Consider the following 144,179-nt stretch of genomic DNA (forward strand, 5'->3'; position numbering starts at 1 on the left):
TGCTAGCTTTGTCTATTTAATTTAACAGCCCCCTGCCCTGCGTGTGTGTGTGTGTGTGTGTGTGTGTGTGTGTGTGTGTGTGTGTGAGAGAGAGAGAGAGAGAGAGAGAGAGAGAGAGAGAGAGCATATAAATATTGCTGTTTAACAGTCTACAGGAGAGAAACCTCCCTCCTACAGGGAGCTCAGGCTATCTACAAATGACCACCTGGTCCTGCTCATCTCTCTAAGACTTGACAAATCCAACCAAACTTTAAAGATCATAAGTCTTATAGAATTAAACCAGGGTCAGCAAGAATGAATGAATAAACAAACAGATACAACTTTTTTGAAGGTTCAGTTTTAGAACTGAGTTTCCGGGAACATGTTTAGGACAGCTTTGATGTATGTAGGGGATACAGTGGATGGCTATTATACACATGGAGAGAAATACCTGCATTATTGTTGTTATTGTAGAGTGAATGGTTTTGACTTGACATATTTAGTTAAATATAACGTTTTGCTCTATAACTATGTTAGTTATAGTTGAGCTCCTGTGGTCAGATATAACTAGAAGGCAGATTTTGTTTGCCACTATTAACAAGTCAGTATTGTAACTGATAAAAATTCTGGTTCTCTTGAGAAAGTAATGAGGTTGCATGTCATTGGCTTCCCTGCATATGAAACACCTTGCCATGAATGTTTCTTCCCATATGCTTTGATCTCGACTATTCCCTATTACCCACCAATATTATACCTGCAGCGAGCCCCTCGGCCAGCGAGGAAGAACCACCACCACTCGAGGATCCTTCTTGAGTCACACTTTATTGGAGCACATTGGTTGAGGGAGAGCAGGAGCTGAAGGGCCCCAAGCAAGCCAAGTGAGCTGCTTATAAAGGGACCAGGGACACGGGTAAGGTCCTGATAGGTCCAGGTCGGTCTGCGGAGCCACCAAGCCTCGGGATTGGCCTGAGATGGAGGGCGTTCACGCGCACGCGCACTCTTGCAGGTGTGAACCCAGATGGCTCCAAACCTTAAATGGAGTTGTTTACTACTTGCCCTACAGAAGTGGGCGCCATCTTGTAATGGCGATGCCTCCTTGGCCCCTAGCATATACCCAGCCCCTTTCACTCCATGTATCCCTAGCCACTATAAGATGGTGAGTGCATGCATCCTGCTCTGATCTCATCCGTCCTGCTGGAGCTGGAGCTGAGGGATGCCACCTCCAGAGTCCTCTGTCTTCATATCTTCTTTGGTCACTCATGGACTTCTGTTCCCAAATGGGAATTTTCAGAGTCTGGTCACCTGAGAAGGTCAGGGTTCCTTCAGCTCTAACACCATGGCAACAATGGCAAGACAAGAAAGTTCTGGGATGCCAAGTGACAAACAGTCTTTGTGCAGGTCTCCTTGATTTCACTATTCCTTGTATCAATCCGGCAGTCAAGATTGAGACTCAAGAGGCATCAAATGAGGAAGGATAAGAAATGGCAACTCTGAGGGTTGTTCTCTTTGGAGATATTCAGAGAGACTTCCAAACCTTAATAGAGGATGAGAACCCATGTGAGCCCAGTAAAGCATACATGAGAATAGAGACAATGTTCATGTACACTGGGAAGTAGGGATGCTAAGCGTGTCTGGTGTCATGGAGGGATCCTACTCAAGAACATGTTTGTCCCATGGATGCTCCTAGGCCCTTTAAAAAACACTGACAATGCTCACTAAGGTCTTTTAACTTAGATTTGTCACTGTATGTCCCTTAATTTTTCATGGTGTTTAAAGGAGTCCCTTGAGCCTCAGTGTACAACACCATTCTTTCTCCAGTTCCTGAACATCCAAGTCGTGGCTGCCCATTCTTGTCAACCCTCATCCAGCTCCAACTACTACACATATGATAATATCCTATGATGCTTCCTCATAGAAGTAGTACTGTTAACTTGTATCCTGCCACTTGCATTTGTGGATGATGACATCATTTGCATGAATTGACAAGCTGCCTGATGTTGAACTCAAGATCTGAGTCTGAATCTCTACACTGGTCTGTCTGTATACTGAGTCTCTATGCTGCCCAAATCTCTTTTGGTCATGTCTATCATCAATACCAGGTGTGACACCCAAAGTTTATTAGGCATGATCAAAGAAAATATACTTAGTGCTAACTCTCCTGTTCTCAAAGCAGTTTCAAGAGCAGGAAGAAGTGTGTAGTAATTGACTGGAACACAGGACAAGAGGGCTACCTGACTTTCTGAAACCCAGAAATGCCTGTTGCAAAGGTGTCATTTTGTGCTCTGATGTGGTGCCTTGCCACACAATCCTTTTTTTGGTTCTGCAGGTTCCTTTTGGCTTTTTGATTCCATAAAGCCAGGTTCACAGAATCTCTGCCCTGGACCAAGACTAGAGAATTCTGAATTGGTGGGAGAAAGGCTGCTAATCCCAGATGGGGGCCAGCCCACTTCTGCGACATGTTTCTCTGAGTGAGACAGATTAGTACAAGAAACAAGCTTTGGAATGCTTTCCCTCACACTGACAGTATACAAGAGTGTACAACCGGTTTTCATTTCACCGGAGGAAGTCTGATCTGCCGCCATCATTGGAAAGGGCCAAGGTGTAGGGAGAAGTGGTACCCAGGATGCCACTCACCCAGGCACAAGTAGTCGCTGTTGTGCCATGCCACACTCTGGAAGCTTCGCCAACATCTACTTCCAAACCTCTGACTTTCATCCATTTCCCCACCCCAACCTTATCTGGGTTTTTAGACAGACATCTTAATCAGTTGGTTTGAGGTAAGGGATCCATCCTGGAGAGATGTTTATCAGCTTAGTATCAGTTATTCATGACCATGGGAACAACCACACATGTTTCTTGAGCCATGTCTTAGCAAGTTTTCTTACCTTTTTCCTTGCTATTCTTTTGTTAGTCATCAAGAGCCTACCTTTTGAGTGTTTTCTGGGCCACTGGCCCACTGTCTGGCTGAAGTGCTAAAGTAATGAAGAAATGCTCCTACAATAGGCCACAGATGGATGTGTCCGCTACTTTGGGCAGGATAGGTAACCCACAAATTGGAATGTGAGCCAATGAATAAACACGAATTGATTATGTTCATTTAACTACCAGTGTAACTGCCTATGGGGAGGATGGACTAGTGGAAAAAAAAATTGATGAGCTGGTTAATGTGGCTTATTGGCGAGACAGTTTTAATGTCATGCGGCTTTAAGAGTCCTGTTTAAAAAAAATTAATGTGGAGATTGCATTTTAATGGGTCTGAGTCCGTAGGCAAAGAGTTGCAAATATGTGTCCCTAGGGGCAGTTCCTGCATTAGCTTTGTGCTGAGATCTTTTGGGGTGAGAGAGGGTAACATATCATCATATTGAACACTTGTTAAGTGCCAACACTACTATCCATGCTGTGGTGCCGAATAAGGAATGCTTTCAATAGGATGTATGGCTGCAATGTATGGCTCCCAACTACTGAGCAAGTATCAGTGATAGAATGTTCTCAGGCTAGAGATCTGAGATGGGGTTGAGACAAAGATTGATAAATGAGATGGGTCCTGAACTGGGTCTTAATACTGAAGGTGATGGAAAGGGGGAAATCAGACTGTACTGGATTTAGAGGCCTTTGATGACATTACATAGAAAAAGAGAAGAGGAAGGGGAAGAGACAGGAAAGGGAAAGAAAGACAGGAAGAAGGGAAGGGAGGGAAGGCAAGGGAAGGAGAAGAAAGGAAGGCAAGGAAGGAGAAGGGAGGACACACCAGCTAACGATCATCTTCCCCCATGCACTTTTCCTCCTTTGAGCTCCATGTCCCTCCTTAGAGAAAAGGTGTCCATCAGAAAGGACTTTCCCTGCTGTCTCTGCAATATTTGTAGGCAAGCATGCTCACATATCTACCATTTGTCCACAGGTACCCCAGGAAGTCTTCCTATCTAAAAATGTCCAACAAACATCTCTCTTATATTAGCAAATCCTGTGACATCTCCTACTTTCCCTGTTTTAGCACTATGCCTAGAGCCCTCTGATTACATGACTCTTTCCAATGATCAGTTAATGGGAATCACATCTGTCTCAGCATCTGGGGATACCTCTGATGCTTTCAATATACCTCTCTGTGCTGCTGACCTGTAAGCCACCTGGTCCAGATTCTTTCACAGAATCACTAATTATCAGAGGGAGAACTGGGCAGAACCCAGCCAGGGCAAGAAAATGTGATCATCCTGCCCCCAGGAGGTGCACCAGTAATTAAGAAGCTGTGATCAGTGCTCAGGACACCTGAGACCATCATCATTTAAAAGAGCCATCTTATTTCCCCAAATATAGAAATGATAGCTTGTCTTTTCAACCCCTATCTCTCCTTGCCTAGAGGATTTTCTTAAACCCTGGGTTTCTTTACCCTTGGCTTAAAAGCAACCCTTTCTCATTTTATGGAGCTTTTAACTGTTCAAAATACTTTCATACTGTTAATCTCATCTGATCCTCACAAGGTCCCTATGAGGTAGGTGCAGCAGACATTACTAAGCTCATTTAAATAATGAGTAAAAGAGACCCAGCAAGATGAGTGCTTTGCTCTATGTCCCTTGAGAAGGATTCCTTGTCTGGATGGCTCTATGGACAGGGAATTTTTCATCACTCTAGGGACCTTAGAGACTTAGTTATCCTCTTTTCAAGCTCTCTTGTGTCCTGATTCCATCCATCAGGAGAGGGAAGAGAGGGGAGGGAATATGGTGATGGAAGTGGGTAGAAGATGCAGTAAGGAAGGATGTTCAGAAGGGGAAAGTGTTTATGTGCCTAACATATCAATGACTGCTCATTAGTCAGGGAGAGGTCAGGGCACCTGCCGATAATGATGTCTGCATTATGGTACTTAATGGAAATGGTGCAGGACCAGCCCCATCAAAAGCTAATCTGCAGGAGAGACACCCAAGCCCAGCACAGCAAGAATGTGATCCCCGCTGGGGCCAGCTCCAGGAACAAAATCCAAAGCCATTAGTATCTGAAGGCCTACTGTATATGTGGTGGGTCCTGCTGATTCAGGACTAGCTATTAGTGAGGTCAGGAGAGGACTAAAGAGCAGCTACAAGACAGAAGGCATAGCCAAGGTGCCTGCAGGGAGGCTAAGGATGAGGACACAGGTACCTTCTTTCTATAGCCACATGGGGTTCTGGGACCAAAGGGTCTGCCAGGTTGCAAAAGCACTTTTATTTCTTTTTTCTTTCTCCACAGACTATCCAAAGCATAGACAGGTGCAGGTCCTTCTTGGGGTGTCATGAAACACTGTTTGTAGATTCCATGTCTAGTTTTCTCCTGAGTTTAAGATGGGTGTGAACTGTAGGGCTTTGTAGTTCTGGTAGGTAGCAACATCTCTGGTAACTATGGCTGGAACTGGATATAAAAGTTTCTGTGGTACCACAGGGTGCAATATTTGGTGCTACTAGTAGAACAGGAATTTGGGCACTTGGGGGGATGTCTTCATTAGCCAGCTGTGTAACCATATGTACTTTTAGGCCTCAGATGTTAATAGCTGGTAATTCGATAGGATAGTACTAAGATCTTGGTTTTCCCAGGAGGAACTCTAGTTGAAATCAAAACCTATCGTGAGGTATTAGGAAGATGAGGTCATTGGAAAGAGGTTAAGATAGATGATGCCACTAAGGTTGGGCTTTTGTGGTTGAATACTGACATCTGAAAGAAAGAGTGTTGAGAGACATTGAAGCTTCATTTGCATGGTTGATTGTTCATTGTCATAACATACTTTACACTGCCTAGATACTCTGCCAACAAGGCCTTCATTAGATGTGGCCTCATGACTTTGAACCACAACTTTGAGTCACAACAAGTCTGTCTTCTTTAAAACTCAGTCTGTGGTCCTAATATGTTAGCTAGTTAGTTCATGTAACAACAACAGAAGACGATCAATTGAGCAAGTCAACAACAAGTAACACAAAGATATCTTGCCTGGTGGATTCTGTTTTTCTTGTTGTTGCAGTCAAATAGCTGAGAAGAAGCAACTTAAGAAGGGGGACTTAAATTTGCTCATGATTTGACGTTTTCAGTGAGCTACTTTTGCCTTACTTCTGAAGTTTCCACAACTTCCACAAACAGCACTATCAGCTGGAGACTGACTGCTCAGACATGGGAGCCTGTGGAGTGAACTTCACATTGAAACTGCAATAGGACCTTTCTGCATGAGGGAGACCTCAGAGTTCTCTCCATGCAGAATTACTCCTAATGGTACATACTTACAAGCCAGCTGTTAGGAATTCCATGGACTTGCTAGGGGTTAAGCATTTTGAAATATTTCTCTACTCCTTTTCCAACAAACAGAAACCATGAAATATCATAAAACCCCATAAAAGAGTAGTGAGTAGTTGATGGATGTAGAATTACTTCCCTATTCAGGGAAATACATCACTCACACAAAAAATAGTCACCTATGAGAAATATATTTGAAGGTGGATACTGTAAGAAACCTCTAGCATATGAAGTTTGGTGGCCAGTGATGCTTACAAACTGTAGGACTGGCTTCTGATTTGACAACTAAAGTACTGTGTAACATTGATTTAATATCTCTTCTCTCTCCTCTCTCTCTCTCTGTATCTCTCTCTCTCTCTTTCTCTCTCTCTCCTTCTTCTCTCTTCCTCCTCCTTTATGTTGTTGATACAGAGTCTCACTATGTAGCCCTGGCTGGCTTGGTGGGACTTATTATGTAGATCTGGCTGATCTCAGTCTCTAAGGAGATCTGTCTGACTCTGCCTCCTCAGTGATAAGGATCAAAGTTATGCACCACCACTCTGGACATATAAATAGCTCTCTTTGTTTCAGTTTCTTCACTTGTACCAAAAAGGAGTTGTCTCAGAGAAAAAATCAGAAGCCGTGCTCCAGTCTAAAGTTTTATGTGTCTAAATTTGACTTCTTTTGTTTTTATCTGTGGAGGTAGACATGACAGGATATCTTTCTTCTTGTGGAATAAGGGATGCTAACTAAAACTTTAAGATACATCTGGACACAGATGATCACTCAGTAGAGTTGTCCAGACATCCAAGACCCCCTGAGCACAAGGGGTGAGATTAGGTGGGTTTGCGTAGAAGCTGTGCCTGCTGGCTGCTCCTAAAATACTCATGGCGGACAGAAAGATTCCCTAGCTTCTACTGAACTGAGACAGTGGGGACATCTTTTTCTCCTCAGGTTTCTCCCACTTAACCCTCTCCCCATTGAACCCCAGACCTAGAGATCTTACCTGTAATGTGGAGATAGAAGCTGAGGTCCCAAAGTTTGAAAGAATCATGAACTTCTCCCAATTTCTGAATCTCCAAACAAGAAAAACCTGCCAAACCAAGCTTATGCAAACCCAGTCATAATCTCAATGTTTAAATTGAGAGGGTGTGATGCGTTTTGGTTGTCAACTTGACTACATCTCAAATGAACTAATCTTATTGGATATGTTCAGTGGGAAGACACATCTTTAATACAGATATTTTGAGGTGGGAAGATCTACCTCTAATATGGGCCATGTCTGTTGGAAACTTGTATAAATAAGGACATGGAAGAAGGAAGCAGTTTCTCTTGCCTGCTTGCCCCTGACCTTCTTAGAAAGGCCATTCCTTCACAATGTCATTAATGTTCACTTTTTTTCTTTTTTTCTTTTTCTCTTTCTTTTCTTTCTTTTTTTTTTTTTTTTTTTTTTTTTTTTTTTGAATTCCAGTATATACTAAAGACTAACTGAGTCATACAGCCACAGCCTTTTGACCTGAACAAACTACTGGATTCTTGGACCTTCTATTCATGGCCAGCCATTGATAAACTAGCTGGACTGCAGCCTTGTAAGTCATTCTAACAAATCCCCTTTCTGTATATATAGAGATTCATTCTCTAAGTTCCATTATTCTAGAGAACCCTACAAAGGGCTAATGCTTTGGATATATACAGACTCACAGGTGTAACAACATTTTGCAACACTTATAACAGTGAGGGCAGATCGAAAGGCCCTTCTCTCCATTAAAGTACTATCTCTCCATGCCCTCTCTTGCCAACTAATCTTACTTGTGGTAAAGGATTCAATGAGAAAATGTTCATAAAATGCCTGGCATGAAATGCAGAGGTAGGCACCCAATAACAGTAGCTATTATCTTGATGATGATGTATGGGTATGTTTGAAGTTCTGTGAGACCTCCAAGTCACTCTGGGGAGTGCAGTTTAGACTATTTGCAGACTCCCTCCTTCTGGTGAAGCCCCTGCCTTTGGTAGCCATCCTTCTCTCATTTGCTCTATTGACACCATTAAGCATCCTTAAGCTTTAACTCCCCAAGTGGGAGTTTCTAGCTTGCAGGCTGGCTAGCCAGCCCTCACAAGGAGGTCAATTCCAGGCTTTCAGAAAACACACAAAGTTTCCTCTGTTCCTTGGCATTTATTTACTGCAGATTATTTATTGTAGAAATATGAGATGGATGGTTATGGAGGGAGAGAACAAACAAACTTACCTTCCTCACTACCCTTAACGTGTCTGAGTTCCTATGTGCACGCACTGAAATGTCTATAATTTACTCTTCAGTTTTACAATGTTTATAGCTTTTATGTCATTTGAAGGTTATTTATAACAATTATATAAGGAAGCAAAGTGCCATAAACTGAAGTAATTTACTGTAAAATATCTGAAATGCTAAAATATCAAATGGTGCATTACTGTAGTGCCAGGACTGTTCTTGGAGAAAAGGAAAAGGGGGGTGTCTAAAAATATAGCCTATTCCCCATCAACCAGTCTGTTACATCATCGTGTAGAGATTTATAAACTCAAGAGCACCTGGCAAGTATTAATTTAATTGTGTTGAAGGAGGGGCTGGAACTGAGAAAATATAGTCCCTTGCCACAGCATGCATGCACTGATATGGATGATATTGAAGCCAAGCACAGAACATGAAATGGGCCATAACCTTCTGCCATTGCCTGTGAGTCTTGAGTCCAGGGCATCACACTTTCACAGCAAGGGGTATTTTAGACCAAGACCTGTGTAAATCTGATTTTTCTAGATCCAGAAAACCAACTGTACTAGTAACCTCTCTGTTTACTCTTCTCTTGTGATAAAACACCACAATCAAAAGCAGCGCAGGGGTGGAAGAGTTTGATTTGTTTTAACTTATAGTTGCAAAGGGAGGGAGAACATCATGATGGAGAGGCATAGCAGCAGTCAGGGAAAGCATGGTGGCAAGACTAGGGGTCTAGCTGATCAGATTTCATCCACATACAGAGCTGAGAAAAGCAACAGGAAATGGAACCAAGTTATAAAATCTCAAAGTCTGACTTCAGTGACATACATCTTCCAGCAAGTTTCTGCCTCCTAAAGATTCCATAACTTCCACAAACAGCACCACTAGCGTGGACCAAGTGTCTAAGTACATGGGCCTATGGGAGACATTTCCCACTCAAACCATCACCACATCTTGAGGACTTGAAATCAGCCTGCCTGTGACATGTGACAGGGGCCACCTTAGGATATACAAGAGCCACCCCAGTCTTCACAAAGGCCCTTCTCAAGGCCATTGATTCTTGAAGCCACCTTATTTCATCCATCCTCCCATAATTCAATGACTTTTAAATACTTAAACAGGTTTAAGAGATGGAGTATTGTCCCCAGCACATCAATGGTGGAACAGAACTTATGGGAGTGGCCAAACAATGACTGTTCTAATATGAGGCCCATGGCATGGGAGGGAGCTTATGCATGACACAGTCTGAATGACCAAGAACTAAAGACCTAGGATAGAATGACTAGAGAAAAAAAAGCAACGAAGTGATTCCTAATGATGTTCTGCTATGCTCATAGATAGGTGGCTAGTCCAGTTACCAATCGGGGAGGCTGCCTCAAGCAACTGATGAGAGTGGATCAAAGACCCACAGATGCACATTAGAGGGAGAGAGAGTCTATATTGGAGGTCTCCATTGGGTACCACACCTCGGAGCTCTGGGAACCAAGGAAGTGAGTGAGGAGGAATTGTGGGGACCAGAAAGTTCAAAGAGAGTTCATGGGAGCTCACAGAGGCTGAAGCAGCAGCTGGGGACTCTGTGTATCTGTGATAGGTCCTCTGCATGTCTGTTATGGTTGTTGGCTTGATGTTTTTGCGGGACTCCTGATGGTAGGAGTTGTGGGGGAGGGGTGTCTCTGACACTTTTGCCTGCTCTTGAGATCCTTTCCCCCCTGCTTAGTTCCCTCTCTCAGAGGCAATGTGAGGGTTTGTGTCTGGTCTTATTGTATCTTGTTATGTGGGCTAGTTTAAATGCCCTGGGAGGCTTGCTCTTTCCTGGGGTAGAGGGATGGGTCTGGAGGAGAGGGAAGGGAGGGGGTGACTGAGAGGAGTGGAGTAAGGGGAAGCTGTAGTCTGAATATATTGAATGAGAGAAGAATAAATAATCTGAAGGATTCCAGTCTACACATGGAAAAGTCTGACTTTTGTTTTGTTTTTCCATTTTATTTTTTATATATATTTATTATTTTTTTCTTATTTTACATATCAATCCCAGTTCCTTCTCCTTACTTCCCTCCCTCCTTCCCTCCCTTCCTCCCTCTGTTCCTCCCTTCCTCTCTCTTCTCTACTTCCCTCCCTCTCTCCCTCCCTTTTTCCCTCCCATACCCTTCCAACCCGAGGCTGACTTATTTTTTAATTTGTTTTTTTCTTATTTTACATATTGATCCCTGTTCCCTCTCCCTCCCTCCCTCTTTCCCTCCTTGAGAGATTTTGTTGACCCCTCCTGGAAGGCACCACCCTCCCTATGGAGTGTGTGTGTGTGGGGGGGGGGGTTGGGATGGGAGGATGGTCCAGAGGCTGACTTCTTAAAGCATCCAAAGGAATCACAACTTCGAGGTGAGAAGACAAATAGAATAGAAGCTTCTTTTAGAATATGATAGACTGACCTTCTCTTTCTGAGCTTGGGAGCAAGGCTCTGAGTGGGTGAATTGGGTAAAGACCAATTCACAACTATCTGCCAAACCTTGTTTTAGCTAGAAGAAGAAAACAGAGTGATGGCAAGGTCTAAGTATGCAAATTTTGGTCAACACCTCCATGTAAACTAGGGCACATAGACTCCAGGGATCCTGTTATAATAGCATGCCCCTGAAGTTGTACAGAGGTATAGATGCAGGGACTGTCTTTATCATTCAAACAGGAAGGCAATAAGAAGGACAGGTTTGGACAGGGTACAGGTTATTTTGACATTTGCCTACTAGTTGGGATTCAGGGATGTTTTCTGGTGCACATATACATGTCTCTGTTGTTATTATTATTATTATTATTATTATTATTATTATTATTATTGATGAGTATATACTTCCTAGTGAGCACAGCCCCAGCCAAGATACAACACATCACAGCATATCAGAAGTTTTGTTTTTTTCCTTCCCAGTTGGTGTCCCCTGGTCTGATTCCCATCAACATGGATCAGGTTTGCTAATGCAGAATTTCATAAACGTTTCATCATACTACACATATCTTAAGCCTTGGTGATATAATTAAGTGTGTTGTTTTTGAGAGTCTCCTATGTTGTTTGTGTGGGTATGTGTAGTTGACTCCTTGGCAATGTATGTATGATCTACCTATCAATACTTAATATTGCAATATTTAACATTTTAAAGTCATTATTATCTCACTACTATGAAGTCACTACCATGAAGAGCTATCTCCTTGTGTTACTCTGTGTTTTCTTCTTAAGTTTATCTTTGTAAATTTTATTCATGAGTACTATATTTATATCACTTCCACACTTCTAACTTCTCATGTGTTCCTCCACCCTCTTTCAGATTCATAAACTTTCCTTTAAGTATTACTTCTTTCTCTCTTTCTCTCTCCCTCTCCCTCCCTCTCTCTCTTTCTCACACACACACATACACACACACACACACACACACAGAGTGAGAGAGAGAGAGAGAGAGAGAGAGAGAGCATTCTGTGTCCACTTAGCATTGCTTGGCCCACTGCTAGGGACTGGAGAATCTATCAGGGAGCTGTCCCTGGGGTGGACTGATTGTCCTTCTCTTAGCAGTCATTAATTGCCTATAGCTTTTCATACAGGAGTGAAGTCTTATGAGTATTCCCTCGCCTACACTGAAATGTCAATTGGTGTTGTCATTATTCAGGTCTTGTTTAGATGACCACAGGTGCAGCTCCCCTGTCAAAATCAGAGAATTCAACCATATAAGAGACATCTTTGTCCTCTGGTTCTTACAATTTTGCAATGTTCCCTGAACTTTAGAGGTATCATAGTTGTACCAACTTGGGCTGGACACTCCACAGACTTTTTTTTTTTATTTTGAACATTTGAGTTTCTGTAATACTTTTAGTCTACTACAGAGAGGTTTTTTTGTTGTTGTGTATTCTTTTTTGTTTCTTTGTGGTTTTTTTTTTTGATAAGGGACAAAGACTATACTTATCTGTGAGTATAAGGATAAATATTTGAATGCAGTTAGGAATGATACTGGTTGAGGAAAGTAGACATAGATTCTCCTCTGAGATTCATGAGCTCACTAGCTGTAGGTAATTGGTTGAGTTTGTAGTAGAAGATATGGATTCCCTATTGAACTGGTCTTGAGTCTAAATTAGATGGCTTTTGTTTATTCTCAAGGTATAAGAGCCACTATTGCGCCCTTAAGACTATCTTGCTGTGCTGGTCAGTGTTGGGGTTCACAGGCCTTATTGATGAGTAGAATTTTTAAATGCTTTTCTTCCTTGGAAGCTTGCATGGCATCTTCTGATATTATGAGATGAGATATAGTCCTCATGGAGGATGTTTCCAGCTCAGTTCCTCCTCAAATGCCTATGTCTGAAGTGTGTGGTAACTTTAGCAATAGAGTCTTTCCTTCACAATCTGGATATCAACCCTCTCTAATTATCATTCCCCCATTTTTTCATTGCCCCCTTGCTATTCCCTGTTTTATTACCCTATCTCTAGAGCTCCTCTGGCAATTGTCCTGTTTTAGTTTCCCAATTTCTGTGGCTACTTCAGGTTATATGCTGACATCTAACATTTCAGAGCTAAGATCCTCAAATCAGAGAAAAATGCAGACTTTGTCTTCCTGGGTCTGGGTTACCTCACTGTGTATAATATTTTCTAATTACCCCCATTTGCAAGCTTCATGACTCCATTGCATGTTTCCGGATGTCAGCTGGTCAAATATCTTCTCCATATACTCATTGCCTGATTAGGTATGTTGTTATGCTAGGTGCCTGTTATGTTTCTCCCCACCACTGCTTTTTCCCCCCCTGTGGGCTGTCAATCCTTCAATAATCAGAATATTGGGGATTGTTTGTATGTTGTGAATTCTTTGTTGACTTCCATTGCAAACAGTTTCTAAAGGTCTGCTCTCTACAGACAAATCCCACTGAAAGTGAGCACATGCTGAGTCACTTCCACAGAAGTTAATGTTGGAAATCAATTCTGTTCTTTAGTGGTGGAATTGGACTGTAGGATTTATTGAGCAATGAAGAGGAGGGGGAAAGAAGAAAAAAACCAGAACTGGCCAGAGCACTATATTTCAGATTGGGGAAAAAAAACAGCTCTTGTGTTGCTCTGGAGGAAAAGGTCTGGGGGTTGTCACAGCAACATGACTCAGCACATACCCACTGGGTTGTGGCTGCTGGTGGCAGCAAGGCTGCTGTTGAATGTGAGTTGGATGAGAACTAGTGCAAAGGTTGACACAAAATAAAACCTGCTATGAGTTTTGAAGTGACAAACAGTGTGTCTGTGACAAACCCAGCAAAAATACTTAAAACTTCAGAATTCAGAGAAGCCTGGGACTTGTCTAGTCTCATCCTTCTCATTTTGAAATGGACAGCTTTTAAATCAGAGTAAAACGAGTCACACAATGACACAAAACCTTATCTATAATTGAGAGACTGTTGTGTCTTTCTCTGGATCTGAAGAGAGAGAGAGAGAGAGAGAGAGAGAGAGAGAGAGAGAGAGAGAGAGAGAGAGAGAGATGTGTGCATAGCACCTTGATGGACAATGTATGATTCAGCAGGGAGATCTGTAGTACCTAGTTTCGTCTTCAAGGAACTTTCCATTTAATGAAGAGGTAATACACTTCTTCAGAATAGTTTGAGAACAATGCAAAGATTCCCTTTTCAAGTGTAGAAACAGAAAATTTGACTTGGGACAAAGAACTCTGCCAGTGATGAACTTTCATGGGGTTGGACAAAGTGAAGGCAGATTTGCACACCAGGTTCTTTTCCCATCAGTTTCAAACCTAACCCTATTACTCCTTTTCCGAGGCTGAAATATATATTAGCTTTCTGCTTCCTATGTTCTCAAAGACCTGCCCTAGATGTGGGAGTTGTAGGCGCTTCAGCAGGAATGAATGCTCAATAAGCATTTGCCCATTGATGGATGGACTGAGTCGAGAATAGCAGTGCGGGGGAAATCTGCACTAGTCTTCAACCATTCCCCAGAGCTGGCAGTATAGGAGACTCCATCCCGGAATTTGCAGGAGACAAGGATCTGCTGAGACAGGTCATTTTTCAAGGGGCATCAATGTCACAGGTCAGCACTCAATGGATATACCTGGTAATGTTAGCAGGATTGCAAGGTGAGCAAATGCTCCTTCTAAAGAGTAAGCAATAAGAACAGACATTTGTATATGGCCTCATTTATTGTCATCCTAATAAGTGTTGCTTATAAAGCAAATTCTGATCAGGGCAGAGTTCTGAGATAATTTACAATTAGAAAAATGCATTGACAAATTTTCCTTACTCATTCTACAAATGCCATGTGTTTTACACAGGATAAATAATAACACATAACAGATAAACAAAGGAAAGAGTCATTTACATGATGTATGGGTGCGGGGGTATGGAATGTGAAGGCAGATAAGGCTATGTCTCAGTACTAAGAGTATTTTTTCACAGTTTATTCAATTTAATACTCAGTTGACCTAAGTAATGAGTGAATATGCTTTGCCATTTTCAATAGCAGAAAGGAAAACTGAAGCTCACAACTCTTGAGAACAAGTGTATGTAAGGCTTGGAGTAATCTCATGCATCTAACCTCCAAACAGCCTACCTCTCAGTTTTGTGTATTGGTATTGTGGTCATTTGGCTTTTTTCATCCATAACTTATTGGTACATATAATTTCTATATTTGTGGCCAGTGGCATAGAGTTATAGACAGGAAAGAATGATGAAGCCGAGTATCTTCTGTGTCATTAGGATCAGTCAAAGGAAAGGAAGATGTTTCAAAGTAAGAGTCATTGTGCTCACTATATGATGAATTAGCTCTACCTGTCACATGATCTCGCTGAAATTATCCAAATATCCAAAAAAGAAGTGGTTTGTTTCCAAGCTGGATGGACAAATAGTGAGGAGAAGCCAACCACACTACATATTTGCTCATAGGAGAATGCAGGAAGGAAGATGCTGCTGTACCTCTGCTCTGGAGAAGAGTCAGTCCTTCACTGGGGAGAAGTTTTCTGTTCCATCACCTGTTGATCCTCCGCTCCCATCCCCCTGTTGCTCAGAGATAACCAATGTGCTGTTTTCTTATCTCACCCTTTAGCAAACACCTATATTCTCTCCCTCTCTCTTGGGGCCTTGCATCCTTTAGTCATACTGTGCTGAGGCTCGACCTTCTAAGGTCGAAAGGTTAATGACTTAGTTCCCAAGGTGGACCTACCCAGATGCAGTGGACATTTTAGGAGGTGGTCTCTAGTGAGAGGTCATTAAGGACATAACCTCAAAGATATTACTAGATCACAGTCCGCTCTGCTTGTTTTGCTTCACAGCCATGAAGTGCCCAGTACTCCTGTACAAGGCTTAAACCAATATGTCCACTCAGGCTCAGAGCAAAACCTCCAAAAATGCAAACCTTTTATGTGTAACGAGTACAGGTTTTTCTGCCCGCCGCCTGCTCTTGTTCCGCCGCCACGCCGCCAGCCCCAAATAATACACAGAGACTCTGTATTTGATACAATACTGTTGGCCCGGTTACTTGTTTTTTATCGGCTAGCTCTGCCTTTAATTATTAACCCATTTCTGCTGATCTATGTATTTTCACATGGCCTTCTCTTACCAGGGAGGCGGCTGGCGTCCAGCTCTCTCCAGACTCTCCATCTTGACTACTGTTCAGGTGGCTTGCTGTTTCTGTCCTTGCTGCACCTTTTGGAAGTTGTCCATCCGCATTTCCTGTCTACTCTAGTATTGTTAATTTCCTTCTCAGGTCTTGATGAGGTTGAAGATTAAACTATCACAACTATTATTCTCTCTTCCCAGTTAGATATATTAGGTACTAGACTTACATTTTCCAGCTTAGGACAAATCTATTGTAAACTCCATTATGCCCTCACCCTAGGACTAGATATGTAGGTCATTTTGTTCTCGATTTTCCTTTTCTTAGAGCACACTTGTTATTCACTGTTTTGTATATAGTTTTGTATTAAGCCTAAATCTTTTCTTTAGACTAAAAGGGGAATTGTAGTGAGATAGTCCTTCTGTGGCACTGACCACGCCCATTGGGGGTGGAGCCATGGGCGGAAGTGACCTGTGGAAGGAGGTCGGAGGGGGCCAGGAAGGCGCTCTCTTTCTGGCGTGACTCGGACAGGAGAGGATCGGGTTGAATTTCCTGGTGTTCATCTGTCTAGGTTGTAAGTTATTTCTCCCTGAATAAACATCTATTCGGCCTATTTGTTTATCCTGATCCTTATTTACCGCGATATTTATGTACGCCTTCCCTTTTATTTTTCCTTTCAAATTTGTATTTCCCTTCTCTCTTTTTGATTTTCTGTGACATTCTCTCACTCTGAAGCCCAGGCTAGCCTGCAAATCACCTTGCAGTCCAGGCTGGCCTTCGACATATGACAATGCTGCTGCTCAACCTCCAAACTCCCTTGTTAGTCCTGGGATTACAAGTGTGAGTCACACCTGCTTCTTTTCTTTTCCCTTTAGGTTTGTTTCTTCAGGTATTTTGCTCCGATGATGTAACACTAATACAGGCCAAACCAACCGAGCAGCTAGCACCAAGACATTGCTGAGCAGAGGCTATCCCCAAGGTTCCTATGATGCAGGAGAGGCATTGAAGAGCCCAGCTCAACAAAATGTTAGCCTCTCAACCTCTTTACTTTCTGGGACTTTTGGCAAGGCATCCTGTTTCCACAGCCAGTATCATGAGGCAAACAGTTTCCAAGTGTATTCAGGCATTTATAATAAAGAATGAAGGGATAATGACAGGTATTGTACAAGATGACATTTGCAGAGTGATCCTAAGTAGCTGACTCAGCATCTTATGTGTCAAGGGCAACTGGGACCAGAAACATGCTGAAGGAAATGAGCTGGCTGTGGGGTAGGCTCAAGAGAGAGCAACTGCCATTCATAAAGATGGTGCCTGGTGTTCCACTCAGAACTTCAGTCACTGGTCCATCAAGACTTTGTTAGTGTCCAGGAACCAAATGCCCTCTACCCAAGAGGTGAGACATTGAGAAAGAAAAGAAGGCAGTGCCATCCAGTGATTACACCAGGTGAGAATGGAAGCTGAAAGACTCCCTTCAACCTTTTGCCTCACTGAAGGATGCCTTGGTCAGAGACTACATTTTATCTTGGTCACATGAAACATGTGATGGTGTCTTTGCAGGCACTTGATGCTGTACATATAAGCTTTGATCTCCATCTGTGTGATGGCATGAACCATTTAGTTACCAGAACTAAATGGGAAGAGATGATAGTTAGATAGATAGATAGATAGATAGATAGATAGATAGATAGATTAAATATAATGTATTTTATATATAGACTTATTTATCCTTCTGTCAAGTTTTACCAATCACATTTTAGACAAAGGGGAGGAAAAGAAAGGAAACAGGAAGCAAGATTCCTGCCTTAGGGCCCCAGTGTCTTCCTTCCAGGCCACCAGGTCCTGCCATGTGAAAATCCACATTTCTCTCCAGCAAAAGAAATACTGGAAATTCCTGCCCCTATAAACAATGACGCATGGCTCTACTCTTGAGCTTTTTCTAGCCCTATAGGATGCTGTATGCACAGTCAGGCATGACTGTTCAGAAAACAGCCCCCTTCTGTGTAATTTGAAGCAGCCATGTTCAGGAAAGCAATGCTTAGCCCCAGGAACCCCAGGCTCACAGTGTTGGTCCTACCCTGCAGGAATACTGCATAAAACCCCTATACCATCCCACCTCTGGCCCCTTCAGAGTCTCATTTTCTCAACTTGTCAAATATGGAAGGTTTGTATGATAACCTTTTAGGGCCCTTCTATCTTAAAAATGTGTGATTTCTAAAAGGATAAATAAAACAAAATGCCAGAATTTGATAAATCCATCATAAAGAAAAACTACCTAAATTTCTCTGTAAGCAATCTCTCCATTGACTTCCAGTCTGCTGCTCTGGTTTTAGTGTCACTGCTAGCTTACAGAGCTCAGGAGACAATAGGCCTGTCACACAGGGATCAGAAGAGAAGAGGACCAAAGCACTAGAGGAACCTGTTTGCTGGCTGGCTGAATGGCCAAGTCTCTTTCCTCCTGGAAATTTCAACAGATTGTAGGAAAATATAGCACATCTTTCCCACTGACAGCCTTTCTGGGTGGAGTGTAAACCACATCTATCTCTGAGATGCAGGGTATGAGAGGAAGGAACTTTATTTTGCACAGGGAAAGGGATCTTCTCTTTTGCCTTTGACTGCAAGGTCTTGAAGTCAGATCTTCCTTTACAGGACCCTTAATTCTCTATCCTGAGCGCCGGCATGTATCTCTGCCTACTTCAACAGCATGATTGTTCATGCTTGATAGTCCCTGGGGGCCAAAGCATCACCTCTAGTATCACCTCTTGCCACATCTGGTAGAACAAATATGTTTGAGGCTTAGGCCAATCTATACTCATGCTGGCCCTTTCATGATGCTGGCATGGTTTCCATGTTGTCAGAACATCACACCTGGCAGGACCTGAAGGGAAGTTGAAGATCATTGTCCCTTAGACTGCCTTGGGGTCAGTGGCTGAACTCAGAACTCCTTGGAACAAAGGCTAATCATTTACTTCCTAAAACAGCTTAGTACACTTGCCTGGGTGGCTAAACCTGGCACATGAATTTTCTCTGCTTTACAGCTCAGTAAGGGGAAACTGTCTAAGCAGGTCAGGTCAATATGTTACAGAGAAATAGAAAGAAAGCAATATCTGTCCTGGAGATCTTTTTACCTTCACCTTACACTTTAGGTGACATCTATAAGAATCTCAGTTCATCAAAAGAGGCACCCCACTCCTACTCGGACATGAGTCAGCTGTCTCCCCAAGGATGAAGTTCCATGTTAAGAGCAGGAATAACTTTGCTCTGCAAATGCATGGCTTCTGTCTATCTTATGCAACAGTACACATTTAATCTGGGGTTCATGTGAACTGGTGTAGCTGAGGGTGCTCTGAAAATGCTCAAAAGCCAGGAAGCCAGGCCACTAATTTGAACTATTGTTTAGTGATACACACACACACTGAGGGCAGCTGAACTGGTCAGTCCAGAATAAGCCTAAGTGTCATGGATTCTTGTAGCTCTGGGAAGGGGTCCAAAAGATAACCACCTGACTGTGAGGGTCTGGTAGACTGGTATTCCTTGCTGGTGTCAGGCAGCCCACACTGGTCTCTGCCTGAGATTTCATTTTAGACTTGGTGTTCATTTCATACCACCAAGATAAATGATCTGCTAATTCTTGTCACCGGGGGAGAAGCACACAGTAAGCTGAACAATTCTTCATGTTCCCCATACCTATAAATCTGAAGCCCATGGACTTCTGCCATTGAAGATGGTCAATATATGAGTGCAGGAGCTAGCAAAATGGCTTAATGAGGAAAATTCACAAGCATGAATACCCAAGTTCAGTCCCCAACACCCACTCAAAAAGCTGTAAACATCAGTGTTCAGCTGTGATCCAAATCTTAAAAGGTCAGAGACAGGCAGATTTCTGGGTTCACCGGCTAGCTAGCTCCACGTTCAGTAAGAGATCCTGCCTCAAAAAATAAAGTAGAGAGTAACTGAGAAAGACACCTAGTGCTGGCTTCTGACCTTCACACACATGCACACAGACAGACAGATACACACACACACACACACACACACACACACACACCATCATCATCATCATATAGATGTGTTACAGTGCTCATAAATGATGATGCATCATGCATTATTATGAAACTCTAAGAGGACAGCTTTTCTTTCTGAGGTTCCTAGGAGGCCTGTATTCTTCATCCCTGCTTGATTCTGTTATGGCCAACACAACTGTTCCCATGACAGTCACTGACCCTCTGTGACTGAGTCACAGACCCATACTGGTTGATGATATAGACCACTTTCCTCCTTTGTAAGTCTTTTCAGCATTGCCCAGATCATGGTCAGAAGGCTGTGTGGTGTGGTGTGGTGTGGTATGGTGCTGATGAACCCAGTATGCAGGTGCTGCAAAGGATTAGAACCTCCCATGTTGCCTTTCTCTCTTTCTCACTTCCCAGCCTCACACTCCACCAATCACCCATGCACATTCTCTCTCTAGAACAATGTGTTACCCATTCACTCTATATGATGAAATTCTCCTTGGAAATTCCTCTAGGCCTTCAAGTCTCCCAGGAATATGGGCTATATGTGTGTACCGTTAGTTGTCAGATAAAGTTATAGTAGTGTAGACATAGAAAAACCTGCTAGTGGAAAGCTGGACAGATAACCTAAATCCACTGGTTAAGGAAGATACAGTAATTACACGTGTCTAGAAGCTTCCCTTAAACCAGAAATAAAATGGAAGTAAGGTAGATTTGGATAACTTTTAACTGATAGAAGAAATAAAAATTGTGATAAGGCAAGTTGCACTAGAAAAACAGAACCAAGATGGGAGTGACTATGTGCATGTGTGCATGATTTTTTTAAAAATTTATTAATTTAAGTTTTATATCTCAATCCCAGTTTCCCCTCCATCTTCTCCTCCTGCTCCCCTCACTCCCCTCATTAGCTCCTATTTTCTCCTAAGAGAGGGTAAGCCCTTCCCTAGGAAGTCTACTAAGTCTGTTCTATCGTCTTATTGAGGCAGGACCAAGGCACCTCTCTACCCCCCCACACACACACACACACACATGCCTGAGTCTAGGCTGGGCAAAATATCTCTCCATACAGAATGGGTTCCACTAAGTCAGTTTGTGCATTAGTGTTAGATCTCAGACCCACTGCCAGTGGCCTCATATGTTGTCCCAGTCACACCATTATCACCTATATTAAGGATGTCTAGTTCAGTCTTATGTAGGTTCCCCATTTGTCAGGCCTGAGTCCATGATCTCTCACTAGCTCGGGTCAGCTGATTCTGTGGGTTTCCCCATCATGGTCTTGACTCCTTTGTTCATATTATCACTCCTTCCTCACTTTGATTGTACTCTAGGAGCTTGGCCCATTGGTTAGTTGTGGATTTCTACATCTGCTTTCATCTGTTTCTGAGTGTTCTAAATTCTCTGGGGTTGTGGATTTGTAGGCTGGGTTCTTTTGCTTTACGTCTGGTATCCACTTATGAGTGAGACATATTATATTTGTCTTTCTGGTTTTGGGTTAACTCACTCAGGATTTTTTATTTCTAGTTCTGTCCATGTGCCTGCGAATTTTAGGATGTCATTGTTTCTTCCTGCTGAGTAGTACTCCATTGTGTAAATACCATATTTTCTTGAGCTGAAGAATGGCTCAAGAAAATATGGTATTTACACAATGGAGTACTACTCAGCAGGAGCATCTAGGTTGTTTCCAAGATTTGGCTATTACAAATAATATAGCTATGAACATAGTTGAGCAAATGTCCATGTGGTGTTAATGTGCCTCCTTTGGGTATCTGCCCAACAGTGGTATTGCAGGGTCTTGATTCCTAATTTTCTGAGAAATCATCATACTGATTTCCACAGGGGCTATGCAAGTCTGCACTCCCATCAGCAGTGGAGGAACATTCCTTTTTCTCCACATCCTCTCCAGCATAACTTGTCATTGGTGTTTTTTATCTTAGCCATTCTGACTGTTGTTAGATAAAAATCTCATAATGGTTTTGATTTGCATTTCCCTGATGACTAAGGATGTTGAGAATTTCCTTAAGTATCTTTCTGCCCTTTGAAATTGTTCTGTTGAAAATTCTCTGTTTAGATTTGTACCCCATATTTTAATTGGATTATTTAGTAGTTTGATTTCTAGTTTCTTGAGTTCTTTGTATATTTTGGAGATAAGCCCTCTGTCAGATGGGTTGGTGAAGATCTTTTCCCATTTTGTAAGGAGCCTTTTTGTCTTGTTGACCATGTTCTTTTCTTTACAGAATCTTCTCAGTTTCAGGAGGTCCCATTTATTAATTGTTGCTCTCAGTGTCTGTGCTATTGGTGTTCTATTTAGGAAGTGGTCTCCTGTAACTATACATTCAAGGGTTTTTCTCTTCTATGAGGATCAATATAGATGGATTTATATTGAGGTTTTTGATCCATTTGGACTTGCGATTTTTGCATGGCAATAGATATGGATCTATTTGCATTCTTCTACATGTTGACAGCTGGTTATACCAGCACCGTTTGTTGTAATTGTTTTCTTTTTCCCTTTTTATATTTTAATTTCTTTGTCAAAAATTAGCTGTCAATAGGTGTGTATGATTTTTAAGGAGGATTTGTTGAATTCCTTTGTAGGTTAAGAGCTTAGGTTGTCTAAAAATGGCTATCTGCATGCCATCTTCTATCTAGAGAGCAGGACAATTATAGTCTGTCTTCCTTTCTCATCCCCTTTTACTGAGCAGTTTTCTCATGTTAAAGCTCTGCCCCTACTCAAAACAAAATCTCTCTCCCCTAGTTTCTCTCCCACATGCTAGACTTCTCTGAAGAAAACACACATGCATGCATGCACACGCGCGTGCATGCGCGTGCGCACACACACACACACACACACACATACCACAGGTGTGTTTTATCAGTTGTAGGCTACTGATACATCTAATTTTACCACTCTCACCAACCATCACTCATATCATATTCCAGAGAAGAAAAAGTCACCCTTCTCCACAATGGGCACCAATGACTAAGTGAAATGTACTCTCAGAAGCACCAGAGGAAAAATGCGAAGCCAGTGGACAGTGCCTGACACTGAGACTGTGGATCATGGAATCAGGGAGGAAAGCCTGGGGCACAGTATGCTCGTACCAGATACTCAGGCTGTTGAGAGAAGTGACTGATGCTTGGGGGGTGTCACCAGCGTCATCCCCCTTACTGAGAAGAGGTGAGGAGCATGACCAGTTTGGGTCTAACTGAAGGAGCTGTGGGAGTTACTGAGCTGCTCTGAGGGAAGTGAACTGGATTTCTATTTCTTGTTTGCACTGGTAAAACGTTCCTTTAATGTGAAAGCCTTTCTGTTAAATGGAGGGGAAAGTGAATTCTACGACAAGTAGAGCTGTAAAACAAAGAGAACAAAAGAATGAGGCTGCTGCAATGGGTTTGTTGCTATAGATATGCAGAGACAGATAGCAGGGCCCAATGGATGGATGGAGACAGTCCTTGTAGCTTAGAGGTGGAAAACAGGCAAAAGGAGACAGCAGAAAGAGGAGAGGCACGTCTCCAGAACCTCTGCTGGGAGTCAAATCAAATAGCTCAAAATAAAATGGCCAGGTCAGATGACTCTTACATGTGAGGAACTGAGGAAAGTTATACCCAGAATAAGGTGAAATTGGAAAGGACTTGTGGCCCATCCTGGGGTTGTGTGTATACTTCTTGGGATTGGCACCAACAACAGCAGACAGCAAGGATGATCCAGAGGAAGACAGGACCATCTCAAGACATTGGATCGGAAATCAGAGAGGAAGTTTTTAGTAAATAAATCAAAGACTTAATTTTCCATGTTCAGCCTAACTCATTAAATCAATCACAGTCACACATGTTAAAAAAAATAAGCTACAATAGCAAAGACACTCAAATGTAAACCTGTCTGCCTATAGGTAGGGAAGAGAATAAATATTGTGGGAAACTAATAAATGAAGCCACTCTCCTTCATGAATGGGACCAGTTACTGCATCAAAGGTGACCTATAGCCACAGAAGGCCTATAAATTCCAGTCTTTATAGAGTATTCATTCCTGCTGCAGTTAATTAAATTGTGGGGGCTTGTCTCGTAAACTCTAGAGGCTTTTTTATAAAGTCCTCAGGCCACTAGATTGAGGGCAGAAAGATTCAAACAGAAGCCCATGAAAGGTCTGAGGGTGCCGTCACCATCCTCAGACTGCTAAACGGCCCCATTCGACGACATCCCAGTGCCAGATATAATTTATACAAAGGCCACTCTGTGAAGTCTACATAGCCACCTGGAAGAGACCACACTGCAGCTTCTAGAAGCTAATGTTTGGGATGGAAGGGCGTTCCCCGCTTTCTTTTACTGTTCTGAAAATAAAATTCAACCACCAGAAACACCACTCTATGCTTAGATCAACCTTAATCTTGAATAAATAGAGCATGGGACTCCATGTAATAGCAAATACCTGTAATCCTGTCACTTTGGAACAGAGACAGGTAGAGCCGAGCCGCAATTAAAGAACAGCCTTAGTGACATACACAGTGAGCTTGAGTCCAGTGTGGCCTGAGAACCTGCGGAGGTGGGGAGAGAAAGAGAATGGGAGAACTTGATCATCACCTTCCACCCCTGAGCTTTCAGTGTTCCTTCTAATGGACTTATGTGTCCTAGAAGTAGTTTCCCCAGATGTTACCAACTCAATGTATCATTTGTTCCCCTCCTTCTCTGAATAGACCCAGTTTCTCTTGTGGAAATCCAACCCTAATTTTTATCATGTTACCACTGTTGCTAGCTAAGTCTTTCCTCTGGACTTTCCACTCCAGGAGCACCTGCAGTGGCCTGGTCCTCTCAGTAGCAGCCCTCCATCTGGCACCCACATGGGCTCTAGAATATAAAAGAAATGGCTAGGTGACTGTGAAATGAGGATGTCAGGATCCAGACAAACCTAGAGCTCATGTACCTTCTGGGCCAGGAATGTCTTCCTACAGCATGCCCACAGGAGAGGTAGCATAGGTCAGAAGAGAGCATAGGTTGGATACATCCTGTTCGTAAACTGGCAGGTGCAGGCCATCTATTCTGCCTGAGGCCCTTCAGGGCAGAGGCTAAATCCTCTAGTCCATTGTTTCTTCTACCAGCTCTGCCTAGGAGAAGGCCGGTTGCTCAAGTCGCCTCTCTCCAGCCTGCTGATAAGCATTTCCAAACAGGTCTTGCTTGGATCCCAGTCATTGCTACTTCTCCCTTCTACTGTGCTGGCAGCAATGCATTGCTTCTGCCACCCTGCTGTCCTGTGCTGAACCATTCTCTGAGACACTATGCATCTCACTTCTTTGTTTCCTCCTTTCTCCCATCTTCTAGAAGACTTTGTTTTCCTCCTTTTGCTTATTGCCTTATCCTATTCTGTGGGAGGAGTTATGGTAAAAGAATGAATGAGTATATTCCCACTGACTGCAGACCTGAAGGTCACTATTTCTTTCTGGATTAGATCTAAAACTCCATCATCTCCATGTATCCTAGGAGCCAGGTCAGAGGATTTGCATGTATCGGACAGACAGCTAACAGTCCACTTTTTTGTTCCCACCATTGGTCCATGCTAACTACAGTTCCCAGATTCCAATTCTTTAGGCTGTTCCAGAATAGCATTAACTCCCACTGCTCAGTGCTTTGGGCCTGGGTAGGGATCTCCCTATTCTCATCTCATATAACATTCTGGGAGGAGGCAGCCCAAAGATGGGCAAGGTCTCAGCTTGGTTTAGCCCCAAATCCTTCCTACCCAGATGCATGGACTTCTCTGAATGACTTTGTTCAACAGCTTACTTGGGGAAAGGTAGGTGGAGGGACCACTGAGCAAAGAAAAGACACATGGGAATGAGCTCTGCATTTCCACACATGTTATTTCCTAGATGCTTCTTCATCTAAACCTCAGAGAAGACTTAGTCAGATATCTTGCTGAAATCATACAGCCAGGAAGGATTAGAGTTCAAATCCAGATCCCCTGGACTGTGCTGGACAGGCTTTTTCTAAGTGAGTTGCCATGAGGGGAGAAATCCAGATTAGGAGGACGATTTATTGCAAATAAATTGCATTTACCTTGGGGCCTAATTTGCATATGACAGAGCGTGAAAAATGTAGATGTTCTATTAGGCTGGAGAGAATCTAGCTGAAGTGTATGTATGTGACTCCCAAGAATCCCAAGAACAGACAAGAAATGGAGACATACATCTAGAGCCAAAAGGACCCAGGGCAGGAGAGGGAAATGGTCCCCTCTGGAGTCTCATAAATGATTATAAGATGAATGCAGCAGGGTGCTGACCTCTTATGTCATCTTCTGATGGCCTTGACACAGCAGAGGTAGAGGAATTGTTCTTGACCAACACAACAGATATGGGATTCGTGGACACGGACAAAACCTGCCAAGGTTATGGGTGCCCAGGACCTACTAGCATTGATTATGGACTCAAAGACAGTAGGTGGTAATGGGTGACACACGACGAAAGCAGTGGAGGAATAACAAGAACATCATCCTGGATTCCACCCTGAATCTAGACCATCCTTCACTTTCCATGGGGAATTAAAGCCATTGCAACAAATGCTTCACAAAAATCACATCACACTGGCCTCTCTTAGCTCCCCCAGCAAAATCACAAGTCAGGAAGTGTCTCAGGGAGCCACCTTCAGGATGGGACATTTATGGCCCCACTTCAGAAATCCAGCTCTCAGCCAGTTTCTGCCTCATAAGCAGACCTGCCCACGTAGAACCTAGACATCCGCGTGGCTGATTTACGCCTTTAATACCGCCAGCTTCATTTAGCCAGTCTGAAAAACACATTCCGGTGCATGAAGCTGGAGTTCTCTTTTCCTCACCCATGCTCACTAGGCATTAATTTTCACTGTGGGTCTTTCTCTGTTGTTTTCAGTGCTCCTTTCTGAACAGGTCTATTCTTCAGCCTCAGACAATGTGAACAATGGCCTCAGGGGCCACAGGTTTCTCTGATGCCTTCATATACCGGTGGGTACACTATGGTGGGAGAAGGTTAGGAATGCTTTGTGAGCTCTCAGAATTCCCCACAAAAGACACCACAAGCAGAACAGCAATTATCCCCACCCCCCTACAAACACACACAGCCAGATGGAATCGACAGCACCCAAAACAGACCCACCCACTCCATTTATCTGATCAGCCTAGCATTCACATGTGTGCGGTAAAGTTCGTGTAAATGCTTAAAAGGTCTCCCTCTTGCCACCATGGCTGGCAGGCAGTGAAGGCTCAACAGGGAAGCTGCTTATGAGACAGAAGAGCAAGACAGTGAGAGATTTTGTAGATTTCTTTCTTATCCCAAGCTATCTTTAATCATTTCCCTCAGCAACAGGCTGAAGAAAGACATACTTGATGGCTTGCGAGCCCTATTATCTCTCCAGGTCCCCTGGGGCTTTGTTCATTTTCTTTTCATGGATTCTCCAGGAGTTATACATCAAGCCACACTCTTCACATTCTCCTGGGTTTCTCACTCTCAATTTGTTTTGTCTTGCTTTCCCTGTGGTTCTTCTTGTTTTGCTCTCCCTTTTTCACTTCCCTCTTTTTCCATAGTTCTTTTCAAGAGACCTGGTCATCCCCCTTCTCTGTTCAATGGACACAGGCTTGCTTGACCCCCAGGAAGCAACCCTTCCATCTACCCCTGCTGTGGGTCTCTACCATGCAATCATATGCTGTGTCATTCTGTGCTGACCGGAACTGTCAATACTTTTTGGGTAGATGAAAACCTTGCTATACATTTGAAGAGGAACCTTCAGCTTATTGTCTCGTCACAAGTAAGAGGACACTCTATTTTTTCAAGTCTGCAACTTTTTCAGGGTGGTGTATCATAGTCTGAGGTCCCCAAATCAAGGCCCAAAACCTTTTTACTTTGGCCTCTTGCTCATTTGGTCAAGTTGGGAAACCAGTAGGGTTAGATGGACCCAGGATCTCCGGGTGGAGCTACTAAGGTCATTAAAAAATATGAGAGATCTGAGGGTGGGAGAAGAGGACATTCCCAAACAAGGACAGGGGATCTATCGAGCGAAGAGACAGTTCTGGCTGGTAGCCAAGTCAGGCCATTCATTCCTGTCTTCATGAATTCTTGAAGTGAGTTAGGGGTATGAAGTTCAAAGTTCAACAGTGCCCTTCCTTCCCTGTCCCTCATCTCAGCATGTCCTTTTCATGGACTTAGGACACTATAGCAGCAAAGGCATTCAGAGAAGTGTATTTTTAGGATGGGTAATTATTGTAGCAGACAGTTTACTTTTCCATGAACCTCTGAGGACATCAAGTAACTAAGAGGAGAAAAAGAAATCAAGTGGCCCCCGCTGTCATCGTCCTTCTACCCGCAGTCCCCTCTGGGATAAGGAAACTGAAGCTGAATGGGAAAGGGTTCTTCTATCTATTATTTAAGATGGGATTTTTCTTCATCCTCAGTCAACTCTCTTGCAGACACAGTAGTCCTCTTCTCTAGTGTGTACCCCTTGCAGCTTGTCCTAGTGCTCCAATCACAATGACAAATGGTACTCAAAGGAGTCCCTGCTCAAGGCTTCCTGTTCCTAATGAGAAAAAGGAGGGCACAGTGGGCTAGGCCTGAAGTCAACAAGGGCCATCTCCCAACCGTCTTCCCCAATCATAACATCTGAAATCCACTAAGCGCTCCTGCTGCAGCCTACAACCATGATTCTCTCTGGAAGCCAAGAACACAATCAGTCTGCCTTATGAGGAAAGAATTTTGAATTACCTGTGGCCATGGCAGCAGCAAGAGAGCTGGGGTGTTCAGTGTATGAGAGAATGAGAGAGAGGAAGAAAGAGAGAGGGAGAGAGAGAGAGAGAGAATGAATAAGTTAGGAGGAAGGGAAAGAAAGAATTCAGAGAGAAAAAGAAAATTCCTATGTTCTGCATGTGTTACAAAGAATGGAACTTGTGGGGACACTGATTTATTGCAACATCACACACACACACACACACACACACACACACACACAAAATCTAGGGGCATGGTTTCTCTTGCTAATCTAGCTCTGGGGACAGGAGAAAAATGTCTTCTTCCTCCTTAACTCCCAGCTGATCACACTCCATTTCCTCTCTCCTATTCTCTAAAACCAGCGCAATTGCTGTTTTTCTCTCAAGTCAAATGAAATCCATGTAATTGAAAATGACTTTCTAAGTAAGTACCAAAAGGGAAAACCCATGTGCACCCACATGCACAGGACCTGGAGTTCAGCTTCCACATCCACCATGTGTTCCTTGTTTTGTTTTTTGTTTTTTTTTTTTTTTTGGGGGGGGGGTCTGGGAGAAGGTGGGACTGTCTATTTTGCTCCCAGGAGGAAAATGTCCCTGCTTCCTCCCACTGTTTGCTTTGGCATGAAAGAGAGAGAATTATCTGGATGTAGGCTCAGCAGGGAGCTGCCTTCTGTCTGCTTTGCATGCTGCGAGATGTGAATTGATATTGTACTGATAATTTGGGAGAGGGAGGGGCGTGTGTGGGGAGAGAGGAGCCTGCATTGTGAGCATCTGTGAAAACCACTTTGCTAAGAAATGATCTTTTTCCTGCACACAATGACAAGATGTTACCCTCCGCATCTTCTCCTGGCAGTGGCTATGGTGGCAGAGTGAGCATAATTTTCCATGTCTCCATTGAGGTAGTTATTTATACTATTCCACATTAGAGTCACTGTCTTTTTTTTTTTAACTTTGCTGGCTGTGGCTTTTGCAACACAATAATTAATTTTGTGTCAAGTACTTAGGTAACAAGATAAACAAGAGGCAATATAAATGGAATGTAAATATGGAACAAGTTTCTGTAAGGGAAAGGCAACAGAGGGCTGGGAAGATCCTGCATGAGTTTGCTACTTCTAGCGCTCACTCCCTGGTGGGGGGAGGGGCTACCCACTGAAGCTTCACTCTGTGCTACCCTGTGAGTCTCTGTAAGTCTGTGATTCATTACCGGAGGGGCTGATGGCAGCGCTGGCATCTGTCAAGAATAAGGAGTGGCAGAAACTGGGAGTGCCCAGGAAACGTTAACTCAGTCCATGTTGTTCACAACTACATGCACTAAGCCCCTCGCGCGAGAGAAAGCATGCAGTGCTGAGGATAAACCGTGGGAGTCAAGTCTGTGCAGTGGCTCCGGCACCATTCTCTAAGTGGACTTGAATACATCACTTCCTCCTTGGATTTCTGTCTACTCATTTCTAAAGGTAGGGTGGAATGGGAAGCATGGCTGGATACCTCAACTCCACATGATTTCCAGTAGTAGATAGTAGAATTCTCCAGGCCAGAGCTAGAGGATGGCGGTGGGTAATCTCATTTCTAAGTCTCCATCTTTTCCCAGCCCGGCAGTTGTCATAAAAGAATGGAGATACCCTCAGCCACTACTAGATGGTGTGTCTTTGGAACTGGACATTGATTTGGAGAGTCTTTTAGCTGTCACTGTATTGCTGGCATTGAGAAGAAAGTGTCTGCGCTTGTTTGAATGAGATGTTCCCCATCAATCTAGACAACTGGCCTCCAGTTGGAGGCACTGTTTGTGGAGGTTTAGGAGGTGCAGCCCTCCTGGAGGCAGAACATCACTGGTGATTGTTTCTGGAGGTTTGAAGCCTTGTGCCACCTCCAGTTAGTTCTATCTGCTTGGTGCCTGCTATTGAGGACATGAGTGCTCAGCTTTCTGTTCTAGCAGCCATGCTGACTTGCTGCCACACCTCCTTCTGAAATCATAAACCAAATAAACTCTTCCCGCTATGAGTTGTCTCGGTTGTGGTATTTTATCACACAGAAAAGCATTTAATACAGCATGTTTTACAAGCACCCAAATGGCATAATGTCATTCAAGCCCAGTATAATAAATCTCCATGTTTGGGCTTTAAGATTAGTTGAGTCAGGATGAAAGAAAAGATCCTGTCTCAACAAATAAGGGACAAAAACAATAACAAGACTAGCTTACCCATTTGTGACCTCCACAATCATAGGCTGTAATGTTACACTACATTTGCCTTGACCATGTCTCCTTCCTAGAGGACCCCGGAGTTACAATTGTATCAGTTGTATTTTTTTGCTATTCCCAAATAAAACCTATGGCATGGAGAATGTCCCTATATTTTTGTTCATTTTATTGACACGCAAAGCCAGAAGTAAGAAACCTGGATTAGCCTGGCCCTCTCTACTGTACCCCCCTTGTAGCTTTGACCTGGAATATAATCCTTCATTTTCCTGAACCTCAAATTCCCTACAGGTAAAGTAAAATATGCTTTACCACTTAGTCAGTGGTTTCAAAGCAAACACTTCACAATAATTTTAAAAACTAATATCACCCAGACAACAGAACCTACTTCCACTTAGAGTTTAAACTAGCAACACAAAAGAGCAATAAGGGAAAAACAATTTATAAGGAGGCTTTTAATATACAGGTGATCATATGTATATACTGGACTGACAACCCACCTGCAGTATAGACAAGTCGAAGTATTCAGAGTTTTTTTTATACTAATGGCTCAGATAGTATTGCAGTTTAATAAGGATCAGGATAAACAAATAGGCCGAATAGATGTTTATTCAGGGAGAAATAACTTACAACTTAGATGAACATCAGCAAGTTCCACCGGATGCTCTCCTCTCCAAGTCCTGCTAGCGTTCCCCCTGCTCCTCCTCAGACCTAGTTCCACAGGTCACTTCCGCCCCTGGCTCCGCCCCCAAAGGGCGTGGTCAGTGCCATAGAAGGAGACAAAGTGAATATCCCACTACAAGTATGACTATCAGTGATTTGCTGTGATACAATAGTGAGTGACTTCTGACATGCTCCGGGCAGCATAATCTTTCCTTGGTTTATAAGGAATTTTTAAAGCAATTATGCTGTCTTTGGCCATAAAATGTAGTTAAATTCTGGGAGTGGGTAATGTGATAAGCTAGCTGGTTTGTGATTACAGGAAATTGAGAAATCATAGAGAGGGAAGGACAGATCCCCATTAGGAAGCTCCCCAACACCAGGCAGTGATCACAGCATCCCTGCTTCCCTCCATCAATGCCAGCACCCTGCCCTCAGGTCACTGTGAAAGAGATGACCTCAGGAAAACACTAACCTCGTGTGGATCACAGACTAAGATATTCCCTGAAGGCTCCACTAGTCCCTGTACTGAATTCCCCCTCACACTCACCTATTCGCATAGATTATAAGTGCTAATAACAAGAATTTCAGGGCTCACAATATGCCCTTCCTGAAGCTGGAGCAGAGCAGAGATGCTGATGTGGGATGTCTGGGGATCTGGACCTAGCTCCTCTTTTCCCTTACCTGATTCCTTCTCTCTTCATTGTCTTCATTCTTTCTTTGTGCCCCTCCCCCACCCCTTCCTCCCTCTCTCCTTGTTCTTTCAAATGCCTCCTAAACTCTAGTCTACAGACCAGGTGGTTTTGAGGTTTTTGTTCTCAGAGATTCAAATTTAGAAGGACTACATGTTTTCAAAAGAACACTGTTCCTAAGTACAATCCAGCAGAAATGGGAACCAGTTCCCAGCTCATGTTTTAGATAAAGAAATCTATTTTTGAGTCTTAGATCTTAGAACCATTTCAACTAGTATTTACTCCAAGATGCCACAATGATTACTCCTGTAGAAAAAAATCTCCAACTTCTTTGAGAAGTTAGCTGAGTGGTAAGAGCATCTGCTGAACACCCAGGAGGTCCTGATTCAAAGCCTAGTGCTATCAGAAGGAAAACAAATTCCAGTAAATGTCATAGCTTAGATGCAAGGATTACTACCAAAAATGGCACTAGCTCCCAGGTAGCAAACATCTGGGGCTGGATTTGGAGACATCAGAGGCTATGTCTGTATGTGTCAAATGGACCATGGCAGCATCCTGCTCTTACACACAAGGCTGCTTCTGTCAGCCACCAAATCCTTCAGCATACTTAGTGGCATTTAGCAGGTAGTGGAGATCCATTAGTGTAGTGTTTATGCATTACAGTGTTAAATAGCATCCAAAATATCATACACTTAATCTAAGTTTGACTTTGTGGGAAAGAACGTAACATGGGCATATTTAACCAGGAACAACAACAAAACAAAAAAAAAAAAAAAAAAAGGAAGCTAGCCATAGTAGGATGATGTGACCATGTGATCTGAGAAACTGGCCTTGTGGGCGGGGTCTGAAAACTGTCCAAAGACAGGAGGCTGCAGCATTGTGTGGTTTCAGTCTGTCCCTTTACTGCATCATGGGAACACAGTTAAGCAATCTCCTCAGTTTAATAAAATGAGGGTCACAGCACTCACACTTAGGCACATGGTCTTTCTGAGCCCAGAAAGGATCCTGTGACTTCCTGTCTTAAGAACTTCCCATAAGCCAGCACACCAAACCCAGACAACCTGAGGGAAACCTCTATCCAATTCTAAAACCTGGGCCCACGCTAGAACATGGCTGCACACAGCTCCTTGCCATACCCTGGAGACCTGGGCTTTCTTGGCCTCTGTGTGTTTGCATTTGCTCTGCCGCATTTCCTGTTCCCTCTTGTTGTCTATCACCAAGCAGATCTATATCGAGTAGTAGCATCAGTGTCATGCTTATCCCAGTAGCCACCACCAGAACTGGGCTATTCTGTCGAGTTGGATCCTAATTCTTTCTTATCTGTTATGAGGCTGACTCTGCCTGTTCTACTCTCCACATCACTGCATCTTTTTTTTTTTTTTTTTTTTTTTTTTTTTTTTTTTTTTTCCATCTTGTTTCTATGCTGTATTCTGGTTGTCTGTAGATCATTGCATTGCCTCCCCTATGTTGCCTAAATGTCTTCTGCATATGAATACCCAGTAAGACAGCATTGAAATCCAACCTGACAGTGACATTCTACCTTTACAACTCACAGAAAGACCGTTTCCTACAAATAGTCATGTTCTGAAGTTTCAACATGGTAGTTTTGAGGGACACAATTCAGACTATGACACATGTTATATTTTCTATTTCTGTTTCTTTCAGCTGTAACTATTTTTCTTTGCTTGTCTGATTCTATGGTTTATTTCTGCCGGCTCTTGCTTCTTGTCATGTGAAGTGAGTGATTTTCAGTTAGGAGAGTATGTTTTTGGAACTTATATGTAGGGACTCCTGATGGGCCATATTTAACGTGAGCTCCTCTGGAGAAAACCTGCCTTTGTGCCTGGCAGGCTCCCTGGGCACTTCTAACTCATGACCACTTGAAAACTATGTCTTGAGTTTGGGTTTTATAGTTTTTTGCAAGAAGTTAGCCAGAAGGGGCTGCAGCACACAAGGGTATATGATTTTCTGCCCTTAGGTCATAGGAAGGCAGGTTTGTGGCCTCTGAACATTTTCTCTGGAAAAAAAAAAGAATTTGCCCTCGCTATCCACTGGAATACAAGAGCAAGAATTCCCCCTCCCCAACACCCTGCCATTTTCAAGTAGCAGATTTCTTCTCAGTAGGTTATTCTCCCTCCTCTATGAGTTTCCAAGGGGTGAAGCATTGATTTATGACTAGAAAGAACAGAAATGTATCTCTCACAGTTCTGGGTCCCAGAAACCTAACACCAACTTGACAAGGATATGTTCCCTTGAGGAGCTCCAACTCAGTCCCTTCTATCCTATGATGGTCCCATATCCTTCATGTATGGCAACATCATTCTTGTCTCTGCATCCATCTCCAAGTGGCCCCCATGGCCTCCTTCCCCATGCTTCTCTCTGTGTCCTCTTCTCTTTGCAGAGGAACACCAGTCTTTGGACTTTCCTTCCTCCACCCATTACAGGGTAATTATTATTAATATTGTTAAGTGCTTCTGAGTAAGATCACTTTCTGAGTTTCTATGTGGAACACGAATGTTGAGGGATGCTTATCCGTCTATTATATCTTCCCACACACACATCTGCTATGCCATGTGATCTTGTAGCGGTTTCCTCCTATGATCTCCATTCCAGCTATGTGACTGTCTTTCAATAACGGACTGCTGCATGGTATAGCACAGGCAGAACCTTGGAGGACTCCCAAGGCGAAACCTTGAAGGACTTCCAGGGCACTTGCTCCTGTTATTCTTGCCCTCTCCTATTGCCCTAAGATGAGACCCTGCCGAGACTTTGTGCACAGAAAAGTGATCTGCAAATACGTCCATAGGCCTAGCTAGATCGGGCTTCCAGGCCAGAGCTGAGAGCAAAAAAGCAGGACTCGGTGCTGTTGAGTTGTGATTGTCTCAGTACTATGGCCATAAAGTACTGTACATTAATAAGTAATAAAACTTCTTTAAGTGAATGTCACTTTTGGGGTCATAAAGTGTCTTCCATCTGACTTCTCACATGTCAACTCCCCAGGAATGGTCTCCTGTCCCACTAATGTTTCAATGACTTTTAAAACAGATGTCATAGAGGTCCTAATATACTCTCTGAAGAGAGGTGAGGTTCAGGGAAGATTTATTTGAAGGAGGTGGAAGAGAAGGGGAGGAGGATAAAGATAAGAAGAGAAAGAGGAGGAAGATCTGAAATCAAGTGATTAGGGAGGTAAAGGTAAATCTCGAGGGAGTTAGGAGAGGGGGAGAATATGACCAAAACACATTGTTTGAAATTCTCAAAGAATTAATAAAATATTGTTGTTTTAAAATCTGCATCTAATAAGTTGATTTCCAGAGCCAAAATTTCAAGTTTCAGCAAATACTAAATCACTAGACTAATATATATAGATATAGATATAGATATAGATATAGATATAGATATAGATATAGATATAGAGATAGAGATAGAGTTATAGATATAGATATAGATATAGAGATAGATATAGATATAGAGTTATAGATATAGATATAGAGATAGAGATAGAGATAGAGATAGAGATAGAGATAGAGATAGAGATAGAGATAGAGATAGATATAGATATAGATATAGATATAGAGTTATGGATATAACTGTCCTTGAAGTGGCCCCTACTAGTATACCTTTATACTATCGATATTAAAGTTCAAAAATCTGAGGGCTTAGAATCAGAACAAAGAAGTAAATCAAAGGGTGGAAACAGAAATCCAGGATCTAATGCACTTGTCTTACTTTAGATTGCTTATTTAGGAATATGAGTAGTGTATTGAGTGCCCCATATCCACATTAAGATGGGAAACTGCTGTGGTGAACCCCTGACCTGTCGTGGAACTAATGCCCCTCTTGACTTTGGCAATCTGTTCTCTTTGACTTACGACTGTCTAGCTTTCCTCTGCTCTCAGTAGAACTCCTAATGACCATGTTGACTTTGGCAATCTGTTCTGGATTTATAACCGAGCACTTTTCTTCAAACCAGTATGCTCTTTCATCAGATATGTCTGGGATTCCAGTAGTTAGAACAATTATTAAATTGTTATCAGGAGGGAAGTCTCTGTCCTTCAGCCTAACACTATCTCTATCAGTCTTTTGCAATAGTGGGTGGATTCTGCTCTGTAGAAAAATTCTACAGCAGGGGCTGGAGTGATGGTTCAGCGATTAAGAGCACTGACTACTCTTCCAGAAGACCCAGATTCAATTCCCAGCACCCTTGTGGCAGCTCACAATTGTCTGTAACTTCAGTTCTAGGGGACCATACAGCCTCATATAGACATAGATGCAGGTTAGGCCCCAATGTATTAAAATAAAAATAATTTTAAAAAGAAAGAAAAACTCTCCAGCATTCTTCACAAGGCACTTCTTAAAAGAATTTGAGGCTTGCTTTGCCTGAGGATGTGCATGCAAATGTATACATTGTGAGTTGGCTGGGGGACAGTGCAGAAGACATGAAGTGGGAAGCCTGGCTTACCCTACTCTGCTCTATGGAGACTCTGCTTCCTTACAAAACACTCCCACTGACAAGCTATGATGGCATTCCAATATCAACTTTTGAGGATCAATTTTCTCAATGCTCACAACATTCTGTGCTCTTTGTAATGCTATCCCTTTAGGGTGTTTTGCATCCACTGTTATCCAACATAAACATGGCATCCAAATTTGAATACAATTCACCAAGACCAAAAATATGTCGGTGACTAAAAGTTACATTGTGTGTGTGTGTGTGTGTGTAAATTTTTTCATCAATTAAAAAAAGAGAGAGACAAAAAAAGTAAAAAAAAATATGAGAATTTCATATTATGTAATTTAGGCATACTCACCCCTTCAACCCTTCCCCTTTCTACCTTCTCAACTCTCTCATTCCTTATCACTCAATTATGAGACTTTGGGGTTCTCTCTCCCTCTCCCTCCCTCCCTCCTTCCCTCCACCCATCCATCCTTCCCCCACCCTCTGCATTGAATCCGGGTTCACAAATAGTCTTAGGACTGGGGCTTGCTCTGGTATGTGGTCAGCCTACCAGGGCTCATATCATTAAAGACAAGTGGCTCTCCTTCTGTCACTAGCTATCAGACACCTGTAGCACCTCAGCTAGTGGTGAGGTTACCATACCCCTTCCCCACAATGACTTTTAACAACCTCAGTACCTCTTTGGTTAATGTTGAGCTTACAATCCACAAATACGTCAGGTGGCTTTTGCCTTTAAAAGTAATGGTCACTTCTAGTCTTCTAGATCTCATATGAGATGCAAGCAATCCATTAATTGCTGGTAAATTTGGCATGCAGACATCAGTCATCAGTGTCATGAGCTGAGGACTGATGAGTGGCATGATTCTATCTATCACTGGCTGCTCTGTGCCCTGCCTTTAAGTTATTCAGTAGATTGATAGCCTGCTTTCAAGATGTTTGAAGAAAACAAGGCAACAGAAAGGAAGAAGGGAAAGCACCTAAGTTTTGATGAGCTCACTATATTTTAGACATTGCACTCTTATCTGCAACAACTTGTACAGATAGGCAATATTGTTACCTTTAATGGATTAACTTTTATTTATTCTTTGAAACTTTCACATATGCAAGTAATGTATCTTAATACTATCCCCTCTCAACTCCCTTTTACTCCCTGTAGGCAGTCATAACAAATTCACGCCCCTTATGTCTTCTTTCTTTTCTTTCTTTATTTTTGTAACACACTGAGTCTAATTGATGTTGCCTGTTATCTTGTGGATCTTACATACATTACTTCTGATCCTTCTTCCAAGATGTCCTCTGAGCCACTGAGGTGGGTGACCTTGATACAGATGTCTCGGTTAGGGATAAGCACTTGATAGTCATCTATTTTCATTTATTTTCAGCCCTTTAGCCATTAATGAGCCTCTGCACTAACTGCTGGCCACTACAGAGAGAAGCTTATGTGTACAAGATTTAGAACAGCATTCATCTATATGTATAAACATAAATATGTAGAAGGAAGTTTGACAATATGTCCATTTAGCAAAACAATGGGAGTAGGTTCCCCTGCAGCTTAGGACCTCCTGAGCCATGGGCCTTTGAGCAGCTTTACAGTGTCATTCATAAATTCCTTCTGTAGAGAAGGCCTCAGATCTAGTCGGCTACCCCTGAATCCTTCATACTACTCTCTTCCCATTTGGCACACTTTACCCAACAGGTCAGTGTGGTAGCATGCAATGTTTACCAGTTGGTAATATTAAGGGTGATCTTCTCCCCCTAGCAGCCTGTGTGGTACCTTCTGCACTATGAGAGCTAGTCAATAGGGAAGACCTTTTCAGGTCAGTCCCAGCTTGATGGCTCTGTGTTCTGTAACCAAAGTGAATTGCATCTTCAGCATTAGGGTTGTACCATCCAGTTGTGGTGGGTAGCAAGAGGAATCACAATGGTGGTGTCATTGTTTGGGGGACCTCTGGCATATCTTTGACCAGCAACCTATAGGGATGAATCACACTAGTTTATCTCTAAGCTCAGGCATACATATGTCTCAGTGGTTGTACAATGAATGAGTTGTAAAACTGAGACAACGTCAGTATTAATTCATTTTAAATCATAATGATTTTTAACACAAACACAAAGTTTCAAAATTCATTCTGTAAACTTTCAGAGTCAAAAAGCAAGATCTCTGGATAACCTGGAGTCCTTGGTCAAAAAAAAATATGGTTAATATTCTAGCATGGATTTGGAAGGACTCATGTGCCCTGATCACTAACTGAGGATCTATGAACAGTTTATGGCTGCTAAGGAAGGGCATTTAGTTTTCTTTAAGGATATATCCCCTGGTAGATGATGACTCTCCAGAGGATGTACCCACACTCAAATGTATGTAGGCAGCACAAATTATACCCAATGGCTTATTAAAAATAGACACCATGGAGTTGGAGGCAATAAAGAGTGGGGTGGATCTGGAATAAGTTACAAGGAGGATTGAGAGTACATATAATTAAAATACATTGTATGAAAATCTTAACTATTTAATATTTTTTTAAAAGAAATAGTTAATATGCCTAAGAAGTAGGGGGTTAAATAAATTTCTTTTGGGGGATCCAAATAACAAGAACAGCTAATGAATTTGAGATAGGACAGTCTCCAAACTTCACATTGTATATCCTATGGCTTGCCAATGAGCTCTCTTAGGCTTACTTTGAATACAAATTTACCTGTTCATTTTTTATATGTATCTAATGTATTTTGGATATAGTGAATGTACAGCACACTTTCTTAGCCCACTCACATTAATATCTGTCCATCCTTTCCCTCTTGAATACACAAATTGGTGCTTTGCTTTTTGCCCTATTCCAATACAAGCAATTCAGAGCAAACTGGAACATTTAAGTTAGTATCCTGAAGACCACACAACATAATTCTATTATTTTGTAAATGACGATATTGTAGTTCAAGATGTCCACACTTCTCTGAAGAATGTCTCTCATACTACTACAAGGAAAACTTCCCATCACAACAGGTGATGTTTTTTTTGATCTGAAATGACAGAGCAAAGTTTTCCACTAAGATTACCAGTGAAGATACTCCTTACTTTTCTTAATGTCTCCTGATAATGGAGATGTTAGGCATATAGGGTTCTGAAGGGTCTCATTTTCATGGAAGTGGTGGGCCAGGCTTGTTCTCAGTCCTGTCCCTCTCTGTATACTTTCTCTTGTCTAGCCTGTGTGCAGTACTCCATGCAAGAGAACAATCAATAACCCCCTTATTAATTAAATGACACTTTATAAAAGCTCTCCTCCAGGGGCTCTGAGAAAGCCAGCTTTGGCTAGCTGTAAAGTTTTAGGTAATCATTTAAGAAAAAAAAATGTTATTCATCATCTTTATGGCAGATCACGGCCGCCACATTCTCCCCAGGAGTTCAATCCATCAAGATCTTCAATGCAAGGACAGCTAACAAGGTCCCTGTCACTTAGGGTGAAATATACAGGTACCACCAGAAGCTCCTAAGTCCAACCAGGAACAAAGTTGTAGCCAGCTCCTGGGCCTGCATTCTCCTGTATTTTCCATGTGAAGTCTGTAAGAGTTCTCTTTCTTATTTTCTTTCATGGCAGAATGGTGGTAGATAAACAAGAAGTCCTACTCAACATGTGAGATATTCAGGAAGGACACTTCTAAAGCAAGTAATAAGACTCTGGAACACAATACAGGCTGATTGAGGTTTATTCAGGGAAAATTCACTTACACAAGAATCAGACGACCACTGTGGGTTCCCCCTCCAAGGATGCCCTCTGATCTTCTCTCAACTCCAACCTGGAAGTAAGAAAGAACATCTGGGTTGGGACCCAGACCTAGTCTCTACTGGTCACGCCCACACCTGTCCCCATACCCCAGTGGGCATGGTCAGTACAACAGGTGTGGGCGGGTGGATATCTCAATACACAGTTCAGCTGTGCTCATGGGCACTTGGGGAATTTCTAACTCTAACATCAACATTCTCCATTATTAACACAACCTAATAAGAACTCAATGTGTGGTGTTCTGCAAAATGGTTTAAATTATGCTACCTCATTTGATCCTCATTTGTTCTTCACATTATATAAGTTAAATGGCAAGGGATGCATTATCGCTCTCAATTTGCAGACATGGAAACTGCACCACAGAATGTTTTCCTAGGTTAAGGATTTGAGCTCATATCTACCTTCAGGCAGCATGCTTCCTTTTTAAAGAATTATATAACAATGACTTCTACCTTGACCTTTCTTATTTCTTTTCAGTGCGTGGAACAAATGAAGTTTGAACTAAGCTGTTTTGTAGTCATTTCTGCTTGCCTCCATCGGGACTACATTCCCTTAAGTAAAGTGCCCTGGAACAAAACAAATTTCAGGTGGCCAGATGATTTCACATTCTATCCTAGGTGCATGTGAAGTACTCTAAGCAAGGCAGTGAACTTACTTGTCTATGAGATCCACATTCCTAAGCATAGTGCAAGCCTTTCTCTGACCTCTGGAGCCCAAGGAAGAAATCAGATCATCATCTTAGCCACTTGAAGGGAGCTAGTTCAGTCCATTAAGTGATTACCACACAAACATAAGGATCTGAGTTTGGACCTCCAGCACCCATGAGAAAAAACAGATATGTTGGTACACACTTGTAATCCCAGCACAGGGGAAATGGAGACAGTAAATTCTTGGCACTTTTAGCCAGCTAGTCTAACCAAATTAGTGATGTCTGTGTTCAGAAAGAGATCATGTATCAAAATAAACGAGGAGGAGGATGATAGTGATGATGATGATGACATATGTGGACATTGACCGAGAAACACATCCAACATTGACCTCTGATCTCCACATATACAATCACACATGTGCATGTATACCAACACTTATATGCATACCCAGGAGCAAGTACACCCATACCCAAACACACACACACACACACACACACACACACACACACACACACACACACACCTTTAAAAGTAAATGAAAGAGGATTGAAGCAGATGATAACTGAATCCAGGACAGTCTCAGAAAAGTGTGCTCTTTCTCTTTTTCCATTTTCCTTACCCTTCCTCACTCCCTTCTCTCTCCTCCTCCTCCTTTCCTCTTCTCTCTGTATTTTTGAATGTGTGTGTCTGAAGTCAGTGGAACACATGAAGATTCAATTGGCATTCATTGTGTTCATCGTATTCAGAGTTTTTGCATGGATTGCATTGTTTAATTCTAACTCCTTGAAGTGGATATTATTGTCTCTTTTTTTTTAGACAAAGGACTGAGACTCAGAGAGGCTAAGTGACTTTATATTAAGTATTACATGTGTTTTTCATCCTCCCCAGCATAAGTGCCACAGGGCCCCATGTGACTTTGAGTATGTCCTCTTCTGTGATGAATACTTTCTCCATTGGACATATCCCAAAGCCTCATTCTCTTACTGCTGGAAACTCTACCATTGACTCACAGAGCCTGGGACAGTGAGGCAGAATGGAATTCACTCACTACTCAAGAGTGTGAAGAAAGGCTATGGTCCTGCTCAAGTGGGGGCTCTGGCTCCCTGACTCCCAGAGCTGGAATGTAGATCCAGAGACACAAAATGAAGGACTTGAATTGATTCATTCTGCCTGTTTTCTGATTTGTGGAGCAACTACAGCTGATTTACCTGCTTCCTCACGGAAGGGCTGAAAGGCTATGTTAGCATCCTCTTTCTTGGAAATGATCCCTATTGGCTAGAAGGAAGAAGTGTTAAATCACCAGGAGCCTGTTCCATGGAGATGGTTCTTGTTGACTAAGGGGAATAAATATTACATCGTTGAGAACAGTTTCTTGTTCAGAATGATGCTGAGCAGAACTAGTGTATTCCCCTACACCTTTTCTTGGGATGTGAAGAGGGGAGAGAAGAATGGTATGAAAAGAAGGAAGATAAGCAAGGGGCTCAAGTACTAATAGCTCAAGCAAATAAAAGCAGAATAAAAGGAGGAAAGAAAAGAGCTATAAAATATACACGCACATGCACACACACACACACACACACACACACACACACACACACACAATTTGTCCATCTGGTTAAGTTAATTCTTTTAGGGTTTATCAATGCCCTAGCAATTCATTTCCTTATTCCTGGAGATATACTATGAATGATACCACTAAGAAATTAATGACATACCTCAATACTTATGCCCTTATAATCTTGATAGCTACCAAATATGTTCCTTCTCAGGTCAGCTAGGAGAGACTCCAAGAGAACATTTGATAGGCAGATGATAGGTGGATAGATGATTGATAGATATATAAATAGAGATATAGAAAGATAGATGATAGCAGACAGATGATAGAATTAATTCATATAAAAGTGCCTCAGCTTAATTTAAATGAAGGCAGCAGCACCACCATGACTATAAGACCTTGATCCCTAGAAACTTCCATGAGCTCATGTTCTTTCCTTGGCACCATCTCCCTTCCCAAGGGAAAGTGACTAACCCTTCGTGATGCTTGCTGTGTGAAAACATTTGTGTAATATTCAGAAATCTTTTGTTAGTGACATATTTCCTAATTCCATGTAACTGAGACATGAAAAGCTTGAAAAGGCAGAAGAATGGCGTCGTTCAAGATGTGAACCAAGACCAATGCACAGCAGGACTGATCCCTGGACTCAGGACCTATTGTGTCACCAGAGCTCCAAGCTGGAGCTTATTTGCTCACAATCCTTTACATAGAGGGGCAGGGTTATCTGCAATTCTGGAAGCCCAGGTGTGAAGGAGTCAGATCAGCCTTGGGAGGAAAATGCTCATAGAAGGATTCCTAGCTCTCGGATGTAGCCAACATTAACCTAGAACCAATCTTAAAGCCAAAAAGGAGAACATCCTAGGGCTGTCTGACCCAGGCTGCAGTCAAGGGTATACCGTGATAAGCAGCTCAGGGATAAAGTAAGAGTATGGGGGATTCACAAATTCTCAGATAAGGTACATGGGACTATTCTTGCTCAGAAGAGAACCTTGAACACACTAATGTAAAACAACAGATAAACACCAAGCTATTTTAGAGTCATAATTACATATAATCCTTAGGCAAACACTGAGTGTCTTGTTTGAAATGAATGAGACCAAAAACCATTTCAGATTTTGGGCTTTTCCAGATTTCAGAATATTTACTGTATCTTGGTAATAGAACCCAAGCACAAAACTCATGTCTGCTTTATGTCTTATGAATGCAGCTGATAATAGTTTTGTGAGATATTTTTAATGTACTTATATTTGGACTGTGACCCATAACATGAAGTGAAGTGGAAAACTTTCAACTGTGGCACGATGTAGACATTCCAAATTTGATGAGGCAGGGTTCAGTGTGTACCCTTCAACACCATATCCCCAGGAACCAGAATAGGCTATGGTTCACAGTATATACTCAAATCAGTGTTGGCTAAAAGGGAAGCGATGTTAGTGAGGCCATCTCATAACACTTTGCTGTCTGAAGCAACCAGAAGAAGATCTGGCCTGACAGCTTTCTGGGTTTTTTTTTTTTTTTTTTTTTTTTTCCCTTCTAGTTCATTCCACCAGATAGCTGGGGTGAAGAGCTGTCTGACAGTTTTCATTTTCTTGTCAGAGCAAGAGTCCATACAAGGCACCGCAGAGAAGCCCCCTTCCTTCTCACTGAGCAGACAAGAGGAAGAAGTCCTATAGCTGGGACAAGCTCAAGGGAGAAGGCTGGCCTGGAAGGATGAGGATTTGGAAAGGAATTAGATTGGCTTGATTTTGTTTGTTTTTATGGTGCTGAGGATTGAACTTGGGGCCTCATGCCTGATAGGTACACAACCCACTGAACTGTACTGTGAGACTTGGGAAAAAGAATAAGAGACAATTCTTGGGAGACTTGCTCTGCTCCTAGGCTGGTCTCTTGTCAGGTTCCAGGTAAAGGCAATACCTTATTCCACCCAGAAGTAGTTCATGTAGTTGTGAATGTGTAAGTGAGGCTTATGGGGGAGTGGTCAATTGGTGACACTGGAAGGCAGCCTGATGGAGAACAAATTGTGAGTTCAGCAAAGGATATTTTTTCATAGCAAGCCTATGTGAATGAGACTAGACAGGGAACAGACAGGACCATGATATACCAGGCCGCCACAGAAGCACATAGGAAGTGACCAATCCCCTATAATGTGCTGTGCTGCCTAAGTATGAATTGCTGTAGGTTAGGGATATTGAACCCACTTTCCACTCAGGGTATTTTTTCATTTTTGATCTAACAGAATGTAAGTCCACTGAAAGCTTAAGGAACAACAATGTTGCAATTTACCTACAACAGAACTTCCAAAACCCCTTCTACGCCAAGCGTCAGGGTATGGTAATATGAGCCACTGACTGCACTACAGACCAAGGTTTGGCTTATCTGTCTGGCAGTATTGAGCCATTTCTGCAGTGAAGATTATCCTCATGACAGCCTAGACTAACATATAACTGTACTGTCTGTAAGGCCAGCCTTGAGAAATAAATACAAGTAGCAGAAATCATTAGTGCTTACTTCCCCTGTCCTCATTAAGCCAGCATGAGGAAATAGTGTCCCATGTTACCTCTTGACTTTCAACACTGGATGCTGTAGCTATGAGACAATGAAGGCTGGTAATTGGCTGTCTCTAAGGAGGTGAGTGAAGGTCATGCTATCCTAGGAGAGCTGCCCCACTATCTTTAGGGCAGGTGGCTTAGCCCCAGCAGTGTACCTTCTGGCCCTACATCCCCAAGTGCCTAGCCTCTGGTTGACAGGTCTCCCTGTGCACATTGCACATGCAGGGCTATGCCTGATGAGCTGTGAGAAATATCAGGGGAAACAGAGCCATCAGTGCCTCTGAGGAGCTCTCCCTTGATCAAATACACTAACTGTGCTGTTTACTATGTAAACTTGGACAAAGCAGCCACACGAACAAGGTTCATAACAAGGGCTGTTAATATTTATGGCTGACATGTCAGAGTCCTCATTCTACCTTAATGAGCCCATCACTGCCTGAATTGCTATGACATTCCAGAAGGAGGCAAGAGCAAGCTGAAGCACTGGGGTGATTGGGTGGGTAATGCTCATCCTTGTTTGGACAAAAGCCTTCCTGACCTAGATCACACTGTGGATGTGGACTGTGGAAATACCCACCAGCATCTACTGTATACCTACCTTTGAACTAGAGGCTGTGGAGCAGAGGATGTATAGATTCTAGGCTCTGGGGGAATGAGAGGGTATGAAGTAAATGACTGCTAGGGGAAGAGACTCTCTTACTAGCTTAGTTGCCTGGGAAAGACTCTCTGATCTTGCCAGCTCCTTGAAAAGTGATGCAGAGATCCAAAGGTTACAGTTTTCCCAGGGTTACAGCTTTCATTGGTTATCCCTCATGTTAGGATGACAGTGATGGAGCAGCCCTCGAATTGCCCCTAATTCTTAAATTAGCTCCTCATTCATACTCCTGTAAGTATCCAAAAAACTCATTGGTTGGCTAAGATGGACTTCAGTAGAATTATCTATTTGGAGTGAGAAGTTTGTTCATTTCTTCCTGGGAAGTCACACTACAGCGTTTTCTGTGAGCAAATGTGACCACATCCCTCATGAGAAATGGACCAAATCAACACTGAACAGAGGAACCCAAGGCATGTCTAAGCCTGAGTAAGCCAAAATGGATCTTCTATACTTTCTACTGACCTGTTTCACGGGACAGTGACTATGTGATATTGGGCTAGAAGCCTCCTTTCTCTGAACCTGATTGCATATATGCACAAGAAGGCATCCACGCCTGTTAGAAATCATGACTTAAATACCTTAACTACTTATCCTCATTGGCCATAAGATGACAAAACCTAAGCAATGTATGTGCATGACTGTGGCAAGGAAGGTGATAGAGGTGTGAGTCAATCAAAGCCCAATATCAGGCCGAGTTCAGAAACTTTCAGAGTATAAGTAATAATTTATGTGTGCACATAGATCCCATCAGATTTGATGAGATGTGAAGTATTTCAGAACCACGTGCACTCAGATCTATTAAAATCTTCTGACATTCCTTCAACTCCCTCATACCTCACCAAGATAAGTCATAACCAGGGCAGTCTGTCTCTCTGAATGTTGTGGGCAGCATTGTGAGGTAGAGATTAAGTGGGACTCCCACTGTGATATGTGCTCACCAGTGTAAGATAGAGGGATCAGCACTTAGAGCTTGAACTTCAACCATCTCTAGCTGAGAGTCTGTTCCCATCTCTACAAAACTGGCATGCACATTCAGACTTAAGCAAACAGACTAGTAGAAGATGGAATTCAGACAAGTAGTTGGAGGCTTAGAGGATCCTCCAGAGACAGCAGACAAGTTGTTCAGAGGAGCACAGGAACAGTAGAGCTGCAGGTCCAGCAAGACTGAATGAGAAGTGCAAGATTGCTGTCTGACTTTCTATACCCCACAGTCCCTAGGTGCTGGCTGTGGCCCAGTGGACAGGCATGGTGGTATATTATTTATTACTTAATAAAGCCACTGGATATCAAAATGAAAAGCTAGCCACTGCCATAGAGCCAGGCAGTGGTGATAAACACTTTTAATCCCAGCAGCCATACTAACTACCAATAGAGGCCAGGTGGTGGTGGTACACACCTTTAATCCCAGAACTGTGGAGCCGGAGAAGATCTCTGTTAGTTCAAGGACACACTAATCTACACTAACTTGATCCAATCTAAAATAAAAACACCTCACACAAAGGTGATCTCAGCACTTGGGCCATATGCCTTCAATCCTAGCACTAGGGAGGTGGAGACAGGAGTGACATGTCTGGGTGGAGACAGAAATATAAGACTGAGGAGGCAGGAACTCCAGGAATGCATGTAAGGATTCAGGCATTATGCTGGCTAGTCACCTGACAGAATGCACTCAGGCAGGGTCAACCCAGTGTTCCATGACTACTAGTCTGCATGCAGCAGGTGCAAAGAACCCTTTCAAAAGACAGACACACACACCCCCCTACAATCTCTTTCCCACTCTCATTCTCTGTCTTTTCCACTGTTCCTCTGGGGCAGACAGAACTTTTCCTGTCTCCCTCTCCTCTTCTGTCCTCTCTCTGTCTCTGTGTCTCTACCTCTTTTCTCTTTCCTCCCTTTCTAATACAACCTCTCACTTAAGCTCTGTCTGTCTGGCATGTTTGTCCATCCACCTCGGACACCTCTGTCTGCCATGGAATCCTCCCTGGTGCATTATCCTAACAGTATAGTTTGAGACTTGGTGGAGGACAATTAAGTCTGGATTTCTGGAGACAGGATCACCCATTTTGGTGTGAGGTAATGATAAAAGCTAGTGGCTGGCTGCTTTGCTTCTCTGATCTTTCAGTTTGAACCCCAATATCTATCTCTGGGTTTTTTTATTCGAGTTACAGAAAGGGGCTGGGGAGCAGGAGGTGCATTTGATCTTATTGCTACAGGTTCCTCTGTGCTGTGATTACTTCTCAGTAGGGAGGGGGTAGAAGAAAAGCAAGAGAGGTAAACAAATGGATATCTGGGCATGCTCCAAGAGGAGGCCTGACCTCCCCCTGCAAAGCAGAATCTGCCAATACCTCTCTTTTCTTATTCTTTAATTAAAATAGAGCCCTTGAGCCTTGTTGGGGGAAGGGGAATAGTTGCTGCTGGGCAGAAATGCTTACAGAAGCTAGAAGGTCTCTCCTGAGTTCTCTGAAGGAGAGTTGAGTCTCAAGAGAATAGGGATGAAGTGGAGTTTGGAATAAGGGGTAGTTGATGGATGGAGAGAATGAAAAAAAAATCTATTAGCAGTGCTTTGAGTTCCTTAGAGAGAGGCTCCAGAAGAAGCCAAGTAAACAGCTTCCTGATACTCAAGATTTGTTAATTAAGCATTTGGAACAGGCTCTGGGGGGTAGGGAGGCAGACAATAGAATCCAGTTCTTAGAGCCTTCCAAGGCTTTAAAGAGGGCAGGATATTTAGGGCCAGTAGCCTGAGTGAGGTGTCTCCCAGCCTCCACAAGACAGTCAGGGCATTGTCACTACAGGAGCCTTTTAACTGTAAGACCACCTATAAGGAAAACCAGGAACAGCAAATGAAATTTTGTGAGTGAAAGTAAAGATCTTTAACAAATTGTGTTAGGACAACAGAAGCCACACAACAAAACTGTTCCTTTCTGGCATGAACTAGACACACGGCATAAGCAGGCAATCCATTGGTATTGTGATGTTGGAGTTTCTTCTCTCTTAACTCACTTTAATACACTGTGCGTCTGACTCAGCTGAACCATTCTCTATTGATGGATGTCATGCTCCTTGAGTTTTGTCAACTTTACACTAACTAAAATCACCCGGGAAAAGGGAAAAGCCAACTCGTTCATCAGATTGGCCTGCAGGAGTTTTCTTGATTAATCATTGAAATGGGAGTGTAGGCTTTCCCACTTCCCACCAGGGCAGGTCAGTTATGTAAGAAAGTAGGTTGAGCAAGTCCTGGGGAACAAGTCAGAAGGCAGCATTTCTCCATGGCCTCTGCTTCAGGTCCTGTTTCCAGGTTTCTGCCTTGATTTTCTCCCTGAGTTCTGTCAGTGATTTGAGTGTTATAAGATGAAAAAATCCCTTGCTTCTCTAAATTGGGTTTGGTCAATGTCTTATCATAGCAACATAGAAACAAACTAGGCCAGATACCTACCTTACTTATCATACTTCTCTGCTTAAAAAAGAACTCCAATAAACACTCCTTTGCATATGTTTACACCTAGGTCTTAAGTACAGAAATAAATAATGGAAGGTTACATAACAGGTTAAAAAGGGTTGTGTGACCTTATAGGAGGTTTGTGCATGGGGATTGTTAGTATGGAAGAAGTTGAAGAGAGCAAAAAGTGACAAAACAAGACAAATGAATAAACAATTCATGTGAAAAGTTCTGGATAATATAATCATGTTTATGCAATTCTGTGAGAGTCTAAATCTATCTCTAGTTCCACACAATCACATTTCCACCTACCCACATACAAAATTTTAAAAATTTAAAATAACTTAGTAATTTTAAAAAAGAAAGCCACTAGACCATTTAAGACTCTAATGAAAATGCAAATGCTATTTAGGATGATCAAATACTGGGGGATTATCAAGCAGTTATTTATACTTCTGCTGTGGATAGTCAGGGATTAGGGACTGCGTGCTGAGAGAAGAAATGAAGGTGCAGTACTCAGGATAGCCTGAAGCTGATGTGGAAGGAGAGGAAGAGGTGGGGGAAACTAGATATTTTTTAACCATAGGCCAAGATAGATACTTGAGATGGACCAGTGAGGTTTCCCTATTAGAAAGTGTGCAGTTGCATGCACAGAGACCCTGGGGTAGAACTACTAGGCCAAAAAAAAAAAAAAAAAATAATAATAATAAATAAAATAAATAAAATAAATAAAAAAATTGCTTGTGCCATTATCTGGTTGAACAGAAGCTATTTCCTTTTCCAAATACCTCCAGTAACTAGCATAATGTCTAGCCTGTCATTACAAGAGTGCATTAGATGCTCAGGAAGGAGAATGAGACTAGCTGGTCTTCTTCAATCTGTCAAGTTGTTGAACAGAAAGTCTGCTCTGTGCCTGGGTAAGCACTGGCTGGGACCTGAAGCTGGCCCTGGGGACTTCCTAACTCCTTGCCTATAAGCATGAGTATCTTTTGGCTACACTGCCCACCAGCAAACCCCTACTCAGCATGGTGTTTCTACTAGAACTCTGAGCCTGTGTCAGCATTTCCTGTGACTGAGCTGTCATCTGTGCCTCTATAGATGTAACTTTTTAACTGGGTTTTCCACCAACCATAACCATTCATATCACACATGTATTGGCGAGGTCATGATTTCACTTTCTGTGATTGCTGCTACTCCCTTCCAATTTGTGTTTTTTCAAAAACAAACAAATAAATCCCAGTCTTTAAGAATCTCAGAGCTGTCCTCTTTTGCACACCTGACCACACCCAGAAGATCATACCTACTGGACTGGATATATTACCTTCTTATAAAATGTAAAGAACTGGTCAAGCATTCAAAAGATAGCTAAATAGAAGATCTTATAGGCTCACCTGGACCAAGGTGTTAGGGTCTGATAACCACTTAATGTGTTATCGTTCCAAGCAGATGGGTATTATTATAGAGTACAGAGCAAATGCGTTGATATGCACCAGATGATTAAACTGTGGACTCTGGCTAAATGTTCTGAACATAAATATAGTTGATGTAAGTGTATCATAGAAATCAAGTGGTTAAATATCAGGTTACTTGGGATGTGGCAAAAATAGGTTGAAGCCCGATTATTAAGAACTAAGCCTAGATTCTTTATCAAATGGGATGCTTTTAACCAGAAATAATGGCTTATAAAATAATATGTAGCTGAGATATTGAGGGTACCTCATTGTATTATACATCAAGAAACCTAGTATTCAGTTAATTGAATAACATGAACATTTCTTTTTTCTTTTATAGTCCAGGCGATTAGAAGGTGGTTGTGGCTGTTTTGTATAATGTGCAAATATGGCAGTCATATTATTATTAAATGAAAGTCATTATTATTAAATAAATTACAGGAATGATTACACATCTCTCTCCCCATGCATATTTTTGCCATCTGTAGAAAAAGAAATGTGCAGAAGTTCTTGGTATTAATCCACATCTATGCAATCATAACAAATATAGAACAGATTCCAAAGACAAAATGCAATAGAGACTTTGTTCTTGCTCGTGTCATAGTCTGACTCAAATTAAAGGCTGATGAGGATACTCTCCTCCATGAGTACTTTCAGCAGCGGTATGGTCTTCTTCCATTTATTGCTTTCATAGTTCTTCATGAGCTCAGAATGATCTCCTTCTGGATGGGAAGCAAAAATATTATGCAGTTATAGGAATTGGTGTAGTTCTCACCTATTCAAATTCTACTTGAGAATAGCAGCTCCATGATCTCATTCATATGCAAAGGGCTGGAGAGTGTACCCTAACTTTGTTCCACAAAAGAGGAGGAGGATGTGGCTATTAGTAAGAACCATCAGTCACTGTCATATATCCTATCAGACTACTCAGTTCCTATTGGTCAGGGTTAGGTCATAAACTCACTATTGTCACTCTCAAGAGGAATAGGGTCTGTCATAATAACTTAAGAGTTGACCAGATCCTAAAGTGACTACCAATAACACCCTACTACTACTGGCACCTTTATATGATCTGTCTTTGACTCAGAAAATTCATGAGATGGGAGACTTTTGAGTCAGTAGAATAGACAACATGTGAAGTCACATCTAGATTTTTTGGTGTTTTCCATGAAAAGGATAACAGTATACCATTTTTGAATGATATTTTGTCATATTATATAGGATTAAATTAGTTTCTTTCTTCATATCCATAATACCATTCCTAATGTATACACATTAAAGAAAGGGGTTTGTTAAAAGCATACTTGAAGCCTAAATGTCCATGCCTTATGGCAAAGTCACTAGCTCTGGCAATTTCTCAATAGCTGTATCATACCACAGTGGAGCACATCATCATGGGAGGGATGGATCACATGGTGAGCTAGGAAACAGAGAACAATCCAGGTGTCAGCCTCACTCTTTAATAGCAACTCATGTTACTCAGTCTTACAAATCTGTTCCAATTCTTTCCAAGAACACTGTCCTCAATTGTTCATTCCCACTAGGTTCTGCTTCTTCAAATTTTCAGACCACCTTATAACTGCCACAGTAAAAATCAAGTTCCCAGCACATGACCCCATGGAAGCTACACAGAAAATCATATCCAAACCGAAGCAGACTCTGTCTCTCTAGATGCTCACGTTGTAGCTTGATGAGGGAATCTCCTATGTTGAAGATGCCATGTAGACATGACTCTATCAGTAGCTTATAGTAGGATATTGAAGACTATAATCTACATTTGCAGGAAAATGGGTTGTGTACATAACTTCTTAAAGACAAGGTTGTGCGACCCAGAGCAGAAGACCCAGCTAAACTGTGTCCAAACTCCTGAGATGTAGAAATGGTGACATAAATGTGTTAAGCATGTGGAAAGGTGTTGTGTATCAATTGCCTACTAGTATAGCTTGGATTAATCACGACTTCCCACTGGAAAGGGAAAGGAAGTCAATGCATCTGATCGATGGGGGAGTAATCACCCAATTAAGAACCAGCTTTTTCAGGAAGGCTATTGGTACATGGATAGTGATTGATACAGGCTGCCCTATGCCACAAAAGAAAAATGCATGTCATGTGGTAGGGGCTGTTTGTTGGCAAAAGCCTAGTTATAGTAGTGTCAGGGGCAAATATGTGAATAGATCATTTCCTAGCATGCATGAAGCCCTCTGTTCCTTATAAAACAAGCCTGTGACCCCAGCATTTAGGAAGTGCAAGTATCTTTGGCTACATAATAAATTTGAGAGCAGCTTGGGCTACATTAGACCTTGTCTCACAAAGTGTGTGTGTGTGTGTGTGTGTGTGTGTGTGTGTGTGTGTGTGTGTAAAAATGAGTATTAATTAGGTTTCAGATCTATTTGAGAATCTAACTAAATTTTGGACATCTCAAAGGACAAACCTTTATATCAATTTCTGCATACAATTTACAGAAGCCCTAAGTTAAGGATGAGCTGTATAGGGCTTGCGGATGTGGGCTGCTGGGCCATGGAGGTATGTGGTGTATGTAATAATATATGGAAATGTTTGAGGAAAGTCTCAGATACTCTGTAATAGACAAAAAGTATGTTCAGAGTGTGACTTTGGACTGGAGAGAGTGAAGGGTAGCCATGGTGAGGCTGGAGAAAGGAATGAACACAGAGTTTTCTGGATTAGTTCACATCAGGAATCATTTTATATAAAGCCCCAGAGTGAATGAAGCCACAGAATGGCACCGGCATGAGGGGTTGACAAGATAACTTCAGAATTCTTTAGAAGAGCAAGAGATAGAGTTTCCAAATGAGTGAGGGCATCATCCATCCATCTATCTGCTCTGACACCTCTGGGGCAAAGGGTAGACACAGGGGGAAAAAATGGAATGTGGGCTCCTACAGGGTTACTGCCTTCTCCATTAGATCTATTTACTTTTTTCAATTCAATAACAACTCCAAAATTAAGATTAGAATTTTCCAGATCATATATGTAACTACCTCATAACCAATTGCTGATCTCATTGGTCACATTTACCTTCCCTTTGTGATGGTGTCAGTAACAACTAGTGCTATGATTATTGACATGGGACTGTGTCGAAAAGAACAGAGGCAAAAGTGTAACATAAATGGCACAGTTCTGCCAAGTGAAACCCAGTGAGCTGGCATATTAGAAGAAGAGAAGGTCACAGGGACACAGATGCAAGCAAGCCAGATTTAAAGGGCCTGTTAGATACTTTCCTGTCCTGGGAGAGGAACTCCATTTTGGCAAAATGATACCAACCTTACAATTGAATTAATTATATTAAGTTGAATTGCTTTGATCTATAATTTATTTATATTTAATCTTTTAGTTAATTTTGCAGCAGCCATGAAAGCTGCCCATAGCAGTGTGATTTCCTCTGCTTCTGGGCATGTAGCAAGAATCTACTTTGGAGGCCTTGATGATGAACAGGACACATGACTGGTTCTGGTTAGTGGGTTACAAGTGTAAAAAATATAGCCAGAGCACTTAATTGCAGTATGATTCCCTCAAGGGATGACCAAGTCTCTAATAGCCTTTGGCATTAGGCTCAGTATGGTCATGTGTCACTTAACAGAGGATAAATTCTGAGAGATAAGTGACAAGATGTGATAGACAAACATCACAGAATGCTAGCCCAAACCTAGGGGATTCTAGGTCAAGCACCTGACATAAATTAATAATGCAATCAAGAGGGAAAGTGGGTGCTGGGGTGATAGACTAGGTGGAAAAGAGCTTGCCTTGCAAATGCACAGACCTGAGTTTGATCCCCAAATCCACATTTTTAAAAACCAATATGAGGATGTACAAGGGAGGCAGAGACGGGATGGGAGAGGATGTTTCTGAAGCTTGTTAGCTGGCCAGCCTAGTCTACTCTATAATTCCAGGGTGGAAAGTGCCTGAGGAACAACAGTCAATGTTGTCCTCCGGTTTTTAGCACATGGAAGTATGCATTGTGCTCAAATGCCTGCACACATGCACATGCATGCATGCACACACACACACACACACACACACACACACATGCTTGTGGACACATGATTATAAACATACATATTAATATAAACAACTGAGCTTGGGATGTAGGGTAATGACAGAAAAGAGGATGTTGCTGTATGATATAGCATATTGTTTTATAGGAAATTTCTATAATCAGGAATAGATTCTAAAATAGTGATGGCATGATAAAAAGAATAGTAATTACATACACTGTTACTATAGACAGCTGCTATTAGATGTTATGAGCTGTACCTAATTCCATGTGCTATGATTGTATTCATCTGCCAGTGTAGTAGATGCACTGATAGGATTATAGTCACAAGCAAATGAAAAGTTCTGTATGACATCAGGATGGCTTTGGTGTACCTGGTGACAGGACATTTTCACCTCCATCATAATCCAGTGGGACCACAGTCAGATATGTAGCCCATCATCGAAATATCTATGGGACACATAGCTGTATCACTAGGAGGCCTTCCACAGTCAGATATGCAGCCCATCATCGAAATATCTATGGGACACATAGCTGTATCATTAGGAGGCCGTTCAAGGCCTCTGAACTCTCAGGCACTAACAGGAGGCTAATAAGTAGGAACTGAGTTGGAGGTCTCCATTATACTTACTCTGAGTTATGTTTGGCCAGGAGTTAATTCTAGTGGGAAGTCACAGGGCAAGAGGAAATGAGGTGAAAGTAGTAGTTACTGGTCTACTCTGCCAGCCACCCTGGTTCTGGCTGATTGTGGGGGTTTGAATGAAAATGGCCCTAATCGGCTCATAGGGAGTGGTCCTATTAAGAAGTTTGGCTTCTTTGGAGGAAGTGTGTCGCTGAGAGTTAGTTTTCAGATGCCCAAGCTAGGTCTAGTGTCACAATCTCTTTCTGCTGCCTGTCAATCCAGATGTAGAACTCTCAGCTTCCTCTCCAGCACCATGTCTGCATGCAAACCATCATTTTCCCTGCATGATGACATAAATGGACTAAACCTCTGAACTGTAAGCCAGCCCCAATTACAAGTTTTTCTTCATAAGTCATGGTGTCTCATCACAATAGAAACACTAAGACACTGCTACTTTCCCATGTCCGAGAAGATGCTACTAGTCCTCCGCTTTGGTACCACGCCAGGTTGGTTTCCTTTACCCTGCCTATCCCTCATAAAAGTACAAATACAGAGTGTATAAAATGTCCCTGAGCTCATTCAGTTTGACCTTATGCTTTCTATCTTTCTGGTACCTGACTGGGGTACTAATGGTGGCTTCTGGAGCAGGTCGGCTCCAGCTGTTCAGTGCTATCACATGATGTGAGGGAAAGTCAGGCTTTGCAATCACCAAGCATTTGGAATTTTTATTAGCATCTATTGTGGAAAATAAGGACATTACTATCATTTAAGAAGCTAAACATGACAAACTAATATGTAGTTTAGCATTTGTGGGCATGTTCATAGTATTAGAGGCTAGCCTTGGAAGGGCTCCACAGTAAGTGTTTCCTTAAGATTGCCTCTCACCCCTGCTGAGAAACCCTGATCAAAGGAAGGAATGAAGCCACACAGACCTGAATGCCTGTACTGGTGCTCTGAGTTACTTCAGATGGTGCTTCTAAGCCTCTGCTTCTACATCCATCAAAGACAGATCATAGAGCTAACTCAGAGGGCTCTGAGGTTGAGATAATGTACATAAAAATGCTTAGCAGGCTGCTTGACATTTAGTGTGTGTTCTGTATCTAAGAGCTAAGGTCACCTCATTAGTGATAGCTACAATTAAATTGTTAGTAACAACCACCTAAGGGATTAGAGTCTAGGGGAGAGCATAAAGAAACAATGGACAGAGGCTGAGAAAGAGCCAGGTGAGCAAAACACAGAATGGTTAGACTGTTTAACAATCAATTCCAAAGCCACAGAATAAGAAGTCCTTTGGAGAAGGCCCCTTGTGAGGAGCTGTAATACTGGCAGGGTGGGAAGCTGGCCCAGGACCTGTCTGCAGCTAGTTGGATGGGGGAGTTTAACCATCTGTTAAGAGTGCCTGGGAGATGAGGTCAGAAAAAATACTCACTTATTCCTATATTCTCCATGTCTATCCACAAAGAGGAAACGGTGAATCCAGAGATGCTGCAAGAAACATGACTTTGCTGAAATATGATAAGAGTGACCCAGCTCCAAGCAGGTGTCAGGGGCATGCCAGCCCATTAGCTCTGCTAAGCTGTGGGATGCTTACCTGCCAGCCAGGTGAGGTACAACAGGTGACATGGAGCTGCCACCTAAGCAGCAGCTGCAGATGAGGCAACAAATCCACCTGGACTTCAGTGTCTCACCAAGGGCTCTTCCTTAGGAATGGTGTGGTCCCTCTAGACAGTCAGGTGACAAGATGGTTCTGGGTGAGCCTCTCCTCAAAAATCTCTGCATCTCCCTAGTGTCTACTCCAGCAACAAGACCAAATCCTTTCTAGATACTAAAGAAAAATTTGGCACCCCATAGATGTTTTCATAATTAATGGTGCTGGTAGTAATAACAATTATGATTTTATAGCACTTTTATACAGAGTAAGCAGCCAGCAGGAAATAATGTATTCAATCAGCAAAAGTGTCCTGTGCTCTGAAAATTTCCTGTCAGAGTCCTATCTTTTGCCCCCATACACACAAAACACACAACTACATATCTTACACACACACACACACAATACACACCCCTACCTAAAATAGATACACCATATGTATACACACCACATACAGCATTTACATCACATAGAAATACACACATGCCTTATACTATTATACATACTATTCTCATATATACTACTTGGCATATACACCACATATCATTATATACAACACACACACACACACACACACCACATACACATACCATACACTATACACCCAAACTACTCCACATAGATACACAGATGCATGAAACATGTTCCATAAACTATACATACTACATAGGATCACACAAACCACACAAATATGTGAAACATGCTATAAACCACACATATCAATAAGTTCACACAAACTTCACACATATGCACACCATGCATGTACTACATAGTGTGTCTTGATTTGTGGTAATAGCTCATATTTAATCATTTTGGTAGTCTGTAAGATGGTTTTCATTTTCTTCATACTTATGGAGCCTCCAAGAAATAAAAACAATTATTTCGCTATTAGAAAGTGGCAATATTCTGATGCTAGAGGCCCAGTGATACCCACATAACCTGGGATGTGAGACAAATCAGATACAGACATGGAGTGACAGAAAATTAGAAGCCAATTCCCAAACATTGAGGCCAGGGAAGAAAAATGGCCATTTGGGTGGGGTGGGAAACACAGGGGCCCTGGATTTGAGGCAAACAAATGTAAGGCATAATGCAACAAGTGAACATCCATGTGGTTTAGGCAATGCACATATCCATCTCCTAACAATGCACTTGGCAACATAGGATCTTCTGCAATATGTATATACAGCTCTATTCCAGTAAGCCACTCAGCAACCTGCATTGCCTACTGGGATCAAGGCACATGTATTTCCTGCTCCAAACAGCAGAGTAAATTTTTCTTCCACTATTAGCTGTCATGTGTGGATTGTTTCTATTCAAATGTATTTCCCAAAGTATCTACTATAAGAATAAGGGAACCAAATCAGTCTGAACTGGTTTTGTCATGATGTGCAATAAGGTTCTATGATTTCTGACTAACTCTTTACAGGAAGACTCTAGTTTCTAACTTATGCTTATAAATAATTGGTAGCATATATGATTAAAGCCAGATCTACCGTAGGCAGAACCTAACGTGTCTGTTAATCCAAATAGATATCCACCCAATCATAACCCTTAGTAACCATAACCCTCACACTTTTAGACCCTCCAACAAAATCTGCCAGTAGTAACTTTGGCACCATTGAGTACTTATTCGCGTGGCCCACTGATTTGTACTGTTGCTTTGCATTTGGATATTTTCTTTACTACTTTGTAATCTGTGAGCACTTCTTCAGTTCCTTGATAGAGACACCAAGAACCTGAAGATGACTAATCTAGTCAACCACAAGCAGGAGATAAAAGAGCCGGTGAACTTAAAGTGAAGAGAACCCAAGGTAGCCAGAGACAGGAAAAACAGACTGACAGAGGCATATGGAGAGCTAAAGGCAGAACTCATTCCAATGACCCTGGGAATGTGTTCTTGTTAGCATGAAGTTGTATGTGCAAGCATCATGTCATCTCTGGATATTGTGATCTTGAGTTAATGTGTTCCCTATATCCTGACATGTGTATCCTGAGAGGTTCATATGAATGTAAAGGTTTCTGTCTATGCCCATAGCTGCATTCTTTGGAGGTGATGTTCCATTGCCTCTATCAGTAAGTAGTTTGGGTTACTTTCATCTAAGCAACCAGGTAGCTTTCCTATGCACTTTGGCTCCCCTGAGTCCCACATGGAATGTCCTTTTCAAATGTTTCTTTCTCATCCTGAAAATTCTCCAAGAATCACCCTTATAGCTTATTTTGCTGAACGGATTAATTATATAGAACTTTTTTGGTACCTAAACCAGTGCTAGGTGCCACAAAACTGTAGAGAATATTTAAGGTATAACATCACTGTCATCCACCTAAACAACTGGAATTAGGGATAAGACCTAGCATGAGGAACTAAGTTAAACACTGCACAAAAGACAATAGCTGAGGCCCCTCACATACGACATCTAACCTCTCCACCCATCCAGATCTCTCCTACCATTCGCTATGGTCTAAGAATTTGAGCCTGCCTGATCCTCTCCTCCTCACATTCTCTCTAACACCCCAGGCATAGTCTCAAACTCCAGATTTGGACCAGAATGTGCTTCCTGTACATTAGCCCAATTTCCCATGTCTACCTGAATTCTTTCCCTTTGAGTCATATCCAATCTCTAGACCCAACCTGATTCAAGATCCTCTCTGCTGAACTAACCTGTTTATCCTATCAAACACAGAATTAAAAAAAAAAAAAGATTATATGCTAAGATCTCACTGAAAACATACAAACAATATAAAATATCAGGGCAATATCTCCCAAACCAATCAGCACTGTAGAAATGTTTGCTAATGAGAATTATCTAGAAGAACTCCAGGGCACAAAACTTAAAAGAATTCAAGAACTTTAAAGAAGAAACAGAGAAAACAGTCCGCTGAATTTACGAAAAGACTTTAAAGATAACAAAGCCCCAGTGATATCCTCCAAAAAAAAAAAAATCCCCACAAATATAAGGCTGATGGAAATAATGAAGACAATCCAGGATATGAAAACAGGATTCAGTAAAGAAGAAGAAATATTGAAAAGGGCTCAAGCTGAAATGGAGATGGAATAAAAAAAAAAAAACCAATAATCTGACCAGAAAAGTCAAAGGAAAGCCTTACAAATAGAATGAATCAAGTAGGATATGGAAGTAGAAGATTTAGATGGAACAAGTAAAGAGAATCATATTTTCAAAACACAGGAAAGAAACATAGAAAATGTGGGTATTGATGCCATAAAAATTCCAAAACATTGAATCATAAGAATAAATGACAAAAAAGTACCCCAGGTCAGTGGCATAGACCAGAATTTCAACAAGATCCTAGAAGAAAACTTCCCCAAACTAAGGTAAGATGAACCTATACAAATAGAAAAAGCATACAGAACACAAATAGACAAGATCAGAAAAAAAAATCTTCATGGCATATCAAAGCTAAAACACCCTATGTATAAAACAAAGAACATGTGTTGAAAGCTGCAAGAGAAAAAATGCAAGTTACTTATAAAGGAAAACCCATAAGAATAATAGATGATTTATCAATGGAAACTTTGAAAGCTAGAAGACTTTGTAGCAAGCCATGGCCAAACTACACTGATATACCCAGAAAAACTATCCATAATAGTTGCAGGATAAAGAAACACTTTCTATGCCCTAAACAGTCTAAAAATGTATATCCAACAAACCAAATCTAAAGGAAATACAATACAAAAAGCAATATTTTTGGCTGAAGAGAGGAATGAGAATAGCCATAAAACTGTAGAAGGAAATATAAAGCCATAAATACTAAGACACAAAGTACTGAGAAGACAAAAGACAACACCAAAAATCAACAACATAATTATCACTATCAACACACACACACACACACACACATTAATAATGTTAAACATTAATAGCCGCAGCTATACAATCAATAGATTCAAGTTGGATGAATGGATTAAACAAAATTCCATTTATCTGCTAAATAGAAAAGTACACACCGATGATGGGAGATGTCATTCTGTATATGTTTCTCATACTGGTTAATGAATAAAGCACTGTTGGCCAATAGGAAAGTAGATAGGAGGGACTAGGAGACAAGGAGGAAAGAGGAAGTAGTAAGGAGGAGTCAAGATGGAGAGTCTGGAGAGAACAGAACCGCCATTACTCCGCTCTCGGTAAGACCACGTGGAAATACATAGAAATGGGTTAATAATTAAGACAGAGCTAGCCGATAAGAAACAAGTACCTGGCCAACAGAAATATATCAAATATAGAGTCTCTGTGTGTTGTTTGGGGCTGGCGCGGCAGCGGGACAAGACCAACGGCGGCAGGCGGAAAACCATACACCTTACACACCACCTTAGAAAAGAGGGACAAATGTCTCCAATCAAATGGGACCAGGAAGCAAGCAGGCAAAATCTAGCAATAAAGCTTCAAACTAAAACTAATTAGAGGAGATAAAGAAGGACCCTTCATTCTAATCAAAAGAACAGATAACCACAAAAGACATAGTTTCTTGGAGATTATGCATCAAACTAGTCTAGATTTAAAGACAGAGATTAACATCTACCCATTTATAGCAGGTGATTTCAATACCCTATGTTCATCAATAGATAGGTCATCTGAACAGAAATTAGAGAAACAACATCAAAATTAAATGGCATTATACTTAACAGATATTTGCAGAATATTTCACCCAAACCCTGAAGAATGTACATTCCACTCAATAAGCTTCTGAAAACTAAATCCTGGGAGACAAAAGAAATCTTTACAAATTTAGAAAGACTGGAATAACTCTCCATGTATTTTATCTGACCATAATGCAAGAAAACTTAAAATTGACAGCAAACAAATCTCTAGTAAATACACAAACTCATGGAAATTAAATAACTCATTACTAAATTATTAATGTATCAAAGAAGAAATCAAAACAGAAATTATTTTTTCTGGAACAAAATGAAAATAAAAACTCAACAAAATCTCTGGAATACATTGAAGGCAGTTATATGAGGTAATTTATAGCTATAAGTACCTATGTTATAAAAATAAGAAAGAGCAGAAATAATGACCAAATGATAAAACTCAAAACTATAAAACCAGTAACAAACTGAATCCAACGTCAGTCAAAAAGCAAGGAAAAAAAAAAAACACAGAAATGAATGAAACAAAATCAAAGAAAGTAAAGTGAAGAATCAATGAATTTAAGAGCTATTTTTTTTTTTAAGATAAACAAGAGTGACAGATCCTTGGTCCAAATAACCAAAAGAAAGAAAGAGAGGGCCCAATTTATCAGAATCAGAAGTGGATAGTAAAACATTACAAAAAGACACCAAATTGATCCAGAGTATTATAAAGGAATACTTTTAATACTCCACTAATTTGAAAAACCTAAAAGAAATGCAGATTTCTAGATTCAGTCAAACCACAAAAATTAAACCAAGAAGACATTAACAACGTAAATAGACCCATAATGAGGAGACTGAATAGAAGCAAAAAGCCTTCCAAAAACTAAATTAAAAAAAAAAAAATATCAGGGCTAAGTGGATTCATGACAGAATTGTACCATGCTTTCAACAAAGATCTAAAGTCAATAATTTTTAAACTACTCCAAAGAATGTGAAATAAGGAGCACTCCCAATCTCCTTCCATTAAGCCAATGTCACTCTAATACCAAAACCAGGAAAAGACAATAAAACAAAACTACAGGTCAATATACTTAAAGAACATAGATTCAAAAAGCCTCAATAAAATATTTGCAAACTGAACACACACTTACATCAAAAAAATTATGCACCATGACCAAGTTGGCTTTATACTTGAGATGTAGGGTGATTCAACATGTGTAAGTCAATACATGGAATAAACTATATAATTGGACTAAAATACAAAAATTATATGATTACCTCAATAGGTATATGTGTTCACTAGTTTTATGTAAACTTGACACAAGCTCAAGTTACCTAAAGAAAGGAATCTCAATTGAGAAAATATTGCTATAAGATCAGGCTATAGGAAATTTTCTTAATTAGTAATTGATAGAGGAGGGCCCTGAAGGTAGGCAGAGTAAGCCATGATGAACAAGGCAGTAAACAGTACCCCTCCGTGGCCTCTGCATCAGTTCCTGCTTCCAGATTCACTTGTTTTGAGTTCCTGTCCTGACTTCCTTCAATGATGGACTAAAGATATGGAACCAATCATAAGCCAAATATCCCTTTCCTCCTCAGTTGCTTTTGCTCATGGTGTTTTATCATAGCAATAAAACCTCTATGACAGTGCATCAAAAAGCACTTGACAAAATTGAACATGCCTTCACCATGAAAGTTCTAAACAAAGTGGGACTAAGAACATAGCTCAACATAATTAAAAAGTGTATATTTATGAGAAATATATAGCAAGCATCATTCTAAGTGAAGGAAAACATAAGCAATTGCATTGAAATCAGAAATGAGATAGAGCTGTTCACTCTTCCCTTCTCAATATTGTGTCCAATGCACTGACAGGAATGATAAGGCAAGAGAAGGAACTTTAAGAGAAAAAAATGGGAAAAGAAGAAATCAAATTACCCCTACTTGTGATGACATGCTTGTGTAGGGAATAGATACCAGAAAACTAGAAAGTAGAAGCAAATTCAACAATGTGGAAGGATAAATAACCAACAAGTACAAATCAATAACTTTTATATATACCAACAATAAACATACAAAGAAACAGATCCCCATTCACATATTCCCATTCACAGTAGACTTAAATAAGATAAAATATCTAGTAAGAGACGCAGCAAAGCATGAAAATGTGGAACCTCTAAAGAAAGAGATAAAGAGATAAAGAGATAAAGACATTATAAAAACTGAAAGACATCCCATGCTCATGGATCAGTGGAATTGGTATTGTGGAAATGATCATTTTACTAAGCACTATTTACAGAATGAAATCCCAACAAAAATCCCCATTTTATTCTTCACAGAAATAGAAAAAAATATGGAACCACAAAAGATTCTAAAAAGCTAAACAATCCTAACTACAAAGAATAATGCTAGAGAGATTATAATTCCAGATCTTAAGATACACAGTAATCTTACTATTTTAGGTAACTTAAAACAATAGCAATAAAAACAATGTTGTACAGGCACAAAATATACCAATAGAACAAAATCAAAGTACTAAACATGAATACACATAAATTCAGCTATTTAATATTTGATGAAGAAGCCAAACACATGAACCAAAGAAAATATACCAACTTCAACAAATGGTGCTGGATAAAATGGGCTATCCACATGCAGAAATAAAATGAAGTTAGACCTGTATCTATCACCTTGCATAAAAACTATCTCTAAATGGATCAAAGACCTAAATATGAAATGTGAGACAGTGAAACAGTTAAAAGAAAAACATAGGCAGTATCCTAAATGATATAGGTGAGAAAAAGACTTACTTTTTTTTTCCTTTTTAAAATTTAATATTTTTTATTTTACATATAGATTCCAGTTCCCTCTACCTCCTAGCCTCCTACCCTCCCTCCCCCACAGACTCTCTCATCCAATCCCCCATCTACTCCCCAGGGAGGGTAAGGCCTTCCATGAGGTATCTCTAGGCCAAGGGAGTATCCCTCCATGGGGAATGTGCTCCCGAAGTCTTTTCATTCACTAGGAATACATCCTTATTCCATTGTCAGAGGTACCATAGACTTCCCAGGCCTTCTAACTGAGACCCACCATGTTCAGGGGGTCTGGGTCGGTCTCATGCTGGTTTCCCAGCTATCAGTCGGGGATCCATGAGTTCCCCCTTGTTCAGGTCAGCTGTTTCTGTCAGTTTCTCCAGCCTGGTCTTGACCCTTTTCTAATCACTACTCCCTCTCTGAAACTGGATTCCAGGAGTTCGGCTCAGTGTTTAGCTGTGGATGTCTGCTTCTGCTTTCATCAGCTACTGGATGAAGGCTATAGGATGGCATATAAGGTAGTCATCAATCTCATTATCAGGGAAGGGCATTTAAGGTAGCTGCTCCACTATTGCTTAGCTTCTTAATTGGGGTCATCCTTGTAAGTCTCTGGACATTTCCCTAGTGTAAGATTTCTATTTAAATATATAATGCCTCCCTATATTATGATATCTCTTTTCTTGTTCTTTTCTATTCTTCTTCCCTACCCACCCTGCTCCCAATATGCTCAGGAGATCTTGTCTCTTTCCTCTTCTGTGAGGGACAATGTATGTCTCTCTTAGGGTCCTCCTTCTTTCCAAGCTTCTCTGGCAGTGTGGATTGTAGGCTAGTGATCCTTTCCTCTATGTCTAAAATCGATATATATGTGAGTACATACCATGTTTGTACTTTTGTGACTTGGTTACCTCACTCCAGATGGTTTCTTCTAGTTCCATTCATTTGCCTGTGATTTTCAAGATTCCATTTTTCCATTTACACAGTAGTACTCCACTGTGTAAATATACCACATTTTCTTTATCCATTCTTCAGTTGAGGGGCATTTAGGTTGCTTCCAGGTTTTGGCTATTACAAATGATGCTGCTATGAGCATAGTTGAACATGAATGTGCATCTTTTGGGTATATGCCTAAGAATGGAATTATTGGATCTTATGGTAGATTGATTCCCATTTTTCTGAGGAACTGCCATATTGATTTCCAAAGTGATTGTACAAGTTTGCACTCCCACCAGCAGTGGAGGAGTATTCTCCTTTCTACACATCCTCTCCATCATAAACTGTCATTGGTGATTTTGATTTTAGCCATTCTGACAGTTGTAAGATAGTATCTCAAAGTTGTTTTGATTTGCATTTCCCTGATGGCTAAGGATGTTGAGCACTTTCTTAACTGTTGTTTAGCCATTTTAGATTCCTCTATTGAGAATGCTCTATTTAGCTCTGTATTCCACTTTTTAATATAGAGTTTTGGTGACTAGCTTCTTGAGTTCTTTGTATATTTTGGAGATCAGCTTCTGTCAGATGTGTGGTTGGTGAAGATCTTTTCCCATTCTGTGGGTTGCTGTTTTGTCTTGTTGACTGTGTTCTTAGCCTTACAGAAGCTTCTCAGCTTCAGGAAGTCCCATTTATTAATTGTGGATCTCAGTGTCTGTGCTATTGGTGTTATGTTCAGGAAGCAGTTTCCTGTTCCAATTTATTCAAGGGCACCTCCCACTTCCTCGTCTCAGAGACTCAGTGTGGCTAGATTTATGTTGAGGTCTTTGATCTATTTGAACTTAAGTTTTGTGCATGGTGATAGATATGGATCTATCTGCAGTCTTCTACACACCAGCAGCCAGTTGTGACAGCACCATTTGTTGAAGATGCTTTCTTTTTTCCATTGTATAATTTTAGCTGTTTTGCCAAAAATCAGGCGTTCATATGTGTGGGGGTAAATATCAGGGTTTTCAATTCTAATACATTGTTCTACCTGTCTATTTGTCTTTTTTTTTTTTTTTTTTTTTTTTTTTGTGCCAATGCCAAACTGTTTTCAGAACTATAGCTCTATAGTAGAGCTTGAAGTCAGGGATGGTGATGCCTCCAGAAGTTCCTACAGGGTTGTTTTGGCTATCCTGGATCTTTCATTTTCCATATAAAGTTGAGCATTGTTCTTTCAAGGTCTGTGAGGAATTATGCTGTGATTTTGATGGGTATTGCACTGAATATGTATATTGCTTTTGGCAAGATTGCCATTTTTACTATGTTGCTACTGCCTATCCATGAGCATAGGACAACTTCCCATATTCTGGTATCTACTTTAATTTCTTTCCTGAAAGACTCAAAGTCCTTGCTGTACAGGTCTTTCACTTGTTTGGTTAGCATTACCCAAAAAAATTTTATGTTGTTTGTGGCTATTGTAAAGGGTGAGATTTCTCTGATTTCTTTATCAGCCTATACATCATCTATATATACTAGGGCTACTGATTTCTTTGAGTTAATCCTGTATCCTGACACTTTGCTGAAGGTGCTTATGAGCTATAGGAGTTCCTTGGTAGCTTTTTGGGTCACTTATGTAAACTATCATATCATCTGTAAATAGTGAAAGTTTGACTTCTTCTGGAAAGGACTTTCTGGATAGGACTCCATATGCCCCAAAAAAATCAAGGTCAAGAATGGACAAGAGCTTCATAAAACTATAAGCTTCTGCACAGCTAATGAAACAATCACTAAATGAAAAGAAACCCTGTAGAACTGGAGAGAGTACTTGCCAGCCATAATACTGACAGTAATAATATCAAGAATACATGTTAAAGCTCAGAAAACAGAGGGAAAAGAAAAACTAAATGGTGTGTGTGTGTTTGTGTGTGTGTGTGTGTGTGTGTGTGTGTGATCTGAAAAGGGAGTTCTCAAACACAAAGGCTTGTGAAATATCTCAAAACTTAGAAATTATGGAAATGTAAACAGAAGCTATGAGATTCCTTCTTAGCCCACTGAGTATGGCAATGATCAACAAAACAGTCAAATGCTGGAAAGGATGTGGGGCAAGGGGAACCATCTACCATATGACTCAGCTACACTACTCCTTGGTATGGGCCCAAAGGACTCAGCAACTTACTCCACAGATATTGTTTAGCCATGCTCACTGTGGCCTTATTCACAGTCGCTAAAACAACCTAAATGTCCTTCAACTGGTAAATGATAATGAAAATGTTGGATATGTACACTATACAATACTACCCAGGTGCAAGTGAAAATGAAATCATGAGATTTGCAGGGAAATGAATAAAACTGGAAAAGGTCATTTTGAATGAAGAAATCCAGATGGAGAAAGACAAATACAGCACGTTATTTCCTATCTGAGGTTCCTAGCTCAAAATCTCCAAGTATGAGGACATACTGAAATGCAGAGAAACTGACTGTCAAAAGAGAAGCAGCCAATGAGATACATATTATCTCATGTGGTAGACAGCAGCTATGGAGAAGTTAAGGAAACTGTGCTCTGTGGTCTTGGCTAGTGAGTGAAACTTGTTTGGTTCAGTTCTCACTCCAACTCTGCACATTTTTGAGTAAGGTATTTATATCTTTCTGTCTCTCATTTATGGTAATAAAGATCTTAACGTTCTTCTCTGTAGGTGCTTTGATCTTGGCACAATGGGAATTAGGTAGGTTTATGTGAGTAGACCTGCCTGGCTCACAACTGATTGCACGGGGATTCTACAGAATTCCAAGAGAAGATGTATATAACATTTACTTTTAGAGTATATATTGTTTGGTTTTGTGTATCCATGACTATTTTCTAAATTGAATAAGACTTTGTGTATATTTTTATCACTCAAAAGTATATTGCAATGGTCATTTATGTTGACAGATGAAGCACCCACTAATTCATTTCCCCTTATATGTCATTGTCAGGCTTTATTTATGCCTTTTATTGGTAGATTATTTTATCCCTTAAATCTTTGTGATGCTAAATATTTCTGTTGCAAACATGACTGAAGATGTACAAGACTGTTTTTTTTCCTCAGAATGACTTGGTTGGATATTCAGATCTTGAGCTTTGCCATGGACTAAATATTTTTCCAGCTTTCTGCAAACATTTGCACTCCCAGGGAAAACACTAACTCTCTCATCGCCTTGCTGAGATCAGGAATTGTGGAACCTCAAAACTTTCTTTTGTCATTTTTAACACACAAATGAGTAAATGGTTTCCTTTTGCATTTAAAATATATATACTAACTTAAAGGGCAATAGCTTTCCATACGAGCTTTGAATACAGAATACGAATACAGAATACGTTTCGTTGTGTTGGTTATCCTTCCTGAGCCACCTTTTTGTCCCTGATTTTCCTGTCTCCCATTGTACTCTTTCATCCCTATTTCTCTGATGACTACTATGATAAGGAAAATCATAATTTTTCCTTTATTAATTTTCTTTTCTTAAATGTTCCACATTCTTTATATATTCTGAATACTAATTCTTGTCCCTCTGTAGAGCAAATATATTCTCATATTTTTCAGTTGTTTCATATCAGAGAAAACCCGATGAACATCTGTGAGATATGCTTTAGAAGCACAACTCAGATAAAGAAACAATGCAAAATCAGGCAAAATGACCACTGTGGGTATACTTCATGGAGTCTGTAAATTAAATGTGGTATGTGAGCTAGAGCAGTCAGAAATTGTCTTAAGAGTATACTAGGTACATGTATAGCAGTGTAGCTACTGTACAGGAAGAAGTCAGAGTTTCTTGTAAGTCCTTTGCAGCATTGTGTGGAGACCTCAAATTGAACTCCCCTGGCCCTTTGTTTAAATCTGAATTGCTCCTCTTACTCCTGCATGGCTGTAGAGCTAGAGAGCCCAGGGCAGGTATGGCTGGGCTCTTGCTTGTCAATGGCTACTCTTGCTTGTCAATTTCACTATATATGTAATGAACTATAATCCAGAAATGGAGGGAAAACTTGTGATCAGATTTTGAGACAAGAAGACAACATGCCTTTAATTTGGATCTTGAGGATGGCAGGCACACCTTTAATCTGGGCCCCACCTTCTTCTGGAAGTCTATGTAAAGACAATGGAAGTTTGTTTGTTCCTTGTTTGCTGTCACCTTATCAGCACATACATTCCATCACTGGCATTAGATCCTACTTCTTCGAGAGTTGAGCATTTACAGAATACTAACTGAGATATCTAGCCTCATGGAATTGAGCAGCTAGTACATTCTTGGACTTTCCATTTGCATCTAGAGTGTGAGAGTTATTGCATAAGTTTTGTGACTCTAGAGAACCCAGAGTAATACATCAGGGGAGCTTGTTCAAAAGCCATCAAAGATAGTCTTGGTTTACTGTCTTATATCTCCAGATTTTACATTCAGCTTTTATTTCTAGGGCTTTCTTTTGTTTTCTTCATGCATATATTTAAAATATTATAAATTCTCAGCACTTTCATGTATGTTGTTTGAACTGACAAGCATTTACTTTATCATGTTTATGGAAATAAAATTATTTATTAAATTTTTATTGCTCGGAACAGTAGGTTTTATATGTGAATAAATACGTGTGTGTGTGTGTGAGTGTGTGTGTATAGAGCTTTAGCTCCACAGCTATGTGAGAGAAAAAGGAGCAATCCAAACCCAAACAAAGGGCAAGGGAGTCAAGATCTCCATACAATGCTGCCCAGGCATCAAGTGTGTTTCATTCTCCTAGATACTAACTTCCTTGAATACCAAGAACTATCTTATTTATTTTCACATAAGCTCAGCTCAACAATCATACAACAAATGCTTTCTTTGCATTGGGTATGATGGTATCGGCTGGCTAGCACATTTGGCTTCTTGCACTGGAGTATTTTCCATAAATATGAAACTCATGCCATTCTAGCTGCATCAGTACATTGGCTTCTGAGACACCTGCCACCTTTTCTGATTTTGCATTTGCTATCCTTCCTTGGCTAATACACTTTCTTTACCACCCTTTCCCAGCCTTTCCTGGTGCTTTAAAAGGTATATTTAAGTTCTATCATCTTTAAGAATCTTAATATGTATTGAGTAGTAGAGAGACTCTGTCCCCTTTCTACCTTGCAATATAATAGGCTGTTGATGCTAATCAATGTAAGATTCAAGTCCTTATTTCTTTATGTGGTTTAATATTGTCAGCTTCTTCACTCTCCAATCTGCAAGTAGATTTCAAGCTCCCTGAAGATGAGGACTGAATCTCATATTTGCCTTGTATCCACCATGGCTCATTGCACAAGTGCTGGCTACATGAAATTGCTCAATACATATTGAATAATCCAAGAGAAGCTCAATAAACAACGATTGTTTAATTGATTAGCTCCATCAATAAATCTTGCTTTGAACAGAGTAGAGCCAGTGGAAGTACTTAAAAGGCAATCTAGTTTGCTGTGCATCTGGGCAGGGGAAGCTCTCTCCATATAAGGTCTAGTGGGAGATGGCAGAAGGGTAAACCTGCTGTCACCCCCTGCAGGGTCTCAGAGCCTCTGAGACCATTGGGTTCTGGATTGGATTCCAATTTTCACTACTTCCAACTATTTGAACTGGGCCAAGCTATTTGACCTCTTTTAGCTTCAACTGCTTCATGTTTAGAACACAACTCCCATGGTCACTGAGGATGCAAAGAGGGTAATGCACATAAAGCATTTAGCACAGTGCCAGCCCCACTGCAAATGTTCAACAAGAATTAATTGGTATTCAACACTCATTGATCTTGAGGAGTGGATTGAAAGAAACATTATAAGAAAACTTTAATGTGACACAGAACACAGATAATACCAGATAATACCCTCCATCCCATTTTTTTTTTTTTTTTTTTTTTTGGCAGTGCACATTTTAATCTCTTAACATCCTTGTGAGGTAAACAATAACAATGGGTGTAGCCTGAGCAGGTGGGTGAACTAGAGGGTCGGCTAGAGAATATTGTTTCTTCTAATACAAGGTCACCTTTAAGGTTTGCATATACAATGGGACCCACAGGCCTTTTGGACATGGGTCCAGCTGGTATAACTGGGGCGATAGGGGTAGAGCTTGAGTGTGATAGGCTGATTCTGTCTCATCTTCACCACCTCTGCCTTTCTTGATCAGTGGTGATGTAACAAAAGGCTTCTGCAGGCTCTACTCTCACTGACCCACTTTAGCCACTGCTCCTTCTGTGCTGTGAGGAAATGCTTCCCTTCCAGCTTTGAGTCCGAATAAAGTTGCTCTATTGTATATTCTGTCACAGAGCTGAGAAAAGTAACCAGTGAGGTGCCTTTCCTCATCCATGCTTGGCTGATAAGAGTGTTCTGAAGAAAATTCTAGCATTGATTTATGGATCTCATCATTCCTCAAACATGCCTCGATTACCTGCTGTTTACCAAGGGCTGTACCAGACACCCAGATTGCAATATTAATTCAGGCAGACAAGGGTCTTCAGTTTAAAGTCTCAAGGCTCAGCCAAAGTATGATGTGGTCCATTACAAAACACAAGTGTCATAGGGATCTATGATAAAAGTCCCACTAAGGATGGATAGTCCTAAAATACTCCTCTAGAAAACAACAAAGCAAGAAGGGGCCAAATAGATGAGAGATGAAATAGCAGTCATTATATATCCCACAAAGTTTCCTGTCTTAGGTAGGGGCTCTATTACTGTGAAGAGACACCATGATTATGGCAACTCTTATAAAAGAAGATTTAATTAGGGCTAACTTATAGTTCAGAGGTGTAGTCCATTACCTTCATGTCAGGAAACACAGTGGCATGCAGGCAGACATGGTGCTGGAGAAGGAGCTAAGAGTTCTACAACCTGGCAGCAGGAAAAGAGAAACTCCAAACCTGGCTTGAGCATCTGAGACCTCAAAATTCAACCTCCAGTGACACAGTTTCTCCAACAAGGCTATAACTACTTCAACAAGGCCACACCTCCTAATAGTGCTATTCCTTGTGAAAATATAGGGGCTATTTTCATCCAAACCACCACACTCCCATTTGAGTAGAAGAGGGAGAAGACAATGTCTATGGTGGTATCCTGACCCTGTCCCTTACCATGTTATTCCACCCACAAATGATTTGTCAGAATGAAGAACTACTGGGGTGGGGCTGGACACCTTTACTGAAGAACCCACAGGTAAGTTATACTTCAACAAGGCTGGCTGTAATGCAGATACCTCATTCTTAACTATGATGGCAACCTATAAAACATAGTGTATTGGAAGAGAAGGTAGGTGAAAAATCTTGGACACCTTTGAGCATCTAGTCCATGCTTTGGAGAACAAGTAGTTAGCCTGGAGGGCAGTTTCAATGATGCAATCTCTACAAGGAGCACCTGGCTGGGCCTCTGGTCCAGGGCAGTAGGGGCAGTTCTGAAACTCTTCAGGAGTTCAACCTGGGTTGATCTTGTCTTCAACTGAATCTATAAGGAGACAGAGCTATCCTGCTATGAACTTTATGCTTTCTAGGTTTTGAGACTATGAAACTGGGATACCCCTTCATTCCCCAAGAAACTCAAGGCTTTCTTCATGACCTGTACACTAGAGAGGCTGAAGGTTTCTCCTGTCTCCAGGGTTCATCCACATACAGTGATTAAACCAGAGTCTTTTCTGAAATTTAGTATTTTCTCTCTGATACTGAAGCAATTGCTTTAATTCTGAAGCGTTTTCCACTTAAAAACAAACAAGCAAACCAAAAACCCTTGCACAAATGCTGTCACTCAACCAGCTGGAGGAGGACTGAATGACAAGGTTGTAAAATTCATGTGGTCTTTGTGTCTACCATTCTTCTATGTGGAATGTGTGTGTAACTACTATTAAGGAAACAGCAGGCAGAGCTTTGGAGGAATGACGAGTAGAGTTTCACTGAAATTGTTTCTGCACAGAAGCTTGGCCCTGAGTTTAAGTATTAACTCTGACACTTTCTGACTGTCTTTGAACAGATGATTCTCTGAGACAAAGTCTTTCATGTGTACCATGAGTATAATAAGAGAGGTTTGTGGAGTCCTGTACAGATTCTACAGAACTGCCTGTGTGTGCAATGGGAGCCCTCTGCCTGCCCTGTGAGGGGAGAAGAAAGGAGTACTTGGAGTGGGCACATCATGCTGGGTACAAGCTTCCAGACATTTAGCAAGTTACACAGGAAAATCACACCCCAACTTCCTCATCCTCCCTTTTCAGAGGAGGCAAGTCACAACAGCATGTGATGTGCCTTGTGTGGATCAAAGGGAGCTAATAAGTAAAGGCAATAATGCTGTTAAACTGTGAAGTGGTATTCAGATGCAAAGACCTATCATTACTTTTCTCCTGAGCTGGCATTGTACCTTCCTGAATGCCTACAATCAAGGTGTTCACAGGCTTTGCCCATGCTCCACCAGGACCAGTGATGTGGGCTCCCCGAGGAGCAAAAATGTGAACCCCTCCCAAAGGAAGAATAGAATCAAGGTACCTGAAGGAAGACATTTGGCCATTTCAGGCTGCACTAACTCAGTGAGATATAGTAGGCAGGAGAAGGTACAGAATGTGGGAAAGGCCTGTTGAGTGATGGGCCTATATGGTGATCAGACTGGTGTCCTAGATGACCAGGATCCCAAGGCAAAAGAGTAGAAATGAGTCTGACTCTGTAATGTGCTCAGTAACACATAAAGATAATCTGAATTGGGCAGAGGATTAAGGTCAAAAGACCATAGTAGGCAATTGAGCCAAAACTCACAGAGACTGGACACTATCAAACATGTCATCCAAACAATCACCTGGAAGAATGATCACTGCTTCCTTCCATTAACTCCATGACTTCCCCAGGTCATAGACTGTTCTCAAGCAAAGAGAGTCAGAAAGCTGAGGACTATGGATCAATGGGTTACAGCAGGACATTGTTAGCATGTGCTAGTCCTGGCTCAGAAAAGTCAAGAGTGTTCCATGTGGGCCAATGAGCTTCATGGGATGATCAGAGAGCACAGTAAATGTTCTATTAGACCCATAATCATTCCAATATGTCTAAGTATAAAGGGCAGTACATACACAGGAGTTAGGTGTATTGGCAGTTAGAGCAAGCATGACAGCTAACATCTTCAATCTCAACAGTCAGGAAACAGAGGCAACAGTATTGTCATGAGTTCTAGGCAACCCTAGACAATTGAGTGAGACCCTGAAACAAACAAACAAAAATAAGTATTAATAGTTCACTGTGACTAAAGATGGCTTGAGCTGGGAGACCCAGGTGACATATTAAGCAGGACCAAGGGAAATATTTTCATTTCTCTAAAAAGTAGAATAAAAGATGAACGTAGACCAGCCTCAATTTTAGTCATTTTTATACCAACTGAGAAACCAAACAATAGCATTTAATTTAATCTTATGGAAGAAGAAAAGTATAATGTCCAAAGAAACCCCAGTGGAAGTCACACCATGGTCCCATAAATGGTTTCAACAAACAAAACACCAGATTTCATGCCTGAATAAGGCATAGGTTTATTTCTTTCCCACACACCAAATCCATTTAGCAGCAAGGTTCTTCTTTATTCCATACATGGCTCAAAGCACTCCTGGGAATCACATTCAGGCAAAAGGAAAGGATGAAGTCAGGAAGGCTAGATGTAGGAATTTCCCAGTCAGGTCTTCGTCCCTCCCTCCCTCCTTCCCTTCCTCCCTCTCTGTCTTTTTCTTTTCCTTCTTTCCTTTCTTTGATATTTTTGAGACAGGATTTTTCTGTCTTTGTAGAGTAGGCTGGCCTTGAACTCACAGAAATCCACATGCCTCTGCCTCCCAAGGGCTGGGATTAAAGAAGTGCACCACTTCCACCCAGCTCAGTTCTCCATTTATAATCCTATGCCTAGATGACTTGACCTTGGCTTTTATCACATGGTCACATCTTCAGCTTCAAAGGTTTCTGGGAAATGTAATCCAGCTATATTCCAGAGAAAACAGGATACATTCTGTGAGAAGCAAGTTATGCTTTGCCCAAGGTGGCAGAACATTTGAATCTGATATAATAAAAGGATAGATGCAAAGTCAGGTGGAGCTCCTAGTCATCAAGAAAGGTAACAACTGATAATCAGGTAAGGTATTATTATTTTCCTGTCATGGTGAATATCTTACAAAGCAACTTAAAAAAAAAAGTTTTTATATTGGCTCCCAGTTTGAGGCAATCCAGTCCCTCAGGGACCAGATGGCATAAGCACAGGAACAGCTTGGTCTGTGTCAATGGGAACGAGCAGTAAATACTTTCATACATCTAGGCAATAATGGTGGTCAGCTGCCTTTTTCTTTTTCCTTTCTATTCAGTCTAGGGCACAAACTTATGGGATGGCCCAGCCTATATTCATGACAGGTCTTATCCCCTCTGTTAATCCTCTCTGGAACAACCTTAGATATTCCCAAAGGTGTGATTCACTAATGGCCCAATGAGTTCTTTCATACAGTCAAACTGACAATCAAAACTAGCCCTCTTTCTGGGCAGTATACTTTGCTGAGTTCACTGTGAGCCCCTGCAGTTCTATGATGATTGCCATATGAGTGGTCAGTTATGGGTCTTATTTAGTGACGACTGGATGACTTATTCCCTGGCAAGTCACAAGGGTACGATTTAAAGCTTACAGAAGCACTACCACCTCATAGGTGTGCTTCCCTCTGCTGCTAAATAGTGGAGGGATGGAGCCCTTATGAGGATCTAGAGACCTGGAAGAGCTTCTGGAGAAGAGTGTTCCTGACACGTCAGTAGACAGACGTATACAAAGGAGTGGAAAATAGAAAGATGGCAAGCTTCTTAGGTGGCAGTGCTCTTTCCTAGACTCATTCTTGGCTCAACACAGAGAACTTCAAAACTGACTGTCCAATTCATCACAGACAGTGAGCTTCCCCAGCCTACAAACGTGTTGTCCCTTATGAGCTGCTGCTCCTACCCGGAAGAGAACAACACTGTGCCTGAAGTGACTAAGGAAGCAATCCTAATAGTGTTCGTTGATAGCACCATGTGTAATGAGCTTGCTGCAGTCACACCCACTTCTCTGTCACTGAGAGCTCCAGTTATTTCCTCCTGGTAGTCACCAGGAATAGACTCTTACTGTACAGATGAGGTAAAGGAACCTGGGGAGGTTAAATGACCAATTCAAGCTCATCTGGCTACTAGTAGGGAGCCCTCTATTTGCACAGACTCCATCTGCCTCTAAGTCCAACGTGATCTCCATAAATTCAGAGCAGGCCATGGGACACAGAAAGCAAGCAGTACCTGGGTTTGAGACTTGAGGAAGGAATCTTGGGTACTAAGTCAGTTAATAAAGTGTGCCATGAAAGCCTGAAGAAAGTGTGAAGACCTGAGTTCAATTCCCTGCATCCATATAAGATGTTGGGCGTGGCAACACATGTTTATAGTATTAGTGTGGAAAAACAGAGACACAGGGATCCTTGGGGCTCCCTGGCCAGTCAGTCTAGCCTATTCGATGAGTCCTATATTCCAGTGAGGTATTTGGTCTGAGAAAACATAGTGGACAGTTAGTTCCTGAGGAATGACACTCAATGTAAATGTTGGCATCTGGCTTACACACACACACACACACACACACACACACACACACACGCGGGCGCGCGCGCGCGCGCGAGAGAGAGAGAGAGAGAGAGAGAGAGAGAGAGAGAGAGAGAGAGAGAGAGAGAGAGAGAGAGAGGAGAGAGAGAGAAACAGAAACAGACAGACAGGCCTCCATCTGACTCCCTGGGACCCACAAAGTCCCACAGCAGAGACTAGGAAGCTGGCTGCCAAGTTCATGGGAGAAAAGAACATTTGTCACCAATTTGTTCAAATTAGTAATTATTTTTCTATTGTGTGTACCTCTACAGAGTCATTTGATACATCATACATGATTTCTACTCCTTTTCACTGTGACTCTTGCTGCTTATCTCAGTGCTTAAAGACATATTCATTCATTCATTCTTCTTCTTCATCCCCACATAGACTCACTGAGAAGTTACTGGACGATTCACCTTACAGTAGGCTGTAGAGATACCAATGGATGTGCTAAAGGCCCAGGTGCACCACTCTCACAGGCTCCAATGAGGAAGGCATATTGCGACATAGTAATTAGAAGTAATTAGCAGATTGTTTCCAGTCGGGCAACAAGGCAGCCAGTATTGGATGCCAAACCTTACTCTGGCTTCAGGGAATTCCTCTAAGGAAGCAGTATACGAACTGGAATTTCTTGACTCTTTAGCAGTACCTGGCCTTATGGGGAGCCTAGGACTTGAATTCCGGAAGCCTGCCTTCCTGTGGATGATTTGTGACACAGGAGAGAAGTATAGGTTATTTCTCATAATTGGTCCCTGGTTCTTTCTAAAAGCCAGTCATAAAACCTCCATATCTGTAAAGCCTCCTCTAATCTACAACTCCATAAGAGTACAAACTAAGAGACAAACCCTGCTTGAGAAAGGTTACTCTTCCCATCATTCCTCCTTGGGCAGGAGGTACCCAGGCTGGAGTGGGGCTTGCTCTCTGTGTAATGGCTAGTCCTAGGACCAGTTGCACAGACAGATGGAGATGGTGGGCTTGCAGAATGACTGACAGCTCAGAACTTGAGGACCCCAGCTGGACAGGCTGTGGAGTACTATCAAGTAAGACTACAGCAGCTTGAGACCTTGCTCTAATATGGGAGCCAGCAGCATCCCTGTGGCTTGGAGATAGCTGATACTGGCTGAGATTAAGTGTAGAGGTCATTTTGTGGAGAGGGTAAACACAGGAATCACAGAAGGACCAGGTCCATCATGTCACAGGTGAGGGGCAGTATGTTGCAGGCAGGAGTGGAAGGGTGTCTCAGGCCAAGATATCACAAGCATTGATATCAGAGCCTGGTTTGAATCTTGCCCAGTGGTCCCAGTAGCAAAGCTTTAAGAAGTCAAACCCTTTGAGTCTCTATTTCATTATAAATAGTAGACAGCTCTGATCCATCGGATTTGGGGGGGTACATTAAATGATAAAGGTAACAAGATCAGGTCTATCCTGAGCTTAGAGTGAGCATTAGAGGTGCTGTTTGCTTGCTTGTGCTTGCTTTCTTGCCCATCATATAGTAGACTGGGCTTTAATCTTGTGAGTTGAACTCAGAATTTTGTAAGAATAGGACTGATCTCAGGGAATTACATAGGAAACTATAGCTAGGCATACAGAGTCAATGTAAAATTTTAGGCACCCAATGTTCTAGAGAAAGTAGGCTTTCCATAGACAATTCATTTTACCACCGAATCCCCAGTACAGTCTAGTTCCCAATATGGTCTGATTTTATTACCACCTAAATAGATGCTCCCAAGTTTGTTCACATATTAGAATCACTTAGAAATATCTTCAAATATTCAAACCCCAGGCCATACTCCAGAACAGCCAAATTATAATCACTAATGGTCACATTCACATGTCAGGGTTTTGAAGCTGCCATGGTCAATCTGTTATTTCAACTATTGCAGCCAGTTCTTCTTATCAGCATAGGTTGCTACCCCTCAGTGTAACTATAGGGTAGCTTGATTATCCTAGCCTCCAAATTCAGCCTGTCCTACTTAGTGATGCAGTATTTTCAGGTCCATGCATTACCTTAACTGTTCAATATTTACATTTGCACTGTTTCAACCTCCTCATCCAAACCAGTCTTTCATGCATGCATTTATCTACTTACAAAAATAGATTGGGTATGTAAAAATTGGGAATGAGTGACTGGCTCCAAGCTAGAATGAGAAAATCTGAGTGCTTCCTCACAGGACTCCTCAGACATACTTTGTATTGAGCACCTTTGCGTATTCAGACAAGCAGTAAGTAATACCAAGCATCTGATGAACCAGTGTTGCAGGCACAGAGATGCAGATTCATTGATTTTAGTGGACAGGGTGAGTCCTATCTAACCAAGCTTGGTCATCCACACACATGGAGCAGTCATGTCTAGTCCTCCTCAAATGACAGGATCAAAGATATCCCCAAGGATCTTCTGGATGTGCACAGGCCAGAGAAAAGGGTGGAAGAAAAAGTAAGAAATGCAATAGGAAAGTGAAAGGGAAAATATAGGTACTTAGCAAGGCAGAGACAGAGAAGCAAAACAAAATGAAAAAGAAACCAAGCAAAAGAAAAACAAAAAAAAAAAAAATGCATTAAGAGCCAGTCAGTGGTGGCACATATCTTTAATTCCCAGCACTCAAGAGACAGAGGCAGATGGATCTCTGTGATTTCAAGCCTGGCCTGATCTACAGAGCAAGTTCAAGGACAGCCAGTGCTACACAGAGAAACCCTGTTTTGAAAAAACAAAAACAAAAACAAACAAACAAACAAAAAACCCAAATAAACCATGCACAGGACTTTGAGATCTTTATTTCTCCCCTTTCAGATAGGGAGGGTAGGAAAAGACATTTAGGATCACTTATATTGTTGTCTTGGACAGTGCTCCCTCATTACCCAGTCGAAAACACCAGAGTTGTCCCAGAAAAGGCTTTATTCAAGCAACATAGTTATTGATTTCTCCATGGTAATACTTTACGACCCTTAGCCCTTCTGAGAACATGGGAGATATTTGCCATTCCTACCCCAGAAAAGCTTCAACAATCAGCAAGTAATCGTTTTCTGGGATCATAACCATCATTAACAATGTTGACCTTTTCTTTGTAAGGGTGTGTTTCTCTAGCCCAGCTATTCTAAAACGGATTCTCTGAAGCTTAATTGGCTATCTGGAACATATTCCTTACAGAAGTACTTGTCAAGTCACCTTTCCCAGCACAAGCTCCGGTCAAGTTCACAAGCCCTGGCCTCAAGGTCACCCATTGATAAGGATCTACCTAAAGATGAAGCCTCACATCTCCAAGTTCACTGGATGTTCATAATCTCCTTCTTTCCTTTTCTGAGAGGCAGCCTTCTGTGCAAGTGTCACCTATAAATCTACTCACTTGCCATCCTAGAAGGAATCCCCCATCACTGAATTACGAGCCTGTATGTCTACGTGTCAAAGTAGAGTAAATGTGGTGGCGGTAGCAGTGAGTCTCCTGAGGGGTTCATAGGGTTGTTCTGGGAATAGTGGAGGGAGCAGAGCTGAGATGAGCTGCCAGATTGAGCTTCACCAACGGCAAGTCCATGGGGAATTTCTGTAGAATTAGATATATTGCTGGATGTGAATAATTAAGGATTCTGATATGGTCAGGTGGATTAATGTCCCTCTGAAAGCTCTGGATCAATGTTGGGAAAAAATAAAAGACATGCATAATTTAAAAAAACATCAGAAACTTTGCTTGACATCACTGACTTTTTTATGATCTTCGCAAATATACTCTGTAACTTATTAATTTAGTATCGTTAATAGCTCATCTTTCAAATGTCAGGCAGAAACTAAAGCTGGAAACTAGAACTGCTTATGCTGGGAATTCCAGGAGGTGAAGAAGGAAGATCCCATGACATAAAGACCTTAAAGGCTTTCTGCTTTCTGGGAACTTCCAGCCAAGGTCTCTGCTGGTGCATCAGCACTGTCTCTTGGGTTGCTTAACATAAACTAAATTGGCCAAACCTGGCCCGTCTCCTAGATTTACACTGCCTTGGAATTGGCCTGACTTCTTGTATAGCCAAGTGTGTGAGGCACAAGAAAGAAGCACATTTAGATGCTCTAATGGGCCCTAAAAATTCAAGACCTCCTGATGTGCCTGTAGCCACAAGTTCATGGACGGGTTAATTATTCTGTTGGGCTACTCTTGGCCTCTCAGATGCAGGTCTCTTGGAAAATGCAGATGCCTCTACAAAGGACAGTTTACTCAGCCAGAGCCATCAATGTTGGAGGAGTGCTTACTAGGCAGTTGGCCCTATTATAAGTGGCTTACAAACATTTCACATTCAATTCTCACTGCAGCCATGAGTCTTGTTTCCAGGTTTGTGTTGAAATCCAGGACTGCAGAGATCAGAAGCAATCTGCGTAAGGACACACAGAAGTTAGTAAAAGCAGAAGCAGTAACTCAAGCCAGGTGGGACTCCAGCCCCTGCAGCTTATTGGCTAGCTGATTTGGCTATATTCAAGTAGGTTCTTATCCGACTTGTTAACCAAGTTGAGCAGTTTCTCTGCACAGAAAGCCCTTGGATCTTCTAGAAAAATATGGGGGCTGAAGCATTTAGAAGTGAGGGAAACAGCCCAGACCCTTACTATAGCAATAGTCCTCACATCCTGTAAAATTGTGGGGAATTCACCACATCACCTCATTGGATAGCATGTAAGGTGGAACCTACCCTTACTCTGGCAAAAGCCAAATCTGGAAACTGAAACTACTTAAGGCTGGAAATGTCAAAGAGTGACAAAATAATGTTTTTAAGTCCAGATATTTCAGTGTAAACTGGATTTCCCTCAGAGAGCCCACATCAGTGAGCTTCAAATCAGCAGCCATGGAGTTGAACAGAGAAAACTGTCTATTCTCCTTCCTTCCTTCCTTTCTTCCTCCCTTCCTTCCTTCCTTCCTCCCTCCCTCCCTCCTTCTCTCTGTCTCTCTGTTTTTCCCCTCCCTCCCTGTATTTGTTTGTGCATCATTAAGTGGTATTGTATGACTTTCCTGGTGCCCTGGGAAATTTAAACAACTCTTTTCTTATCACAAATAGTGCATAGACAATGACTCAGGGAAGCTACACTCCATAGGTCTTCTGGTGCAACCCTTAAGCAACCCCACTGATAGGAGTGTCTCCTTTCTCTAGCAGTTGTTACTTCTTATAAAACCTCAGGTGATGGGCCTTAAGAATCTTGTAATCTTTTGTAATTTCCTGAGAGTTGCAAATTGTTTACTTCCTGGGACTAGTCTAGGACAGGTTCCCAAAGGACCATTCAGCACTGCCATCCTTGAGACAAACTCAAAGGTTAACTTAAAAGAAAGGAAAAATTAAACTGCACAGAACCAGTATACAGGTTATACGTGTTTTCTTTGTTCAAAGACTTGGAAAAAAGTTGATGAACCAAACAATTCCTCAATACACATATAAATTGTGCTGCCCATGTGAATATAGAATACAGGCTGAATGAGCTAAGTGAAATGAGGCTAGTGTGCTCAGCTGCATGGGAAGATGGCTTGCTATTTTCACACATCCCAGCTGGTACATATGCACACACACACAGTCTCTTAGTATTAGATTAACCAGCTATTAAATCCTTACTTCAATAATAAATCAGTAATTAATAGCCAAGGCACTTGGTTTCAGTTCCTTGTATTAGATTTACCAGAGATACAGAATGGACAACAATGTTCTTTCTCACGGCCAGCGAGTTGCCTACTCCCTCTCTCTGCCCACCTCTTGAGTATGAATATGTTCCTTCCTCATTTGCCTCTGATTATTAGTGCATTGAAGCTACAGTCACGTATATCCTCTTTATATTCACTGGTAAATTAAATTACAAAAGTTTTTCTACGCTGCAATTTATGTTCAGATGATTTTTTTTTTTTTTTTGTATTCTGGCAAATATTACAGTCTCCAGGACTTAATGAATTCATGTGCATTGATTCCCAGGGGAAATGGCAGGCATACTATATTAGAAAACAGAGAAGCTCAGCCTAATGTCAAAATGTTTTCCTTTCTCCCACCCAAGCCTTCCATACACTTGGGAAATCCTGCGGACGCCAAGCAGCTAATGTCTGCAGGCAGCTGTCGATACTTCCTACAGAAGTGGGATGTTTGAGGGGTGCCGGCAGAAAGCTATGCCTTTCAGTGTATCGAGTGATAGATGCTGCAGGATTGAGGTATTTTTATGCAATCTATTACTTTAAGACAAGTCATTGCTCAGTGTCAGTCCTCACTCTTGGCCATTCCCTAGTTCCCGAAAGCCTGAGCTGCTCTTTCTACCAGAAATCAGAAGTCAGAAACTTGTAGCCTACTGATATCTTCTGTATGTCTACTTTTTAGTTTTGTTTTTATAAGGTAAAGTTTAAATATTTGGCAGTTTCATAAAGCAAAATCTGCATTTCTAGTTCCTTTAAAAACTATGAAGACATTTTGTCACTGAGAGGGTGTTCAGTATGATAGAAATTTAGATTGTTCATAATCACAATTAGCTCCCTTTAAACATTGTGTCTATCAAAGTCTAACTATAGGCATTTGTCACCTCTTCCTAACATAGAATACCTAAAACCATTATAATTTCCCCAATGATGAGAGTGTTTAAGAGATTTCTAAGATACCCTGTAATTTTTCTGGTAAGATATTTGTTCTAATGAAGGCTTTTGAGTGAATTCCTTAATAGCCACAGGATGGGAAATGATTGGCAAGAGGATCCACCATGTGATGGTAAAGTCAGATCTTTGAGTCCCACTCTGGGTCCTGACTTTGTCAGAATTGAGTTAAATTATAGGACCACTGGAAACCTGTCTGTTGAATAAGAAGCACCCTCACATTTCCAGTTCCCAAAGTGAAATATTGTGTTGGGCACTGGACATGGAATTAAGTAACAGAGAATTTTTTTTTCTATTCTCTTCATCTTGGCAATACCCATTGATTAATTTCATCATGTCCCTTGAAACCAAAACCTTACATCCTTTCCCTGAGGATAACTCTAGAGTTACATCATATATCCAGTATCTTTGTCCTACCTCACTGAGTATGCATCCTTCTATCCCTATTCCTCCTGAGTATTACCAAGAAAAAAGTGATGTGTGGCAGAAATCCAGTCATCAAGAGAAGGGCAGTATTCTGGGGTTTGAAGAAAACACGAGACTGAAGGCAGAATGCCAATATTATGCCTGGCATCGAGCCATTCACAGGTGGGTTACAGAGCTCTATCTTCCTAGATGTCATTGTGGGGCTCACTGTAGTGCCCCGTAACCCTTTGAGCTCATGAAATGGTGTTTATGCATATGCATTTTCTATCAAGACTTCGTGTCACAGGGCCCACTTATGGGTAAAAGTATTTCCCTAGTGATGACAGATATCAGAGAAGGCTCTTATTGAGCAGGTTTGGGACCACCAAGGGCACTCTGATGACCCCATGACCTCACCTTTAACATGGAATTCATGTAGGGTTTCAAAGGTATGTGATTAGACCTGAAATTATAAGGACAAGGATGTAATTCCTTCAGGGTGATGAATATTCTATGCCCAAGGTTGGAAGAAAGCAGATGTCCTGACAGAACAGACTAGTTGGCTCAAAAAAAAAAAAAAAAAAAAAAAAAAGGCTTCTAGGATGAGTCAGGTTTCTACTGTGAAATTGTTCTACCATTCTACCTCAACTCAAACTTCACAGCACACCCCACTTTCTCACAGAGAGGGCTGGGCACAGCCCAGAGTCTTCAGGGGATATTTTGAGAAAGAAATCTGTCAGGGCGTAATTTTTCACTTGTCTCAGCCTGGTGCATTGTGGGAAAGTGTCCGTGCTGAAAGTGGGTGTCTCTGCCTCCTCCAGTCTAGCACCATCTTGAAAGAAGCAGTGATTCTGGAGACAAACCCTTAGAAGATGGAGTACTGCTGAGCAGGACTTCCGTGCAGTGGGAGCAAGTGTCCAGCCCGAGGTCATGTGAAGATAAACTGTGCTTATACCTGCAACCCCATCCCATTAGTCATCAGATGGTGACTAATTGCTTTCACCTGCAATTAGCAAATCCTGCCTTATAATTCAGTGAATTCTGGTTGGTCAAGAATAGATCATGAAGAGATAACTGTCTCCTAATGTCATATTCTATTTTTGCTCTTGGTATTTTACAAAGAGCTCCAATTGCTTACCCATATCTCTAGTCTGGAAGCCAACTCTTGCCAGTCTCTTTATTGCCATTTCCTTGTTCTTTATGATTTCTAACACCTAATCTTGTCAACATTACCACCAAAATTTTTCATGTCTCCCTCCTTTTTTCTCTCCTCTGACATTTTCTTTCTAACTACTTGCACAGGGAGACTAAATGGTTATAGACTGGAAAGAAGTATTTCCTGGATGTATGAACACAGTTGTCCATTATACATATCTATAGTCCAGCTTTTGAATCCATAGAGTTTGACTCCAGAATCCTTCACAGGAACCAAATTTCATGAATACTTAATATCAATTGCCACAGTAGTTGCACATAGCATATACACATGCCCCTATATACTTTAAATCTTTATAGATGACTTATAGTACACAACACAAGGTAAATGCTATGCAAATAATTTGTCATACATTATATACTGCTTAAAGAATAATGACATAAAATAGGCACATTAAAATATTCAATAAAATATTCAATCTTTGATGTGTAGAATCTGTGGTATATAACTGTTTTATAACAGAGGGCTTTGTTTTTGTTGTTTATTTATTTTTCTTATTTTACATATTGATCCCAGTTCCCTCTCTGATCCTTCTTCCCTCGCTCTCTCCCACCCTCCCATGGCCTTCTTCCAAACTCCCATCCCACCCCAACCCCACTCCACATGTAAGGTGATACCTTCCTGGAGGGGAAATCTAAATCTGTCAAGTCATTTGGAGTAAGGACTAGGCCCTCAACAGAGGGCTTTGTATACACACATTATTCAATAGTGGACATATTTAGTGGACATATTACCTTTGTTTTACTTATTATTACTCCTCCATGACAAAATGGATATAAGAGCCCTGGCAGGTGGGCAGATGTCAGGCATACCACCAGCAACCATCTGCCCTGACAGGAACTCCAAGAAGCACAATGACAGCACTGTGGCTGCACCGAGGTGGGTGCTGTGTGAAGTAAGTAGGTGTAGGTGTTGGAGTGATGGGAGAGAAAGAAGCAAGAAAATAGGTGAGAAACAGTAGACTAGTAGTTTCTGCACCATGAAGTGATGCTGAACAGGGGACTCAAAGGCAGTTTGCTGTTATTGCTCCTTAGAAAAAGGTGAGTTGCACTGACCACCAATAGAGCCAGTAACAGACACAAATGCTAGTGGGCCTAGCCTTCTTCCTTTAAGTAAACAGATGACTGTAGGAGTCACTGTGACTACCAGATCTGCATTCTAGCCCAGGAAGAAAAACAGTACCTATACAATGGAGACCCACAGCTAACTGGACATGTCTTGTTGTGTTTAATTCTCATCATTGACCTATCTGCTAATCTCTCTAGTTGGTTGTAGTGGCAGTTCATCCATGAGACTGGATTACTCTATGTTGAATTACAGTTTTACCTTGCTGTGTATGACCTTGGCCAGAGACTTATTTCCTTTGGAAACTTCAGGTAGGACAAACACTTGAAGACACCCAGAGGCCCTACTCACTGCCATGCAGAGTGGGCAGGAAGACGACACCTGGAGAGCCCATCCAATGCAACACCTGCTCACAGCACAGCCCACTACAGTGTGCAAGGATGGGACAGAGATGGGAGAGAAAGAGAAGCAGAGCAGTCTGACCATTGTGAAGTGAGGCAAATCTGAAGACATAAAGGTGGAGAGGAAGAGCCTCATATGAGTAGCCTGGGAAGCCACCTGAGACCATGGTGAAGTCCTGGTTCGTGTTGCTGCTGAGGGCCATGTCTGAGTCTATGGTATGCAGCAGCAGGAGTCTGTGTCAAGGCCATGTGGATGCCTCTGGTCTGGACTGCCACGTGGAACCATGTTGATATCCAAGGGCTTTACAGAGTTGACTTTGCCCTCACTGGCCACAGCACTTGGGAGGGCTGGTCCTGCCCATCACTGGCTGCAGCATTAGAGAGCTGGACCCTGCACCGTGCCTGGGCAGCACAGTAGAGCTTACGCTGCTGGCATGGGCACCGGTTAGCTGGTCCAGGTTGAGAGAGTGGAAGAGGCCCCGCCTCTCATCTGCCATGGGGTGGTATAGGGGAGGGAGATCTGCCCTTCACTCTCACTCCTCCGTCCTTCACTGCCTGTGGCAGGTGGCAGAGCTGTCTCTGAATAAATGACAGCTATTCCTGCTGGCTCTAGCACTTGGGACAGCAGATGCCACACTTCATCCTGGCAGATCTGTAGAGTTGATCCTGTTGACATGGGTGCAGATGGGCTTGCCCTGGGGGGGTGTGAGCAGGAGAAGTGGCCCACTTCTTGGTGCCTGGGGCATTGTGTGAGCTGGCTGGGACAGTGCTGAAGAGCTTGCCCTGGTGGTGAGGATCGAGGAGAGCTGGTAGTCTGTGTAACCCAACTACCACCCAAACCCAGGACCAGGGCTATGACTTGGCCCACCCTTAAATCCACCCCATCTATGAACTGCTAGAGCACATGAAGGGAACATTCCTGCAGATCCAAAGATCCAGGTTCTCCATGACACAGGGAAACAACAGGATATCCGAGACAAGTCCCACTGAGAGCCCAGTATTGATAGTGTAGCAGAAGCCAGAGGCCTCCAACCAGACCAAAGACTCATTGCAATGAACACTTGCAAGTAAAGATGTATGGTCTAAAGGGTCTACTGTGTGACTCACTGACATTCCACACCTTCCATGACAAGGTTTTTCTTCTTTTACATTTTATTTTACTTTATTGTTTTTAGGGTGGGGAGGTTGCAAGGGTAAAGGGATACAAAGAGACAGGGAGATGAATGGGATTGGTGGACAGAGTCAACAATTTTTTTTAAAGAATAGATGTGTGATCCCTAGGGTGTAGCATCCATGACTGCCCTTCAAAGGAAGTCACAAGGAACAGATGGTGGGGCTGAGACTTTGAAGGGGCAGAGCTGTGTGGCAAACCTTTTACTAGTAACGGAGGGTTCTAGGGTTGCCTCATCCTTAGACTTCCACCCTAGATTTCCCAGTATACAAAACAATAGCCTGGGAACAAGGGAGATATTTAAGTAGTTAAAAGCATTTGCCATTCTTCCAGGGGACCTGAGTTTGTTTCCTAGAAACCATGTCAGAAAGCTCACAACCATCTGAAACCTCAGCTGTAGGGGATTCAATGCCTTCTTCTAGCAACTGTAGATACCTTCACACACCACACACACACACACACACACACACACACACTTAATAAAATAAAATATACCTTTGGGTTTCTGTTGCTTATAGGTGGATATAATGCTAAGAAACATATAAGTTACACTCATTTTTTTCCAATGGATTTTTCAAAACATTGTCTCAGACTAAATTGCACAATGAATTCTGTTCCTTACAATTTACATACAGGAATACTAATCTCTTATGACTCTAAATGTAACCACATCCAGAGTCAGACTCTAAAAATAAGGTGTTGGATTAAAATGAATTATTAAGGCAAACCCTAATCAGTTCTTCCTGCTATCCTCATGAACGGAGACATTTGGACACCAACACCTCCCCCCCCCCCACACACACACTCAGTGAGCCCTGAGAGAATTCTAAAATAAATCTTTCTTCACAATGCCTGGAAAATAGTATCACTGTTACTATTTCTGTGATTGCTAGCCTATAGAAATGGGAGTAAATTTATGTTGTTGTTTTAAAAAATCTACTAATTTTTATGTTCAATGATGTGTGTGCCTGCATGCCTTTGTGGAGGTGTGTGCATATGAATGTCACATATGAATGCCAAAAGAAGTTGTCAATTTCCTTAGGGCTAAAGTTAGAAGTTCTGAGAACTAACTTAGACCTTCTGCAAGGCCCTTCTGAACTGCTTAGTTACCTTCCCAGCTGTAATTTGGTTGCTTCAATCCACGTAATCTGCAATAACTTCTTATGCACCATCCCTGACAAATTATCAGGGAAATGTGTGTTCCTCCTTCTTGTTGAACATTGGGGGCAATACTAGGTTTTTAAGTCTCTCGCCATCCTAACAGGTGAGCATGCTGATTGGCTGCCGGTTTGTTCCCCACGGTAAGCATATTAGGCTGTTTGCTTCCATCATTAGATGTGGAACTCAGTCTAGGCTGTTTCTTCCCTATGGTTGGACAGTGCTCACAGTACTGGGCTATCTTTCCTCCTACTGTCAGACTATGATGATGGTAACAAGCTATTAGTGTCCTTGTCATAGCCAAGCATTGTTTTCCATGGAGTTTTCTACAACAGTATTTTCAAATGTGAGGCCAAAACGTTTATGGATGCTGTTCAGATGAGAGGGGTTCCATAGGTTTTAATGAAAATGGCCTTGCATTTCAGGCAACAAGATGCTTTTTTTAAAGACAACTAATAATTCTGGGCCTGATATAGTGTTACTATGTGGCATCATGATGCCCTTGTTAACCACTCAGTGTTGTGGTTACATGACCTTTTTGGGAAGAGGCTTAGTAGCTGAGCCACCCGAATTAGTGTCACCTGTTTTGATGGGGTAGGATTTAAGTATCTATATTTTATTAGTATTCTGCAGAAAAAAAAAGAAAAAGAGGTGGAAAGGTAGAAATCCCCCAACCACAGCAGTTTTAGCTACATTGTCTAATACAATCACCATCCAACATGTCTGCAGGTGAAGATACTGGTGAGATTTATAGGTGAGCCTTACAAGTAAAGATTATAAATTAGGCTATAGATCACTATTCTTGTGATGAATTGGATATTTTATTATCTCCATTCTATAGAGGGAATCACTGAGACTAGGTAGCAGAAAGAGTACATACAGGCCAGGATGGCTAAGTGATTAAGAGTACTTGCTATGACAGCATAAAGACATGAGTTCAAACTTTCAGCATCCTTGTAAAAGTGAGGCATGACAAAATGCCTATAGCCATAGCACTGGAGAGCAGAAACTGAAAAATTTCAGTGGTTCACCAGCAGTCAGTCTAACTGAAACAGCAAGACTCAACATTCAGTAAGAAGTTCCAGCTCGATGGGCAGTGGTATCGTGGTATCATGTGCCTTTAATCCCAGCACTTGGGAAGCGGAGACAGGCAGAACTTTGTGAGTTTGAGGCCAGCCTGGTCTGCAGAGAGAGTGTCAGGACAGGCTCCAAAGCTACACAGAGAAACCCTGTCTCAAAAAAAAAAAAAAAAAAAAAAAAAAAAACCCAACAAACAAAACAAAGTCCCATCTCAAGATAATAAGGAAGAAAGTAATGGGAGGCAACACCAACATGTGGTGGCCTAGCCTCCACATGTATGCATACCATACACATAATATTCACACACAAACACAAAGAGTACATATATTGTCAAGGTTTTCATAGATTTAGAGACAAAAAGGAACCCCAGAAGCCAGCATCACTTGGAATCCTGAAATAGCTGTAAGGGTCTGTCACTTCCCAAAGTCTCTTGGCTATGAAATGTCTCTAAGCTGAGGAGGAACAAAAGCAGAAAGAATCATAGAACATAGTCCTCTGATGAAGTTATTGGCTAAAGGAAATCTAGGGGACTCAAGAGAGAACAAATTTCTCTCTTCCATTTGGATATTTAGAATGTACTTTCAAAGAAGAGTGGAGAAAAGTAGCAACCTGGTAGCACAGATGGCAAGAGATATGGAGGGGATTCCAGAATACATCACTTGTTTCTTGTCCATGGCCTACCTCAAACCAATCCATTTGGGAATTTGATGAAGCCTAGGGATAAGAATCCTTCATATTTAGACACAGCAGTAAAACAGAACCTGTGACATGATGGGGAGGCATTAAACAGAAAAGTCACTCTGCTAACAGCATGGCATGTGGGCATAGTAGAGCCAGCACTGTTGAAGAGGTAAGTCCATCTATTTTCAGTTTGTCTATCTTTGCCTTTTTCTGTATCTGAAGTTGCTTTTAACATGCCCACAATATAAAAGAATGAAATAAGTAGTGAGTAGAATTATTGAGCTCAAGGAGACTCTGAGAAGTCAATGTGGAAGTAAAAATTAGGGCAAAATAAACTAAAAGAATATCACATGCAGACTATAATATCTGGTTCTGTTATAAACAACAGTTCCAAGATGCAACTCTTAGCTTCACAATAGCCAAAACAAGGGCATGGTAAAATATACAGTTACAAGAAGTAAACTATGTAATTGGAGAAATGAATTTTATAAGAATGCTGGTTATATGAAGACAAGCAGAGCTCAGTTTTTCCCGATGAGGAAGCCCACAGAGAATTCCTCCCATGGGTCTTCCCAAAGAAGACAGGGTGTTACACAGGAAACATTCTTGGCAATAGCCTCACAATGACAATTAATCTCAGCTACTCAATGTCTAAGTGCCAAAACATACTATATATAGAAAAGGCAAAGTGGTCTGGAAAGAAACTATTTCCATGATTTTGTAGAAAGGGGTAACATTTAGAGTTCATATAAATGACTCTTAAATTTAGCAGGTAGGGTCCTGTAAGAGTCTACTGAAAAGTGTGTCATCTCTACAGACACACTTGGGACTGGAGAGATGGCTTAATTGACAAAGAGTTTGCCTTTCTAAGCAGACAGACCTGAGTTTTACACCTAAGCCCATGCTTTCATTTGGTTTGGTTTTGTTGTTTTGTTTTTCTTTATATGAGAATCTGGATATAATTGCATGTACTTATAATCCCAGCACTAGGAAGATGGAGATCAGTAGATGCTTAGGGCTTGCTAGCTAACCAGTCTAGTTTACTTGGCAAGTTCCAGACCAGTGAGAGACTCTGTCTCAGAAAACAGAAAGAAAAAAAAATAGTCTGATGATAGCCGTAGAATGTCTCCAAGGTTGTCCTTTGCACTCCCTACCCACTAAAATAAATATAGGCATATGTTTATAATTTTGGGTTTCTAGGCAGTCTGTGCTCTGAATAACCATTTCCAACCCATGAATGAGGAGGTGCTGCTGGTGACTTCTCTGGAAAAGCATTAACACAAGTATCTGCACACCCAGACAGATAACTAATGACAGACCAAAATAAGAATTCCAGCAAAGTCCAAGTTGGTCAGTGAATTATTTTATTGAAGACATATAGGAATATGGATGAAGGATTACTTATAAGAATGTGATAGCTCAAAGGCAGATGTTTTGCCAAGAAGCCCACCCCAGCATGGATGATGACTCATGAAAGTGGCATGTTTGAAACTTCTTGACTGACTTAAAGGCAGTTCATCTTGTGAGAGAGTCCTAGCAGTCTTTATTGCCTGTACAACCTATCTATAGAAGGTTAAGGAAAAGGCCCTGATGAATCTCATTAAGTTTCAGGAACTTCCTGAGACTTGTAAGATATTTACTGCCCAGGCCTTATTTTATTCACTTCCTATGTCTTACCAAGCCTCCCTCCAGGATGCACTCTTTCCGTTTAGAGGTAAATGCTATCTATATTTTAGGCACCACAAATAGGAATAGCTTGCTTCTGTAGCAAGAAAGATAATTCCAGGAAACCATCTGAAATGCTACTGCTTTGACAGACTAGGTTGGTCCTGTATTCCCTGCCACTAGGTCATAAGTCATTCACATTATTTTCCTTTGGAAATCTGGCTAACAGAAATTTATTCTGGAGGGGGAAAACACAGCAACAATAAATACATAGGGAATGTCAATGGACTGTACTTGGTTTTCCTTATTCTTCTCACTAAGAGCAATGAGTGTCCCTGAATATTAGACATGAAATAGACATAAGAAAACTACGGAGAGCTAAACTTTATTAATGTGCAAGCATGAATACCTACATTTGGTTCCCCAGTACCCATGTAAAAGCCAGGTACAGCAGTGTGCATCTGTAATGCTATGGCTGAGGTAGGAGATAGAGTATATCTGTGGCTTGCTGGCCAGAAGGTCTAGCTTAACCAGTGAGATTCAGGTATAATTAGAGACCCAACCTCAAAATAATAAAATATGAAAACAACTGAGAAAAAAATTCAACATCAACTTCTCACCTACACAATTACATGAACACACATGCACCCATCCAAACACATGTACAAATGCATGAAAATCTACACACACACATATACACAGACACACACACACACAGACACACACACACACACACACACACACACACACACACATGCTCACACATTAGAATAGGGGCAGAATTTAAAAAAAAAAAAAAAACAGGGTCAGAACCACAGGACCTAATTAGTAGCATCATCATGATGATGATGATGATAACTTTTATTTGTTTGTCTTTTTGTCACTGGCATTTACAATTAGAGCCAGTACCAAAAAGAATTTTTTAAAAATTAAATAACTGTATAGATAAACCTCAAATAAAATTCTGTAAAATGTTTGATTAATCCACCAGGTAGAGAAACCAAAACAGAAAAAATACAGTACAATCCATAAAATAATTGTAGGAAGAAGGCTTAACATACAAATAATTACATTAATGCAAAGATTTAAACATATAAATAGAAGACAGATATTGGCAATGAGTACAATGTATACAATATATAAAAACCTCAAATATAATTACACAGGTTAAAGTAGAATTTAAAAGATTGGGGGAAATACAGAATACAAACTTTAAATCAAAAGAGAGAAGGGCTGGATATTAGCATCCAGTGAAATAGAATACAAAACAACAAAGTATCAGAGACAGAGAGAGGCTATATAATAAAAGGGAGTCAGCCCTACATATGCACATACTGACAACAAAGCTTTGGAATATGGGAAACAAAAACTTCTACAAAGAAAAGTGGAAATAAACAAACCCACAATTACAGTTTACAGATTAACTAACCTCCTCCTAATAATTAGCATAAAGACTAGGAAAAAAAAAAAAAAAGAAAACAGGAAAAAAAAAAAAAACCCAACATCTGGGTAATGTTTCATCCAATAACAGTAGGACACATGCTTTTTAAGGTCCCATGAAGCATATGTCAACATTACCCTGACAAAAATACCCAAAGAAAAGCTTAAAGTAAGAAGAGACTTATTTTGGCTCATAGTTTCAAAGATGTCAGCCCCCTGCCCTGGGCTGTATTAATGTGTTGATCTAAGCCCAGGCAGTAGGATGTGCTGGAGGATGCTGTTTATCACATGACAGACAGAACAGCGGGGAGGGGACTAGTTACAAGGTCTGGCTTTCAAAGGCACACCACAGGCATCTCTCTATGAAGATTCATCTCCTTAGTTTCTGAAATCTTTGAAAATAATAACATCTAAGGATCAAGTATTCAGTATATGCGTCATTAAATCATGACAAAAATGAAAAGAATTGGCATCACAGATAGCATGTGCTCTTGTCAACATGAAATCAAACTGGAAATTAATAGCAAGAAGATAATTAAGAACTCTCTAACACTTGCAAACGAAACAATATTCAGCTAAAGACCCATGTACCAAAGAGTAACCAGCAAAAGAAATAGAGAGTAACTAAACAAGGCAAAGACTATATCACAATTTGTGGTACATGGCTAAATCAATGCTGAAAAAAATTTACAGCATTAAAATGCATATTAAGAAAAAGGGAAAATCTCAAGTCAACAATATAAAACAACATAGCCAGTTTAAAAAAAAAAAAAAAAAAAACCCATAGAGCAAGTTAAAGGAGAAACAACAAAGAACAGAAATCAAAATTTAAAACAAAATGAAAGGATATCAATGAAATAAAGAATGGACCCTTGGGGAAAAAGTAAAATTGATAAATGTCACTTAGATGGACGAAATAAGACTCAAAGTGTCAATATTAGGAATTAAACATAAGCTGTTACCACAGAGGCTGCAAACATCAAAAAGTAATGAGAAAATAGTTTGTAAGAACTTGCAGTACATCTTAACCATTTAGAAAAAACAACTGAGTCCTCAGAAGACACCAGTGTCCTTGTCCAATATGAAATTATAATGCTGAATATCCCCTATTAAAGAAACTTAATTAAAAGTTTACAAATTCCTAAAAAGACACTGATGGTTTTACTGGAAAATTACACAAACTATTTTAGGAAGAGTAAATCAATTTCATACATACTCTTCCAAACAATAGAAATGAGATAAGAGATGATTCATTGTTGTCTTGGGACCAAAACCAAACAAAGGAAGAAAAGTAAATATAAAAGAAAGGTGGAAGGTGAACTATAACAAATATTCTGTATAAGTACTGAGCCCCAAGTCCCCAGAAAGACATTAAAATATAGTATTTAGCAGTACATACAAATGAAGTATATATAATAAAACAAGTGGGGATTATGCTAATGATGCAAGACTGGTTCAATATGCAAACACTAAGACAACTACTTACTACATAGCTAAGTAAAACTCATGATTGCAGAAAATGAAGTAAAGTCATTTGAACAAAATAATAGCCACCCATGATCAAAGTCTCAGCAAACAGCAATGATTGTGAGGTCACTGAGATTCCTAAGGACTATCTAATACAATATTGATGGTGATAGACTGAACAAAACAAAGGCCTCTGTTCTTGTTATTCATAGTCAACATTGGCTCTGGCTGGTGTAATAAGACAAGAAAAGGAAATAAAAGACACAGATCAAAAAGAAAGACATAAAGTCACATGTATGTTCACAAAATATGGCTGTCCACATATAAAATTCTCAAATTAAGCAGAGAACAACTCTTAGAACCTGCAAGTGAACTCAGAAAGGTCCAAGTATTTAAAGTAAACACAAGATTCATTTTGTTTACATAAACAAACAAAAAACCCACATGACACTAAAATTAAATCTACAACCCTAAATATACTTCAAAAATAAGAACTAATCGGGTGTAAGTTAAAAATTATCTACTGAAAACTACAAAATGCTATTAAGTAACTGAAACCCTAAAATCAATGGGGACATTTTATAAAACATGGATCAGAAGACTCACAGGGTGAAGACAGCAGTTGTCTGCAAAGTGATTCCTATGCATAATGTAATTTTTATTAGAAACTTATTTTTTTTAAAAAGTAGATATGATTATTCCAAAATTTATATTTATCCTAAATTTATATACAATTTTTTTAAATAGGGGTACCTGAAAAAAATTAGTATATTTGAAGATAATCAATATTTGTAGTAACTAAGACTCATGTTGAGATAGGGAGACCTAAGTAATAGTGTAACAAAGCAGAAATAGGTCTATGTAGACAGAGAAACTAGGTTTTGACAAAGATACAAAGCAAAATGATTGATTTTTAAACACATTTTGCTATAACAACAGGACTCACATGGGCAAAAAAGTAAGGTTGAATTAAGCCTTATATTTTGTATAGGAATTAACTCAAAATTCATCACTGACAAGTAGATAGTTATAGGAAAATAGAAAACTCGGCCATGAATAAGGTGGAAGTTCTTGATTTAAACACAGAGGCATGGCATATAAAAGAAAAAGTTAATAAAGTGGAATGTATCACAGTACAAAAGCTTGCATTGCATTAGACATGCTAAACATGAAAAACATACTCTACAGGCTAGTCATACCCAACAATACTCTAATACACAATTATATACAGAACTTTCAAAAAAGAATTGGGCTTGGGTTATAGCTCATAAGTACAGTGTTTGCTTAACATATGCAAGGCACTAGGTTAAATCCCCAGAATTGCACCAAAGTGGCAATAATAGAAAGCAGGGAAATGATAGTTGAGTAAGGAAGATGTCCATGTGGCAGATGATCACATGAAAAGGTGTTTGATATCATTAGCCAGTATAAACACACATTAAAGATACAATGAGATGTCATGAACAACAGAGGCCCAAGTGACAAGCCCAAGTGACAAACAGAGACATTATTTAATAATATCAGCGGGGCTGAAAAACCTGACACACACACAGTCCAAGGATTTAGCAGTTTCTTCATGTGAAACTGAACATATTACTAGCATATTCCTGGATGTTCATGGCACAGAAATAAAAACTTTCACAGATGCAAAGACTTGTAGATGAATGTTTGTTAACAATGGCCCTGAACAGGAAACGACCCACATGCACTCAACACATAATGAGTTAAACAAACTGACATTTTCATCATACATAAACAAAACTGAGCCTGCTACCAAAGGACACTGCAGAGTGAAAATCACCAAACTCAAAAGGTTAGATACTGTTATGCCACCTATGGAATACCCTTTTCAGCAATTAGAGAAATGGGCATCAGTTAGTGTTTGCCAGGGTGTGGACAGCATCAGAAGGATGTGATGTGGTAACTCCTGGTATAGAGCTATCCTGTCCCAAAGTCAGTGTCCTGGATGACAGTGGACTCCACAGTTAAGTGGGTTACCATTTCAGGAACTTAGGCACAGGGTACAAGGAAACATCTCTATTGTTTCTCACAATACCGTGTGCTTCCACATGAACTTATAGGAAAAGGTTTGTTTCTGACAAATAAAACAAAAGATAGGGACAATAGGCTTGGTCTGTGTCCAAGGTGGTGCTCACTGGAAGAATAGACTTGAAGGGCATGAGGCATGGGTACAAATCCTCACTCTGCCTGTAACAGTTAGAACATCTTAATTGGGCATCATACTGTATAGGTCTCAATGCCTCATCTGTCAAGCAAGATACAAGAGGTAGGTTATCACCTGTGGCTTCTCTTGCCTATGAGAAGAAATATAGATCACAGAAATGACAACTGATAGTTGGTGACCCCAAAGTGACACAACATACAAATCGTTTTCTGACATTTTCAGACTTATTCAGTGTACTGGGGAAAACCACAGGATGTTTAGATGCACTGGCAATCACAACGTATGCATTAAAATCCCAAAGCATCACCTGATGAAATAATGGTAACCTATTATTAAGCCTCTATAAACCTGTATTTATCAAATAGAGAGGAAAAGGTACTGTTTTCCTGTGGAGAGTATTTGGGATTCTATATGCAAAGCCTTAACATAAAATCTAGACTGATAATATTTTTTAAAAATGTATGAAATCATCAGCATGATTATCATCATCACTGTTGTTCTGGATCACACATGACAAAGTTTCAGATTGAGATTTTCATTTCAATATCTACATTCTGTATAATTAACAACCTTTGGAAGATGCCCATTGTGGTAAGGTGGGACAATAAAGAAAGAACTCCCAGCTTCAGGTACCTTGGTCCCCATAGCCTTCTCTGTTAACACTAAACATAGTGAGATCCCAGAAGTCAGCATTCTGTAGAGCCTCTCCCATTCTCTCTAGACACATACACTTGATAAAATGAGAAAATAGGGCAAGGGATCCGAGAGGCCTGATACAGGTTACAAAGCTGATCAGAAATGACTCCTTGGTGCAGTGGGAAGTTCTTGTCCTTACTGGTCCTGCCACCCTTGGGCCTTATTGACCAGTGTTTTATTCATCACCCAATAAGAGAAAGATATATACAGAAGGACATTCCCCATCACCTTGATAGAGGCCCTGACCTTCCACTTCTCTTCTGTGTTCCCTGCCTACCCCAGGATATGAATTCCTGACCTGCCTTCACCTGGTACAACATGTAACATAAATGTTCCTTCTGTGAAGAGGAATCTAGGAAAAAGGGAAATAAGAACAAATAGTATTGTCGTGTCCAAGGGAGACTTTGAAGAAACAAAGCATGAGTTAGGTCCTAAAGGAATGGAGGATGTTTATGAGTGGAGGGAGTGGGAAAACCATACAGGCAAACAAAGGGCATCCTAGACCAGAAGCATCCAAAAAGACAGTGGAGTCTACCCCTCCCTTTCATGCTGACCTCAACAATCTTCCCATTGTCAACTTCCTCACCTTTAGAAAGACAGACTAATGCTCTTATATACTTCCCTCTCATAGTTAAGAGAAAATTAGAACAGACTGGAATTGTTCTTATAAACTGTAGAGTGATAGATACAAGTGAAGTCTATGGAAAAAGGGACCCCTCAGGCTAGGAGGTTAAGAAGTCTCCACAACCAGCCTGTGGAAGTTGGGTGGGAACCTTCAGTCATTGGAATAGGAAAGAGTTCCCTTTATATATGGTCTTTATATATGGCAAGGACAAGGCCAGCAAATTAAACATGGTGATTCATGAGGCTATACATGAATCCTGTAGTCTTTGATGTCCCAGGGATCTATATGCCCGCAGCTCCTCAGTTTCAACCCTCCTGGTTTGCAAAGTCTGAATGTCAGCACTGAAGAGGAGCCCTGGCCTGCACTCGCCACTGCCAATCCCCAGCATCCATCCACCAAAGCTCCATTCCTGGTTTTCCATAGAGGAACAGAAGCACTCCTTTCTGCAGCTTGAGGGGAACTGGATAGTACTGTCCCAGAGGGATAGCTCCCTCTGGGAGCAGAAACAGCTGGGCATTTGATGATAGGTGTGTGCTGGCACTGGCCTTCCTAAGGCTTCTCTTGGGGCTTACACTCACCCTAGTCTCAGAGGGGATTACCCTGCAGAGAAAGGCAGAGCGCTGCAATAGCTTAACTGCGCCCATAGGCTGGTATTCTCTTCCCAGATCTTCTAATTAATAGTGAGGATTAACAGCTGCTGCTGCTGGGCCTTCGCCATCTAATCACAGCCTCTCAGGCTCCTGGGTGCTCAGCATTCCCTGGGCTCCACAGCCCCCCGTCCTGCTCAACCCTCTGAGAAATGCATTCAGAAAATTAAAACAGCAAAAATAAGAAGAAATACATCCTTCTCCCCAGACCCAGGGATGCCTGGGATTAGAACTATGCCTGCCTTCTTCTCTGAGATGAAAGCAGAAGGCCCCATCTCTCCAGGGCTCCCCCGGGGCTTTTCCAGGCTCTCCAGAGCAGAGAAGTTTTCTTGAAACTGTATTGCTAAGGGCCAGGATTCTTGTCATGCTAGCCCCCTAGGCAACACATACTTTAAATCAGCAGACCATCTATAGTATAATAATAAGGAGAATCATAGAAATTATTATAGAAGTTATTATAATGGCTGACATTCCTTGTGTACTTACTAGGTTCCAGTAATAATTCTGCTTTACATGAAATACATGCCTTGATCTTTCTCTCGTATAGACCATGAACATTGAGGAAAGACATAAAGAAGTTAAATCTCTTTACTACTGCCACACAGCTGGTTAGCAATAGAGCTAGAATCTGAGCCAGGACTTCCACAAGCACTGTACAGTTATCTGTCTACAAAGGAACAGAACTCAGGAGCCCAGACACAGCTGTCTTCCAATTTCAGCTGGCCTCCATTTCCAAGGCAACCCATGAAGCCTATCTACAAATTCCATGGTGGGAAGACATGCATTTAAAATCCTGGTACAAAGTCTCAACCAGTTGCATTAGCGGTTCCTAGAGTTGTATTTCCTGGGGTCCTAGAATCTGTAACTATGCTCATGAGAGCAGAATGGAGGAAACATATAGAACGTTAGCTTGCTTTAAGAGACCATGAATATGTGGTCAGGGTCTCCATGCTGTTGGCCAACTTACACACTACTAGATGCCCCAAGGACGGTTTACTTGGTTCTGAATTCTTCCCCTGGTTTTATCTACCATACCTCACAGTCCGTTCTGGAAAGGAGTCTGGCTCTGGATCATTCTTAACAGATTCTCCCTGTTTGCTTGATCCACTTACCTGATCTCATTTCAGGCATATGCCTTCTCTCCAGCATCTAAGGACCATTTATTTACATTATACTACACACTCTGTCAGAGCTGTTGCTAAAAGGATATGCCAGTTCTCCAACCTCAATTAATGGCTCTGCTGAAATCTCCAAGCATTCTTACCTTGCTTTTCTGCAGGTTCTCTGTCCTTCAGGGGCTCCCTGAGGGCCACTTCTTAGTTGATGGCTGCCTGTTTCTTATCTTGTACTTTTTTATTTTCCCAATGGGAATGATAATTCTATGGGGCACCATCCCCAACTTACACCAAATACTAGCAATGTTAAGCTGGGTTCTTTTGTGTCAACCTGACATACTAATTGGAGCTAAGGAACTGTCAATAGTGAATCCATAAAGTTGCCAAGAGTAGTAGAAAAACAGAGGATGGTGTCAAACAAAAAAAGCCTTAGAGCACACAAAGCTTCTTGCTACCTCTCTTAGGTAGCCTATAGGGAAGCTGAATTGATGCCTGACTCTTTAGAGGTGCACCCTTGTGTGATTCCACTGTCCAGAATATAAGATGGACTTACCAACTTGCTTTCATAAACCAAATACAGTCAAAATGATGGGATGTCACTTCCAAGATTATGTATACAAAGGCTGTCTCCTATCATAGCCTTTTTACTCGTACCTATCATCTTGAAGGCACTCAAAGGGCAAAGAACTGATACTGCAGAAGACCAGTCAGCAAAGACCTTGTATGCATGAGTTCACATGACCAACCATGAGATGACTGCAGCCCCAACCTACAGCATTGCTTGTAGGCAACTCTAACACAGCAACACAGTGGTGGTGAACCTAGGCTGCTTCCCCACAGACACTGTGAGATGATAACTGAATGCATCTTTAAGTTGCTAAGGTTGTTACTAAGAACACAAGAGTGTTCTAGCTTGAATGTGGAGCACCCTTCAAAGGCTCTCATGTAAGTCTTTGGCTCTTGGGGAAGAAGTATTCACAAGTGACCGGATCATGAAGGTACTACCCTCATCAATGAAACAATCCATTGATGTGCTCCTAGCTGAGTAGACTGTTGAGAAATGTTGGAATTTCCTGGAATGGAAAAATTGACCTGGGTGCAGGGAGTAGGTTACTGAAGATATGTCCTTGACATGTCTACCTTTCTGTGGCCCAGAAATAGCAGAATAAAGTGACCATGTATTGAAAATTCTAAAAGCATGAGCCAAAATAAGCCTTTTCTACTTGAATTCATTTAACCTCAGATACTTTGTCACACCAAGACAGAGATAACTAACAAAATTAGACAACTAATACACAAAGTGAGTGGTAGACAAATTTTCTGGTTTTATTATAGAAAAACCTCAGCACAAAAAAAGTGAGGATACTACTGACCTTCATTTTTTGTTTCCTTACATTGGAAAAAGATTTTGTTTCTCTTAATATGTCCTGATTAAGGTTTCTCCTCCCTCTACTCCTCCCAGTTCCTCCCCATGTTCCTTCTCATCTGAATCCACCCCTTTTCTATATCTCATTAGAATAAAAACAGGCTTCTAAGGGATAAAACCAAAACAAAACAAGTTAAAGGAAAACAAAAACTAACACATTGGAATCAAACATGACAAGTAAATAGAAAAATTAAAAAAAGCCCCAAGAGCAGGCTTAACAACAGCAACAGAGGCAGGAGTCCTATTAAAACGCTAACTGGGAGCCATAATATACATGCAGAAGACCTAGTACCCAAGCAGACCCTGCTCATGTTGCTCCAGTCTCTGTGAATTCACAAGAGCTTTGATTATATTGATTTCGAGGGCTTCATTTTCTTGATGTCCTCTATCCCCTATGATACTTACACTCTTCCTGTCTCCTCTTTTGCAGGGTTCCTTGAGCCATGAGGGGACTTTGACCTTCTTGATTCATGTGTTACACATCTGCAACTCTACTATGATGAAAAATATTTGGATAGCACAAAGAAATAAAATATTAACACAATAAATATATAGTGTGAGAATAATTCATATACCATTTATATTATATGAGGTATAGAGAGTGATACAGACATAATTTAAAACATAGCAGAGTAGTGGACAGGCTATGTGCAAATATTGCATTATGTTATTTAATCTTCGAGATGTCACAACCATAGCTTTGAGTGTCTGTGAGTGGTACTATATTTAGTCCTGTATGGTTACTGAGGGAAGATGATAATGAAAACCTCCATGTTCTCATAACCCAGTTTTAACAATTATCTACGTGTATCCAGTCTTATCTTTCTCCTCAATGGCCAAGTTGTTTAACCTTCATTGGCCTCAATTTTCTCGTCTCTAAAATAGTGTGCCTTAAAACACAAATGATTACCTGGTATGCAAAGTGACTGGTGTGTGGCTTATACAAGGACAGGATCAATGAATGCCTAGTACTACTGCCTTGTGTTCCCTTCACATCTCAGAGAGCTGAATTTTCACTGCAATTCATTCTAAATTAGAACCTTTTAGATGGCAGATTAGTGGGTATGCCCTTAAGGATGAGAGGACAAGGTCTTGGCCTAAAGGTTTTGTTCAGATTGTTTATATATGCAGGATCATGGACATTACCATGGAAATGTCATTCTAGCATTCTTCCATTTATTAGATAAAGGACATTTTCTAAATGTCTATTTTACTACACTGAATATAAGAATGACCAAGAAAGAATCCCTCACATTCAATGAATATAAACTTTTAAAAGATAGGTTCACTTGTTAGCAACCATTTCTGTGCTTCCCTGATTGGATATAGAGACACTTGCACAGTTCTATGGGATCATCAGTCAGGCATATTGGAAGAGGTAGAGGTAGGTGAGTGTGTGTGTGTGTGTGTGTGTGTGTGTGTGTGTGTGTGTGTGTGTCCATGGATGATATAGTGAAGAATTAAAACCCACATTTGAACTTCTAGAGCAAGAATTTGCAGGTAAACATATAGGTCTGTTTCAACAGCCCTATGCAGGCTGAAATGGGCAAAGTGGGTGGCATTTCAGTAAAATGGCAGAAATGAGAAGTCAAGAAAATCAGATGTAGAAATAATACTACCCTCCAAGAAGAAAATAGGATAGTGATGTAGACAAAGTAAAAGGGGAGACACAATAGGAGGGAGAGCTCCTAAAATACATACATAAACAGAGACAGAGTCAGAGATGAAAGAACAAAAATCAAAGATGCTGAAGAGAAGCAATTGGTGGAGATAAACAGATGTACAGATGTGGGAGAGGAGAATGGGAGAGAAGAGAGTTATGGGAGGGGTAGATTAGGGTGAGGAACACCCAAGCTCATGTCCTTTTCTTTGAGGTATTTGAAAAGATGATGGGAAATACTGATATGTCCAGAACTTAATGTCTAAAGGAGTCTATTGTGGGAGATGAGTCATTCTCTGAAAGTGAGAAGGGAGTGTGAATGGGCAGAGATATCAAGAAGTATTCACCACGGACATAGAACATCCATCAATTCATTAAGTCTCATTCCTCTGGGTCATATAGTTATGAAAAGGGCAATGAAAAGTGTCTGATTCAGTGGGCAGGGAAGAAGGAAGACTTATGGACTAAGTGCTGTATCCCTACAACATCCAAACCTTGAAGTTTTAATCTCCAGTGAGGTTGGTCTTTGGGAATGTCATAAAGATTAAATTAGGTTATGAGAGTAATACCTTCACATCTGTGACTAGCACCCTTTTCAGAAGCATGAGAAAGATTTCTTTCTCTACTCTTTATTGTTTAAGGACACAACTGGAAAGAGCAGTTTTCTTCATGCAAAGGAGCACATCAAAACCCAATTCTGCTAGAACCCTGGTCTTCAACTTCTAGCTTCCAGAATAGTATATTTCTGAGGTATATTTCTGTGGTTTGAAAGAAACTTGATCCATATTACCTCATTATAACAGTTAGAAATATGACAGAAGAACTGTATGTGATATTTGAGACCATTAAAGAAGCAGCAGCTATGGGAGAGTGATAGGTGGGTACTGTCACACTAGGCAGAGAACAGTAGAAATGAGAATGATGATACCATGGGCTGAATTTCTTTTCTATTTTTAAGTTTCATTTTGGCAATTCCATACACTTTTATAATGTATTGTGAGCATATTCAATCTTGCCACTGCCTCTTTTCTTCCTCACACCTACTGACCCCTTCTTTCCAATAGTCCACTCCAATTTTTATATCATTGTGTTTGCTTGTTCCTCTTTTTGATTTATTGAATTTGATCAGGGTTGTCTCATGATAATGGGTGGGACATTATTTGCTGAATTGTGGGTAACTTAATAGTGGTATAGTCACTAAAGAAAGAGAGTCCCCTTTCCAGCAATCATTAACTGACAGTGGCTCCTCATGGAGGGGTGGGTCCTCATGAGCCTCCCCTTCATTCATAATGGAGGACTGTACTGGTAACTACAGCTGTTATGCATTCACAACTACAACATCCAATTAAGTATAGAAGACAACATTTCACAGCAATTCTCCCCACCTCCCAGCTCTTCCATTCTTTCTACCTTCTCTTCTATGATGCTCCCTGAGCCCTAGAAGAGGTGCTACAACGGTTTCCATTTATGGATGAGCACTTAATGCTCACTCTTTTTTAGCTCGTTGACCGATTATGAATTCTACATAAAACTTCACTCACTAAAAAGAGATGCTTCCCTGAGTAAAGAATAGCACTAATCTGCAGATATAAATACAAATATATAAAAGGCAGTTTGACATTGTGGTGATTTCAATAGGTATGTCCCCATAGACTCATGTGTTTGAATGCTTGATCCTAAAGAGTGGCCCTATCACAAGGAGTAGGTATGGCATTGTGGGGACAGGCTTTGAGGTCTTATATATGCTCAAGCCACACACCCAGTGTGACAGTTCACTTCCTGTTGCCTGCAGATCATGATGTAGAACTGTCAGCTACCTCTCCAGCACCATGTCTACCTGCATGCTGTCTTGCAGCACCATGTCTTCCTGCCATGATGCTAATGGACTAAACCTCTAAAATTGTAATCTAGCCCCATGTAAATGTTTTTTCTGAGAGTTTCCATGGCTATGGTATGTCTTCACAGCAATAGAAGCCCTATCTAAGACAGATACCATGTCCATCTAGCAAACCAATGACGATTGGCTACCCATTAGGATCTTTGACATCCCCTACAATGTACTTTTGACCAGTTCATATCAGCAGGCATGCATTTCCTCCTATGGAACAGTACTTATATTCCTTCAGAAAATGGTTGGTTCTCTCCATAACAGCCTTGCTAATATCGCACAGATGAACACATCTTGCCTAGAAGGTTGATATGGTAGCTCCCAGTATCATACTGGGGTAAACCTATCAGTGATTTACCTTTTCCAGCAGATTTCATACTACCCATTGACATTATGCAAACTACCCATAAAACAGGAAAATTCCACCTCAGTTTCACATTAATTTTTTTCTATTAGACTGGGTATTTCTTTCACATCTTGAGATTCTTACTTGAAACTCCTAATCCTTGGTATGATGGCATCTAGAGTAGGACCTTTGTGAAGTCATTTGCCCATGAAAAATAGTCCCCTGGGTTTAGTGTCCTTATAAAAGAGAGCCCAAAGAGAGATTTCACCTCTTCCACCATGTAAGGACAGAGAAAGAAGAGAAGGAGGAGGGTTAAAAGGAGAAGGAGAGGACTTACAAGTAAAGAAATCATGTAACAACTTAATCTTCTATTCCCAGCTTCCAGGAATTTGAGATGTAAATTTCCGTGTTGAAGATGCTCAAACTTGGCACTTCTTATAACAGCCCTTTGTGGGAAAGATAACACCCATTGAGGTTTGAATATATAACTTATACCTTGTGAAATGCTTGACTCTTAGATGGTGTGCTATTTCAGGAGGGTCTAGAAACTTGAATGTAGGGTCAGATGGAAGAAGTAAGTCACTTGGGGATTAATAATGGGGGTATAATATTCCTGGTCACTTCTCCTGTCTTGGACTCCGCTTATTCATTAATGAGGAAGTTCTCTGCCATCTTTCTGCCCTTGTTGCTATGATGATGTAATCATATAAAAGCCATCCAATTCCAGAATTAATCCATTGGAAAAAACTTACTTTACCTTTTACAGAACATCAATTGTAAATAGCTTCCTAGTTAAAAGTGAGACTTCAGGTCCACTTCCCAGGGAAAATCTCCAGTGGTGTGGCATATCACTGGTCATATCAACTTTACTTTAGGGCAGGAGTAGTTGATCAACATTAAAGAAACTCTAGGGTTTTTGGTGTGGCTTTGTCCCTTTTTTTGAGGGGAGTAATTTTCTTCTGTTATATCTTGTTTTGTTTTGCTTGTTTGTTTTGATTTATTTTATTATGTATACAGCAGGGGAAGAGAGAACATAAAGTTATGTGGGTATGGGGTAGGAGAGGATCTGGAAGGAGTTGTAAGGGGGATGGAGAGGACATGACAAAAATATATTATATGGGTCTTCTTAATGGATAAACAAAAAAGGAACCCAATATAAAGTCTCTGTGATAAATATTAGCAAAGATTTGTTTCTATGATAATCCTAAATGCCATCACATTGACAATCTAGATTAACCTTGACAACATTGCCTGTACACATGGGATCAGTCAACCATGGGTGGAAATCTCTGAAACTGTGAGTTAAAATAAACCATCCCTCTTTCCTGTGGCTTCTGTGTGTGTTTTGGTTCCAGTGACACAGAAGTAGGCAGTATAAATGGCATGAGTAGACTGAGGAGTAGCTAACCACACTCGTTTCAACCGAGAAAGCTGAGGAGGGACATTCTTTAAGGGTGAGCAACAAAGGATGTTGTGACCATTCCTGAGAATGAACTCTCCAGGGTTCAACCTACCCCCTCCCTCTGACTCTGTGAGTAAGCCTTCTCTCACAATGTCTTCCCAACCTCATTCTGGAACAGATGAGCCCAAGACTCTTTATAACTTTCAATCCTCCTTTTATGATGCTCGGAACTTGTCACCATCTGCTAGGCAGGGCTTTAATGCAAATCTGAGTTTGCTTTTATGGTTTCAATTAACCTAATAATAAAGCAGGACAGGCAGGCTCCTGGCAAATCTTCCCTTCCCACCTACTCCCAGGCAAGTTACCCATCTGCCTCCCCTGAAATAAAAATGATGATGGTCTCGTCCACAGCTGGAACCCTTTGCCACATTAACTTTGTCCTGCCCCCAGAAATTAACATGTGATTGAACTGTATTTCTGACTTGGGAACCCTTTGAAAACCCAGTTCAGAGCCTTGTGGGATAAAGTCAGCCTAAGGGTCACTCAGGCAGGCAGTGTTTGCCCAAATACAGCATCACAGGAAAAACATGGTTCAGAAACTAAGACCGGGATTCATGTTGATAGTCTCACTTTTTTAACCTGCAATAAGAAGGCAGTTGTAGAAACCTTACAGGATGCTGTCAGGATGGAACATCTGGCTTTTACCAAGCCCCTCCCTGCCTGCTGCAGAAACAAGGAGCAAGCTAGATACAGTGATGACCAGCCATCCATGATTGCCCAGGATTGAGGTATTTCTAGGAATATACACCTTTCCATTTTCATTTGAATTTATTTTATTTTTACATTTGTTTGTTATATATAGGTGCATGTGTCACAGTGTGTGTGTGTGTGTGTGTGTGTGTGTGTGTGTGTGTGTGTGTAGGTCAGAAGAGAGCTTTTCAGAGACAGTTCTCTCCTTCCACCATGTGAATTTTCGGTTCAAGTGCAAGTCATCAGATTTGGTAGTCTTAAGCCATGTGATCTCCTCATTGTGGTCCTTCACAGTTGTGCAGGTGGCATAGGACCCTAGTTCCAAACTGTATTCTCTTCCTTGCCCATCACTTGCATGGAAATTTCATATAGCTTTGAGTAGAGGAATTTCAGTGATCTAATTATTATCATAAATTTCTCCCTAAACCACAAATTAAAATCCCATTAGGATCCTTTGCATTTGCACATCCTTTGCATAGCAAGAACCACACTTATTTAGTAGGAAACATCTGCAAGGCCAGGCAAGTTATCCAAGGCCACATAACCATAAAATGACAGGAGTCCCCAGTTTTGACCAGGTCATTAAATCACCCCTTCCCTCTCTCCATTTCCTCAACTCTAAAATGGAAGTTAAATAACTCACCTTGGTAAAAGTGAGAGATAATGCATTTAAAGTGCCTTATTTTTATAGGTAATTTATTAAATGGTGGCACCAGCTCATTATTGTTTTTAACCTAACAAAATTGCTATGTGCCTGTACAAAAATTATCTGGCATTTGGCCTTCGTTGCTTATGCACTCACTCTCTGTTTGGTCGTGTGTGTCCCAGTATTTTCAGCACTTGGCTGATTAGGTAGGTGTCAGTCAGCATTTTTAAAGTAAACAACAGCTTTCCATATAATTTCCAAATTATCTTCTCTTGAAGCACACATGAGATGTATCCTCTAGTTAGAACATTTGCTCATCCACTCACTCTGTGACTGTTTCACTAGGTTTCTTATTCCCAGTATGATTTTTCCCTGGCTAGGCATCTCTCCACTCACACAGAATATACTAGTCTTTGGTTTGAAATCTGGCATCACCTTTGCATGCAGAGATTTACCTAGTACTGTCTGGATCTGGGGGTAGAGACAAGTGTTAGAGTGTGTACTGTTACAAGCACTTTCCCACCAGCCTGGTCCCAGAGCCACATCAGTCCCAAAATAACACACAAAGACTCTATTAATTATAATGCTGTTGGCCAGTTACTAGTGTTTCTTATTGGCTAGGTCTGTCTTAAATATTAATCATTAATATATGTATTTCTACATAGTCTTATTTTACCATGAATGCCAGACACATGTTCTCTCTTCCCGAGATCACATTGAGACTCTACTATGTTTCCCAGAATTCTCCACCTCTCCTAATCCCACATATCTTGCTTTCCTATTGGTCAACAGGGCTTTATACATTAACCAATAAGAGAAACATATATACAGAATGACATCTCCCATCAGTGGCTGAAAGAATTCTAATAGTCTTTGAGGGACTGTCCCCCTGTGGGCAGAGTTTGGAGGCTATGTGTGGGCTGGGACAAAGTACTGGCTCTCTTGGGTTTTGGTGAGAAGGCAGATGGCATCACCCAGCTACCAAGAGTAGAAAACCTCGGCTCTCCTCTCCCCCATAAATATCGGACTTCCCTTTATTCTGTGCTCTTGTGGACTCCATAAATACATCCTCACAGTACTGAGGATAACTCCCAAGGTTATCCCTCCAAACACATACACATACCCTCACACATGCACATGCACTTTAAAACCTGCACATACATACACACAACTACACCAAAATATAAAATAAAACCAGAAGTGGGGCTGGAGACATGGCAAAGGGACTGAAGAATTTTGCTGCTCTTTCAGAACATCAGAGTTTAGTTTCTAGCACCTCCATTGGACAGCTCACAACCACCTATAACTCTAGTGGCTCTTGCTACCCTCTTTTGTACTCTATGGACACCTGCACATACACACACACTCATATGTACACCATTAAAAGGGAAAATATAAAAATCAGAAGAACAAAATCAATATAGTCCCACATATGCATATTAATGGTTCATGAAGGCTAAATGCCTAAATCTCCAGAAAGTAAATACTCCTCCCATACACTGATAGTGTCAGGTATATTGTGTTAAGCAGAGGCTAACTCTAATAATGATTCCTTAAAAGTCTTGAATACCAAGCTTCCTGAAAATATAGTGGGAATAGAGAGGGTGAGGAATGATTGGGGAGATGGATGGGTGGATGGACGGATGAATGAGCAAAAATAAATGAAGGTACAAAGAGAAGTGAGTCATCAGCGCCAGAGTAGGGCAGATTTAGTGCCCGCTAACTCTTAGCAGGGAAAGGTGACCTTGTGTTCTGACGGGGCTTCGTTAAAAATGACCCACGGATTTAACCAGTCTCTGGACTTCGAACTAAAATCTCACTCTGGAGTTGACACATAACTCAAGCAGGCATGTTTCAGCTGTCCATTAACCTAGTTGTGTGGGTAACAATCATTCTTAAGGAACTGGCAATTAGGCAAATAAACTCCAGATCTGTGCCAAGGGCATCTGGCTCAACTGCTATCCATATACATGCATAAGCTGCCTTTAGGAAGACGGTGCCCTCCCTCTGATTTTTTGTTTTGTTTTTCTCTTAATACTAGGCAGTCATTTTACTTGTGTTAAAGAACTGGTTTCATTTGAAAAGAAAGGGTGAAGCAAATGCAAAGTAATGACAATACATAAACTAAAAAAATGGCATGGCTAATAAGTTCTGCTATATATTTAAAGACCCAAAGTACCCGAGAAACAAAAAGGCCCTAATTTCTGAATAGTAAAATCGCCTAACAGTAAAGAGACTATCAGCAGGTTTTTAAAGAGTTATTATTTCATGGGGGTGGGGGGTGGGGTGGGGGAGAAGCCAGAAGATGGAGTCAGATTCCCTGGGGCTAGAGCTATAGGCAGTGATGAACCTTCCAATATGGATTTGTCAAACCCTTGTTCTTTGGAAGAGCAGAGAGAATTCTCACCTGCTGAGTCTTCCATCCAGCCCATTCAACATAACTTGTCATTGCTGTTTGATTTAGACTTTTGATGTTATTTCTCTGCACCTCAGAATCCTTGAGAAATAGCACTGTGACTCATATGCCCTTTGCCCATACATTTTGGGAACTACCTACATCCCTAAATCCCCAGGAACCAAGATCTGTTGCTGTATTAGCTTTATTTATGTCTACCCTTTCTCTCCTTATCTACGCTCCTACTCTCATTCCCACTGTTATAAACTATATTTAATAACATGTAGATGCCTAGAATGCTATGGTGAATTATAACAACATCCCTGATGATAACCAGACATTGAAAGGGACACATTACAACTAATGAATAAATGGGCCAATTTGAACTAAAACACAATTGTAAATAAGCGACCTCAGAAGCGAGAAGGGCAGGGGCTGTTTGTTCTCATTCCTTGTAAAAGGCACAGACAAATTGGGTGCAAATGGAGATCCAATAGGTGCTGACAGTAACAGATTAAGATCTATGAAATTTGGGAATACTTTAATGAGTTGAGCTGAACAGGATGCGAGAGCTCAGTAGCCCTTCCTGTGCTTGGGTTTGTACCATGTCTTTCTGTAATGAGGTCCCAGTAAACGAATGCTCAGTCATCCTTGTAGGAGCCTCTACTGGGTTAGAAGAGGGCAACCGTGTGGTTTTCCTGTTTCAAGTGCTTTCTATCCATGTGCCTGGGCTGTGTGTTACTTATGATGGGTGTAATTACAACTGTGCTCCTTGCCTTGACAACTTGTGAGGAGGGCAGATGTAATCACACCTGGAATTTGTCAGTGGTTCTTCAACATGGCTGCACTTTAGGATCACCTAGGGAGCTTTTGAAAAGTAGAGCTACCTCCTCCAGCCCATTAAAATGGAGTGACCCAGACTTCAGTCTATTTGGAGGCTTCTCAGGTGAGTCTGCTGTGCAGCCCAGGCTGGTAACTGTTGAACTAGATGATCTCCAATGCTCCTTCCCTTTCACACTCTGTGACTCTAGAATTTGGTTTATAATTGCTTGAGTTGTGTTGGCTCTGATTCAGAACCATCTTTACTTGAAGGGGGAATGTCCCCTAAGTAACATTGGAAGGATACAGAAGGGCAAGCTAGCCAGGCCCTTAGATGGTGGGTTTCACATGTCTCAGAACAATGGTCCCTGAAAATGAGCACCAAAATTACAATATTTTCTTTTATACCAATGAGATCTCATTGGTATATGTGTGTGTGTGTGTGTGTGTGTGCGTGTGTGTGTATACATATATATATATATATATATATATATATATATATATATATAATTTTGAGCTTAATTTGTACATTTAACACAATGTCCTTGAGGTCCAAGTTCCTACTGTATCTACAGGTAGTTTTTTCATTTTATTGACTAGCACTTCATGGTAGAGACACAGGCAATTTGTTTAATCAGTCACCCATTGAAAAAAATTAGAGTTGGTTCAAGTTTCCAACTATTAGGAACAAGGCTGCTGTGCACATTTCTGCATGAGTGTTTGCATGAACATAAGTTTTGATTTGGCAGGATAAAAGGCCCAGTAGTATAAATTGTGTGTCTTATGATAAGTGAATATTTAGTTTCCTAAGATGCCACTAAACTGACCAAATTAATTTCCAGAATAGCTACTGTACATTTCTGGCTTGTCTTTATCACTGGGAGTATTTAATATAGTATAATCTCTTGACTATTTTAAAATGTTAATGCCAGCTATTCTGGTAGGTGGGTAGTTACAGCTCACTGGACTATTAGTTAACATTTTCCTACTGGCATTTTAAACATCCTTTGTGATTTCAATCATTTTCTCTTCTATTTTTTTACTTTAGTTTCAGGATATAATCTCTCTTCCTGAATATTTCATGTGTGCTTGAATACAAATTATATCTTCTGCTGTTAGACCATGCCCTCCGTATGCTAGTTCAATTCTGCCAATTAGATACATCATTATTTCTTTGTGGAATCTAGTAGTACTAGCAATTTCTGAAAGTGGAATGGTAAAGTCTCCCAGACATGAACACAAATTTACTGATTCTCTTTTCTTCTTTATCAGGTTTTTGCTCACATAGTGTAAGCCTATGCTTTTTAGTACATTCACATCAAAGATACTGTGTCTTGTTGGTGGAATGACACTTGTCATCGTGTGATGTCTCTCTGCTTCTAGTAATTTCCTTGTCTTTATCTGTCTCCTTAACCTATCAGTTTTATCATACAGTAATATACTTATGTCACATATATTTCCATGGAATATTAACATCACTTTACATGCCACTTTCAAAGTGAGATGTTACAGACATAAATGGGGAAGGATAACATAGATAATATGAGGAATCCTTGAGAAAGAGTGTCTCTGTGTCTTGACTTTGGTGCCAGCCCTATAGATCAAATTTTAGAGAACTAATTCACATTACAAATTGTCTAAAACTAGGCACACACACACACACACACACACACACACACACACGCATGCATGTACATGTGTGCACAAGTACGCATAAATAATGAGTTTTGACTATGTTTACTGGGTGTATAAATGTGAATTTATTAGTTTTGATATTCTATGAAATGTTACCATTGGCAAAAACTGGATGAAGAGTAGCTAGGGTCTCTCTATATCCTTTCTTACAGTTGCATTTGAGTCTAGAACTGTTAGTTTATAAAGCTAAGAAAATTGATAGGATTCTTCCTGTCTTTATATGTCTTCAAAATGTTCCACAGCATAGGATTTTGAAAAGTTATGTGAAGTTCATCATATGTGCCTGTTGGTGTTTTCTCAAGTTGTTTGGTACTGTGTACACTTCCTGAAGACAGCTGAGATAGGACTATATCATGGTAGTAAAGACCCAGAATAAATGAAGTGGCCTCTCTGGTCTGACTTCCTTCAGGCTAGTTCCAACACTTGCAAGTAGGTTAAGTTTGAACATTACTTAAGATGATACAGGTAACACATCTACCCCAGAGGTTTTGATCCAGTGAGTGTTCCTTAAAAATTGGCTGCACTGTTTTCATTATGACTGATAGCAGAATAGATCAGGGACCATTGTGCCCATGAGATACTGAGAGCTCTTGGACTGGTGGTTGAACATGGGACGTGATGTAATAACCTAGTTGTTCAGGTACTCCACCAGGCCAGCCTCCACAGCATCCTGTGTCTGGATTTCCCTGGGACTCCACCCATGTTTCTGTTTAGCACTTCAAATATCTCTAGCTAACCCAAACCACAATGAAGTCATTTGACTCAGATCGCACAAAACTCAAAACATCAGGTACACACACCACTTCCCCAGCTCATAACAGATATCCAGTTCTATGGAGGTCTTGGCTTCCAGTCAGGGTATGCCTAGGTCCCATGAACAAAGGCACAAAGTGGCATATTGACCTATCAGCAGATGAGTCTTATGATGGCAAATGGAAGGATGGGCTTGAGACAGAGACTGTGTTAGCCAGAGGTGAGTACCAATGGGATAAGCACTGGAAGTTGGGATGCAAAGAAGATAGCGAAACTGAGCTCTCCTGCCTCAGAATTAGCTCTCACTAGAGAATGAATGACCTGAAAGGACTTGCACCCAAGCTTTTTCCAGAGGTTCAGGGAGGAATTAATCAGAGGGTCTTCCTGTTAGATAGTGAGCATTCAGTCCCAATGCCAGGCAAAGATGCAGCTAACCACCTAGATGTCCCCAGTGATGTGTTGAAGTAGAGAAAAAAAAAGCATTTTCCCCTACACCTACTCCATGGCTCCCTGCCCCCCCAACAAGGAACAAGGAATGATTTCCCAGAACAATTCAAGATGTTGCCTCCACCAGAAGAATTACATTCTGACCATAGCTTTGGGCAATGCAGGAAAGGTGGAATCGGTACTGAATTAAAGGAAAATGAGTATTTGTTTTGAAATGTATTTAAAAGCTCTGGCTGGTTAATTATTTACGGACCAGCGGGTGTCTCAGCTACCATGGAAACCTCTGGCTCTGAGATTCCTTCTGGACCCCTAGGCACTACTGGGCAGAAACACACATTCACACACACACAAACACACACATACACACACAGAAACTCACACATACATACACACATGCACCCACACAAAGGCACACACATATACAACATATATAAAAAATCACACATACATACACAATGGCACATATGTACACTCATACATATATACATTTATACACAGCATTCACACAAATTCTGATGTATGCTTATAAACACACACATACATACACATTCTCACATGTATATTCATACATAACCATACATTCATATCACCTAAACAAAGCTATATGATACTCAATCAAAAGCCTTCACAATGACATACACCTATGCATACATTCATATATACACATGTGCCTTTATAGACACCCTTTCTTTCCACTTGGAACTCTTCCTCTCTGGAGTGCCCTGTCTGAAGTGGCTGTTCTGTCCTGCTTTCTTATGTTTGAAGTGCATGGATGCAGTCACAGAAGAGAAAAGAACCCTTGAAACTTTTTGGAGATGGTTTAGAATGTTCCTCCAAGCCTCTCTCCTTCTCAGTGGGCTATCTTTACAACTGTAGTGGGTATGGTGCTGTTCCCATACCAAGTGCACAGCCAAGTGCTATGCCACCAAGAACAGGCATGCCACTGACTCTTCTGTCCCTACTATGGGGTTTAGGAGAAAGAAGACTACACACACTGGGAATCAGAATGGCCATGGCCACTTACTAGCTATGTGACCCAGGTTAATTTCTTAGCCTGCCTGGGCCATAATTTCTTCATCTGTCAAATGAGGAACCCAACAGCACTAGTGACACTTGGAGCCCTAGGTAGGGAAGGATGAACACTTTCTCCATAGCTATGCAAGGCACTTAGCAGAGGTCTCTTTCCTCTCCTACCTCCATCCTGCAGGATACTTCAGAACCAGAGTACTAAGAGACACACATGGCACATAGATGCTGGGTTTCTGGGTCCATCCTGCACCTTCTTTGCTGTATAGGATCTTGATTGAAAGGGACCCACTCTGGCAGCAAAGCTGAGACACCTAGCTGGTGTTTGCTTTCGGAGAGTTGGACCAGTGCCTCTCACCCCCTCTGCACTCTGTGCTACTGCACCATTGAACTATGTAATTGCATATTTGTTCCTGTTGGGGCTTGAAATATTAGGGCCCAGTGTATTATTCCAGGGCTCCTGCACCAAAGAGCCTACCATGTAACTACAAAATGAAAAGACAAATAATGTGGCCTGGGCTGCAGTCCACACTATCCTGGTTAATTAACGGGAAATTTTATTAGGAGCATGCAGAAATCAGTGAACTTCTGGTGCCCAAGATATCCCACGTGATTCTCAAAGGGACAGGGGAGCCTTGAATAAATCCCACGAGTGCTGTTTCAGATGTCAATATACACACCTCACTGTGTGCATTTTTTTTTAAAATAACTTTTGGGATCTGTGATTTAATGGGGAAATGCAACCAGCCCTGGCAAAATAGAAGCTAAGAATCTAAGGCCAGGGAGATGTTAGAGAAGCAAGTTAGACTTTCTTCAGGGGCTCGGGACCTCTAGGGGATACACATCTAGGTGAGGACAGTGGCATCAGGGAGTGGGGAAGGGGCAGCACGCGTGGCAGGCAGTTGATAATTTCTCAACAGTGACTTAAGAGAAAGAGCAGAGACCAGAGCTTCAGAACTTATGCAGAAGTCAGTAGGCTAAAGATATGACAAGGAACAAAGCGCGCTGAGCTGGAGCAAACCCTGTGCCAGCCAAGGAACCCCACGTGCCCTGTGCCACATGCGCTCTCTTCAGCCCTGTGCCGGCCAAGAGGCTCCTCTCTTCAGGCCCCTGTGAACCCAGCACATGGCTTTTCAGAGACTTGAAACTGAAACTAGAGGACAACACTCAGCTGTGTCCTATCAAGAATGTGCTCCAGTTCAATCGTGGTAGCACAGACCTGCAAGCACCCACACAGGGAGGCTGGGCCAGGAAGATCATACGAGCTCAGGACCAGTCTGGATAACAGAGCAGGAAACAACGTCTGAAAAGAAATGTTTAGAGTATTTCTGGGTGGCAAGACCTAGTTTTAGAAAAGGAAGCTCTAGTTTGGTGTAGGGTGCGGGTCCCATAAAGTGAAACACCACAGCACTGAGACCTTTCTGTTCATTTACTTCTTACCCAGGCACTGGTGCTACAGACCTGGCCACCTTCAGCGCCACAGAGTCAGCAAGTAGATCCTAGCACATCGATTACAGAGCTGAAGGTAAACCCAAAGTCTTCTGCATGCCAGGCAAGTCCTACCGCTGGGCTACCCTCAGTTCCTTGTGTATTTTGTCTGTGTCTCCATTTTCCAAGAGAGGACCATATGCGCTGAGGTGATGCTGGCTACCAAAGGTCGTAAAGGAGGGAAGTGGAGGTACTATCCAAAGCACCATCAGGCAATCTGGCCCTGGAATCCAGAGAAGACCTTCTGTAATGCTCCAGGGGATGGCAGGAGGTGGAAATCATAGGTCCCATGCTGACTGAAGTTGGCACATATGGAAGATCAACTTGGGGGACAGAAAGAAGGAAATTTTCTCTTCTTTCCTCCTTCCTCCTTTCCTCTCTCCCATCTCACCTATTCCTCTCTCCTTGATTTAGCCCCTGCATTTTTCTCCTTTTCCCTCCTTTATCATCTTCCCTGCCCTCCTGTTCTCCTTTACATTTTCCTCCTCCTCCATCTTTGTCTTTCTCCCTTGTTTTTTTCTTTTTGCTGTCTCTCCTTGCCCTATCTCTTTGTCTTACTCCTCTCTCTCTCTCTCCCTCCCTTTATCCCTATTTATGCAACCTCATCTCTCTTTTTCTCATCTCTGCCTTTCCATCCCTTCTTATTTCTTAGACTGTTTTGATCATTCCCTCTTCCTCCCCGTCCTTCCTACTAACAAGAACAAAGGTGGAAGGAATAGAGAAAGCAAATGGGAGAAGGGCAAATCTGTACCTAACTGATGTCTTCCCTGGAACTGTCTAGGGACTGCCTGCATTCCTTCTACAATTCTTATTTACACAGTGCTGGGTATTGGTTAGCTCAGCTAAGTAAGTCCTCAAAGGTACTGCCTACACATAGGAAAACCTGTGGGGAGATGGAGTAAGCGCTTGAGTTTAAATCTTGCTGCCATGTCTGCCTGGGTTGAAAAGATATTGAACAAGACAATTTTGTTCTGAAGACGGTGAATTTAGTGCCAGGTAAATGAGGTATCAGGAGACACTGGGTTGTATGGCATAAAATCTTTGCTTCCAAGTCTCTCCAAAGAATATCCTTTGTCCCAGATTCCCTTGGGTTATTGGCCTAGCATACCCACAGTGAGAGTAGAGGTGCCACACTCAGGGAATAGGGACTCCAGGACAGCTGTTTTGGAACAAGTATATATCCCACTGCAGTGGTAGTGTGAAGGGGTGGGATGCCTGTTGCATGGCAATCAAAATAATTCTGCAGCTGTTTCATAGTGTTTGCAATGCCGGTTACCTGTGTATTCTGCCAGCTAATGATGCAGCATCCTGAGGAACTCCCTGGGCTCTCCGGCTTTCCTCTCCAGTGGTTTCAAGCAAATGGTGCTTGTTCTTTGCTTTGGTGATGCCTTCTACAATGAAGTAACAGGTTGTTCCAGACCACATCTGTTCCCAGGATTCCTGTCCTACAAATGACTGTACTCCCTGTGGACAGGAGAACTGAGGCCATTTTTTAAATCCTTTTAGCATAAGCCTGCAAGAGTTCCCAGAAACCCCTAAAGTGCTCTTTGAGGTCTAAGCAATGAGAAGAAAAAGAACCAAACCTGGAAGCCATGTTTAATGTCAAAGACAGAAAGTTGGATGCAGGGACATAAGAATCTCTAAACTGGAGGCTCCAGCAAGAACGCCTGCCTCTGAAGCACTGTCTGTGCAGGATGGTGTGGTCTGAGGACACATCCAAGTGCTATCTCAGAATCTCTCATCCCTTCCTTCTTATCACTGCCTAAGCCTCTCTGAATCCTTAGTGGGTGTTCCTACCTACAGCTCTTAGTTGTTCATATCCACTTCCTTACCTGCAAAGTGAACTATCTGTTTATTAGCCCTGGAGTTACCTCCTTCATTTGAGAAGGTTCCTCGTTCTCGTGATGGATTATGGGCAAAGGCCAAGTTCACTGTGTTCATTCTCTTACCATTTGGTCAGCTGACACTAGATCCATTTTCAGCTTTTATCTAAAGAGGTTTCTACCGAGGCCCGACGAGATATCTAAATACTATCTTTTCTTGCCTGAGTATAGGATGTCTCTCACAGGCTCATAAGTTTGACTACTTGGTAACTGGCATGGGGTGCTATTTTGAGAAGTTGTGGAAACGTTAGGTGATGAGACCCCACTGGAAGGAGGGTTTCCACAGAGGTAGATCTTATGGACTTCAGACTAGCCAGGGTTCTAACTTCATCTTTCTGCTTCCTTCTATACCATATTGTGACTAAGTAGCCTTATGTTTCCACTCCCATGGAAATGAGCCACCCTGCTATCATAGCTCAGTGGGCTGTGTCCACTCAAATGGTGAACCTAAACAAACCCTTCCTCTCTTGTCATTTCTTATCAGTGACATATTTTGGCCACAGCAGTGAGTAAAGTGACTTGTAGATAACCTCTGAAAACACAGCAACTCCAAGATGCTTCACAGCCATGTGGATGTGGTGTATGGCCAAAGGCCTCCAACGCAGAGCCTCATGAGGAGAAATTTTCATAGTAACAACCCAGAGAGGCTAAAACCACATTTAATGCATGGATAAGCCGTGTGCATAAGACTTCATGCCTGAACATATAGGTCTGTATAAGAAGGGAGACAAAGATCCAGATTCCAGGTCCCTGTGTATTGCTCACAAGGAACTAGTTACCTTGACACAATTTCCAGATTTCAAAGTGAACATCCCTTTAATGTTTAACACCAAGTGCCCCTTGATTTCTCAGGAGTTGACCTTCCATCTAGTAGGACTCTCAAACCACCAAGAAAACAGGACAATTTCTTGTTCTGCTCCTCCTGTGACCTTGTTTATAAAATGAAGCTGCAAATACTTAGTTTGCAGAACTGTGAGGACATGAACATGTTCTGGTATTTATAAACTACACTGAGATTCATAACGAACAGATGTCTGGACCCTACATCTGGATTGCACATCTTTCATGGAGGTACACAGTTTCTCAAGAAAGTCCCACAGGCTTTTCAACGCAGTATCCTGTGCCCAGGAAGAAGTACCAAGCCTGAGATAGCTTAGAGTCTATACGCTTTCCAGATCAGACAGTTGACATCTCCTGGAGCCAAGAACTTCCCATCAGGGACCAGAAGTCCTGTATTCAAATAACTTTCCAAGAAGATCCTTCTCCTTGGAGAATTTCTCTTCTAAGAGGCAAAACAAGAAAATCAATCATCTAAGAGACTATGTGATAGGAAAGATGTAAAGGGAAGAGTACAAAAAAGAGGGTGTCACATGAGTTTTCTAGAAATAAAAATAAAAAATAACATGGTATTATTCCCTAGGTCTGAAGATCCATAGCATTCATTTTTCTTCAAAGGCAGTCCTACACTTAATATATCTGTTTTCATCACCTAAGGGTTTGGATCCTTCCCAGAAGCAGGTTCATCCTCCACAGAAAAGACCTGTACAGGTTACTAAACAAAAATCCAATTAAGTGACTGGGTGAGAAATGTAATTGTTCTGAGCAAAGCATGTCCACTCTCTGAAATGATATTTTTAAAAGAGGTGCTGGTTGTAGACTTCCATGTGCAGGGCTGGCACACCACAGCTATTGCGAGTAACAGGTACTATTCTTCCAGAAGCCTTAAAGGTCACTGGTTGTTCCCATTACAGTTAAGAAAGTATTTGGATGTCACAGTAACATAAATGTCTGGCAGAGCTTGAGAAGTTTGTGGTAGAGCCGGCACATCTCCTCCACCAAATAGCTCTGACTGCTTATACCTCAGATCTCTCTGCAGACATTACAGACACATGCACAATGAGAATGCTACAAAGTATTTTGAAGGTCAGTTCAATAGGTGCCCCCCAAAGTTCTCATGCCAGAGACCTTTGGAAAGTGGTATGTGGACTGCAAAGATGAACACTTTACACTGAAGTTCCTTATCCCTCATTGTTTTAACCACATCACACACCCTCAGATGCTCATCTGTGTCATTGCTTTTCCACTGGAACCAGGAAGAACAAGAAACATTATTAATGCATGTGTTAGTTATATTCTCACTGCAATGATAAATTAACTCTTTTTGGTTCAAGGTTTCACAGGCTTCAGTCCATGAGGGTAGAGGGCGTATGCCAGAATTTAGAAGGCCATATCATGGCATCAAGAATGGAGGGAGAGAGAGGTGGAGTGGGAACAACACACACACACACACACACACACACACACACACACACACACACACACACAAAGAGAGAAACAGAGACTGAGGGAACCTGTGCTTGCAAGATGTTTTTCCTGTATCCTTTCTAGTCTGTCTGGCCCCTGACCTATGGGATCCTGCCTTTTCTATTCACTCCTCTCTAAAGGTAGCCACACAGGCACACTCAGGGATATGCTTTATTGCTCTCTTAGGTACTTCATAATCCAATCAAGCTAGAAATCAAGGTTCATCATCACACGCCTTTCTACAGAGGCACAGGGTAGAAGACAGAGTAAACAATGGGGTGTTACACCCCAGAAGCAGGAGACAGTGAAAACACACTGAGATTCTGATCCATATGCAGCTAGTGCCACCACTTCCATCAAAGACCAAAGCCTTTGTCCACATCTCCAAGTCATCGTGCTCTGAAAAGATACAGAAGATGCCTTTGGTTGCCTTGCCTACTCCACCTGCCCCTGGCCAGTGGTAACAGGATGAGTTGTAAAAAGTTCCAGGACAGACGTCTCCCAGAGTCTCAAGAGGTTCCTCATGATCTTAGACCTCACCCGTGCAGTGATTTAAATCCTAATTTGGCTCTGTTCAGACTGAACAAAAGTCATAGTTGCTTTATGCTAACAAGACTCTTTGTCCTTTCTTTCCTTCTAACACTATTGCTCCCCATCAACTGACTATGAAGATGAGCATATGTGTTTCTGTGCTTTCCTATGGTTTTCAAAGTCATAGAAAAGACCCTGAAGTGGTCACCCTCCTCCAAGAACACCTCCTCCAGAAGCCTTACTTCTTAGACTAGCTGTCACTTTTCCTGCCATTAAAAATGATCGCTTGAGATTGTACTGAAGAAGTTAGTCAGGTCCCTGTAACCAGGAGTCTGTGCGTTGCAGGGATACATCAAAGGAAGGGATCCTCTCCACCCTCTGTTTACACCAAGAAGTGGAACAACCAACCAAGATTCCCTAAGCCAAGGGCAGAGTCTTGAGCTCCTAAATGAACCAGAAGCCCAGGACAGTGACTGATCTCCTCTAGCTTTATTCAGTGTCCCCTAAGTGGGAGCACACACTCCATGTCTAGTTTGCGGCTCACGTCCTCAGAGAGTGGGCAATTGAAGAAAATAAAGAGTGGGTGAGATGACTGTGCACCCTATGAGAGTGTTGAAGTACCCAGGAGAAAATAAATAGGCTCTTGAGTGCCAGATTTAAAGTACTGAGGGATGAGGGAAGTATCAGTGAGAGAAATGAATCAAGAGTCACTGAGAAGTGTTAAGTTTCTGAAATCAATGGAGAGAGAGTCAGAAATGTCCTGTGTTGAGGGATTTGAAGCCCTGAAGGTTGAAAATATGTTTAGAGATTCCCAGGGTCAGCCCAAGAGCACCCAGAATTCAAACACTGAATATAACCTTTGATTATTAGGAAATCGCCTTCAATGATGTCTTTCAAACCCATCACACCAGTTCCTTCAAACTCAAATCTTTCTGCTACCGCATCATAGCTGTCTGCAAGCATCAGACCCCAGGCCTACTTTCTCCACTAGATCATCAAGGCGCAGGCAAGATCTGCATTTTTTATGTCTCTAATGGTCAACATAATGGAGTTATTCAACAAACACTTGTTAAGTTGATGAGAGGGATGGAAAGGATGCCCTGAGATGCCAACTGTGATTGAAGCTGATTCTCCACTGAATGCCCATTCCCAGTGACATCACTGTTTCTTCATTGTTACTTTCTAATGTGTATACCATATGCTTGACTTTAGTGCTTGTTTTACTTCCCATGATCCACTGTTCCCTCTTGTTCTGCAGACTGCACTGTTAGAAACCACATCTTAAAGCTAATCGTATCTCCATACACTGAGAAAATGGGTTCCTCTGTTTACCTTACAGTCATTAGTTGTAATGAGAGAGTTGGACTTGAAAATGTCTAGGTCTCTTTCGGCCCCCTATTTTTGCATTTTCATCTCTAATTCCTGCTGCTTTCGTTTTGCTTACACTGCTTTCTGACATCCCTCTCTTCAGCTGATCTTAGAAACTCTATACCAGCTGCTGCATCGAGTCTCAGACAGAGAAAGATACATGGGAAACAGAGCCCATCAATCAATCATCAAGACAATGGAATACAGTTAGTGCTATGACACTGTAGCATGGGGCAAACACAAGGTATAGACAGTAATGTATCAGTACGAACACAGATTATGGACAGTGATGTATCTGGACAGGCTTCCCTCGTGATTCCTGGGCTGCACCTGGCAAGTTATATAGAAGAGAGCAAAGTATGAGAAGATAGCAAAGAGAGAGTCCAAGCAGCAAAGACAGCTGGCACAGCAGGCATGACAGATCAAGGACTATTTAAGGAAGACACATAAGGCGGGTATGGGTTGGGTGCACCACAAGAGGTGACATTAAAGAGATAGTCACAGGTCTGATCGCGAAGGTCCTTAAACATCATTTTAAGGAGCCTGATTATTAACTTAAAGGGAGTGAAAATCGTTAAAGGATTTAAACAAGAGAGTAACATACATGTACTTGCTTTCCAAGAAAGTCTTCTTTAACAGCAGGGATAAGAAGCTGGGGGAGGAGAGGTGAGCTGCAAATGAAGCTGTGAGAAGCATTTGCATTTGCATGAACCTAGTAATGGTGGGAAAAGCAGACATAGGGATCCAGTTGTACAGGTTCTTAATGGGGGGGGGCAATTAATAGGCCATGGTGAGCTCCAGGCTTGAAGTGAAGGAGGAGAAATGAGATCCTTATCTGAGTGCATAAATGAATAGTAACTGGGACAGAGGGTCATTACAGAACAGTGAGAAAGCTTTGGAAGGGCAAGTTCAGACTTGATCTTGCTAAATTTCAGTTGGGTTTCCTGCCTGCCTTCTGCCACTTACTTCACAATCTCTGTCATTTGAAAGTCATGTCCTGTAGCGTTCTCTTTCTTTTCTGTGAATATTTCTATATGCTTTACTTATTGGAGAGCTCTACTATCTTACTGAAGGCCCAGCTCTCCCATTTCTGGGGATCATCTGGCGGACAGCCCAGTGCTTAGCATAGACCAACTCTAACATCAGGAGCATCAGGAGGGCTGGCATTAGAATCCTGGGAGGTAAAATGGGTGTGGGAGGCAAAACATTCCGTCTCTCTCCTGCACTTCAAGAGCACATGTTCCCAGCACGGAGGGCAGAATGGAGTGAGCTGCTCACTTATTTCATGCTCATACTTTTATCTTTTCATTTTGAAATTTAACATCCACAAAGCTCACAGGCTGTGGTGGGCAATCAATCCAAATGAATGTATGGGGGCCAGCAGAGCAAGGTGAATGTGATTCTGAGGGTTGGATTTTTTTCTCCTTATGAATTTTCTTGTGCCCCATAAAAAGACCTTCCTAATAACACAGAGAAAACTCAAGTATGGGATAATGAACTCCACTCTTTCCTTTATGAATGGAAGCTGAAATGCTTAAATCTAAGCATCTTGCTATACAATCAGATTCCCTTAGACATAGAATGGCACTTCAATGGTACAGCATGTCCACACCCTTTACCTCTGTGGCCTTGTAGGGACAGGAGAGGAAATGGTAACAAAGGAAACAAGTAAAGAGTCCAGAGAGTGAGGAGCAAGTCTTGCGACAAGCTGTGAAAAAAACTATGGTTTGAGATAGTTTATAGCTTCCCAGAGAGCAAGAAGGGAATTGCTCAGAGTACACAGAACACAGAACCCTTAAACTTTGAGGTCACTACCATATCCTTCTTTCCCTTTTCCTCTCTGGGAAGAGTAGAAGACAGGACTGATTCACACTCCCCAGTACAAGTCTATAACACTATTATACCCTTGTACTAAGCCCTTCTCTAATGCAAAATAGTCGTTTTCCTTCTTTTTTTTCCTTTTATTTATTTTATTCATTTATTTTTACATTCCAACCCCAGTTTCCCTTCCCTCCTCTCCTTCTGCTCCCCCACTCCCCCTCCTCCCATCTGCTCCTTGGAGAGGGTAAGGCCTCCCCTAGGAAGCCTACTAAGTCTGCCCCATCATCTAGCTGAGGCCTTTCTTATTCAGCACATTTTATGGACTATAACAGCGGAGATGGGGACTAAGCCATGACACCAAAACATGAAGAGAATTTGGGAATTTCTACACCATACATCAAAAGCGTTCCTTAAGCTTTAATAAGCACTGGTGGGGGAGGGCATCTCTCTAGCATTCACTATCTCACAGTCCCACTGCTGGTAGTCATGATCATGACCCTAGCGCTGAAATAGGATTTATTTGCCCTTCCTTGGAGCTATCTTTTCCTTGTTGCCTGAGTCCATGAATCGGAGACCCAAGCTGCCTTTCTAACCAGGCACACATAACTAGAAACAATCCACACACTGCTGATGGTTGACCAACTCGAGGCTACCACCCCAAAGTCACACCCAGGCTGCCGTCACTGCCTGGCAGACCCCAGAATTCTATTTCTTCACTGGAGATGGCCTTGGAAGCTCAGAGCCCCATTATGCCTGGATATGCTTGTGCTTTTTCCTCAAAGACAAGGGGAATTTAACTTCTAGATCTAGTGAAAAATGTAAGGACTGGAAACAGAAGAGACCTAAAACGTGCTTTAATTTTAAAGCATTCTGCTAAAATGTTTTCCTTCTTCTGCTATATATACAACATACAATATACAAAATATACAACTTACTGATCTATAGTTAAGTGTAAGCAGTTCAGCAGTGTTAAGAACAGTAGTCTCTCTTCATTGATGGATGGGTTCCAGAACCTCCAGAAAATGCCTAAACATGAATTATATATATATATATATGAAAAGGTGTGTCTCATGCTCAAAACCCTGCTGTACTTTCTTGTTCTGACTTTCAGGAAGTGTGTTGGTAGGTTCAGATCACTGTCATTTCTTCTCTTATACCTTGGTATCATTAAGTAAAATAAACTATTTAAGTCCTATGATACTGTGATAGCTAATGCAATAAATGAGAAATGACTAGTAATTGACTAGCAGGGAAGGTATCATACACAAAGTAGGTACTCTGAACAAAGGGATGATGAACATATTCTGGGTAAGAATAAAAGAACAAAAGTTTATCAAAGAATCAAAATAAAGTAATCTAAAATGTATACTTTTTTATTGTTTTTTTTAATCACCATTCTTGGATTGTGATTGATAATGAATAACACAGGAAAAATGAATGCAAAGGGGGACTGTGTAACTTCACATTATTTTCTTACTACCATCACTATTCCATATTTGTAACTTCCTAACCCTCCCACACTGACACTCTACCCACGAAATCATGTCTCTCCATTACCTTTCCCTCATGCCCTGATAACTACCACTCTCTATTTTAGTCTTATGAATTTGACTACTTTGGACACCACATGTACATGGAATCATAAAATATTTTTGGCTTACTTTACTTAGTAAGAATCAGGTCATTTTCTTAGCAGGGAAATGTTCTCAATATTTCTAGCTTATTTTACTTAGCATAATGCTTTCAAGCCTCATCCGTGTTGTGGCATATATCTGAATTTCATGTATTTCTAAGTCTGAATAATATCCCACAATATACATATGCCACATTTTATTACCCATTTTTCTGTTAATGGGAATTCAGGTTGTTTCTGTCTTTGGGCTATCATGAATAATTCTGCTATGAACAATTGGTGTGCAAGTATCTGTGTGAGTTCTTGTTATCAATTACCTTGCTGTATACTATAAGGAAGATGTCTGGGCTATAAGACAGTTCTATGTCTAATTTTTTGAAGAATTACTATGATGTCATCCACAGTGGCTGGACAAGCCATGCACAAATATCCCACTTCTTTATATCCTCACCACACTTGTCATTGTCATTGTCAATGTCTGTTTGATCTCTTTAATGGCATACATTGGGAACACAACCAATCATTCATGATGATTATATTTTAAATGTTAGCTTCACTTTAGAAATGAGGAAAATAAGACTCAGTAAACTCAAAGACTTTACTCAAAATGAAGAATTAGCACAAGGCCAGGGGGCTTCCTTTTGACCTGGTCCCCTCTCCCATATGCATATGGGATTTATTAGAATGATTGTGGCCTAGTTAACCCAACCATGGCTACCTATGAATGAAAGGTTCAAGATTCTAGTGGATACTCAGTCCATGGGACTAGATGTCTCTGTTTGTTTCTGTATATGTTAGAATCCCAAAGATGTAGGCTCTAATGCCAGTGAAGGAATGGACTTTCTGGCAAGGTGAGGGCAAACAGGCAAAAGAGCAAAAGGTTCCTTCTTCCAGACCCTTATATAGGGTTCCAGCAGAAGACATGGCCCAGATTTTATCTGCATGAAATATATTGCTTCCTACCTCAAAGATGTAGATTAGAAATACATCTTCCCATTTAAAATTAATCAGAAATCCCTCACAAGTCTACCCCCACCCCCATTCTGAGATTTTGTCAATTCCAGAAGTAGTCAAGTTGGTAACCAAAATAGCCCTCATACTCCTTTCTGCTTAAGCTCTGGCTGGACATTTAGAAGGTTTGGGAGAATGTTTAGGGAGATATTTAGAAAATATATATTATGAAATGGGTGCATATGACTATATGAATATAATGTAAATACTATCAATTCATTCAAGCATTTTTTTTTCTTCTGAGCAAAGCTACAGGTTAACAGAATAAAAGCTCTTTTCTAAGCCAAATGATGATCTAAATGTTATAAAGAGCAAGAAAGCCCCGTGGACCCCATGGAGGCAGTAGCTATAGGAAGCAAAAAAAAAAAAAAAGTAGAGCTCTGCTCCCAGAGGACTGCTCGACTGCTCCACTATGGACACACACACACATGCACACACACACATACACACACACACACGCCCACACGCGTGCTAACTGTGACTTCTCAAAGGTTATGTGCCCTGCACAGAGTGAACACATAGGAGTTCTAGGATGGTAAACGCATGATGTGTCCTAAGTCACTATTTGGAAATAGCACCCGTCTTTCCAGTGTCCCTCAGACAGGCATATATCTTTACCTCTCGTTCAGAGAAGAGAGCCTGCTGCTCAGAGATGAGGTCCCAGCATGTGGTGGCAAAAGGAGCCAGGGTCTGAGTTCTGGTACTGCTGATGCTAAATCTTTGGCTCCTCTTCATCAGCTCTTCTCACCATGGGCTGCCCAGGAACCTGGAAGCACCCAACTGTGGCCAGGAGGCAAATGTAACTGTCGGTAAGCAGAGCATGCCTTCTTCCTGCAACTTTTTTCTTCCAGGGTTTGAGAACAAGAGCCAAAATCAAAAAAAAAAGTCTTTTATATTGAAAAGATATATTATGAAGGAGAATGCAAAATTCACACGAGAATATTTCAGCATAAAATACAGAGCTTCAAAGAGATTTCATCCCGACAGCTAGCTGCCTTAGGCAACACTCTCGCCCTCCAGAGGTGTGTGCCCACCCCTTAGCTGTTATAGCGCCTTCTGTAGAAAACTTGAAACTACACTGACCCATACAGGAGCTTGAAAACTTGGGCTTTGGAGACCCACCAGCTTTGGCTTTGAATTCTTTTTTCTGCTTGCCAGTCACGATACCTTGAGATGTTGTCTTTTCTCTTTTGTTTCCGTTAACTTCCGGAAATTATTTAAGGTCCTCTGGCCCTTGTTTTCCTCATTTATGAAATGGGAAAAAGAGTTATAAAGAGGATTAGATCTTCAGTGTTTACAATGTGTTTATGACTGACATGCAGTAGGTGCTTCTCTGGTACTTACTATAAGGACTCATTTGTTTGTCATTTTCATAATGAGCCTGTCTACTTATTTATTAACAGTGGGAGCATAAGGTAGACATGTTAGCAGTTTCAGGAGTTAAATGAGAGGTGTTGCCTATGAAGCACAAACCAGAGTGCCTGGAAAGTCATATGGACTCATAAATACCACAAATGGCAGTTATCCCATTTTCGCCTCATGAGCATTGTTGCTGTGGGACCATGCTGTCATTCCAACGAAGCTGAAGATGCAACCCTGATCTTTTGGTGTGACTTTCATGGCTTACAACTCCCTGTATAGTTTACCCATCTCCCAAGCCAGTTTACCCAGTATACTGTGCTCTTTGAGACATAAAATATAGCCAATTTGCCATTTCTAAAATGCCTAAAAGGCTGTTTTCACTCTCTACAGAGAAGAAATATCCAGCAAGATACACACTCCATTTGTATACTTCCCGATCTTCCTGGTTTCTCAGACTCCATCTTCCTCCAGGGAGGCTTGTACATGACCTGACTCCTCATCACACATGACACTTCTGTATTGCTGTTTGTGGACAGGTACATTTTTCTTTGTGTCTATCTTATCCTTCTAAATGGATTGTGCGATCCCCATGGAAGAGATAAGAATTTTACCTATGGCACACAATTTGAGCTAAACAAAGTGTAATGCAGTGGCTAAAATCTCAAAACTATGAACGGCTTCTCTAACTGGCCACTGAAAAGAAGAGTCTTTGGCCTAAATGGATACTTCTTCTAATTTGCAACAGGCAGGGAAAACCACTTATATCTCCTGCAGTGTGGACAGTGTTGGGAGCTCAAGCAGTGCTTCATAAATATCCAGTAGCAGATGTGATCAGCTCTGAGTTTGAGTTTTAAGGTGCCTCAGTGTTAGGAGGAACCAACATAATAAAATAGGCCAGAGTCATGTGAGCTGACATTGTAGGAGTATAACCCAAATCTTCAGAGTAGTTAGCTTCCCAGATTTAGAATCTGAAGTTTTAGGGCATCTTCTCTTAGGGATGATCACTGGGAATAAGCTATAGCTGATCATGATCTATAACTATCATAAATATAAGTAACTGAGTCCTCTCAATGATAATGCCTACATAGCATAGACTTCCCCTAGAAGCCTATCCTATAATGTCTGTCTGGGAATCTGTCTGGGACTCCTGTTATGCGCAGGACCAGTCTCAGGCATGAAGGAGATTGCTGCTGGAAGGCATCATGTCCTGCCATCTCCATATCCCTGAACATCTACAGCTGTGGAGACACATAATCTGCCCAAAGCCCCAGACCGGCTCTGTCCATAGCAGGACACTAAGTCCTCAAGTCATACTGGTAGCACACAGCCTGAGGAGGTCAGACAAAGGGACACCTGAGGCTTTAAGCAGAGCCATTTGGGCCCAGCTGAAATATAGCTCTTTGGCTTCTGACCATAACTACTTTCCTTCCTTCCCTGGACATGCAAACTGCTGCTTGCTCTTATGGTTCCACTTACTGTGAATGCTAGGTCTCTTCCAGCCCTGAGCCCAGCTACAATAATGAAGATGCATGCAAACAAACCTCCCAGGATCTACAAAAGCAAGGCATTTCCAGAATTGTATTAAAAGCCTGAATACAGAACAAGTATGCAAATGGAAGGCTCCCTGGATTGTCATCTTAGTCCCTGCACAAATAGCAAATGAACTGGCCTCAGCTAGCACACTCGGCTGCTTTTCATTTTGTTTAGCCCTTTGCAGCCAGGAAAGCACATGCACATACACTCCCTCCATTGATCTTTCTAAGGGTTTTGGGCTGAGGTTGGTGTTTTTTGGCCTATATACACTGATCAAAGAATTGCAAAGAGCATCGAATTAAGGAGGCTTAAGCTTCAGGTGCATAACGCCAAGCAGGAAGCTACTTAATGGTGAAAGCTTGCTCAGAAATATTAGCGAGGAAACAGAGGATTTAGTTCCTGGCTTGAAACATATGTGTGCACACAGGCATATGAACATGTATGTGTGTGCATGACTTTGTGGTTGTTATGCCTCCACATATGTGCTGTGTGCCTGTGTGCATTTGTGTATATGCATGTGTATTTATGGGGTACTTGTGAATGTGTGCCTTTATATGTATGATTGTACATGTGTGTGCCTATAATAGTGCACATGGGTGGGTGCATGTGCCTATACATGGTTTTACATATGTGGGGAAGGGCGTGTGTGTGTGTGTGTGTGTGTGTGTGTGTGTAAACATTCAAATGGGTATTTAAGTCTGGCTGAAATGCTCCTTTAAAATTGCAAAGAATTCAAGGCTGAGAGTGGTTTCATTGTCTCATATCAGAACAAGAGCCCTCCAAAGCTCCTGGGCTCTGTGCCACCCATCCACTGGCCACAGGACAAGCAATGCTGGCATGGTTTACCCACCTTCTGGCGAAGGTGCCAGGGACCATTTCTTCACTGACCATATTCCCTGTTTCTGTCAGTGAAAGAGGCCAGATGGAGCAGGTCAGCAGAGGGGCAGCCATCCCCTGGGCTCTCCTCCAGTCTGTCAGCCCTCTATGATCAGCAAGGTTTAGCAAGGTAATGTGGTGTACTGGAAAGGAATGCTGAGCATGGAGGAGAATGATGGGTAAGTGGGAAGGGCAGAGCTTAGGCTTACTTAAGAAAAAAAAAAAAAAGCTGTCTTCTGTGAATGATAGGAGAGGGAAGAAGTAGAGATATAAAGAAGAATGTGGCCTAGGAAAGAAATTGTTCTTGCCTTCCAGGCCTAGCCCAGTGTCTAGGTTGTATTAGGCATGCAACAAAGGACAGAAAGAGAGAAAGCAATCTGGAACATTTGAGTACTGGAGGAAGCAGGGTATAGGGTAGAAGCTGAAGAAATCAGAGAAATGAGAACAAGGTGTATGTTGAGAAGACAGGAGGAAAATTGGAGAAAAGAATGTGAATGTCACATGGGGCAAGTAGCTTCAGAGGGGATGGAGGAGGAAAGGTGGCCATGGGATCCCATGGATGCTCATGCAGTTATGGGGTAGTGGTAGTCCCAATCTACTCTTTCCACCCCTCCCTGAGAGCCTCAGATTCCTAGACACAGATGGAAACAAAGGAGCCTTGGGTCCAAGTGAAGATGTAACAGCTGCTCTGTAGGCCTGGCATATAGCAATGAGGCTCACTGGTCATAGCCCAGTTTAGCCACGGTGTCTGGGTTCCAGAACAGCATAACAAATTGCCACACACTTAGTAGATTACAATAACCTATGTTCCTTAACTCAAGCATTATGAGGGTCAACATTACAGGCACGATTTAGTGTAGACTCATTCTAGACTTGGAGTCTTCCTTCAGCACCCAAAGACTTGTTGGAGTTGCTAAAGGTGTGACCACAGCTCTCAGCGGTGGTCACCTGTACTCCTTGCCAGGCAGCTCTTGCATTAGAGGGCATCTTTCTCAGACTCTCAGACAGCCTAAAGAGCACACCACTGAATGACAGCCATACTTCATTGATTATAGGCAAGTCAGAGGTACTCCTGCTGGCAAGGAGAAGGCTATATACAAAGGCGTGATTCCTCACCTGTCTGCCTAAGGCTTGTCCCTGAGAAAGGGAATTTCTTTGGTCCCCACTTTCCTGTTCTTTCTATTAAAATTTAGGGCAGTTAAATAAATTATTTGCCTGCGCAACACTTAGAATAATGTCTGGTTCATAGTATACATTATTCATCGTATTAAATGAATTTTTAAATTAATGGCTAAATTAATTTACAATTACACATCATACATCAGAACTTAGTAAGGTGGGTGAGTGTCACATGTTGACAGCTGGGTGCCAAAGGTTGAGAACCAGCACCCTGGACTCCATGTGCTGTGTTCTTTCCAGATATTCACTCCCTCCCGAGATAGCAGAAGAGATGGAGGTGTAGCATCTGTCAGACTTCTGGGGCGAAGCTGGCACAGGACCTCCTTGCTTTCTTCAGGCCTCACAGAGGAAGCCATTCCCCTTGCAGTCAGCCTCACTTCTCTGGCTCTCAGAGACCAACCCTTGCTCCTTAGCTTCCTTTTTCTTTCCTTGAAAAGATGCAGTGCAAGAGCTGCAGGGATGCAGGGATCCTCTCAGCCTTCCTGCCCACCTCCCCCCCCACCAGGTCCTCCCCCATCAGTCTTCCTCTTTCAAATGTAATTCATGCATAGCTTTCCTTATATTTGCAAAACATAAGAGACCTTTAGAAACACAGAGGCTGTTTTCCACTTCCGAGGTGGGTTCTCTGATTGCCACACTCACAGGCATACATTTGAACAAGTTTGATTCAGTGTGGCTGACACAGAAACCACTTAGTCGTTTCTCCTACATCATCCTAAGTTAATGCCCCTGACAGCCTGCAGGAGGCTTTTCAGCAATTTTTCTATTTCAGCTTTTGTTCCCCTCTCCTCCTGCCACCTCCCCCACCTCCCCCTCCCCCTGCTATAAAATTTGCTTTCTGCTCAAAAGCTGACCGAACCTTTGCAATTTGTATCCATTGCATCTTAAGACCAAATTGAAAGGCAAGTGGGGGCTCTGGCTGGCAATAGGGCAGCCCAGCCTTGCATGGATGGATGCTATTTGTGCCTGATGTGGAGGGAGTTAACTGTTCTGGAAAGATAAGGGATGCTCTGTTTGCTGAGGTCCCTTCATCAGAGCACCTATGCCTAGGGCACTGCCAGCCTGCCTGTGCAGCTTCCTGCCAGGACTGGGAAGGCCTCTGTGCCCTGTGGTCTGCATCACTAAGGAGTGATTTCTAGAGCCTCGGGCTTCTTTCTCGGATGTGATGCCTGAACACAAGGGGGAAATGCTGGCCTGTGCTAGGGAAGTATATCTGTCCTCCTGCCCTCCTCCTCTTTCTCCTTCTTCTCCCCTTCCTCAGTCTGTCCTGTCTTTCTGTCTTTTCATCTCTCGGCATCTCCGTCCAGTTCTGTTTTCTGACTCTTTTCTTGTGTCTTGTTTCTGCCTTTAGCAGTCTCTTTCTCTCACTGAAGAATCACACGCACACACGCACGCGTGCGCACACACACACACACACACACACACACACACATGCACGCACACACGTCTCAAACTCTTGTGCTGGGGGGCCTGGAACTTTGGTCTTCTTGCACTCCCTCCTCATTCACCTTTTCACCCACCTCCTGCCCTTTCTCATTTCCCTGAACTCCAAGCTGCCACCAAGATCAATTGGACAATGTCAGGGACATTTGCAAGCTGACTATCAGGAAGTCGTTCACTCCTAAAGCAGTGAGAACAAAATGGACTCAGCTTGACCACCACACCTTATTCTAGCCCAGCGCTTCCTCCATCCCAATTCCTAATGATGAGGAACCTCAGTCTCCTCAGCGCCAAGGAACAGAAGATGCCGGGCCACATCCTATTACTTTCCATCTAGAGCTGGGTGGCCAGCAGGGGGCAAGCTGGTCTCACAGCTAACAAACAGGCCAGGAGTTGGTGACAGAGAGCACAGGGGCAGGGAGTGCCAGTGGCCACCCTTTTATGCTCCTTGTGGGTGACATTCCATAGCATTGTCCTTCTGATTTGTCTTCATCCCTAGTCTAGGGCATGAATTCAAGACAGACCAGGGCTATTCACATTTTCACAGGGATCAAGGAGGTCTTGGAAAGGCTCAAGCCCCAAGTATTTAATGAAGCCTGGGAAATACTGTAATGAGCAGACAGAAAAGTGGTCTCGGCCATACCTTAGCCCCTACTCAACAGTTGTGGCATTTCTATGTCTCTACTGCCTTGTCTAGAAGTGAATAAATGATGTATGGATAAAGATGTGTTAATCTGACATGTTAGTTGCTTTTCATGCTTGACAGAATGACAAGTCATTTGAAGAAAAGAAGTTTACTTTGGCTCACAGATTCCTGGAACACTCTGTCATGGTAAAGTATGGTGGCATCTGGTCACCTTGTGTCTCCCATTAGGAAACAGCAAGATGAATGATGGTAATCAGATCAAGTCTTCTATAAAAAGGTTGAGGCCCCCAGCCCACAAAATGGTGCTGACTATATTCAGGTGGGTCTTCTCACACCACTAACTCAGTCTAGAAACTCCCACACAGAATGCCCAGAGGTTTGCTTTTAAGGTGACGCTCACTCTACTCAAGTTGGCAATGACAAATAGTCATCATACCTGGGAAACCATAAATGGTTGTATGGAGATGAAGGTGATTTATGGATTCCCTGTAGATTGTATGTAAGGGCACATGTGCACATGGATTGAGAACATGTACAGATAGTGAGGTCCTCAAAGGGGTGTAAGCAGAGGAAGTCTAAAAACAGTTATACAGAATGGACTGCCGGTCACCTCCAGCTATAGTAATTTTAGGCACAATGCCTTCTGTTGCCTGACATGGTAAGTATCCAAGGACCTTGAGCTCAGATCTAGGGGCAGAACTAGCTCTTCACTAGCCTCTCTGAACTTCCTTGCTTCTTATTTTCTGGCAAATTCTCGGTGCAGATGCAGATTTGTGGTGTTTAAACATTCACAGGACACTCTGGGGGAAATGGAGCCAGCCCCTCTCGGTGTTTCCTATCTCACTGGGAGGTGTGTTACTAACTTATCAACAGAATTCCATCTCAACTACCCGCCAGTCTTGACTGAACTAAGCCTGGCCTCCAGTAGCTATAGTCCCGAAGATAATTTCAGAGTCATTTGTAGGAATTCTAAGGTACTAGAAATTGGCCCCGGTTGTTCCTAGGACAAAACAAAGTACCACAGCTTAGCCACAATGGATGGCAAAGAAGACAATTTTACTCCTTTTTTTTTTTTTAACAGTCTTATTGACTATTAAGATCTTTTCTGAGATCATAACAGTTAAAAATTCTGATCATCTTGGTTCCTGAGGCAAAGAAGAAAAATGTTGAGAGGGTATAAGAGTGTAAGAAGTAGGCATGGAAAAAGAAGTTCTTGTTTTGAGTTGTGACAACCAAGATGTTAAGTGTGGATTATGTCTAAGAGCCTAAGATGTATCCGGTCCTAGGTAACATAACTATATCCTTCACACTGGAATGTATCTTTATTCATTATCATAAGTCTTGTGATTGACAGGCACATCCCAATGTTCCACCTGTCACCTTCTGTCCTCCTCCTGTCTCCAGATTTCTTAGACTCCTTAGCTGTTTAAGGAGTCTTCAGCATAGAACACCTCCTATAACAATGCATCTTCTAAGCAGAGCAGTTGCTAGGGATGCATCCAGGGACTAGTCAGCCCTACCAGGAAGGCTAAAGCAAAACTCTGAACCCAGATGACTAGCTTTGTTTTAATGCAGTTTTCATTAATGGAAATTAATTGGATATTATTTCATAATGGTTTGATTTCTTTTCTCTCTTACTTTGCAAATATTGGTGGAATGTGAAGTTTGCTGAACATGCATTTAGACCACATAGGATTTGAAATTTAAATTTTTAATAGGACTCCAAATCAGACAAGGCCCACTAGTACAGGGAGCCCATGTTGATTGTATTATGAAGGTTCTATTGACTGATATTGAACACAAGAGAATAGAAGATCTGTAAACCTGACAAAGATCTGACAAGGAAATGGGATTATGAAGGGTATGGTGACAAGAGATAGCAGTGAAGGAGGCATTGACAGGACCAATGGATTTGGACACAGAATCAAAGTCAGTTACCTATGATGGAACTTGGAAACTGAAACTTGGACGCTGGAATGTGGAAAGATGAAGATGCAAATGAATCATCAACATCATCTTTAAAGATGGTTGAAGAAAGCTTGGTGGAGAACTAACCCTCAATCAATAGAGTAGAAATTGCTCCATGACAAGTCTTCAGTCCAAGTTCTAAAGTGTTTGTAATCCAGTGAGGATTTAGGAAGCAGATCTGAGTTATGACAGAAGCCCAGATAAATGCTTGTTGCAAGAAACTGAATCAAGGTGCTGTTGATCCTAAGGGTAGGACTAGCCTGAACATAAGCAGGGTGTTAAGGCATAGGTGGCTTCCTGCAGTGACTTGTAACCCTAGTTCCAAAGACAGGAGAGAAATAAGGTCAGTAATAACATATGAGAATGAAATCAAGAGTTTCTCACAACTGCTTATTGTTACACATGGCGGTAGAATAAAATGCCCTCCATTTGCATGCCACTCTGACACTATGTCAAGAAAGTTTAACAAAGTATACAACCCATGATGTTCCACCATATAAAGTATTTCTAGACCTTTCTAGACCACAAAGGCTTTATCATCTCAAAGAAATATTCCCCTATGCCCCCAAGCCCCAGAGGAAAGACAGGGAAGGAGGAAGATCTCATTCAGTTCCTCCTGATGTCAGCCAAGGCCACCAAATGCAAGGAAAAGGAACATCTGCTGCAGTCAGTAGAGATTTGGGGCTACCAATGGCACTGATAGGAATGACTCTGCTCTGGTTTCTCAGTGAGGTCTCAGGTCCACAATAGACTGTCTGGCCAACATGATGATGACTTCCTAATGCAGAGGCTTACGAAGACAATGAGGCTCAGATTATAGGAGTGTGTGATGAGTAGGTGAGAAATTCTCATCCCCCTCTAATCCAGGCATCTGGACCATCCCAGTGTGTCTTGGTCAAGATCCAAGAACCCTTGTCCTAACCTGAAAGCTGAACATCTCTGTGAATAGACATGAGCACTAGAATTGGACTGGTATTCTAATACTTGATGTCTATAAACTAATTGTAAATACTGCAATGATAAGATAACCTTCTGAATATCATTATATTGCAATGGAGCTAACAACATGTGTTTCATTAGTTTTAATGAAGATTTAGTTTTTACAAAATTTACTCAACATTTGATATATTTGGGGTATCTGTTATCTGACTTAATATAATTATTTAATTTAAAATAAAATAAAGTAAAAACTTCATTGAAATTAGTCAATTAAGTTAAATGGATTTCATCCTAATGCCATTTGTTTCCTTTTCATGGATAATGTATAAAAGAAAGGGGTTTGTTTAACCCACAGTTTTAACTGCAAGTCCAAGATTTGGGAATTAATATTGATTTTGTTCTGGAGAGCAATTCTTTGGTACTCTCCCATCATGGGGATAGCACCAGAGTCTAAGCCTATAGAGAGAGATACATCTCATGCTAAAACAGAAATCCATAAATAACTTGTTCTCAAGAGCTCTAATACAGGTTCTGAGACTAAAATCAATCCCATCCAAGGACACTGTATCTAGATGCCATGCAAAATGCCCCACCTGTCAAAGACTTCAGCACCCACCCACACCATACTGGAGAATAGACCAGGGACATGTGACTCTTTGGTAGGAATAACAACCCATATCTTAGCTCTCTACAAAAGATTGGCTTAGAAAATTAGATTCCACTCTACCAGACTAGACTATATAGCCTGTTTTAAGGCTGTGGTCAAGATGGTTAAAGTTCATATTCCAAGTTTCATTCAGATCTCATCAGTAGATGGCCCATGCATTAGAGATGGACCTAATCCCACATCCAGCCACACAATGGCCCCTGGGATCATCTGTCTCAGATATCTTTCCATCCCAGATCCTTTTAAGCTCAGGAATCAGGGTACACTGTTATTTTTCCTCTTTATCACTCTGTTAAGTTTCCTAAATCTGAAGATGTCTCCTTTCTCTGCCAGAAGACTTCTCTCACTACTCAGCATTAATTAAAACTTGAGCTCACTGCACCTGACAAGATCCCAGTTGACTATTTCATATCCTCCTTGCTCCCATTTAAAATTTTCACCTAAGTCTTCCTTGACTTTGGCTTCTCTTTGGCCATATGTGGGTGGCTATCTTCCAGATAAAAGTGACTTCTATAACATTTTGTCAAATCCCTATTTCCTAAGAGTGAAATCTTCCAGAGGATATCATTCATGCTATGTGATCAAGGGAGTTCAGACTAGTAGGTATTTCCCAATGTGTACTAGAGTCATGAGGCAAGAGGGAAAAAACACTTTACATAATCCATTGCTAGAAGGGCAGGGGCCTGGGAGGTCATATCTTCTTTACAGCCTTGGGTGTGGTGGTGTTTTGGAGCAATACTGCCTCTTTTGGAGATAGGGGCCAAAGAGGTTGTAGCTTTCTTTGGCCTTAGATAATCAATGGAGAGGAGGGTTCCTATTTTGGAGTGTCTGAACCCTCCGTACTAGGTCAGTGTTCCTAAGTCCATGCCTAAACCATGTCTCATTACTTCCAAATATTTGTTTTCACAATGACCTCTTTGATATGTTCTTAATACCTTTTCACTTTTTACTGAGTATAAATTCAAGGGTTTGTTTTGTACATGCTAAAAGAATACGTACCAACAAGCTAGCTGCATCCCAAGCAATTTGTTTTGCACTTTCTGTCTGCTCTTGTCCAAAACCTACTAAAGACTTACCTGTCCTGGGTTGCATTTTCAGAGAACTTTACTTTATAAACCCTTGATTTTGATGGATGAGGCCAGTCTGTGGTATTAACTCTCTTTAAGTCATACTCCCACTTGTGTGGGTTTGCAAGGACAGCCATGGAGGGGACTTTGTCCTTCCTCCCATCTCTAAGCTCTTCTCCAGGAATCACAGTGACTGCTGGATAAGAATAATAAGATAAGACAGTCCCTGTCATAATGTCAGAGCCTCAATCCTTATTGTGACATAGGTTTTTCTACTCCCTCAATGTTCCAATAAGCAGATAGCTCCAAGAACAGTGCTCTTGAAAGAGGAGATATCATTCCTATGGTTTTCCTTCCTCTCATGGCCAGCACACTGGGTTGTCCTCTGGTTTGGACACTGCTACCATGCCTCCTACCATCCCTCTATGACGCTTCTAGAATACAAGTCTCTCATAAGGTGGTGGCAACCCCATCATCATCTGCGTTAAAAAGATCACACCTACTGTTCAAGTGAGCTTCAAGAAAACTCCCCAAATCTTCCATTCCACTCCATTCACAGAGATCATGGTTCCCAAGCTTCTCTTTTGGCAGAGAGGTGTATTCTACAGCAATGCTCTAATCACTGTAACCAAACAGAAGCTTCCACAGCTCTGAACTCCAGAGTGTAAATATAGTAGAGATGCTCAATGTGAGACAGACTCAACTGAGAGGAACACACAAGGGTTAAATGAGATTAGGGCCAAAGTGCTAAGGAAATATGAAATATACAATGAATTGGGAATTTCTATAGAAATGGTTAACCAGCTCCTGGTGGCTGGCCTGGACCTGCCATGCACATGAAGTTTCCCTGTGTTCCTTCCCACAGGACTGGGGAGCTTCTATGCTAGAGGATGTGTGATGCTGGAGGTCCAGCTTGAGCCTGTCCTTGCTCTGCCTTACCCCCTCTTCCACTAGGAGCTCATTTACTTTCATAGCCTCCATTTTCCAGTGTTGGTTTAGTTTGAGGCCCAGACCCTGTTCAATATTTGTATCCCTAGCTCTGCTGCTTGCTCTCATTTCCATATGTTTAACATGCATAATATCTACCTCCCATTCCATCCTGTAGATGTTGCTGGCTCTTTCAGCTTCAATCAGGTCTCAGGGTATGTGAACAGTCCATATTTAACCCATCAGGATAGTGTTTGGGAGTTCAGATAACTAACTCACAGCCACACTCTACCTATACCATACCTACAACTACTCATTTCCAAACCTCACCCATACTCAAGGCCACATTCCTCAAGTCTACTCAGAAGAAACAAGAGCTCCCCATTTGGCTTTACCCTATCCCACAAGTTGTCCTTTCTTCTTTCATGTAGCATCTCACAAATGCTTCTGTTCTTGTATCATAAGGTGAAAGCACGATAAACCAAAATATACTAACTACACCTAACACACCTGTATCACAGCCCATCCCAGCCTGCTCTGAACACTCACATTCACTTATAAGTTGGGCATCATGAGTATCATATTGCATACCTGTATCACTCACTCAAGGAGAGATTAAAGTTCAAAATCTATAGTACAGTTTCTACTGAATGCATATGATTTTGCATTATTGTAAAGTCAAACTACCAAAAGCAGAGTCATGATAAATTGGAGGCTATCTGTAATATATCTTCTCTTACCACAGTCATCACCTCATATTGAACCTACTTTATGCTCTTGACTAATCTGCCTCCTTCAGAGGTGCAAAGAGTCACTGACTCTTCAAGGAACCTTGGAGGGTACCTATTATCATTGTCCTCATGCATTAGATGGTTCCTTCAAATTCAGGACTAGTCACTGAGTAATAGGTCCTCATGGAAGAAGCCTACAGGTAGTGTGGGTGGCACTGACACCTAACTTTAAAGTTGTAACAACTTTAAAATGGAACTGTGAGAAAGCTACCAGGTGAGAGTATCCTAACTCAACCAAGAGCATCTGCAAATGATTTAATAACTGATCACTCATGTAACTCACTTTTGTGCAGTCTCATTTTTTGTCTTTCACAATTTTTGTTTTTAATTTTTAAAGCTTTCTATTAGCATATGCTAATTACACATACAAAAGCTTTCACTATGACATTTTATTTTGATCTTATATATCCTCTCTTCATTACCCATTCTTGTTCCCTTCTCACTCCCATTAACCCCTTTTCTCTTTTCAATTAGCCCTCTTTCATGCCTTATTTATTTATTTATTTATTTATTTATTTATTTATTTATTCATTTTGTCCACATGATTTTCACTAGAGTTACAAAGGGGAACATGGATAAAAGATTATTTATAGGTGCATGAATCACTTACCAGTGGCTACACCACTGAAGAAAACAAATGCTGTTCCCTCCCTGGAACCATTAACTGCCTTCAGAGCCTTAGGGAAGAGCCTTGTAACTGACAACCCCCACCCTATCCCCTTTGATGATGGAGTCTTCACAGGCCCAGTCTTGAGCAGGCTTTGCATGGGTAATTACAGCTTCTGAATGGTTCAGGAGCACCGCAGCCACTGAGCTGCTTAGAAGAGCTACATGTTTCTGCCTCAGTGTTTTCCAGCTATATAATGGGGTCTAGCCCAGTGATTTCTAAAATCCTCCTCCTCCATCCTCATTATTCCCTCTAAAAATGACCCACTTTCTTTATAATGGACTCTAGATTCTATCCATTGAGCCAACTACCATGCATTCTTAAAAATCCCCAGAATTGGGTCATCATGAATTCCTATTATTTCATGACTAAACCTACAGACTCTGGCTCCAGGCTCATTTTATAATCGGCTCTTTTATAATCTGGTCCCAGCATAACTCTTACTTTCTGACCTCTGCCTACATCAACTGTCTCAGCCATCCAGACCTTCTAGTACCCAGCCATGGCAGTTTGTTCACAACTCTGTGCCTGTGGTACACTTCTCATTAAGTTAATGCTGTTCCCCACTAATCAGCAACTCTTTCTTTATTCGTAAAGCCTAGTTCAATACTGAGACATAAGTAAATACCCCCTTTCTTTTCTTGAAGTACATTATCTACAAGTTCATGATGTAGTGCCAGCCATCATCCCAGTGGGTCCTCAGTGGAAGGGTATTTATGTCCTTGTCCAATCACATCCATGCTGAATAGTGCCCACTACATTGTGGGCCCTTTATTACACAGCACTCAGTAATAAATACAACTGCTTTCTCCTACTGTACTAAAGTATATCTGTCTTTAGGTTTTTCTCTCATGTCTGTTGGTCCTTATGAGAATGTGGCCATGTATTATCAGTAATTACTTTCTTAACTCCCACCCAGTTAACTACATAGTGTGAAGTCTCACCCATACAATACAAGACTGAATAAATTTCAACTCAGCTTCTGTTCAAGGTCTACGTATCCTCTACCCCAACTCCATTCTTTATAATGCTCTGCATCTTATTTGCATTTTCCAGAAGCCTTTTTCCTCTACCACTTCATTCCCTCCTTGACTGAGGTTTCCCAGAGCTGATAAGAATGTGGACATTTCACATAAAACAGGTCAAGTTGCTTACCCTAGTCAGACACAGACCCTAGGCTTCCTAACAAGGGACCCACCTGCTCAATGTCTCTTCAATAACTGTTTCTAACAGGTGCCTCAGCTGCTTCCTCTGATAACCCATTAGTTTGCGGCTTCTGAAGGAGTCCAGGTCATCTTCCCCAAAAAGAGTACAGTTGATCATTCCCATAGGAAGGTTCCCTGTCTGGCCAAACTCCTCACCTTTCCAGGCCTAGAGGCTCAGTCACCTTGGTAGGGCAGTGGTAGGGCAGAGATCAGGGCCAAGAATTTCCCTTACCATCTTGATTTCCCATCAGTCCCAGCTAAGGCTGACTGAGCCCTGCTAGCTGTGCACACTACAGGCCGCCTGCATGGGCTGAAGCTCTGTTTGCTTGGAAGGATTAGCTTGAAAATGACCTTTCTCCCCAGAATACAGATATAAATTCTTGATGATATCTTGAAAGTGATTTTGGAAACAAAATTTAGAATATAATTGAATGCTAATAAATGCCTAAATGGTGGCTTCTCTGGGAAACCAGAAAGAATCCCTGGAGAAGAAAAGATTGTGCATAATAGAAAGCAAGAGGAGAAGACAAGAGACTAGTAGCATCCTGGCACATCAGATGTGCCATGGCTCTCTGCAGCTGGGTGTCTTCATATGTAAAAAGATCATCATCCTATTTCCCACGATGACAGCACAAGATAGAGACTGAGTGGAAATGATGCTTGCTGAGTACTAAGCCCTCAATACGTGCCACACATTATGGTAGGTTCTTTGTGTCCCTGGAATCCTTCCACTTTTAAAGCAGTGCTGTGAAGTGGGTCGGTATTTTACTTAAACAGCCACTAAATTCAAGCCTGGAGCAACCAGCCTGCTTACCATGCAGCAATCAGAGGTAGAGCTGTGGAGGCAAACCTTGACATTCTTCACTTCTTCATGCTATCACATAAGAAAGCACAAGCAAGTCAGCTTTGAATACCTTTGACAAAACAAGGTAACATCAAAAACAAAGGAGCTAGAAGCAAGAATTAGAGTAGAAGCCCCACGAGCTTCTCCAATTCTGTTCTCTTACTATTCCAGGG

Source organism: Phodopus roborovskii, unplaced genomic scaffold (assembly GCF_943737965.1).
Source record: "Phodopus roborovskii unplaced genomic scaffold, PHOROB, whole genome shotgun sequence".
Taxonomy (NCBI): domain Eukaryota; kingdom Metazoa; phylum Chordata; class Mammalia; order Rodentia; family Cricetidae; genus Phodopus; species Phodopus roborovskii.